This window comes from Silene latifolia, chromosome X, assembly GCF_048544455.1.
Source record: "Silene latifolia isolate original U9 population chromosome X, ASM4854445v1, whole genome shotgun sequence".
Lineage (NCBI taxonomy): Eukaryota > Viridiplantae > Streptophyta > Magnoliopsida > Caryophyllales > Caryophyllaceae > Silene > Silene latifolia.
The window spans coordinates 69,166,939-69,311,117 of record NC_133537.1 but is presented as its reverse complement, the minus strand read 5'-3'; the positions used below and the strand labels follow the sequence as shown (position 1 = coordinate 69,311,117).

Below are 144,179 nucleotides of genomic sequence, written 5' to 3'. Positions count from 1 at the left end.
GATTTCGAGTCATCTCGATCCGTTTGGAAGCTAGCATCTGCGTAACCGGTTGCGCATAGCTTTTGATCGCCTCCATAAGTCAATGCCCAATCTTTAGTCCTCCGTAGGTACTTAAGAATGTTCTTGACAGCCAGCCAATGTGGTTCACCTGGATGCTGTTGGAATCGACTTGTCATACTCAATGCATATGCCACGTCCGGACGTGTGCATATCATGGCATACATGATTGATCCTATTGCCAAAGCATATGGAATCCGTGTCATGCGCTCTTTCTCTTCCGGTGTCTCTGGTGCCTGAGACTTGCTCAAATGCACCCTGGAGCCATAGGAAGGAACCCCTTCTTGGAGTTAGTCATGCTTTGAATCTCTCTAGGACTTTGTCTATGTAAGACTCCCGATCGAGAGATAGCATCCGTCGTGATCTATCTCGATAGATACGGATGCCTAGAATTCTTTGTGCCTCTCCCAGATCTTTCATCCGGAAATGGTTTTTCAACCATACTTTCACCGAAGTTAAGAGAGGTATGTCATTCCCAATCGGGAGTATGTCGTCAACATACAATATTAGGAAGACAATCTTGCTCCCACTCGACTTGATATATAGACATGGTTCCTCGACAGATCGAGTAAATCCATTTTCTTTTATCACTTGGTCGAAGCGATGATTCCAACTCCGAGATGCTTGCTTAAGTCCATAAATGGAACGCTTAAGTTTGCATACTTTCTTAGGATGTACTGGATCGATGAAACCTTCGGGTTGTACCATGTACAACTCTTCCTCCAAAAAGCCGTTTAAGAAGGCGGTTTTCACGTCCATTTGCCAAATTTCATAGTCATGAAAAGCGGCAATCGCTAAGATAATCCGAATGGAACGCAAAGATGACTACGGGTGCAAAAATTTCATCGTAGTGCAAACCTGGCACTTGGGTGAAACCTTTAGCAACTAGTCGTGCTTTGTAGATATCTTCTTTGACCTTCCACAATGCTTTATCTTGTAAAGCCATTTGCATTGAAGGGGACGAACCTTAGCCGGTAAGTCAACAAGATCCCACACGTTGTTCTCATACATGGAGTCCATCTCGGATTGCATGGCCTCAAGCCATAGCTTTGAGTCAGAACTAGTCATGGCACCTTTATAGGTTGCGGGTTCACTACTCGTTAAGAGTAGAACGTCATCTATGTCATGTTCCTCGACCATACCAATGTATCTATCCGGAGGAATAGAGACTCTTCCCGACCTCCTAGGTTCCTCAGGAATATTCACCGCAGTTGGGATTGAAGGAACAGGTTCCTCCAATGGTTGCTCGGTGTTTGGTTCTGGAATCTCCGACAGGTCGAAGGTTCTATCACTCTTTGCATTCTCGAGAAATTCCTTCTCTAAGAATGTCGCACTAGCCGCAACAAAAACGCGTTGTTCGGTTGGCGAATAGAAGTAATGACCAAGTGTTCCTTTAGGATAACCTATAAAGTATGTCTTGACCGATCGCGGGCCGAGCTTATCCTCGTGTCTCCACTTGACATAAGCCTCGCAGCCCCAAACCCGTATAAAGGACAAGTTAGGGACCGTTTCCTTCCATAGTTCATATGGAGTCTTGTCAACAGCTTTAGACGGACTTCGGTTAAGTATTAGAGCGGCTGACAAAAGAGCATAACCCCATAATGAATCAGGTAAAATCGTGTGACTCATCATGGATCGAACCATATCAAGTAGTGTTCGATTTCTCCGTTCGGACACACCATTCAATTGAGATGTTCCAGGTGGAGTTAATCGTAGGGCAATCCCACGATCTTTGAGGTGTTGATCAAACTCGTGAGAAAGATACTCGCCACCACGATCCGAACGCAGTGTTTTAATCTTTCTACCTAATAGGTTCTGCACCCTATTCTCGTATTCCTTGAATTTCTCAAAGGATTCACTTTTGTGCTTCATTAAGTAGACATAGCCATATCTACTTAAGTCGTCCGTGAAAGTGATGAAATACCTATAGCCTTCTCGTGCGGTGATTGACATAGGGCCACATACATCCGTGTGTATGAGTCCTAATAGGTCGCAGCCAGCGCATTCCAACACCTTTGAAGGAAATACGAGTCATCTTACCGATGAGACATGATTCACACGTGCCAAATGATTGAAAATCAAAGGCCGAGATAGCTCCATGTTTGATGAGTCGTTTTACGCGTTTCTCATTAATGTGTCCCATACGGCGATTACCATAGATACGTTTGATCTTTGTCACCAACCTTTAACTTTTTATTCATTACGTGTAATATTTCCGTGGTCTGATCTAAAACATAAATTCCGTTCATGGAGACTGCCTTGCCAGAAATCATATCGTGTAATGAGAAAATGCAAGAATTATTTTCTATTACAAATGAAAAACCAAGTTTATCAAGTGCGTAAACCTGAAATAATGTTTTTCAAAGACTAGGAACATAATAACGATCATATAATGACAACTCGAATCCGCTAGGAAGCTGGATCACATATGTCCCCTTGGAGATGGCGGCTACTCTTGCTCCATTCCCGACACGCAGTCCACCTCACCCTTTACGAGGGGTTCGATGTTTCGGAGCCCCCGCACATGATTACACAGATGAGAACCACAACCAGGATCAAGTACCCAAGTTCCGTAACTTGCGTGGTTAATCTCAATCATATGAATAAAAGTAGAAGAAGAGGAAGACATACCAACAACAGTTTAACACGACCGCCTTTAAGTCCTCATGATAAACAGGACATGTGCGTCTCCAATGCCCAGTCTTGTGGCAATGATGGCATTCCATGTTTTCATTCTTGCTCTTTGTCACGCACTCACGCCTGATGAGGTGCTCGACTCACCAGGCCCACTCTTACCCGAACCCGACTTCTTGAACTTCGCCTTACCTCTTCGCTAGGTTTGCACGAGCTTTGCCCTTACCCTTGCCCTTGTTTGACACAACGAGAACATCCTGTTTCATGCTCCCACCGAACTTCATGTCCTTCTCGGTCTGTACGAGGAGAGGGAGTGCGTTCATGCGGAGTTTTCTTCAAATCATTCATATAGTAATTCGCTCTAAATTGCGAATAACCATCGTGGAGTGAGTGAAGAATGCGGTCGATAACAATGTTCTCGCTGATGTTACGCTTAAAGGTCTCCAGTTTCTCGACATTCTCAATCATGCTGAGAATGTGTGGGCTAACCGTTGGCCCTTTCTGAGTCTCGCATCAAAGAAGCGAGTGGTATGCTCATAGGTCACGATTCTCGGTGCTTTCGAGAATTCCTTAGTGAGCGTGGTGAAAATCTTGTTTGCACCATGGGCTATGAAGCGTTTCTGCAAATTGGGTTCCATTGCAAAAATGAGTACGTTTTTAATCGCACCCGCTTCCATACAGAAATCATTAAACTTGGTGATTTCAGCAGCTCTAGCCGTGGGACCTGGGTTTGCCGGGATGGGCTCTAATAGATATTTGAGCTTCCGTCGCCAGCGACGAGATTCCGTAATGCCGCTTCCCGGTCCGTGAAGTTGATCCATCATTCTTCAGTCGAGTAGACTGATTCATCTGATCCATGAAGATCCGAAGCCAGGACTCACGGTCCAATGTGACACTTGGCATTGGGTCGTCCTCACGGCCAGCCATTATGTTATTAGCAGTTTAAATGTTCGTGTTCTACACTGAAAAAGGAAGAAAAACAAAACGAAATAAGCAACTCATCGAGGTGATTTAAGTCTATTTAAAATTCATTTTAAACATGTAGACTCTCGCACTTGCATTATTGATCTCCCTCAAGAATGATACAAGTGATCCCAAGACTCAATTTCGTAAATTGATAAGCCAACCATTTAGCTAATTCTTCCCTAAGAACTCTTGGTCGATAGATTTCCGTAAATCCTATCTATAGTCCACCACAGTCACAGGATCGTACGAGTGACCATAGTGTTGAGATAAAATAGGTCAATCGGTTCCAACTTACCCGACGTAGAAGGGGTCATATTATGCCTACCGACGAAGAAGGGACTCATTGGAGTTTGACCTATAAAGACCGTTCTCAATTTTTGTTTATACGAGGAAGATCCCATCAACTAAATTATAATTCATATTAAGTGAACGAATAACTAGCGTCTGCGTGAATGAATTAATTTGGGTGATGGCTTATAAAAATCGTGTGACATACGAATGTCAAAGAAAACTAACTCGTGACCTCTAAATGTGTCAGTTTTCATGCATTTATTAGGTGGTTTGGTTTTTAGGCGGAATATGATGCATACTATCGTTACGAAAAAAAATAAATAATTGAATGCAATACGTAAATAAAATTTCCTAGTGTGGCCTATCCTAATAAAAAGAACAAAATACAACTTTGGAATCCACCGTTGGACCCATGAAGCTTGTCTTGTTGTTCCATCTTGAACCAGGTAGCGGGAGTGAGCATCTGGTCTCCGTCTTTGGTCTTCTCAAAAAATACAATTAAAATTACAAAATATAAACCTAATTACATTCTAATAAAAACTGTAATTACAAGTGAAAAATCCAAAACGGAGATACGAGATCTCAAAATACAACCAAGACCGTGTTCCATCATTACGGTAACACGTTCTACTAAGGCCACACTAAGTTACAACTGATTGCAAAATTAAATACGTAATAAGAGGCATTCACAAGCATTCAAATTAACGATAAATAAAAATGCATCAACTAAAAACAAATTCATTCGTGACATAATTCCGTAATTATGTTAAATTTATCCAAACCACCTTTTAATGATTAAAATTCATGTGATAAAACCGCTTCTATCATTTAATTTTAATCCAATACAGTCCGTTACTTTAAATACGCTTTAAAATAACTTAATGGTACGTGTGTGAACCGTTTCACAATCATAGCGAGTGTACAATATCCGTATAATGTACATATTAAGGCCAAATGAAAATTTAAAACAAAAAGAATAAATTTTCAAAGCTGCCAAACCAGAATCCCTCGATCCAGGGACATAAGTGCTCGATCGAGGAAACAAAAGGGCTCGATCGACTGAACTGCAAGTCGATCGAGAGGTGTGCTAATCAGGAAGTACTCGATCGACAAAACTGGTAGTCGATCGAGGACTTATATCAAGAATATCTTGCTCGATCGAGTACGAGGACTTCTCGATCGAAGCGTTGGGGTTTAAAGCGGTCGATCGAGTACGAATGAAGGACTCGATCGAGTAAAAACATGTCAGAAAAACCATTCGATCGACTAAAAACATGCTCGATCGAGGGAAAAAGTTTCTGGAAAACATAAAACCCTCGTGAAAACAGTTTGACAAAACAAAATCAATTGCAATTTTGATCAAAAACGCATCAAAAACAATTTAACAATTGACAAAACTTGACATGTTGCTGTAATCTCCGTATAAAACAACAATATGCATAAAAACAAATCGAAAACAAGATGATAAAACCGTGTAAAACATGTCACGGTTTCAACAAGAACAAAAAAACGAATCAGCCGTGTATACATGGCACGGAATTCGAGACAAAACAAACGTTTCAAAATCGGTTTTATGAAAAACACATGGAAAAATTTACGTGGCCTCGCTCTGATACCACTTGTGGGGTAATATCCGTATAAGACCCTTTAAATTTAGGACTATAACGTAAATTTAACATGCGAATATCGTCATAAAACATAAAAACAATAGAGAAACGATAAGGAACAAGAATTAACCTCGGGTCCTTTATAGTGCGGCGTAAAGAACAGAAATCAAACGAGATTCCCTCCTAATTGTTGCACCCAAGACTTGTCCGAGATATGCCCTTGTGCTAGATGGTGTTCTCTGATTGCCTTGCAATATTGAGAGAACTTGTTGTGAGGTTTTTGAGATGTGAGATCTAGGTTTCAGAGAGAAACTGTCTCCAAAACCCTAGTTTTCTGTAAAATGAATTGTCTAGGTCAAAAGGAGAGGGAGTCTCTCCTTTTGTTAACCTCGGCCAGCCGTGGGTTTGCATGGGGAAGTGGGCTTCCACTTCCTCTTAATTTTACCTCGTGGACCGGCTCATAAATTGCTAAATGTATATGACGCGGTTTATTATAAATCGTCATCGGTTATCGGCTATTAAAACATCAACTAATAACACGGGTTAGTTGAAGTATTAATACATGTCCGACAAAGACAATATTGTATAATTAATATTCAATATACATTAATTAAATATAAATCGCTTATATTTAATTTTACGAATTAACTGGTTAATTCGCCTTAGCCCATGATATTTAATCCGTATCAAATATAATATCTCAACATCATATTTTGACTAATTACTAGTCAAATAACTCGGACTAACTCAAGTTAGTCAAATTTGGCATCTACATGATGTATTTTCATCTTTGTCACATCTCTCGAACGTATCCTATAGGTGTGACTTTTAGGGACCAGTTGATCACCGCCATCTGTATGACAATAACGTCAAACTTATCTAGCAAGCCAACCGTTATTGATAAACGTGGATCAACTGATAATAATACCAAAGTATGCCCTTTGATCCTTTTAGAGGTTTGTAAGTCCTTGCACTAACTGTTAAGGACACCAACCCCAACAAGGTTGATTTTGTGGTGGGTTTTGTATTGGGTTATCCTCTCCTTCTCTTGCAAAAGGTTGGTAAACTCAATGTTATTTGGTTGAATGTCCACAATCTCTTCAATACCTACAACTCTTGAAGTACCTTTAGCAACTCTTATATTGTTGGTTAAGGTTCTTTCAATCTCGAAATCAATAGATAATAAATTACCTTGTGATCTCCTAGTCATGCAAAATATCAAACAACTCGAAAACAATTAGAACAACCTTGAGGAGATTGACTTCCCTAAGGTAAAGAAAGACACAACTAAAAACAATTAATGAAAATCAAATCAATTTAACACCGTCCCCGGCAATGGCGCCATTTTTGGTCCGGTTTAAACTCATCGTCAAAAGCTACCAACCAAAACAATATTTATAACTTCACAAACTACTCTTAGTAAAGAGGTAAGTAAAGGTCGGATCCCAAGGGACGGGTATTGATTTAGGATTCTCAATTGCTAATAGTTGTGTCTTAGGGTGTCACAATTTGGGTTGAGGTGATGTGTAATCTAAACTAATCAACAAAATGAAGGCAAAGTAAAGTAAACAAAGCAAAGCAGTTAAAGAGGTTTGTAAACAAATGATTAAAAGCACTAGGGTGTCATGGGTTCATATGGGATTCATGGGAGTAGATTATACAAACAAGTTCTCAATTAGATGCAAGCACTTATTATTATGATGGGATTGAGTTAGTGTATATCTTACAATCCCTAAGAAGGTTTGGGTCCCGGAGCTGAGTCGTCTAGACTGTACAACACCTACAAGTCGACTTAATCCTACCTATTCAACTCTATGCATGGTCTAATGAGCCTCGAGTTAGTTTATATCTTACAAGCCTCATTGAAGAGATAAGGGATGGATCAAAAAATGTAAGGATTCATAGGCTCGCATTTCATCAAACATAACATGTGCATAGGTTGAAATCACAACAAGTAAGCAAATTAATTATGAAAACATATTAGATTAAGCATAGATCAATCCCCATGTTTGTTTTCCTTAATTCCCCCATTAACCCTAGCTAAAGATCTATTCACTCATGATCAAGGTTAGCATGCTAATAAGGTTGTCAATCATACTAACAAAGCAAAACATGATGAATAAATGAAAGTGATTAACAATAATTAAACAAGGGTAAGGAGGAATTATACCTATGAAGATGATTCCAAATAATAAAGTAAAGAATAATAGAAGTATTTGATGATTGATGGAAGGTTGTCAATCCTCCAAATAAACCCAAATAATCTTCTAATTACCCAAATAAAAGGAAGAACAATAGAGAAATTATGGAAAGATTAAGATGTGATTAATATTGAGAAATGTATTACAACTAAATTAAGACTAAATTATGATAGGATTATAAGAGTATTGAGAGTTGATACTAATCTAGGTAGTACAAAGGGGTATTTATACTAAATATTAGGTACAAGGATTAGGGTTACTAAGGGCTTAAATGACTATTAAGACCCTAAGAAAAACTTGAGGAAATGCTACTCCCGAGGGATATGCGTGGATCCTCCTTGCTAGTCCTGCCTCGATCCGCTCGTCCCGTGCGGTGGCACGGGCTGTTCTCTCTTGAGATACGCTCGGATCAGGGAGGGGACGCTCAGATCCTTGCTCCAGTTCGCTCGTCCTGGGATCAAGACGCTCAGATCCTGGCAGATTGGTACGCCTGGATCATGCTCGGGCCGCTCGGATCCTTGGGTAGAGTAGTTCTCTTGTTTAGCTCCTTAACAATCCGCAAGGATCGTGTTGGGGATGCAAGGATCTTTTCATCATTACCCATTTCACTTTATTTATCTACTTAGGCCTCTAGTGTCGGTCTTCTCTTTGATGTTTGGTCATTAGATGCAATCCATTTAGCTCCATTTCGCCTCATAAATGCAAGGTTAGCAATCCTTTCCTACCAAGGAGACAAAACCTCAAAGAATGTGCAAAATGAGAAACTAAAGATAATAAATGACTTAATTATGTGCTAAAAAGCATAGGAACGAGGTTAATTCGGGGACTAAATGTGCTCAAATATGAGTCACATCAACTATAGTCTATAGGTAACATTTTATTCCTGGTAGCTTATTTGGTTAAATAAGCTACTTGCGAAACGCTTACAAAAAAAATAAGGTACCTGAAATTTTGGGCAAATGAGCTACTTTGACCAAATAAGGTACCTGAAATGCATTGTCAAACACGGCCTTACATTATGAAAAAATATAAAAAAATTGTGTTCTTATTGTACTCTTAAAGGTGAATAAAAAAAGATCTCACATGACCAATTTTTTTTTTCTTATAGATCGCAAAGAATCGTAAAGACACTCTTCATTTATGAATAATGTCAAAAAATAGAAATGTTGTATTTGGAATTAAATGGAAATAGTATTATGAATAAAACTTAGCCCCCCTGAATTAAGGCCTCCCATAAATTCATGGGTGGATTGTATTAAGACACAGAGATTTTACTACAATACCCTTTACCGGCTATTTTGTAGGGCTCAGCCAAAGAATTTTGTAGTGCACATAAAAGGGTTGTCTTGGTATATTGCCTACAATTCCCGTGTTTTAGGCTAATTCTCCCGTGAAAATGTGTGCACCCTAAATTAAACTAGACAAACCATGCACCCAAACTAAAATTACTTAAATCTTAGGCACCTAAATTAACATTTAACCAAACATTAGGCACTCCAATTGGAAAACTTCTTTAAAAAAAATGTTACTAAAAAGCAAATTAGTGCACTTGAAAAATGTACTTGATTAGTCAATCCAAATATCTAACGGTCCGTCTTCTTATAGACAGACACTATTCGTCTATATCACTATATGTACAGATGGATAGTGGTCCTCTCACACAATAAAGGTGGGAGGGCAAGTGAAAGTATACATTTCATACTCACTTGCACTATCCACTTTTATTTGCGAAAGCTATAGACAAATAATGTACTAGTCAATAATGAAAATTTGTGAATATCTAAATACTTCCTCCGTCTCGGTCAATTGTTATCTATGTTATTTTACACAAAGACCAAGGAAAGAATATATATATATATATATATATAGAGAGAGAGAGAGAGAGAGAGAGAGAGAGAGAGAGAAAAGAGATCAACTAAGGCCATTTCATCTTATGAGTCCATAAGTCCTTCTAAATGCCCTTGGATGAAGAGAATGGAAGGCTAGGATTAGATCTCAATGGATGGCTACAAATTAATCCCTCCACCTTTTCTCTAATTAGCTCATCAATCCTATTAACATACCTCACTAATCATTCATCATCTCATTATCACAACTTCTTCTCATCTCTCTACATCTCAATTCTCTTTCCTCTCTAAAAAACCCAAAAAAATCAAAAACCCAAAAAAATCATTCATTCATCTCTTCCTCATTCACCACCACCAACCACCACCCTCCCGACACCACCCCACCACCCGCCGCCACCGCCGCCGACGTTTTTTTTTTTTTTTTTTTCGTGTTAGTTTTTATGTTTTGAGTTGTTTTTTTCCATTCGTTATTTTTGTTATCTTGTATTTTATTTATTTATTTTTCATTCTTTTATTTTTACTTGTTTTCTCAATTCTCGTTTTTTTATAAAAAAAACTCATATTTGAAATAACACAAACAATAACACTCCCAAAAAAAAAAAAAAAGTGCAACCTTAATTGTAAATTGTATAACTTTAATGTTTTACGAGTATAACTTTAGTCGTAAATTGTATAACTTCAATGTTTTAGCGGTACAACTTTTGTATAACTTTTGGTTGGAGTAAAAGTTATTATAATGCATATTTTGACATTTCAAATATCGTCTTATTTTTTATTTTTACAAATGTCGTTTCTTTAGAATTCGTCTTGTTTTTTTTTTATTTTTACAAATGTCGTTTTTTTAAAGTTATTATAAATTTTTCAGTTATGGGCAAAAGTTATACTTTTATGGACTAAAGTTATACAAAAATGAACCAAAGTTATACAAAAATGAACCAAAGTTATACAAAAATGGACTAAAGTTATACAAATATGGATTAAAGTTATACAAATATAGACTAAAGTTATACAAAAATCGGACTAAAGTTATACAAAAATGAACCAAAGTTATACAAAAATGGACTAAAGTTATACAAATATGGATTAAAGTTATACAAATATGGACTAAAGTTATACAAATATGGACTAAAGTTATACAAAAATGTACCAAAGTTATACAAAAATTGAACCAAAGTTATACAAAAATGAACCAAAGTTATACAAAAATGGACTAAAGTTATACAAATATGGACTAAAGTTATACAAATATGGACTAAAGTTATACAAATATGGACTAAAGTTATACAAAAATGAACCAAAGTTATACAAAAATGGACTAAAGTTATACAAATATGGATTAAAGTTATACAATTTTGTATAACTTTGGTTCATTTTTGTATAACTTTGGTTCATTTTTGTATAACTTTAGTCCAATTTTTTGTATAACTTTAGTCCAATTTTTGTATAACTTTAGTCTTTTTTTGTATAACTTTGGTCTATTTTTGTATAACTTTGGTTCATTTTTGTATAACTTTAGTCCATTTTTGTATAACTTTAGTCAGTTTTTGTATAATTTTAGTCCTCATTTGTATAACTTTAGTTCATATTTGTATAACTTTAATCTATTTCTGTATAACTTTAATCCTTATTTGTATAACTTTAGTCCTTGTTTGAATAACTTTAATCCTTATTTGTATAACTTCAATCATTTTTTGTATAATTGTAGTCAAAATTTGTATAACTTTAATCCAAAATTGTATAACTTTAGTCCTTATTTGTATAACTTTAGTCCTTATTTGTATAACTTCAGTCCAAATTTGTGTAATTTTAGTCCAAAATTGTATAACTTTATTCCATAAGAGTACAACTTCAGTCATTTTTTGTATAACTTTAGTCCAAATTTGTATAACTTTAGTTCAAAATTGTATAACTTTAGTTGTAAATAGTGAACTTTTATATAAAACAAAAAACAAAAACAAGTCAAAAATAAACCCTTAAAAAACAACTCTTAACTAAAAAACAAAAAAAAAACAAAAAAAAAAAAACAAAAACCAAAAACAATATATACAAAATCTGAAATAAATGATCACTGAAGTTGCACATAAGGGCATTGAAGTTGTACACAATGACCACTGAAGTTGTACGAAATCTGAAATAACAAAAAAAAATTATATATCGTGTGTATAACTTTCATGCACGCAGTGTATAACTTTAATAGATAAGATGTATAACTTTAGTCATAAAAATTGTAACTTTAATGTTTCAAGGGTAAAACTTTAGTCGTAAATAGTGTAACTTTAATGTTTCAAGGGTATAACTTTAGTCATAAAATGTATAACTTTAATGTTTTAAGTGTATAACTTTAGTCGTAAATAGTATAACTTTTATAAAAACCAAATAAATATGAAAAATAAAAAACGACAATTCTAAAACCAATAGGTATTTAAAATAATATGAAAAATTTAAAACAAATCTAAAAATCTAAAAACTAGATCTAAATAAATAACAACATAATAAGTAAATAACAAAAAAAAAAAAAAAAAAAAAAAAAAAAAAACAACAACCCAACCCAACCCGAAATCTGAAATAAACCAAATAACAATAAAAAAAAAAACCAAATTTAAATATCGTGTGTATAACTCTAATGCACGCAGTGTATAACTTTAATAGACAAGATGTATAACTTTAGTCCAAAAAATCAAATAACAATAACAACCAAATAAAAAAATAAAAAATAAAAACAAAAACAAAAAACAAAAACAAAACAAAAAACAAAGAACAAAAACAAAAATAAAACAAAAAACAAAGAACAAAAAAAAAAACAAAAACGCAGTACAAAAACAAAAAAACAAAGAACAAAACCAAAAAAAAATGGAAGGAGGAGGAAGGAAGGAAGGACGGCGGAGGGAGTATTGGCGGCGGGAGGTGCGGGAGGAGGAGGAAGGACGGCGGGAGGGTGGCGATGTCGGTGTTGGGGGTGCTGTTGATGTCGGTGGGGCTGGCGTTACGGAGGGAGGGATGGTTGTGAGTGAAGGTTGTTGCGGTGGTCTGTGGTTGTGTGCAGTGTTGGTGGTGGCGGGCGCGGAAGGCGACAACAGGGAGGGAGGAAGGCAGTGGTGAGGTCGTGAGTGTGGTTGTCATTGTCGGTGGTGGTGGTGGGAATGGTTGCTGATGTCGGTGGTGGTGGGAATGTTGTCGGGACGGCAGGAGGAAGGCGTGTGGGGAATGGTGATCGTCGGCGCATCGATTGGTGATGGTGGTCTGGTGCGGAGGTAGGGGTGGGGGTGGTCGACGGCAACAGGAAGGAGGAGGGAGGAACTACGGTGGTCTGGTGAGGAGGATGTCGGTGGTGTGTTTTTTATTGTTTTGTATTTGATTTTGGGAGAGAACAAATGTGAGAGAATGTAGAGAGAAGGGAGAAGTTATTGATAATGAGTGATATAATGTTTAGTGGGGAAGGAGTTTCTGATAAATGGGGAAGAATGGATTAGTAAGAAACATAATTGCAATGAGGAGGTAATTAGACTAGATTGATTTGTAGCCTTTCATTTTGATTGAATCGCATCCCTCCATCCACTATATCCAAAGGCTTCTATTAAGACTTAGGGACTCATTATATATGAGGGCCTTATAAGAACCCCTATATATATATATATATATATATATATATATATATATATATATATATATATATATATATATATATATATATATGGGTTGAAACGCTGTGGATGCGCCACGTGTCAACCCAAAGATTAAATTCAAGTATTAATTATTCTTTGAACATTAAATATAAATATAATAAATGCTACATAAATTTCAAAGAAAGTATTAATTAAAATTTAATAAATGTATTATAAAATTACAAATAAAAATTACGGTGATTTATTTTAAATTTATATAAAATATTTTTTTGATAAAAATTTTAAAATGTAAATCACTACCTTTATTGCGAAAAATGCTTTAAATTGAGTATACTTTTCATTATATTTATTGAAATATTTTGATATGTATAGATGATTAAAGTGAGTGTCTCACATTGCGTTACATTAACCTAAAGAAAAATATTTTGAGAAAGTTATAATACTTAGACCATTAAATCCATCAAGAAATATATATTTGGATGAATTATTGTATTTATTAAAAACAAAACTTACAATAACTACTAAGAGATATGTTTTTATAATGTGATAATGAAAAAAAATATTGGACAAGTGATAGTGTGATAACGAGTGAGAAAACTGAAAATTTATGAAAAACTTAATGAAGAACAATTGAGATTTAAGAGATTTTAATTTATGTGATAATGAGTGGAGATTTTTTACTTGAATGATGGCTTTTTGGAATTTTTCGAGTAGGTAAAAATGGGGTTTTAAGGCGACTTGATATCTATCTTAGAAAAAAGTTAATATTTTGGTACTGATTTCTAATTATTGATTATATCACTACAACAAATCATCACTTGCGCCACGAATTACGCCACGGAAATTTGTAATTCGTGGCGGAAATTTACTTAGCCACGGGAAAAAATATAGGATAAAATTATTTGAAAAGTTATGCCATGGGAAAATTACAACCGTGGCTAATATTCACTTGGGCCACGAATTATGGCCACGTCCGTGGCAAATTGTGCTTTTAGCCATGAATTAAGCCACACCCGTGGCAAAAACAACTTCTTTAGCCATGAATAAGGCTGGTCGTGGCAAATAATTATCTTAGCCACGAATAAAGCTCACCGTGGCAAAAAAAATTGTCTTAGCCACGAATATACCATGTTGTAACAAATAACGTCTTACGTTAAGAGAGAAATTCATGACAAATATACAGAGTTGTAATGTTAGCACTTTCGAAGTCGGTTATTATATATATGAACTTGTGAACATGTATGGCCCGACCCCAACTTACTCAATACGACACGATCAAAACTGACTTATTGTCCAAAAAAAAAATATAAAGTTATCATAAATATTATTAATGAATATGATCATTTTTAATGTATCAAATTTAACAAAAATTAAGTCGATATCATGTAAAAAAAAACACAAAAGATAAAAATGAAGGCTTTAGAGACCTTTTTTTAAATAAATAGTTGGCCACCTTTTTTTAAGAAAAATACTTGGTCAAGATCCGGAATAGATCCGGAATATGACATTCATCTCGTCGAAATAAATGACGAGAAAAAGAATTCAATCGATTCAGACACTCAGCGTAAATTTATTAGCATTCAAAGTATTCTTTTACTACTCCCTTCGTCCGGGTCATTGTTTACCTTTCTATTTTAGAAACACTTTTGAGATTTAAACCTGGCAATCGGATTAACCCGGTTGGGTTTGGGTTTATCAGTTCAAGTCGTGTCAATTCGGGTTTGCCGGCTTTGTGTTAGTTTCGGGTCGGATCGGGTTATTTCGGTTTCTAGTTTTCGGGTAAACTATTATCAAATTATTCTTGGATAATAATCAGTTACAACAATAAGGTTCCGGATATAGTGGGTCGAGTCTCGGGTTTCAGGTCAAGCTCAGGTCTTGAGTTCGGGTGTCGGGTCGAGGTCTTGAGTTCGAGTGTCGGGTCGAGTCTGAGTCGGGTTATTCGGATCGGGTCAAATTCCGGTCGAGTCAATTTTGTCGGGTTTACCTTTGATGGATAACTCGATCCTCCACCCTCAATTGTTCCATTTATTATCCAATAATTAGTCTATTCCTCTGTTTTTTTTCTTCGTACCAAACATTAAGGTAAACAAATAAACGAAAGAGAGAGAATTATTAAATTGGACACCCGAATACACAGTTGAATTCAATAACCGACCATATCAAATAATATGTGAAAAAAAAGGGATGAAAACAAGGTTAATATACTCGTTCTAACAGTTAATGTATTATACAATTGGTTGTATATACAACTTATTCAATGTAGTTGAGCTTTGTTATAAAGTTATCGAGCGTTATTAACAAAATTATCGAGCTATAATATAAAGCTATTGAGCTTAACAAAATAATTATTAAGCTCAATAACTTTGTAAAATAGCTCAATAACTTGTAAAATAGCTCAACAACTTTGTGTAAGAGCTCAACAACTTTGAGGCGGTTATATAATGCTACTATACAACTGATTGTAGGATAATATTTGTGTCATTCTAAACCCACAAGACAGAAACATTAAACATTTACAATGAAACAAAAGCAGCGCACCAACAAAATGAAACCAAAAACAGAATTTATAACTCTCCCGAAGTCCCCATGAAACCAGCCACTCAATCCCTCACGTGAACCACTAGCGACAATCGGGAGAACCTGCCTAAGTTCATTGACCATCTGAATTCGACACGAACCGTCGTCCACCATCTTAATTCCAAAGGTAATTACAATAGCCCTAATTTTTAATTTGAAATCAGTTTTTATTTACTTAATTGAATTGCTATGAATTAATCGATTGCTAATCGGATTAGTGTTGTTAATCGGATTACTGTTATCCATCGGATTACAATGAATTCATAAGAGCCCTAATAGCGGGTATCGGATTACTATGAAATTTTTTGACAATTTTTTCAATTCTCTTACTACGTGATATGAATTTTTTATGTTTGATGGGGCTAATTATCATTGTACCAAAAGGCTATTTGTTAACAAGAGCCCTTTTTTTATTACTAATGTTTGATGGGTGTTATTATAGTTTCTTGATTTAAATGATAACATTTGTTTGTTTGTTTGTTTGTTTGATTGTTTGTTGATTATCGTACTACTATGTTGGTGGACTTATGTTTGTTGATTATTGATGTTTAATGTTTTAATCCTAATTAGCAAGTTTTATCATTAAGGCAAAATCTTATTTAAGACGCTATATCCGTCTTAAACTTAAGATAGGTCAAATATGCTTATGTGAGATGAATAAGTCAAAGGCAAATGCACTAGGAAATCTAAAAGATTTGTCCTATATGCCTATGTGGGATGATACATGATCCGTTTTAACTACGACGGATACCTTCGTCGATCTTAAAGCTAAAAATTAGTAGTAAAACTAAATAATTAGCCTTTTGGTACGATAATACCTCCGTTAATGTAATGTTAAAGATTAGTACTCCGTTGTATTTTGAGTTCATGCTAATTTTATTTAGTACCCTTATGGCCTTCTCTTTAATTAGAAGGAGTTTTATAAATAGTAATTTTTAATTAGAAAGAGGTATTCCTCATGGAGTTTTTAGCAGCAATTACAATTACAATTATCTGAGTCCATAAGTTATATTGTGAGTTCATTTTAAGTAAACAATTTATAGCTACTATGGGGTACTTATAAATTTGAGAACTCATGTTCGGTAACGACGGTAAGTAAAATACATGCAGATTGAAGATTGAAGAGTATATTTGACAAATTATACAAATTAGAAACAACTAGCTCGGACCAACCTATTCAAAATCTAAATATGAGTACCAAGTAGACATTGTAAAATTTTTTGCCATGTGGCCTTATAATTATAACTCGATTTGAAATACAAAATAAATAGCCAGCAGAGTACTAAATATAAACTACTCCTACTAACAAGCAAGTGAGCAACTAACAATTGCTATTAAGCCACGCATACAACCGAGTAACTATAAGCCACTAATCTCTAATACAACTAGCTCTTGTAGAGCTAAAATACAACAGAACTTTAATTTGGTAAGCTAGGCTCAAATATACTAATACTCTCGTCGTCACGGTCAATTATTTGTTTACCTATCTTATTTATGTGTATCTCATTCAATTGTTTACCTTTTTATAGTGAGAAATTTTTAAAAGGTAATTTGATCATCTACATAACATATTGTGCACTTGTCACTTAATAGCAGTACCATAAATGGTCCCCTCCCCTCTCTTTGATCTTTATGCAAAATCATAGGTAAACAAATGACCTAAATGGAAGGAGTATGACGATCAATTAGTCTTGTGTACAACAATTTAGTATGAAACTTCTATAGAAATATTCACGTCAAATGGCATAATGTTTTATAATGCGATAAGATGTGTAAGGGTGTAAGAGCAAGTCCAATGGTGAAGCTTAGGGACTTGCTTGCAATTTCTTAAAATTGCAAGCTAGTTGCTAGATCATTGGAGAAGGCCATGAAGATTGGCTTGGCTTCAGCTTGTTGCTTCATTAAGCTACTTGCTTATATGGCTCCACAACTATCAATCAACCAATAGAAAATTTGTTCCAATAATTTTTTTTATGTTTATGGAAAAATAATTTGACATGTGGATCCCATCAAGCTAATATTAAAGTTAACTAAACCATTGAAATCGTTTACTAGCTTAGAATGGTTGTAGCTTATGGATTTGTCAAGCTAGCTGATTGTTTCTTACCATTGTACTTGCTCTAAGGCTGTCTTTCATAAGAAATTGGACATTAAGGGCGAATAGGATCAAAGGCGGCTTAATCCTCCCCATTAAGTGTAGTTGAAAAATAACAAAGATCATGCTTGAAAATATACTTATATACGTACACTGATTAATCTTTTCACAACGAATGGTACATGAATCAATATTATATTTGTTACCACCCGTTTTTATTTATGAGAGGTAAAAGAAATATGACATATGATTTGGAAAAAGCTAAAAAAGAGGTGGAAATACTAATAAAAAATGCAGAACAACTCAAAAGCCAAAAAAAAAAGAAGCTCAAGAACAAGAAAATGAAGTTGATGCAAAGATTGGAGCAAGTTTGGGAGAAAAAGTTTGTGGAATTCTTGAAAGAAGTTTTTATAATAGAAGTTAAAGTAAGAAAAACGTTACCGTAGGTTTGTCTTTATTGATATGAAGAGAGATATAAGAAGTGATGTAAACTTTCAATGTTTATAATTTTCTTTTAAGGTTAATAACGTTTTTGTTATTAATTTTACAGGTTAATAATTTTCGTCTCATAGAGTTGACGCAGAGCAACACCAGTTTGAAGCAGAAATTCATATTAAATAATCTAAAACTTTTTTTTCATTGCTATGAATTTTTGTGTAATTTTTTGTTTGATTAAATACATTGTATATTTGATGAAATACTTTGGTAATATCAAGGTGTTGTTTTGCACGTACTTGTCTAAATCACACGTCTGTTATTTTGTATTGATAACTATGATTGTTAAGTATGATGGTTAAGATCATCTGAAGCTAAGCCACAAAAAAAAAATTAAAGCCTCGACAGTTTCTGTGGCTAGTAAACGGCTAGCCACGGAAAAATATATATCTTGCCACGCTATTATATTGTATTTTAAAAGTCATTAGCCACGAGAAATAAATGTTTTGCCACGGAAAACAATACTTCATTCAAAACATTTAGCCACGGGAATTTTTCACATTGTGTAACACCCCGGTTTATGAAGGGGCCTTTAGCAAGACATTCCCTAATAAACCGGACTGTTACCATCTCGGTTTCCCGAGGTAGTGAATAACAAATTAAACTCCAAGGCAAAATTATATAATTACTTTAACTTAATTATTACAAAACCTCTTTTACGTCAAATTACAAAGAACTAACAAAAACAAAAGTGAAAGTCTTCTAGATGATGACCTAGCTACTAAGTCTTCTGATCCAATGTCTCACGCCCACCAAGCTTCTGTTCTATCTCTTAAACCTGTCAAGTCTGCTCGCCAATATTTGGGTCATCACAGGTGTTCACGAATACACAGGGTCAACCACGAGGTTGAGTAGGGAAAACAATTAAACAACAAAATATGATATGCATGATCCTCCGTCACCTCCATCTCCATCTCAACTCATATCCCATATCTCATTTCTCATAACTCATAACCCGGAACGCCCACCATACCGATCCCCCTAGACTATAGATATCGACCGTAGCCGATCTGCCAGCTCGCAGCTGAGGACACCAGGGCAAGTCCTGCAGAACCCGCCTGGGCCTTATCACAACATCGTCATCACCACACTACATCACCACAACATCCTCCATCTCCAATGCATATGAATGCTCAAAAGAAATTAATGCAACACAATATATATAAATCACTGAACTGATAAATCATAAAATCATGCCGGTTACCCGATGTTGTGATAATATATTCAATACGATCAATTCAAATCAATCACCTTCCAGTATATGAATCATAACGTAAATCAACAACCATGAATCAAGTCAACACAATTCAACAACGATAATAAGTCAAGTGTATTTCCCTACCTCAGTACTGCAGTCAAATGGTCGGGTGTCCAGTAATATTCCACAACAATTCGCCCTCTGAAAGATGATTAAATGATAACAATTACTTAACTATTCCCGTTCCCAAAATAGAGAGTTATTAAAGATAGAACTTCCTAAAAATAGAAACTTTCCCGATATAGTAACTTTTCTATTAAACCCATCTCTAATTAATTAATTATCATTAATTATTATTTTATTTTAAATAGCTCGGAACTAAAACCTACACGATAATTAAAGGATTAAACGGATTATGCGATTAAGAAAAACCCGAATCAAACATTGAACAACTCAACAACCCGACTCAAAAACCCGTCTTTAATTATTTAAATAACTCGGGAATTAAATTAATTAACTAAGAATACGACCAATTAACGAATTATAACGATTAAACTATGAAAACCCATTTCAAAACAATTCGAATAACCCGACTCTTACCACCCACGCCTTCACTCTCGCCCACACTCCTCACGCGCCGCCTGAACCACCGTGACAACCCCCAGCCATGCTCCCCACTTCGACCCCACCACCAACAACCACCACCACTGGTCGATCGCCACGGCGAGTCGAACCATCTTTGCCTTTGGCCTGGTTCACCGCCAAGCCTCACCAAACGCCCTATTTTCTCCACCTACAACCACCGCAACTCTCACCTGTCCCCTGCCAAACCACCACCGTCATGCTCGCCGCCAAGCCACGCACCTAGACACAGTGGCACCACCGTTTCGACCTCCCCCAAGTCCACGGTGGCGCCACCCCAAACCTACCCATCTAAACCCGGCTGAAAACCCGCATTATAAACCCGTTTGCTACCCCTGTCGCTGCCACCTCTCTCTGCCACTACCACCACCCAAAACCACCCTAACCACCACCACTACACTCGTCACATACCACCCATTACCATTACCCCGACACCAACCACCCTTATCCCTCCCTAAGACACGCAATACCACCAACAACCCGACGTAAAAGCGAAAACAGAGGGGAAGGTTATGCTCTTACCTTTTTCTCGCGCCACTACCGCCACCAGGGCCACCCACGGTTGTCGACAAAGTCCCTAGCTCATCCTCGCTGCGTCATCAACCACCACACACACTCTCTCTCTCTCGAATTGCGTGAAAGGCTGTCATTTGGTGTTGATGAAGAAGGGAGGCGGGTTGAGGGAATAAGAAAGGAGGGAGGCGGGTTGGGTAGGGTACTATTAGGGTTAGGGTATACTATTAGGGTTAGGGTTTAGGGTTAAATGGGCTGAACAGTTATTGGGCCAACTCAAAAGGGTTAGCTCACATTTCGAATTCCATATAAACTCGTCTCAATTAACTTACGATAGCTTAACGTAATTATCGACTCAACACTTAACCCGATATAATTAGTAATATAAAATGTATAATAATTAATATATAATAATATCCGTTTAATTGATTATATAAAATACGGGGTATTACACATTGCTACGTTAGAATCCCGTGGCTATTAAAATTATAGCCACGGGAATAATTTTTTTGCCACGATTTTTAGCCACGGAGAAATCTGTGGCAAACAAAGTAGATGTTTGCCACGTCTTAGTTTTTCCCGTGGCTAGTTAGTAGCCACAGCCACTTGCGCCACGGAATATTTTCCGTGGCCAATTCGTTTAGCCACGGGAACTTGGCACTTGCGCCACGAATTATAACGTGGCGCAAGTGGTGAATTGTTGTAGTGTATTGATACTGATTATGAAAAAGGGTCATTATATTACTCCCTTCGTACCATACAAATGGTAACGTGGTAAAAAAAATGGGGTTTTAAGAAAAGAGGGTAAAAGAAGGGGTAAAGAGGAAATAAAATAGGTGGGGTATGTAATTGTGGGTTTAATTGTGAGTTGGTAGGTGGGGTATGTAGTGACATTTTATGTAAATATTAAATGGATATAAGGATAATTTGGTAATGTGGTGGGCCAAATAAGGATTGTTACCATTGGTGTGGTACGATCGTATTAGGTAAGTATTACTATTGATCTGGTACGAAGGGAGTACTATTTATCAATTAACCTTATTTTATATATAGTTGTTTCAAAAAAATAAAAGGTACAAATTTAATTTTCGTATAAATATGATGTTTTGATACATAGCATATGCAAGAAATACACAACCAAAACATTCAAATAAGTTCAGCTTTGACCATATATGTTTGATACATAAACATCACACGATATACATTAAAAATTGAAAAATGCATCAAATTATATTCACATCGTTTTGAACAAATATTAATTGATTCGGAACATAACGTATCGTAAAAGGATCTAACTTAAAAACTTAATGTTGTTTGTTGCATTATTCGAATAAATTTATTTTAATTAATATGATATTTGATAAATCACATAACGTTTATTATGAATAGCTAAGAAACTGTATGTATTTTATTTTAAAACATTGAAGTTAAACCTAAAAAAATAACAGTTGAGAAAGTTAATTTATTTTTATTTATAATTAAAGATATATATGAATTATATTTTTTTTTCAATTATAATAATAAAATTTTCAAACAAGCCCCGCAAAGCGCGGGATAATACCTAGTCTAGTCTAGTATATAACTAAAGGAGGCTTTTTTTTCTAATTATACTATTAGCATTAGAATTAGGAGATAATTAATATTTACAATTTTTCTATTATAACTAGGAATATAATTTTCCTATTAGAAATGTGAATTAATTAATTATTTTACAATTTTCCTACTAAGAATAGGAAATAAATTAACAATTTATTAAGGCTTTTTTTTCCTAATTATACTATTAGAATTAGGAGATAATAATTATTTAAAAATTTTCTATTATAATTAAGAATATGATTTTCCATTAGAAATGAGAATTAATTAATTATTTTACAATTTTATTATTAGAAACAGGAAATAAATTAATTATCTATAATTTATTAATACTAAAAAATTATTCATTAGTATTTGTTCACTTTTTATTAAATTAGAAGGAAAATAAAACCTTTGATATATTTATAATATCCAATTTTATGACAACTTCCGATTAAAAAAAAAGAGGTATTATGAGGCTAAAAGACCCTAGGCCGAACTAGGTTGTGACAAATGTGCATGCATAATACGTACTACATGAAATTTACTCATGTAAAGAGTAAAATGAACGCTGAAATATGTCCTTACGTCTTTTGTTATTGCTAATGTCAGATTTAATTATACATAATACGAAGTTTATTTTTTAAATGTCATATGTATTTCTCCGACTAATTTTAAAGTTATTTCCCTCACAATACACTTCAACTTCTATTGATAATTTATTATTATATTATTTACATTCATTTGTCATTATATAAAAGTATATTAATCACAATTTAAATAAGATATTCACAAATTATTGATAAGTACAAAGTTTGATATCTATTTTTCAAGGAGTATTAAAAGATAAAGAAAGTTGCTGCTAATATGCGAATCGAAATATCATATTATGATAAATGAGTAAATGTTTTGAAAAACTTTATTGTGCGATTGTTTTACAATTTAAAGTAAAAATGGTACCACGAGTAATAAAATAGATTTGAATGAGGCTTGAAGGTAAATTAGATACACTTATTATAGAAAATGTATAAGGTTAAGATTCAATTCAAGCAATGATCAACATTAAAAAAAAGTCATGATAAACACATAAAAGGGTAAGAGTAGTCTTTCCCTAATATAGTGAAGACCGTCTCTCTCAAGCTTTTCTTCTGACAAATATACATGCATAAAAAACAATACTATTCAATTATATGGAGCAAACTAATTATTGTTGATGCTATAATTTTTTTTTTTTTGTGTGTAAATTGAGCACAACATCACTATAATTTAGGGAGAGAAACGAATTGGGGAAGGGTGAGACATATTCGTCATGCATAATACGATGCTTTAACCACCTTTAGGCAAAAATATAAAAATAAATGAAAAAATTTAAACCTAAAAGGGGGTCACGTATTTGCCAACTCTTCTATAGTTCTCTACCGCATTAATATTCGCATGAAGTTTATGACATTTATTTCATATTAATAAAAAAAAATGATTATACTGCTTCGTACAATTTGTGATTTATAACTTTTAGCTAACTTATTTGAACTTGCTTAAATTTATATATTTTAAGTGAAAAATATTAATTATAAATATGATAAAGATAAAGTTTAATTTTTAATTTCCTCAGAGATAAAAAAAAACTCAATTTTTATTTTCTTATAATATACTAATTAAAGGTTATAATGTAAAAACAGGAAATTACACCACAATCTAATATTTCAATATGTCGATGATCAACACTGAAAATAGCACATTTGTTATTTAAATAGTGTAAAAACTCTCAAAATGCTAAAAAAAACTGTTCAATCTGTCGTTATCAAAGATAACCTAAGTTTCTGCATTTTGGTTTGTCATGTTCAACTTGATCTTTATGGGATGTAAAATGATGAAGTTCAGAAAGTAGCGGTTAGTTTTCTGTTAGTTAGATGGACTTTTCAAGAGAGAGATGAAAGTTTTGCATTTTAAACCGTTTTATGTGTGAACCGAAGGGATTAAGTAGTGGGCTAAAGGTTGTTTCGAGTGGGAATAAAGTTGATTGCGACGAGTTGGTTAATAAAGTTTTTCCTTACTAGATCTAGAAAGGGGATAATAATTATGAGATAATAAAATTTGAAGAAAAAAGGACAATAAAAATGAGATAGAGGTAGTAAGATTTATTTATGCAAAATGAAATAAATAGAAAAGTTCGTGTATATATATAATATTCAAACTTATTCAGTTTACAAACATAGTACCCAAACACTTTGTTTGAGTATCTGGAATGGAGGAAGGGGAAGGGACGAGAAAAAGACTAGGAAGGGAAATGGAGAGAGATAAGAGGGAAGATTGCTTCTTAAACTTTTCTTTGTTGAAGGAGAAATAAATTATCTTCGATAAGGGAGACGAGGATCAATATCATCTGGAGTAAAGATTGGTGTTTCATGGAGCTGAATGTGATTTATGACTTCTTAGATGTAAAACGTGGCAGAAAGGTAGTGATAGTGGTAGTGGATTGAAGGTTGTTTCAATTAGTAAGAACTAATCACATTCGCTGATGTTTTATTTTGCGGGTAAATTAGTGGGGTAGAGGGAGGGTGCATTTGTGGAGGGTGCTGAGTTTAACGAGGATAGTGATAATTAATAAGGTTATTTATCAGCAAATATCGTTTGCATTAAAACATATAGGTAACATGAATAATAACAAGAAACCTCAAAAGATCATACTGATAAACTTAATCTTGACCCCATGAATCCAAATTAAAGTAAAATCTTAATTCTAACAACATTGTCGAAAGTAAGGGTTGGTTTCCATTAGATTGTGGATTTTTCCAGAAGTAGGGATTTAGTTTTTCACTTGGTTGGATAAATTTGAGAGAAGTTTCGACGACAAAGATCGATATTTCAAGGGATGAGATTGTTTTAGTTCATGTGTGTGAATAAGGAAGAAAAATAGAGGTCTGCGTGAAGGATTTTGTTTCAACTGAGAAGATGGGGGCAAGACTATTGTTATAGTGGGGTGTCATAAGCAGCTCCAGCCATGTAGTATTGCGTTGAAATTTGGTTCACATTCAAAGGTACGTCTATAGTTTAACCGGGAGATATAACATTTAACTACCTGTAAATGTTTTTACGTAACTACCATTTGACCCAACAATGAATAAATTATGGTTGTTATTCTAAAAAAGGAGATTTGATTATGCAAAGTAGATATTATTGTTTTCCTTGACCAATTGAAAAACAAACAGGTATTAATGAACAAAATCTAAAAACTCTCAGTCCCAGGTATCATATATATAAACGTTATATTGGTTTTATTTTCCTAAAAAAATACATTGTCGAGAGTAAGGGTTAGTTTCCATTGGATGGTGGATTTTTCTAGAAGTAGAGGTTTAGTTTTTCACTTGGTTGGATAAATTTGAGATAAGTTTCGGAGACAAGGATCGATCTTTCAAGGGATGAGATTGTTTTAGATCATGTGTGTGAATAGGGAATAAAAATAGAGGTCTGCGTGAAAGATTTTGTTTCAAATGCTAAGATATGGGCCAAGAGAGAGAGAGAGAGAGAGAGAGAGAGAGAGAGAGAGAGAGAGAGAGAGAGAGAGAGAGTACATAAGCAGCCCTAGCCATGTAGTATTGTGTCGGAATTTGGTTCATATTTAAACGTACTATTATAGTTTGACCGGGAGATATAACATTCTAACTACATCTAAATGATTTTACATAATTACAATTTGATCTAGCAATGATTAAATTATGGTTGTTATTCGAAAGCAGGAGATTGGTTGCATCATTGAGTTGATTATGCAGAGTAGATATTATTGTTTTCCAATTTTTCCTTGACCAATTGGAAAACAAAAAGGTATTAATGAACAAATTCTAAAAACAATTAGTCCAATATATAAACTTTACTAGTTTTAAACCCGTGCAAAATTGCACGGCTTGTTATTTAGAACATTATTGATTTGAATTATAAATTACATTCGCAATCAAGATATTGTATATATTGGTGATAATAAAATGTGATGACTTAACAAAATATTTCGCAATTAGAAACATATCCTAAGAAAAAAAAAAGTAGCAAATATAAATACGAAAAAAAATTGTACTCCGTATTATGTAAAAAATAATGTGCAATTTGTGGATAATTTATTCGTGAATTATAATAATGTGCAATTTGTGGATAACAAAATGTATTATGGCTTAACAAAACATGTGTATTATTTTCCAATAAAGCTGACACACTAATTTACTATTAGATCATCCTTCAATAAAAGGTGAGTATTTTTAGTTATAGGAGTATTTGATTTTCTTACTAATTTGGATAAAAATGAGGAAAAAAAATATAAGAAGCCAGATTTTAATGTATACTTGGTACAAATTCAATAAATCCTAAAAAAAAGTGTATGCTAAAATTTTCACATAAATTATTTGTAAAATTGAAAAAAAAAATTAATTCATAAAGCATTTTATTAATATTACTCATATTTTAAAAGGGGTAATTTAATTAAATAAGGTTAGAAAGTTAGTGGGCCCTTATGTACTTGTTGATGTGGCTTCACCAAAATGCTCGAAATGATCTTGCTTTAATAAAATAAAGATATTGGTTTATTTTCCTAAAAAAAAGTATTTTATTAATCACACACTCTTTTATTATTATGTCAATATTATGTTAACGAGAATTATTCGTTGGTCATGCAGCATACATAAAATCTTAGACATGAACGATATACTATATGTCTATATTGCATTTTATTGTGAAATTTATCACATATTATTTTAATATCCGTGCAACGCACGAGCAAGAAAACTAGTATAATATGTGAAATAGAGCAATATATTTAAGAAGAGTATGTCCACTTGCCCATCTAACCCACTTGTTCAATACTTACCCAATATAGAAATAGATAACAAATGAATGATACACCCTAAAATGGAAATAGATAACAATTCACGGGGACCAATCAATTTTAGCAAGTCATTAACTTTTTATTGTTTCTAGTTTTAAATCCAGCTTTTGTTTTTGAATGAATTTAAACCCACCAGAAATGCGCTGTACCTTGTCATTTTCCTCTTTGTATGTCTTTTTTCGCATCAAATCTCTTTTTTCTTTTTCTCTCCCCAAAATCCCATTCAATCCTCACAAGTTACAACTTACGAATCCCGAATCAGTCGTTTTAACTTAAACAAGGTAATTACTTCCAGAATTCATACAGCTGTACTCTTATGAAAATCATCTTAATACTCGTATTATGTTAATGTTTATCATTATATTTAATTAATTTGTTGCTTTTCACAGAGAGTGCTAGTCATTTTCACTGGAGCAGAATCTCTCAGTCCAACTTCCTTTGGTCAGCATTTTGTTCTTGACAAATTCTCATTGTAGACAGTCTTTTCAAAACGACCGATTAAAGTGAGATGTCTTCTTAAAAAGACGGTTTGGCATCCCATTAACAAACAATTCCACAAGTTTTCTAAGTCACTTGAATTAATATAAACAGAATATTTTATTGGTTTTTGCTAACTAAGATAAAAGTGAGTGCTTTTTCTTTGAAGCCAATTTCGTATTCACATGCTTGATGTTTTCCCTTTATTCTCATCTCTTTTATCGTAATAGAAGCTCCATCTAAAGTTAAAATATTGGCGTTTAAACTTTTTTTGTGTTTTTTTTTTAAGGGTTTGTGTATGTTGATGATTAGAATTTAAATTAACAAGATTTTACAGTGACTGTAATTTTAGAGAGACGCGAAATTGAAAGCGTATGGGCTATGGGGTTGCGTCGGGGAATTTTGTTTTCGGGTTTGCGGAAAATCTGGTGATTCAATATATCCGGTTTCGAGTTCAAAAGTTCAAAATTCAAAATATGTCAAAAAGGTTGAAAATGAGGAAACAGATTTTTTGCAACTTTTGTACTCTTCAAGAAAGGTGAATATAGTGTGTTTTTATGGAAGGGCTTGTGGGGGGTAACTTTACTCAAGTGTTCTAGGAGTATTTGTTTATTTTAATTTTTTATTTCTTAGGTTTGTTTAGCCCTTCTTCCACTGATTTTTTGGACATTATGCTTAATCGACGGGCTGATGAGGTGGTTAATCATCTTTTTCGCTGTTGCGCATCCGCTTTTTTATGAGAAGCTAAATTGAGAGTACTTTGTATTTGTATGTTAATGAGTGTGTCTAACTTCTTTTGGGTAAATTGTTATGGTTGTATACTTGGCTAGAATGAGAGATTATATGTTTGTTAATATCATGGATGCATCAATTTATTTGATGAATTAATGCAAACTGCAAAGTCATGAGGTTTTGCAGTTTTCTGAATTGATTATTTCTTTTGTAGCTGGTGACAATGCCAGAAATTCAGCTTGGTGCTCATACCATGCGTTCCCATGGTGTGCAAGTCGCTAGAGTACATATGCATGATTGGCTTATTCTTTTGCTTCTTGTGGTAATTGACATCGTACTGAATGTTATTGAGCCATTTCACCGATTTGTCGGCCGGGGAATGATGGAAGATCTCATGTACCCTTTCAAAGGCAATACAGTTCCCTTTTGGGCCGTGCCGGTGTGTTTCCTCTTTAATAACCGATATTTTATAGACCAGGTTCTATAGCAGATGAAATTTCTACTAAAGTAACAATTCTTCGGTACGCAGATTATTGCGGTTCTATTGCCCTTGCTCGTCTTTCTTATCTACTACTTTATCAGAAAGGATGTCTATGATTTCCATCAAGCAACTCTTGGTACATTTTCGCTCATTGCTACTTCATAAAAATCAGTAACACGTGTACTTCGTTGTTCTTTCATCTAGAGTACTCAAACTTTGTGTTGCATTGTTCTTTCAGGCCTCCTGTTTTCAGTGCTCATAACGTCTGTTATAACTGATGCAATCAAAGATGGTGTTGGTAGACCCCGGCCTGATTTTTTTTGGCGGTGTTTCCCTGATGGAAAAGGGGTAGGTATATCATGCTCATTCTTGTTTAGAGGGTCCATATCAGTAGTTTAAGGACTTTGATGTCTATTGACTTCTCTATTCAGTCATAATGTTATCTTGCTATTCTCCAGGTGTACAACAATATCACTGGAGTTGTTCTGTGTACGGGTAACAAGAGCGATATCAAAGAAGGCCATAAAAGCTTTCCCAGTGGGCATACTTCATGTAAGCAACAACACAGTGTCAATCAAGTTATTTCTATATTGAAATGTTGATTTAAGTGCCCTTTTGACAAGATTTATTGTTTTGTGTTCGTTCGACCACTGCAAGATTATAGTGCCTTATTACTATCTTTGAAGTTTATAATAGAACCTTAATGGCTCCCTCCTGATGTTGGCTTTCTTATTTAACTTTGGAGTGTGAATGTGCTTGCTGAATGGTAGCCCTTCCATATGCAGGGTCCTTTGCAGGGCTTGGTTTCCTAGCTTGGTACCTTGGAGGGAAAATTAGGGTTTTTGATCGCAGGGGTCATGTTGCAAAGCTTTGCCTTGTTATTACTCCCATACTTTTGGCTGCTATGGTGGCAGTTTCTCGTGTTGATGACTACTGGCATCACTGGCAAGATGTTTTTGCCGGCGGTCTGCTAGGTATGCATTCAGAAGTCTGCTTGTTTTGCAGCCCTAATCTAACAAGATTTGTTTTCTGTGAAGCCTTTTGTTTTGTTTCACTCTGTCCTAACTATCATGTGTTTTTAAACTAAGCAGGAATGGTCATTTCATCATTCTGTTACTTGCAGTTCTTTCCACCACCATATGATGCTGATGGTATGACCTTTTTATGTTAGATTCAATTTTCTTCTCCTTTCGGTTTATTGTCTTTTTTTTTTTTTCAAATTTCTATCTCATATAAATGGCTGCATAACTGATTAAATAGATTATGCTTTCACAACAGTATCCTCACAAGTATAGTGTTAAAAATAATATTCTTTTGGCATCCAAACCTCTCTTTGTTACTTTTCCCACTTTATTTTGTCATTTGGGAATGCACAAGAAGTCAAGAAAGGAAAGAGGATATGGGTAAACGGGTAAAGACACAACATTATCCACCCTCATCGTCTTTTTACCTGTTCTCACCACTAGCCATTCCTCTTCCTTCTTGTGTACGACCTCTAGCCCAGCCCCCTTTTACCTCATTTTGTGTGGACCCCCTTCGACCCCTTCCTCGTTGCTGCCTTGCTGGCGCTATCCCTTTGCCTTCCTGACCCGTCAAAGCCTCTTTCTCTCCATAGGCACCCTTTTACAGTTATCAACTCCCCTCAGCTTTTCCTCACACTCGACGCCCCTCCTCCCATCGTTGACTTCCCTTCCAATTTTATTTTTCCACACAACTCCCTTCTTTTCTGTTAGACCGATCTAGTGCTAGACCGATCTAATGCGTGAGGGTGTTCATGGGAGGTTCCTATTTCCTAATGTTTAGTGAGGTGGATGCCAAGATCTGGTTATGTTGTTGTGTGAAGAAAGTGGAGGATGTCATGTCTTGGCCATCATTGTCCATGTTCTTTATATATACTCCCTCCATTCCGGTCATTTGTTGTCCTATTCCATTTTTGGGTATCTCAGTCAATTACTGTCCTTTCTATTTTAGGATTGCATTTGATGAGCAATTTGATCCTTCACACTCAATTTGGTCTACTTGTCATCTTATAATTGGCCCGCTCCTCTTTCCTTGGTATTTGTGCCAAAACCAAAGGACAAAAATTGACCGGGGCGGAAGGAGTATATTTTATGTATACTTTTAACTATAGTTTCTTAGATTACAATATGGGCAAGTATTTATAAGAATGAAATTCATGAAACTTAATGACCATCAAGTCAACAAATAGTCACAAACTCTGAAGGATTGTTACAAGGCAATGAATAATGGGAAAATTTTGTGCTCCTCAATTCCTCATGGGTTTGAGGTCTCATACAAAACTGCGATGTTGGCACGAGGAGTACAGAAACTCACAGCAAAGCTCAACAGACAGAGAGGAGTCAGGAGAGCATGAAAGAGCATTGTGTGACAGTGTGTGCGTCATTCAACGAGAGATGCATTATTTATTTTTCATTATTATCCAGTAAAACATTAACACTAAATTATAAAAGTAACATCATCATTGTTATTTCCTTTTTAACTAGACATAGCACATAGATATTGATTTTTGGAATTATTCTTTATGGGAGAGAAAGTTGTGAATTCATTGGGTGAGTAGCTCACAGTTAGCTGTGTGTTTTTGGCTAAAATTGATAATATCGGAGAAAGCCTGAGTTGAAGGAGAGAGAAATGATGAAAGAGATTGTTGTGAGGAGTGGGAGCTACTTATTGTTACTCGTGCTCTTTAATATGTCAGGAGTACAAATTTGCCAATGTTGGGCTAGCATAGAGGACCTTGGAGAGCATGCATGTGCTCAGTCGTCATATCCTATTCCTTTAATCAAATGCTCTTGTGCATGATACAATTGATTATGATTATGATTTTGACTCTCAATTTGGATTGCGTCAACTGGCAGCAATTGCATTGATGTTCCAGAAACTTGGAAAATGAACAAGCAAGTAACTCGAGCAGGGATACGTTCTTCTGAAATTTATCTCTAGGCAATATATACAGAACACAAATATGCTGGACTGCATTATATTTGTTTGTGATGAAATCCGTTTTATGATGTTATATAGGACCTAGAGAACACGCAATTCTCAATGCGACAAGTTATCTGTAAACAACCTCTATCGGCTGGACTGGATTGATGGTAGTTTAAGGGGTCACAAAAGGGGAAAGAGGAGAGTAGTGATGATGGTGGGAGAGTTATGCCCATTCAGAGGCTATTAACCTCTCCATTTGTTTGTTAATATCTATTATTCAAGAGAGACCCTTATGAAGGCAGAACAGCCTTTGAGACACTAGTGTAAATGTTATCGTTGATAAGTTCAAATCAAATGACTAATGACCATTATTCAAATTATTGATTGATCAGGTTGGGGGCCTCATGCATACTTCCACATGCTCGAGGCGTCAAGGAATGGCCTTCCTACTACTACCAACATCAATGCTCTCATTGTTCGTCCTACAGAGATGGAAAACGTTAATGTACAATCTCACCAAGGTCCAGATAGGTCAGTGTCCAGTAACTACCCCTCAATGCCTAACCACAATGGCATGGAAGGCGGGATGAGAGAGTGATCTTTACCTTTTGTTGTGTAGTTGTTGATTAGTAGTTCATTTTTCGTTCGTCATAGCTGTCATTAAATTCTTCTGTTTGTGTGTTTGTATCCATGTGAATTCTTCTAACATAGGTACACTTTAGTACAGTACTTACATAGAAAAAAAAGTGTCAACAGATTCTTGTCGGAAAGGTTTTACTGTTTTAGTACTAGTACATGCCATAACGCATAATTTAAGTTTTGCTTGCTTGTAACACAAAATTTTCCGCATTTAGCTATCAGTTGCATCGCTCTACTAGCGTACAATTTCAGTACTCTGAATATTACACGTCTGTGGGATTATGAAGGGGATGAGATGAGATTTGTTCTTCCTATTGATGATCTCTGTGAATTTAATTTGTATGGAAAACAAATTAGGTCAATCACTAAACGAATGAAGTACATATTTCAACCATACCAGATTATGGAAATTTGGTCCAATGTCTGAAGGCTATTTTGGACTCTTATTGCAAGGTTTTGGGAGAACGAATAAACGACTCTAAGTTAGGAGTCTTATTTAGTCCTAGCACAACCATGAGTCAGGCTACGATGTGTTTGTGGGGTACTCAACATCAGGAATAATAAAGGGATTGGGAAATACCTGGGACTTCCAACGGAGTTTCAAGGCTCGAAGCGTGACTTGTTTAAGGGGCTAATTGATAATGTCATGAAACGTATTTCGTCCTGGAGTGGGATCTTTCTCTCACCGGCTGGAAGACTTACTTTGATTTCATCCGTTCTATCAAATATCTCTAATTTCTTTCTATCGGTATTTAAAATAGCGGTAAGTGTGACTAACAAGATTAACTCTTTGTTGTCACATTTTTGGTGGGCCGGATGTAAGTCTGGTAAGAATATCCATTGGTGTAGTAGAAATTTTCTAAGCCGGCCAAAGAGTGCCGGTGGATTGGAATGCGTAATACTGACTGTTTGAATCAAGCTCTGCTGGCCAAACATGCATGGCGGATTGTTACGGATCACGAATCTGTGTGCTACAAAATTTTTCGAGGAAAACTTTTCGGTAGGCGTGAGATGCATTGTAATACCCGTCCTTTTAGGGACCCGTTGACCGACGTTGACTAACTTTAAACACTTACTTTGACCTTCGGAAACCTTACGAGTGATGACTTGTGACGATGTGAGCCTTGGAGTGCGTGTTACTCGATCTAGCGGAGGCTACTCGATCGAGTAGCTTGGGAACTCGATCGAGTAGATGCCACTCGATCGAGTAACTGATCGAGTAACGGGATTTCAGCGGGGAATTATAAATCGTATAATCGTGAAACCCAAATCATTTTCTCCTTTCTTCCTAAATCTAAATGCCGTCATTCCACTTCTCCTTCACCATAATTCATCTCCTTGAGGCCTTTGAGAGTGTTTACACCATAGGGATGGGATGCTTGAGTCGGGTAGCGGTCTTGATGCCGGATTGCTTTGTATAGGTATGTTGTCATTATCATCATCGTCTCTCTTGATTTCAGTTATGGTTATGGTAGTAGTAATAGATGGTTATGGTGGTTGTTATAGGTGGTTTTGATGGTTGATTGTTATCTTGTGATCGGACGCGGAATCGCTGTGGTTTGCTAAAGTTAGGTTCGCCTACTCAGTACTGTTGATTGTCCAGAGTGTCTAATATTGTTGTATAGTTGGTTTAGCTGGGTGCTTGAAGGGACGAGTCTACCACTAGTCATGGCAGAGATAGTTTCACATAGCTGATAGTAGTCTTGAGTTGTATCTTTTGTATCGTCAGTTGGTTTAAAATCACTTGTAATTAATATAATTGTTCTTTTATCAACATTTGATCATTACTGTTCTCGGGCAACCGAGATGGTAATGCCCTTATCTGCTAGGGAAGGTCTTGTTAAGGCTCCTTGATAGATGGGGGTGTTACATGCATGATGACTTGGTTTGTACTAGGAAGAGTAATATGTCCTGGGGTGAGAGGAGCCTTCGGCATGGGTTAGAACTTATTTTGCACAACATTGCACGGAAACCACGGATTGAGTCGAATCTCAACATCTGGACTTCACGTTGGGTCAATGGTGAGATCCCTAAACCAAGTGTTGAAGCGCTTCTGCCGGGTAATGCGGCTCTCAAGGATATGAGGGTGAAGGATCTCCGGCTTGGTGATGGTCGTTGGAATGAGGGGTTAATTAGGCATCTTTTTGATAAGGAGGTTGTGGACAGTATTCTGGCGATGCCTATCTGCGTTTCTTAAAGACGAGACATAATCTATTGGAAGCATACAGCCATACATCAAGCGGAAAGTACTCAGTTAAAAGTGGGTATGGGATTGCTTTTAGTAGATTTATGTCTTTACATGGGAGCCTGAAGGAGAAGACAAGGATTAGCAGTTTAGGGATTACTTTCTTAGATCAAAGCTCTGGAAATTATCGGGTCCGCAGTCGTGGAAGTTGCTCTTATGGCGAATCTTAACTGATTCTCTATCCTTGGGATGTGGCTTCGCTAAAAGCAAAATTGATGTGGATCCTACTTGTAAACATAGTTCCACAGATCAAGAGATCATTGAGACTAGGACGCACGCACCTTTTCCGGGATTGTAGTATCACAAGGCGACTTTGGGGTTGTTCGGATCTGGGCATTCGCAATAATTTCTGCTCCTCGGTTGTGATCGGGAATGGATCATTAATTGGTTAAACTATCTAGGGAAAACACAGGATGCCGATGCGAAGATTATTAGATTCATGGCTACTTTGTGGTGTTTGTGGGCCGTCCGTAACATGATTCTATTTCGAGGGGAGCGATTCCATCCTCAGATGTTTTATTCCATGTGGAGAAGCGCGGTGGATACGACATTGAGGGCAATGGATATGGTTAAGGTGGAACGGGGGGTCCCGGGGGTGGTTGTGAGAGTCCGGACTTGCAAGGACTTCGCGAGGGCCGACCTTTTCACGTGGTAGGAGGGGCAACTTCATGTGGTTCATTTAAGATTATGGTGGATGCGGGATGGACATCACCTGGGCATGCGGCTATTGGGTGGGTGGCTTATGACCATACAGGGGAAGTGGTTCTTTCAAGGGGGGTTAGGGTGAACGCGGAGTCTGCGCTACAAGCTGAAGCTTTAGGTCTACGGGAGGTTTTGAGATGGGCTCGTGAAAGGGGGATTCTCCACCTTGAGGTTTCTTCGGATTGTCTACAATTGTTGCATCACCTCGCAGGAGTAGGGATGGAACATCATCTCACTAAACGGCTCCTGGATGATATGCGTCTTTTTTTCCCTTTTTTTCATTGTTTATGTTTTAGTTTTATTCCTAGGCGTTTTAATAAGGTTGCTGATTATCTCGCGAAAAGCGTCATGAGTGTTTAGTGTCGGTTTACCCTTTTTTTACAGCTGTAAAAAAAAAAACCATACCAGATTATATTTTATTTTCCGAAAGTAAATAGACTTCGTAGATCATCGTGAATTTGATTATATTGAAAGACTATTAGATAAAATAGATATTGACGAGTTTTTCACTTTTTCCCACCAGGGTTCACGTTTTTTATAAAAAGATTTTTAAATTGGACTGTGGTGTGAAAAGTTATCCGTCTCCCAAAGAGCTGTAAACGGGTCATTTGATTCGGTTTTGAATCGGCTTAAATTAGACCAATTTAAATCGAATTTATCTTATTTTCAGTTTCAATTCGATTTCGACCGGGTTTATTTCGGTTAGTCACTTTAATAGGTTTATGTTATATCAAGTCGGTATGGTTTGGATTAGGTTAATATCATTTCAGTCAGATAATACCTTTTTAGGTAAAAAAAATTAGCTTCAATGCATCTTATACTTTTCAATTTGAATGTAAAAATGCAAAATAATATTCCCCCCTATTCACTATAATGTTCTACATTGCTTTTTGAGTAATTTTTAAGAGGAATGAGATTTGTGGTGGAAAATGGAGAAAATGAAAAGTAAGAAAGAAAACGCGGGGTCACAAGTCATAAGAACCACAATTATAGACTAATAAGAAAAGTGTAAGATTTTAGTGAATTTATTATTTTAGGAAATGTCTAAGATGTTAGAGAATAGGAAGGAGTAGTAATATTCAAAAGAATCAATGAAAAACACTTAAAATATGAGTATATTTATAAGAAATATATTTTTAATTCAAGTCATTCGGTTCAATTGTTATCAGTTCAGATATATTCATGTTTGGGTATCATTCGGTTATTATTGAATATATTTTTAATTCAAGTCATTCGGTTCAATTGTTATCATTTCCATTGTTGTCATAATAGCGATTCGATCCTGTAATACTACGATTTTACGATCCAAAAACGCTTGACCGATCCCAGATCTTACGATTTTATTATGTTTGTAGAATCTTACGATCCTATTCATTTGAAAATTTTTAGAGGTAGGATCATAATACGATCCCACGATCCGATTTTATGATAAAAGAATAAATATATATTTTATATAATGACATTGTAAAATCCGAATCTTGTATAAGTTGTAGAAACATGTTCATAACAATGACATAAAAATTATTAATCATCAATAATTTATGGATAAATATTACTCTCTCTTATTAACTAAGTTCTTCCACATTTATTTTTGGGTAGAATTTAGTGGAATGGTGATATGTGGATATAAATGAAAGTAAGAGAGAGAATGTGGGGCTATGAGTTATTAGAACCACAAATAATAGACAAATGAGGAAAGTGAAAGATCTTAGTGAATTTGTCGTTTTAGGAAATAGTCCCTCCTATTCTCCATACTATTTTGAATGCCCGTGCGTTGCAATGGGGTAATTAACTTATTTATAATGCAAAAAAAAAAAACGTTATAAGAGTTTAATGTTTACATTCTATGTCTAATGATTTGTTTACATATTATTAAAATATCTCTTTCAAAAAATAAATAAAAGATTAATATATACGTAGGTTAACTCTTATTTATAATCATATAATCACCCCACCTTATACTATTCTTTCGATGTGGGACAATTCTACTATTTATAAGTAATATATTCACCAAACTTGGATTATTTTTCTGATGTGGGACAATTCTACTATTTATACGTAGTATATATTCATCAAATATGCATTGTTTTTCAATGTGGGACAAATAACATACTCAGAATTACACCATTTTTTTTGCACTTAGTTCGACATCCAACCAGATCTCAAATACCGAATACGGACAATTGCTACTTATTATATATAATAATTACATTTAAATTTAATAATATGATCAATTACTCTACATTAATATTTGTACGTTGTTTTTCTTCAAATTTTTTTTATCATAATTGAGATACGGAAACTTCCCGTGGTACCCCTTAATTTTGTCAGATTTTTCATGTTACCCCTACTTTTAAGAATCTGCCTATGGTACCCTTGAGGTTCCATTTTTTTGCCCATGGTACCCCCTAATACAAAGGCTGTTAAATGAACGTTAAGTTTTATGGTGTGGCAATAAAATAACATTTAAAAAATAATACCCCCTTTATTGTTTTATTGGTACGGATATCTCTCTCTTTTAAATGAAAATTTAATTAACTATATCATTATAATATTGGAAATTTCTCATGGTAATCTTGAACTTTGATAGATTACACATGGTACCCCTAATTTTAAGTTTCTACAAATGGTACCTCTGTGTTCGCCTTTTTCTTTCCCACAATACCATTTGACAACATCCGTCATAACGTCATTACTCCTATGACTTGTGACGCCTTTTTCTTTTGTTATTTATTACACAAACACTTCATCATCTAATTCCTAAATCCTTATTTTATTTAATAAACTAACATTTAATACCTAAATAACAAAACACAAATAGCATGACATGCTCAATTACCCATCTAGTTACTCATAGGATTAACGGCGTTATGAAAAAAGTAAACATAAGGGTATTATATGTAGAAACTTAAAATTAGGGGTATTATGTGTAATCTACCAAAATTTTAGGGTACCATGAAAATTTTTTGTTATAATATTGACCATTTTATCGCTCTTTCTCCCACCTAAAAAAATGTTACAACTTTAAAAATTTAACATTTAATTCAAGATTATGTTTAAAGTCTATTATATAATAAGTATACTTTGAGAGATTCAATATATTTGGGGTGATACCTAAGTTTCAAGGATAAATCAAATTTATAATCATGGGATCCACCCCACTTTATGATAATCTTCTGATGTGGGACAATTCAACTATTTATACGTAGTATATATTTAGCACATCTACATTATTTTTCAATATGAGACGAATAACATATTTAAAAGTACACCATATTTTTTGAATCTAATTCGACATCCATCTCGATTTAATAATAAGCAAATACTATATTATCTATTAATATTCATACGTTTGTTTTCTATTTTTTTTTATCATAATTAAAATATGTGCAAATGATATGAACCTATATAAAAGAGAGTTTTTTCGAACGATCTGAGAGCGTCCACATCATCAAAAATTAATTTAGGTATTAACCCAAATTTTTTTGATATAAAAGATATGTACTTTTTAGTATGTTATATGTATCGATCCCCCACAACTACGATTGGGAGGGGTTTAAATACCGTATTCCTTGGACACGCCCCGAAATCCGGATTAGTTTGCCCAATGTGGTTCGGATTACCGGATGGTTTAGACCCAAAAAAAAAGTATGTTATATGTCACACATTGAAAAATAATGTAGGTGTAGTGAATATATTATGTATAAATAATAGAACTGTCTCATATATATATATATATAGAGAGAGAGAGAGAGAGAGAGAGAGAGAGAGAGAGAGGTAGGATCCGGTGAGTCCACCTAAATATTTGAGTCCATGAGTCCATAAAACAATATCATGCATTATACAAAACAATATCACGTTCTTTTTTTTTCAATTTTTTTTTCGATTATTTTATTTTAAATTTTTTTTTTCCGGTTTTTTTTCGAAAAGTTTTTTTTTTTTTCGATTTTTTTTTTAGTGTAAAGCTGTGATATTGTTTAGTATAACGTGTGATATTGTAAACTGTGATATTGTTTAGCATAACGTGTGATATTGTATTACAAAACAATATCACGAATTTTTTTTAAATTTTTTTCTTCCGAAATTTTTTTAGTGTAAACCGTGATATTGTTTAGTATAACGTGTGATATTGTAAGCTGTGATATTGTTTAGCATAACGTGTGATATTGTATTACAAAACAATATCACAATTTTTTTTTTTGGAATTTTTTTTAGTGTAAGTGGTGATAGATTAATTAAGGAATTTAGAGAGTTATAGTTCAACATAATTTTTATCCTTATGAGTTTGATAAAACATGTTCTTGGTAACAAGAAAACTATTAAAAACAGTGCAAGTTATGAAGTAGATTTACCTAAAAATCTAGATCTGCTTAATAAATGGACAATTCCAGAAATTGAAGTAAATAAGATATATGAACTAGGCTTTTTTGAAAGTTTAGGATTAAAACAAGTAGTAAAAACTACAGAAGAATCAGTTTCTTTAGATGATGAAGAAATGTTTTTACAATTACTAAATGATAAAGATTTAGAACCTTATAGGAAAAAGGAATATAGATTTATTCATATAGGGCTAGTTCAAATAGCTTTTAAGCCTTTAACATTAGAAGGATTACCTGAAAGCTTTATAGCAGCTTTAAGAGATGGAAGAAATTTAGATTTTAAATCATCTATAATGGGAATAATAAAATCTAGTCTGGCACATGGACCAGTATATTTTGATGTTTATCCAAATTTGACAGTTTCTTTAACAGATAGTAATATCTTAGATACTTTAACCTTAAATGTTAAAACCCATGGTTATCATTATGCTCCAGGGTCAGAAGTGATTTGTATCTGTTATAGAATATATTATAAACCGTTGTATACAATGAATCCTCATTGTAAGTTAGATTATAAAAATTTAAATGAGACTATAATTATTGAGTCTAATTTCTCTAAGTCAAATATAACTACAAGAAGAAAGATTAAATGGGAAGAAATAACTTTTCCGGAAAATTGGAAAATAGAAAGGGCTATGAAGCCAAGACCAATAATTGATACAAATTTGTTAAATGTTTCACAAACAGGTGATGGATCTGTTAATTTGATTTTTGAAAATCAAATACCTTTATTAAAGGATAGATCTTCTAGAATTTCTAGATCTAACTCTGTGAGATCATTTATTTCTCCTTTGGAATATGAAATAGAAAGACCTATACCTTCTAGAGCTTCTACTTCTCAAATAAGAGAAGAAGATAATGAAAATCTTCAAGAAGTTCGGATAAATGAATTTAAAAGATATAATGATAATATTATAAGAGGTCATACTAATGAACCCCAGTTCGAGACCTTGTCTCAAATGAGTTACAACGGTCTTAATGGATAAAAACGTAAAGATAGATTTTAGCTTTGAGAGCAAAGCTAGATGTTTAATTAAAAATGAATTTAATTCACCAAAATGGGAAAAATTTAGAACCTGGTTTTTTAAAATTTTTGATAAAAACCAGCAAAGAAAACTCCAGGATGAGTTTTATGAGTATTGTTCTTCTCATAATCAAATTATGTATTTTGGAACTTGGTTTTATTCTACATTTATAGAACCTCATATTTCTGTTCTGGAAAGAACATATGAATTACCTAATAAAAATATAGTAAAGAGTGTCTATCCCCCATTAGAACAATTTCGTTATAGTACATGTGGTTTTACTGCAATATCAAAACTGTATACAGCCAAAGATGATGAATCTCCAATAAAAGCAACAAACTTAAATGCGTTAATAGAACAAAATAATTACGCTAATCTAGTGTTACATATTGTTGGAGAACATTTAAGTTCCTTGCATAAAAAAATTGATGAATTAACTCAATTACAGAAAAAAGCAAAATAATATTAACAAAGATAGGATAGTTTCAAAACCAGGATCCTCAGGGGTAAATATTCAAAGTCCTCCTGAAATTTCCAATTTTATTACAAAGGCTCCTCTTAATTGGGAAAAAGCATATAAAGAGCAAGAAGATTTGAGTAAACAAATTGAAGCTAAACTTAAAGCAAAGCTAGATAAACTAACGTTAAAAACTCTTAATGATAAGCTTGTTGAAAATCTTTCTGATAATGAAAATAATCATAAAGAAGTTATAAGAGATGAATTAAATAGAATGGATAAAAAATGGGCAGATAAGCCTACTCAAAGATTATATTATTATAATAGACCTTCACCAATGGATGTTCTTCATGAGGAACAAGAATTCCAACTAAATAATAGTTATAGTGGAAAATGTATTTATGAATGGAATATAGATGGATTTACAGATAAACAAATTTACAATCAAATTTACAGAATTATGATGTATGGTACTATGTGTAAAATGGCTAGTAATAGCGATGTAAATGTCGCTAAGATGATAACAGCAGGGTTTACAGGTCAATTAAAAGGTTGGTGGGATAATTGTCTCTCAAATGAGGCTAAAACATTAATTATGAATACGAAAATTGATATGCCAGATGGTACAGAAAAAGAAAATGCAGTGTATACGTTAGTAATCAATATAGTTGAACATTTTACAGGAAGATATTCGGATAATAATGAAAATATCAGAACTCTTTTACAAAATCTAAGATGTAAAACTCTTACTGATTTTAGATGGTATAAAGATACGTTTTTAAGTAGAGTCATGGAACTCCCTGAAGCGTCAAGTGAACATTGGAAGTCAAAATTTATTGATGGCTTACCTCATTTATTTGCGGAAAGAGTTAGAAATAATCTTAGGAATGGATATACATCTATCCCCTATGATAACTATACTTATGGTAGTCTGATTGGAACTTGTATCCAAGAAGGTTTAAATCTATGTAATGAGCTTAGATTAAATCAACAATTAAAAAAGCAAAATCTTCTTGAGAAAAATCAATTAGGAGAATTTTGCAATCAATTTGGTATGGATATACCATATCCTAAAAAGAAACGATATAATCAAAAGAATTTTAATAATCATCCTTTTTATAATAGAAAAAGGAAAAAGCATTATTATTCACAGGCAAAATTAGCTAAGAAAGCTGAAAGAAAAGCCTTAAGAAAATCATATAAGAAATCTAAAAAATGGGAAACCCCAATTGTATGTTATAAATGCAATAAGGTGGGTCATATAGCAAAAAATTGTTGGGTTAAGAAAAAGATTTCTACTCTTAATATTGATGATAAAACTAAAGATGAGCTATATAAAATACTTCTTACAGATGATAAATCAGATAGCTCTCGTTCCTCTTCTGAAGATGAAGTAAAATTAATAGATGAAGATTCATATTTGTCTGACTCTTCTGATACTTCTAGTTCAGAATGTGAACCATGTTCTCAGAATAAACCATGTATAAAAGAAGAAAATGATCTTTACAATTTAATATCCCAATTTGAAGATCATAAGATTAATGTGTTAGAATCTCATCACTGGGTTGAAATTTTACAAAAAATTAAAGATCCAGAAGCTAGGTCAAAAATTCTTGATCTTATGGGTGAAGCACCTAGTAGTTCTAATAATTCATTAAAAACCCAAAATAATGATAAAGAATCTTATACTATGAATGAGCTTTTTAAAGCAATAAAGCAAAAGAAATTAGGCTCTAAACCTACATCTCTACAAGATGTTCTTAACGAAATAAAGAATCTTAAATCAGAGATTAAAGATATTCGTGAAGAAACAAAATGTCAAGATATAAGAATATCTAATCTTGAAATGTTACAAGTCCTTAATCAAGATAAAGAATTAAGTAATGACTTGGAAAATATTATAAGTAATAAAAATATAGAGAAACTTGAAGAATCTGCAAAAATGGATCAAATAATTGCTGCAGAACCTAATTCAGAGTTTTTACAGACAATTGAATCTGTTATTCACCAAAAATGGTATATAAAAATTAATTTAAAAATTAACAATCATTTTGAAAATAATTTAATTGCTCTTGTAGACAGTGGAGCTGATTTAAATGTTATTCAAGAAGGATTAATACCAACTAAATATTTTGAAAAAACCTCTCATACTCTTTCTCATGCGGGAGGAGAAAAATTAAATATTGAATTTAAAATCCCTAAGGCATACATTTGTGTGGATAAAAAATGTATTTCTTCATCTTTTCTATTAGTAAAAGATAAATTAACTACTCCAGTTATACTAGGAACTCCTTTTATTAATCAATTTTATCCCATAACTCGTGGATAATGAGAAAATTATTGCTACTTACAAAGGAGATTCTATTACTTTTAAGGGCTTGCCTGGAATCCATGGAATTATTAAGGGGGTAAGTTTTATTGGGCGATAATTACTGGGGAAATTAATTAGTGGGGTAATGAGTTCGTTGATGATATGTTTGGCATAAGAGTAATGATTACTGAGTAGATCTTTTACTCCCTTAATCATTACCCAGGGGGGAGGGTGGGTAATGTATTACCCCTTCACAAGGGTAATAATTACAGAAGGTGAATAATTACCCGCATACCAAACATGGGAAATACACCTCACATATTACTCCTCTATTCATTCCCCTCCTATTACCCTCAATCCAAGCAAGCCCTAAATTTATTACCAAACCTATTGCTAAGGTTTTACATCAAATTTATGATCATTTAATAAAAAAGGAAAAGCAATTAATTTTTTTAAAACAAGAAGTTACAATGTTAACTCTTGATGAAAAATTACAAAATCCTAAATTACAAAGCAAAATTACTTTTATAAACAATACTTTTGCTAACACAATATGCGGGGATCATCCCTCTATATTTTGGGATAGGAAGAAGTATGTAGTAACTCTTCCTTATGAAACAGATTTTGATGAAAAAAATATTCCAACTAAGGTAAGGCCCTGTCAAATGAATTCGGAATATTTAGCCTTATGCCAAAAAGAAATAGCTTCTTTACTAGATAAAAAATTAATTACAGCCTCTAAATCACCATGGTCGTGTACGGCTTTTTATGTTAATAAGCATACAGAGCAAGAAAGGGGTGTCCCTAGACTTGTAATTAATTATAAACCTTTAAACAAGGTGTTAAAATGGATTAGATATCCTATACCTAATAAAAAAGATTTATTAGACAGATTATACGATTCTGTTATATTTTCCAAATTTGATTTAAAATCTGGATATTGGCAAATACAAATACATCCAGATGATAGGTATAAAACAGCTTTTAATGTTCCATTTGGTCAATATGAATGGAATGTCATGCCATTTGGCTTGAAAAATGCTCCTTCTGAATTGCAGAAGATTATGAATGAAATCTTTAATGATTATGTAGATTTTATTATTGTTTATATTGATGACATATTAGTTTTTTCTAAAACTATTGAAATGCATTTTAAGCATTTAGATACTTTCCAAAAAATTATTATTAGAAATGGATTGGTAATTTCTAAACCAAAAATGTTACTCTTCCAAACCAAGATAAGATTTCTTGGTCATAACATAGAAAAAGGAAGTATAATCCCTATTAATAGAAGTATTGAATTTGGATCAAAATTTCCAGATGAAATATTAGATAAAACCCAGTTACAAAAGTTTCTAGGAAGTCTTAATTATATATCTCCTTATTATAAAAATATTGCTGAGGATACAGCTATTTTATATGATAGATTAAAAAAGAATGCAACTCCTTGGACAGAGGACCATACTAACATTGTTAGAAAGATTAAAGCTAAGGTTATATCTTTGCCTTGTTTATCTTTAGCTAATCCCCATTGGGAGAAAATTGTGGAAACGGATGCCTCAGAAAAGGGGTATGGTGGTATATTAAAACAGATAGAACCAGTTACTAAAACTGAGCCCCTTGTGCGATTTTATTCAGGTAAATGGAATAAGGCCCAAGGTAATTATGCTACTATAGCTAAAGAGGTATTAGCTATTGTCAAATGTATTTTGAAATTTCAAGATGATTTATATAATAAACCTTTCATAGTAAAAACTGACTGTAAAGCAGCTAAATATATGTTTACAAAAGATTTTAAACATGATGTGTCAAAACAAATGTTTGCAAGATGGCAATCTCATTTGGCACCTTTTGATTTTCAAATCATTTATAAAAAAGGTGAGGATAATAACCTTCCTGATTTTTTAACTAGAGAATATTTATGATTAAAATATATCAGTATGATTTGCAAAAAATAAAATATCAATATTATTTGCAAAAAGTAAGACCTATGATCAACATTACATACCAACATTATTTACAAAGGATAAGACGTCATAGAATGATAAGTTATCAATGGCGTGTTTTAAGGACAAGACCTAGTTTTAAACAATCCTTAAGAAAAAGGCTTTCAGCCTATTATTTGGACTGTAAATATAGTACTTTAGAACTATATCGTTTACAAAGTAATGAAATCCTTGATATTAAAGGTTTTGAAGATTTTATATATAATTAAAAAATTGTCATATACTCTTAATTATGATTGTTTCTTATGCAGAAATATTTCAGATGGAGTTATCCTCTTATAGAGGAAGAGGACAAGGAACCTCTTATAGAGGAAGAGGACGAGGAACCTCTTCTAGAGGTCGAGGAAGGGGACAAGGACCTAATATCCTTGTTCAGTATGGTAATCAAAGATTGGTTACAATGGAAACCAATAGATCCGAAGTTGTAAGGAGACCGGATATACCCGGAAATTCTTATTCGTACTCATCAGCAGTACAAACCATTATTAAGAAAGAGGATGATATGATCCTCAATGATAAAGAAGAAAGAGTTATACTCCTTCTTAATGAATTTGATAAGAAATGGGAAAATAATACCCGGTACCTCCATAAAAGGTATCTTGGCAAGCTGGGTTATACCCAGGAAACATATAAATACAGACTCTTCTATGAAGAGCTTTTTAAAGCAAATGATTGCACTATTAAGCATTTTTACGCTGGAGAAAGTTATAAATTCTCCAAAATTATTATTGGAAAAATATATCCCATAAATGAATGGGGTATATCCCCTATGGAAGAAAAACCGATTATGGTTAATAATGTTCATATGAAATATAACTACTGGGATTATATCCAAGCCTTTGACAAGGTGTTTTTATATGAGAATGAATCTCAAACTCATACATGGTTTATTAAAATCCATGTGGACAATATGGATGTCCCTTCATGGTTTATTAAATGGTGGAATTTTTATGGCACCACCCCCGCAATTCTTCCAGAACTCTTTAAAGAGTATTTTGGTAAATGGCAAGGGCTTAAGCCCTCTGGACAGGATTATATTCCTGAAGATTTAAAATTTTTTATGGAATAAAATTCCATGGATATGGGGAGCAGTTTCTACAACGGGTTATACCCAAGACTTATTTTGTCTCAAGAATAGGTCTTATTCAAAATTTTGGAAGACAATGATGGAGGTTGATGAAAATGGTGAACTTAACTCCATCATCACAATTAACTTATTAAAAAGTAAGATAAACTCTTACTTAGAAGACAAAGAAAAGGCTGATAAAAGCCAAAGAGGAAAGGAGATTGATGCTGTCATCAACTTATGGGCTGAGGATTCTCTAGATATTGAAGAGATGAGTGAAGACGAGATTAAGGCAGTTTATCAAAAAGCCTTGTCTAAAACTCTTAAGAAGAAAAGGGAAGATGAAGCTTCCACTTCCTCTATGGCTTCACTTCACAGCCAGACTTCATACAGCAACCTGATGCAAGATGCTCAGGACCCAGATGATGATATCCCACTTCACAGTGATGACAAGAAAGCAGCTGAGTGGATGGGAAAAAACAAATAGGAGAATCTAGAAGAAGGACAGATGGATGGACAGATGTCCAACACTGTTGAAGATAATTATTAAATTTATCTTTTAAAAAGATACTTTTATAAAAGCAGCAATAATGCTGTCTAGTATGATGTAAGCGCTTACGCGTGCTTATTTGTCTTTTTAGTTTTTCCCTCCCTATATAAAGGGAACGTGTATCATAGCAGGGGGCATCAGGTTTTCCACCAACGCCTTCTTTCAAAAGTTTCTCTCTTGTAAAAATTTCTGTTAATCAATAAAATCTTGTTCTGAGCACAACCTTATATTTGTAAGTATTTTTCTTTTATCTTTATTTTCTGTTTTTAATTGTAAATTTTAAGTTTAAGGATGAGCCTTTTAGGCTAAATCCTTTATGTTGAACTATGACTAGCTAAAAGAATTAATTTTTATTCTTCCTGGCAATAATATTCTTGGTGATGATGATACTTGAAATGATGAACTTTTCATACTCTTTTAAGATCTGGCTGATAGTTTAAACTTTTCTGATTATTGTAAACTCATGGGATCGTCCTGTTTGCCCGTGTTAGCCTGGGATTGGCGTATACTTTGTCTCATGGACTCGTCGTAGTTAGTACTTGGTTGGTTCGTACTTTTGGTACACTTTGGTTTGTATTTGGCCATAAGGCCGTATTTTGGATGATTTTAAGACTTGTTACGCAGGTGATTGGCGTCGGAAATGAAATTCCGACTTATATATATGATTCCCTGGTCTTGCAACGTACCCCCTGGAGGATTTTAACCTGTGGCTACCCGATCGAGTGCCCCTCACTCGATCGAGTAACTGCAGGTGTGATTTAGGAATGCTCACTGGACTCGACGTTCTCGATCGAGTAGCTGATGAACTCGATCGAGTAACGTCAACTCGATCGAGTAGCTACTGAGCTCGATCGAGTGCCTATGTGTGTTGGTTATTTCGTTCTAAATTTGGTTTGGGTCTTCATGCTTGTGTACTTTGTTGATAATATGTTCCTTTATTATTGTTGGTGATCACGTTGTTGTGTTTCAAGTACGGTTTTTACGATATAAACATGGTTTTGTGCTTTCACCCTTATTGAGATCATAAACTAAAATGCCTCGGGTAACATGTTGAACGATGGTTTTAACCTTGTCGCATGTTTTGCAATTTCGCATAAGTAATTAATCGATGTCGTTGATAATAATGGGATGACGGAATGTGTATTTATCGTTCACTTTTCATATGGTCTTAGCATGCAAAGTTCATATCTATGTAATAGCAAGGACGTATCATATTCATTGTGAGCCTCAATGTATAGTATAATTTGCTCGTAATGTCTATGTGGAATAAAAGTAACGTCTCGTGTAATAGTTATAGTTGTCTTGAAGGTGAACTTCGGGGACGAAGTTCCTTTTAAGAGGGGAAGAGTAATGTCGCATGGGAAAATGACGAAATCATGACAATCTCTTAGTATTTTGAGTAGTTGTTTGAGTAATTATTAGTGATTGTTGTATAATTGTTGGCATTTGTTGATTAAATTTATCACGTGGTTGTATTTCGTTTCCGAGTAATGGTTCGCAAAGTTGTTAAGTAATTGAGTTATTGTTGCACGGTCGAGTAATAGAAATGATTTAAAGGAATTAATTTAAATGAATGCTATTTTGTTTGTGTATAAGTGATTGATAATTCACTGCTTTTGGGTGATTGATAACTAATGGTGGTTGGTAGGTAATTGATGGAGGAATAAACAGATAGCCGTGTTGGTTTATACTTGAGTAATGACATGAGATAAGTGGAAGTAATGGTTGTGCTGGTTTGTTCTCGTCTATAATGTATGATTGACGATTTGATAGAAAGTCGTGTCTAGTGATGTGTGCTAAGGTAGATGATGATGATGATTGACGAGCATCCATATCGGGGTGGTGTTCATGAACGGTTGTACTTGTCCTTGTCGGAATGGATAGTTGTAGGTTGCCTTAGTTCCTTTTGCCTTGTGTCGTGGGGGAGGTTGAGTTGAATTTCGGGGACGAAGTTCTTTTTAAGGGGGAAATACTGTAATACCCGTCCTTTTAGAGACCCGTTGACCGTCATTGACTGACCTTAGACACCTATCTAGACCTTCAGAAACCTTACGAGTTAACCGTGTGACGTTATAACCCTTTGGAGTTGTGGTTACTCGATCTAGCGGAGGCTTCTCGATTGAGTAGCTTAGCCACTCGATCGAGTAGAGGCCACTCGATCGAGTAAGTTGTTTACTCGATCGAGTAACGGGAGTTCAACGTGGAATTATAAATCGTTATATCGTGAAACCCAAATCATTTCTTCTCTTTCTCTACTAAACCTAGATGCCGTCATTTCACTTCTCCTTCACCATGGTTCATCTCCTTGAGGCCTTTGAGAGTGGTTACACCATAGGGATGGGATGCTTGAGTCGGGTAGCGGTCTTGACGCCGGATTGCTTTGTATAGGTATGTTGTCATCATCATCATCATCGTCTCCCTTGGTTTAAGTTGTGATTATAGTAGTAGTAATAGATGGTTATGCTAGTTGTTATAGGTGGTTGTGGTGGTTGCTTGTTATCTTATGGTCGTGCGCGGAATCGCTGCGAGTTGCTAAAGGTAGGTTTTCCTACTCAGTGCTGTTGGCTGTCTAGTGTGTCGTTTGTTTTGTATAGTTGGTTTTATTATCGTTGATGGTGTTGTGGATTGGTTGTGTTTGGTCATTGTGATTGTTTGTCTGTGGTTCTCGAGGTGCGTCCTCGGCTGAGCGGAGTCACTTGCGGGAGTGGCTTCACGCCCTTGATTCGCCCTCTGTGGAATCCGCCACAGAAGGGGATGTGCACATTAAGGAACATGAGTTATCGCTCGGATGAGATGAGCGGGGCTTAGGTGGGAACGGCTGCGGTCCCCCACTGGCGGTGTGGATTACTGGTTGCGTTTGGTAACCTGACAGGATTGGACCTTCGGGCAGTCAGAGGTGTGTGGGTGGTTGGAGTTGGTGGCGTGTGTAATTTGTTATGTCTTGTTATGTCTGTTCTTGTATGTTCCTTCAGTTACTAACCTTGTGTGGTGTTGTTGTGTTGTCTTCTTGTGTTGTGTCTGCCGTGATCCACTATGGTGAGCAGTTGGTCTTAGCAGGTTGATGTTTGGATCATAACTGGGTGCTTGGAGGGACGAGTTCACGAGTCTACCACGAGTCATGGTAGAGATAGTTTCACATAGTTGATAGTATTCAAGAGTTGTATCTTTATTTTGTTTATATCACTTGTAATTTAATACAATCGTTCTTTTATCGACATTTGATTATTACTGTCCTCCTCGGGCAACTGAGATGGTAACGCCCTTATCTGCTAGGGAAGGTCTACTAACAAAGTTTTTTTTAGTGAATAAAGACAATTTAAATGAGATGAATGAATTATGGGTTTTTTTGTCGAACACAACTTTTAAAAAACTTTTTTTTTTTTTCCAAATATCACCTTTAATAAAAAAGTTTGTAAAATACAACCTTTAATTTTTTTTTGTTGTCAAACACGACATTTTGGCCAAAGTTTAACCACTTGCAATGAGGTGACTTTGAGTCGATATTTGCGATAACAAACGATATGCCGGTTTGAGGTGTTTTTTGACTCGTTGAAAAGGTGGGAGTACAAGTTTTCCAAGGGTAGCACGGTGGTAATAGGTGACCATATATGAGGTCTATTGGCGTGTAAAGTAAACCTGGTCAAATAGGGTTGCTTTAAATATGGGTTTACAACGGGTGGTCGCGCGGTTTCTTGTAGGTCATTTAATAGGGTTATGATGCTTTGTTTGGTCTGAAATTTGGTGTGTAGGTAGAGGGAAGTGTAAGGTCGTATTTATGTTGTTTGTGGTGGTTGTTGGTTGCAAGTGGTAGTTCGAGAGGAGTAAATTGACCCACGACAAAGTCCTACTTTGACTTTCTTCTGATTTGTTTTTACCTCCAATTCACTCCTATCGAACTACCACTTGCAACCAACAGCCACCACAAACAACATAATTACGACCTACCTTGCTCTCTCCTCTACCTACATATCAAATTCAGACCAAACAAAGCATTGTAAGCTCATTAAAAGACGCACATGAAACCCCCGACCACCCGCTGTAAACCCAGATTTAGAGCAACCCTCTCTGACCAGCCTTACTTTACACACCAATAGACCCCACATAAGACCACCTATCACCACCGTATTGATAACTTCGTGAAAGCTTGTACTCCCACCTTTCCAACGAGTCTAAGAACAGCTCAAAACGACCTCGTTTGCTATCTCAAACTTCGACTGAAAATCACCTCATTGTAAGTGGTCAAACTTTGGCCAAAATACCGACTCCTTCTGCCAAAATGTCGTGTTTGACAACAAAAAAATTATTAAAGGTTGTGTTTTACAAACTTTTTTTATTAAAAGTGATGTTTGGAAAAAAAAAGTTTTTTAAAAGTTGTGTTTAATAAAAAAAAAACCCATGAATTTTTTTATAGATTTATTTTTTAGTTGAGTGAGCACGTGGTTATAGATTTATGATTGGTAAAGGTGCATCTAAACCTAGTTCAGTAGTTATTTAAAACATAAACAAAGAATCTATAAGTATTAATTTCAACAAGTCCTTTTTTCCCTAAAAAAAAAAACAAGTCTCTTTTTAATTTTTAAACACTTTCTTTAATACAAACTATATCTATTTAACTAGACAGTGTATACATGTCATTCACCCATTAACTTAAAAAAACAATAAATACGTCTTAATTTCACGTGAGTTAGTCTCATCATAAGCACAAATCCGTCACAAGTGAGACTTATTGCATCATAAGTTACTATAATAATTATTTATAATTTTATATAATAATTTGTGTAAATCAATGTCTTACAAAGGTAATTAGTTTTTGACACTATTTCAGCATGTTTGGCAATTAAGATTTGGAATTAAATTTCCTAATTGAGGCATTTCAAACTTTTGAAAAGCACTAAAATTTAAAATTGGAATTAAACTCAATTCCTCACCAATTCCAGCCTAGTTAAAATTTGAGCCTCTCAAATTCCTACCTATAATAATCATTTCAATTCCATTACTATTTACGTTTTTTTAATGCAAATTTTCATCGCAATATTTTTATTTATGATATTTTTTTCCGAACGCAAATATTTTCCGTGACCATATTTATTTCTTCAAATAAAAAACTTATGTGACCTCGACTCATATCAGTCTCGCCCAATTTAATTCCATGGGTTCCCCAAACGAACTTTTGAAATTGGATTTGGAATTAAATTCAAACTTTTTGATTTCTACAATTGAAATTATGAAAATGAAATTAATTCCGCGTTTTCAAACACTCCTTAATTAATACGAGTAAGAGTTACCGAATACAAACGAAAATAAAATAAAAATAATTTGAGTTTAATAGTCCCTCCACTTTCTTATTTTCAACCCCATTTCTCTTTTTTAACAAATTATCTATTTTCACCCCATTTCTCTTCTTTTCTTATTTGGACTACCTTTTTCATTCTTTAATCATTCTTTTCACCCCACTTACATCTCTATAGTATTACTTTTTCATTCTTTAATCATTCTTTTCACCCCACTTACAACTCTTTTATTACTTTTTCATTCTTTAATAATTTTTCTTAATATGCGTGTAGAAAGAAATGGGGTGAGCAAAAAAAAAGTGGAGAGAGTATAAGAGCATCCGCAAAGGAGAGAAATCACCTCCCCATTTGCCTTCTCTTTCCTCAAATGAGCAACCCCATTGTTGCACCAACCTCCCCATAAAATGGGGCTCCACTGTTTTTAGGGGAGGTCCCAAAAAAAAAAGTAGAGTAATTTGTGTAACTTTTGGGGAGGTTCCCAAAATTTTGTGTGTGAATTGGGGAACCCCATTGTTGCATAAATGTAATTATGAAATGGGGAGGGTAAATAAAAAAGTTAGTGGAGAATGAGGTGGACGAATAAGAAAAGAAAAGAGAAAAAATGGGGAGCCTCTCCTTTGCGGATGCTCTAAGAGAACTTCCCACCATAAATAAGTGGGGGTACTATATTAGTATAAGTTGCAGTTTAAGACGGGTAGGCAGAAACTAAAACTAGAAAGCACTCGTCATCTCTTTCTCAGGGTCTGGATTCTGGAAGGAGAGCAAGTCCTATATTGGTCACTCTTCTTTCAGATAAAATGGAGTCAATTGATCATCAACACCCATTGCTACGCCTGCAAGTCGACGAGCCGATCTCCGATGACAACCGGCTACAGGAATTAGGATACAAGCAAGAGCTCAGTCGCAGCCTCTCGTATGTTCCTAACCATACATTTCAATTGTTATTTTCCTTATAGTTTTTTCATCATATATTAACTTTACCAGATTGACTTGTGATTTATCAGATTGCTGTGTAAAATGTAATACGAAGTACTGCGTATCATTTGGCTTGTGATTTATCAGATTGCTGCGACTTTCCCTGAAAATAATTACTCGTACAACTTGTTTTATATCGAATTACAATACGTATATTAGTATTTGTTTGCTTTCCTGATCTCAGTTTCATTCTGTTTTGGGTAATTTTATCAAATGGAATAAATGAGTGACTTCCCGATTAAAGTGACCGTCCTAACTTCCATTAACCATCCTTATTTCCAAACAAAAACCCACCAGTAATTATAGTGTTAAGACGGTTTTATAATATGACGGCCCTATTATCACATTATGTTAAAAAAAAAAAAAACTCATTTTTTATTAATAAATGAATGTTATTATAAAATGGACCGTCTCAGAGTATGAGACCATCTTACAATATAATTGTGAAAACCGAATTTGTATGTTCGACCATTTTAATGAACTATTCAAACTATTAATTGAATAAAACTAATCGAAACTAACAACTAAAATCGAATAATTAACAACCTAATCGAAACAACGAATTACTAATTGAATTAAACTAATCAAAATTAACAACTAATATCTAATAATTAATAACTTAATCGAAACGACGAATTACTAATCGAATTGACGTAAAACGAATCGAATTATTTTTTTAAAGAAAAGGGAGAGGTGGAGCTACTATGTCAAACCCCAGGCACGGTTACGTCCCTACTGAAGAGCAGACGTGGAGCCATCACGTACAGCCCTAGGCACAGACGTGGAACCACCGCGTTCTCACCTGGGTTCAGACATGAACGCCGTGCCTGGGGTTGGACGTTAATGTATGAGACCAGGTGGGAACGTGGTGATTCCACCTCTCCCTTTTTTTGGTAAATAATTAGATTTGTTTAAGGTCGATTCGAGTAGTTTATTGTAATTCATTATTTTCGATTAATTTTGTTTCGTTAATTTGATAAATTTCTAAGTGGATTAGAGAAAGAAGAGGGTTTAGACTTTAGATACACCGTACACATTTACATAGATGGGTTGACCTTGAGCACAAATAAGGGGTTCTATGACTAAAAATCTTGATTCCAAGAATAAATCAAGGTCTCAATAAATAAAGATGAAAGTAACATCAACATGTGGATGCGAGTATCTGTCATTTAGCCAAATCACCAAAACTAGTGCTCTAATTCTGATTGGTTTTAAATTGTTGGATGTTTGTGCAGCGCAGTATCAAACTTTGCGGTGACGTTCTCAATAATATCAGTAATAACAGGTATAACAACAATGTTCAACATGGGCTTAACAAATGGTGGTCCAGTGACAATGGTATATGGATGGCCCATTATCGGCATTATGACCATGATTGTGGGCTTATCCTTGGCTGAAATTTGCTCTGCTTATCCAACTGCTGCTGGCCTTTACTTCTGGAGCGCCAAACTTTGTGGCAGAAACCGTTCCGGCCCGTTTGCTTCTTGGGTCACTGGCTGGTATGTACCCATTTTCGACGTTAATTTTGGTAAGTGTTGACAAAATCATGCTTAGCTCTTAACAGACTGTACACGTGATCAATTAGCTGCCTACAGCCTACCTTATGTTAGTATATTGTCTTATGTGCATTATTCTGTTAGTTCTCCTAAGGTCACGTATCTTAAGACTTATTTCTAATTTGTTGTTTAAGTTCATTTTGATATGAGCAATACTAGAAATTCCCTTAAATACTCGTATAAGATCTTTAACGAAATCTTGTCAATGACATGGTATATTACAAGAAATTACAAAATGGATGTTAGTAGATTTTGGTCTTATGAAGTACTCCATAATTATTATTATGCGTTATCGGTCAGGTGTAACAAATAAAAAGTGACTAATTAAATAGTGATCACTTAAAAAATACTCCTTCTGTCCCGGTCATTTGTTGTCCTATTTCATTTTTGGGTGTCTAAGTCGATTGTTGTCTTTTCTATTTTAGGAATTACCATATCACTTTGCTTGTCTGTTACGGAATCAAAGAAAATCCCTGAATTGGAGATTTCTGAGTGAGAAGGCCATCCCACACGTTACCATACCATCTTCTGCGCGTCAACTACTACTTGGATAGCCGAGCTGTTTTTTCTGACTCCCCAATAAATTAGGACTACAACATCAAATAATTAAAAGGATCATATAACATGATCTTTTAAAAGTAAACAACTACCACTTGCTTCAATTTTCAAAGGTTTAATTCAAGAATACTTAACTCGCAATCATATGTGGTGGGTGTAATATATTTTCTTGATATCTATCATCACATTTTTTTTAGATGACAAACCTTTTTGTAAGCTTATTATATTCGGACGAAACTGATGTCTAATAAAGAAAAAAAAAAAATGTTGAAACGGAAGATATATGTCCTTGGCAAATGATGATAAAATACTTATAGCTAATACTACCTTTGTTCAAAATTTCTCTTATAGTTAGACAAACGTATAAAATGGCCTTGAGATAAGTAGAGTTGATATTTCATTTGCTGTTAGTCACTCATAAATTGTTGAAAAAGATAGAAAAGACAAAAAAACCATATCATACTCAAATCACAAATCATATGATTATTCATACAGTATAATATAATATTCCAAGTCGTCGTAGTTACTTGGTACGTACAACACTCCCACATTTAAGGAAGATTCCTCACAACTTGACAAATTCGATGCTGGTAGCTGAAACCAATAACATGGAGCTTCCAACGTCATCTCATCGTCATGGCAACGGAAACGACACCGTTGAAGCTGATACCGGACATGCACGTCTCCACGAACTGGGTTACAAGCAGGAACTCAAGCGTGATCTCTCGTAACTACTATTTCCACCTCCTCTTTTATTTTTTCCACCACTCAACGAAACAATAAGTAGTTACAAGATCAAATCATTGATTTATTAAACGGTTTTTCTAACATGCATGTGTCTTGCCGGAGTGCACACGCAGACATTAAGAAAAAACCTTTTTCTAAACGGTGTTTTGTTTTGTTTCGCGAGTCACTATTTTCACTCCAAAACTACTGTCCAGCATTTTGAAATTCAACCTTACTTCACTATTTACAGATGTAAACAAGAGAATGTAGATTACATTACTCCCTTTGGTTTGTCTGTAAAAATGATGGAAACAATAACCTGTTTTGGAGTGCGAATAGAGATGTTCCCTCAGTTTTCGACTAGAGTTTAAAGTAGGTAAGAGCTGAAAGACAGAACAAATGCAGGGTGGTATCAAATTTTGCGTTTTCATTCTCGATAATATCGGTTTTGACGGGAATAACGACGCTGTACAACAATGGGCTGCAATATGGAGGACCAGCAGTGATGGTTTATGGGTGGTTTGTAGCAGGGTTGTTCACTATGTTTGTGGGATCGTCAATGGCTGAAATTTGTTCATCTTATCCTACTTCTGGTGGTCTTTATTACTGGAGTGCTAAGCTTGCTGGTCCTTCTTGGGCTCCCTTTGCTTCTTGGATTACTGGATGGTACTGATTAATGCCTTTCTTTCTCATAGGACTTGAACGTTATGTTGTGCAACTTGTAAATCTGTTTGCGCTTTCCGAGTCACTCAGAGATAGCATTTTCGTTTGTGAATCTTGTTTCCCTTGGCCTATGCCCTAATGTGAGGCGGGAGTTACAATCTGTATCACTACTTAGTAGAAAGGTGATACAGTGTTGAGGATTTTTCAAGTACAAGTTAGAAATTCACGCCGTGAAGCTTTCCAAATTTAGGACTGTCCTATCTCCAATTCTCCATTGATTTTTGAAGATTCTTATGATTGGCACTGTGTGTACTTCTTAAATGCTGTACACAGAGTATTCTGAGTACCTTTGGTATTTAATGCTATATTTGGCGCAAAAGCTAGTTTACCGGATTCACCAAATCCTTAGCAAATTCTGAATAAGTTTGAGTGTATACGATATGAGCTCTTTCTTCCTTACTCTATCACCTAGCCTTTATCTATATAGTAGACATTATATTAGATGTGTATTGCGTATCCTACTCTTTGTATCGAGCTAGGCAGCTTGCATTAAACTGTACATAGTGGATGTTCATAAACTGTAAGCCTTTAAGTTCTGTGGTTTCATTTTGCTCTGCATTCTCTGAAACTCAAACTATTACATACTCCACACTCCATAGTCGTTAGACCAGTAGCAAGTACACTGTCAGTCTCCCGGAAGTGCCTTTGTTGGTGTACATGTATTGATGTCCTCGTTAGTATCAATGAATATGGTGGCCTACTGGCCTCAACATTTTTGTTAGAACCTGCAAATTACAGTATTTAGGGAATCACAGTTAACAAGTTAGTAAGTTGCTGCTTTTAATATCTTGATCTTGAAGCAGTCGTTGTAACCTATCGCCAATATTAAAAAGTTTCTACGGCCGAGAAGATGTGGAACCTGGAATGACTCATATGTTTCACATTACTAATTTACTGGAATAGTAATTTTGACTAATCTAAGTTTAGTTTCATATATACATTTCCTGAGATTATATATGATTCACAATAATTTTTCGATGTCATATTAAATTTTGCAGGTTCAACATTGTTGGTCAGGTAATTACACAACAAACAAAGCCCCTACATACTAAAAGTTTCACTTGATTGTCAGCAGTCAAGCTTTTTTCGGGTTTAAGACAACATCTGAATTAGGGTTAATCATCTTTGATTGGCAGTGGGCTGTGACAACCAGTGTGGATTTCTCTTTGGCACAGTTAATTCAAGTGATCATTCTACTAAGCACAGGTGGCAAAAACGGCGGTGGTTACGAGGCCTCCAAGTACGTCGTTATTGGTATTCATGGCGGACTTCTTCTTTTGCATGCTATCTTGAATAGTCTTCCTATTTCATGGCTATCATTCTTTGGTCAGCTTGCTGCAGCCTGGAATGTTGCAGGTATCAGAATTTTGTTGATTTCATTTCTCTGTTCGTCTGATTTTTAATTGATTGGACAATTGCAAATATAGAAGCCGTTTTTCAAACACAAAACATACGAGTATATGAGACGATTTCACATCTTAGACTAGCTCACTAACCCTATAAATAACACTATTTCGATAGGTCATGAGAGAATGGTTTCATACAAAACTCTGTTGCATAAGATGTCACTATAATGATTTTTGTTTCTTTTTAGGTGTATTTGTCCTTATGATACTCATCCCGCTTGTGGCAACGGAGAAGGCTAGTGCCAAGTTTGTTTTCACCCACTTCAACACTGATAATGGGGATGGGATCAACAGTAGGATATACATTTTTGTTCTTGGACTTCTAATGAGCCAATATACATTGACAGGTTATGATGCATCTGCTCACATGGTATGGATTCTTTGTTATCTCTTCGACTTTTGAAGCAGCATAAATCATGATAACTTCTTACTCAAAAAAGGGAGAGGAATCATAAGTAGAAGAATATCTCTTAAGTATGTCATATGGGATTATGGCACAATTATTTTCATTTCCATCACAACCAGTTATTCATTATCGTCCTTAAATTCGGCTTTGGAGTACGATCATATAAAAGATAATGATTTCATAAGTAGCATGTCTACAGAACCATTACATGTCATTCGAAAACGTCATCTTTGTGTTTTCAACCCCGAGACATTGATAATATATCTGACCTCCCTAATGTGTTTTAGACGGGAGCCTTTTACGGCTTAGAGACTGGAAAACATAGTTGTTATGTCAGAGTCAAAACACTTGTAGTGTGATAAACTCACAATGTACATACCCTTTAGTTTTCAAGAACATGTTCCTGAGAATATGAAAAGAACAATCATTCATCATATATTACATTTTAAACCTTCAATTTCAGACCGAGGAAACCAAGGATGCAGATAAGAATGGACCAAAAGGAATCATTAGTGCAATTGGCATATCAATAGTTGTTGGTTGGGCTTACATCCTCGGGATCACCTTCGCAGTGACCGACATTCCCTCCCTTTTGAGTACCGATAATGATGCTGGAGGGTATGCCATAGCTCAGGTGTTCTACAGTGCATTCAAGGGCCGATATGGAACTGGAATTGGCGGTATATTATGCTTGGGCATAGTTGCTGTGGCCATATTTTTCTGTGGCATGAGTTCAGTGACCAGTAATTCTAGGTAATTGTCGCTCTTATTGATAGGCTCCTATTTTGTTTGTTCTTATATAGTGAGTTTGATAAACCTTTAAAAACTGCTAAACGTGAGTTACAGGATGGCATATGCATTCTCAAGGGACGGTGCAATGCCTTTTTCATCTGTTTGGCATAAAGTTAACAAGCAAGAGGTTCCTATCAATGCGGTCTGGATGTCGGCTTTCATCTCCTTCTGCATGGCACTAACGGTAGGGAATGCTAATATAGTAATTTAGTTTTCTTATTATTTGGTCCATATATTGATATTTCAAACCAGGCCTCTTGAATCCAATGGACAACCCTGTTTCATCTGCTTGTTGGCTGTATATTACACTATGCATTGTCCCCTACATCATTCAATATAAATCTTAAAACAAGGGTGTCCTCACAACTAATCTCCTTGTGCAGTCTCTTGGAAGTTTGGTGGCCTTTGAAGCAATGGTATCGATTGCAACCATTGGGCTATACATCGCCTATGCATTGCCCATCTTTTTCAGAGTGACCTTGGCTCGGAAGTCTTTCGTCCCAGGACCGTTTAATCTTGGACGATATGGTGTTATTGTAGGCTGGGTTGCTGTACTCTGGGTAGTCACAATTTCGGTCTTGTTTTCTCTCCCGGTGTCCTATCCCATTACCACCGCGACACTCAATTACACACCAGTGGCAGTGGGTGGTCTACTGCTTGTCGTTGTCGGATCTTGGATTTTTAGTGCAAGACATTGGTTTAAAGGTCCTGTGAAGAACATAGATGTTTGAAATGTGATTTACTTGTAGTAGTACTTATTTTGAATGGCAGTACACTGTTTTTCAGTGTATTCAACATCATCTGATTGATCTCTTCTGCCTGGATTCATTTTCTTTAGTCCTTATGTGATGTGGCTTGACGTTATCATACATGTGGAACAAATTTTGCTATGATGTTATCATTATCAGAAGTATAAGGCTCTGTTTGGTAAAACTAACTGAAAAGGTAGCTGAAACCTGAAAACTGAAAAGCTAAATGAAACATGAAAAGGTAATTGATAAGGTAGCTGGAAATTAGGAACTGATAAGTTATCTGATTATATAAAAAAGTGTTTGGCAAACTAACTGAAAAGGTAACTAATTTTGATGAAATGACGTAAAAGGATATAATAATTATTTAATAATATAAATTTAAGGGGTAAAAACGGAAAATTAAATCAAATCAGGTACCTGAAATCTCAAATGCTACTCTATGTAGCATTTTATTTCAGGTAGCTTATTTGGTTAAATAAGCTACTTGCCAAACGCTTACAAAAAAATAAGATACCAGGAATTTTGGTTAAATAAGCTACTTTAACCAAATCAGGTACCTGAAATGCCTTGCCAAACGGAGCCTAAGACTCTTAATCATCGACACCAGCTAGGTTGACTACAAATATAATTGTGTGCAGAGCACCTTTTATTATTATTACTGTTAGAATAATGTATCAGCTTCCTAGGGCATCTCGATCTCTCGTTTCCGCTCGAACCCAAGCGTTTCTCGTCTCACTCACGGCGGCACATTCTTTCTCTCTCGACCTCTCGTCACGAAACTCCGACCTCACGTCACCATATCGCCATGACTGTAACGAAAAACTCCTCTTTATACCTGGCTTTAGCCGTCAATAATATCAAGAACCACGTTACCGTCGAACTCGGGATGGATAACGACCAATATCCTCTTTGGGTAGCACTTTTTACGAAGCATGCTAAGTCGAATCGAGTGCTACACCATATCATCAAGCCTAAATCCGGCAGACCCAAACCACCTGCTGATGATGAAAAAGAGATATGGGAAGTCCTTGATGCAACGGTCCTTCAATGGATCTATGCAACGGTCACTAATGACCTCCTTGGGACTATTGTTGAAGCCGAATCCACTTCCATGGCATGTTGGGATCGCATTTGAGACATATTTCTTGATAATCAACATTCCCGGGCTGTTACTCTTGAACAAGAGTTCTCCCGCACCGATATGTCAGATTTTCCAAGTGCTTCCGCATAGTGTCAACGGCTCAAGAGTCTAGCGGATCAACTAAAGAACACCGGGTCTCATGTCAGTGATACTCGGCTTGTTTTATAGTTGGTTTCTGGTCTCACGGAAGCGTACAACGGGGTTGGAACGCTAATCAGACAAAGCAATCCTCTTCCTCCCTTTTACCATGCTCGTTCGATGCATACACTAGAGGAGGCGAGTTTCGCTAAAAGTGACGCCACTACTGCTTCTTCTTCGGCCGTTTATGCAAAAGCTGCTAACGATGGCGCATCTCCATCCATTCTTGGACGCCCTCCCTCAATTCCTCAAAGTAAGAACAACAAGCACAAGAAGAAAGGCAAAGGCAGCAGAGGTCATAACAATGGCAATAATTCCTCTGCTGCCCCTGTTTCAGGCGGAGGACAAACCACTGCTGCGTCTATTCCTATCCCTCCTTGGTCGGGTACTGGCTTTGGTGGGTTATAACAACCCGACCCACCACCATTGTAACACAACCCTAATAAGATGAGGTGTGCATTTTTGGGCCAATTATTTGTCCTCACTTAAGCCCAAAAACACAAGGCCTTGTTACTAAGTGGTGAGTGGAATCCCTTATAAACATATCACAAGCTTTATATTTTCCCGATTTGGGACAACTTTCCTCTCATACTCTTGGGGTGTTACATGGGTGGCCGTGGGGTCCCTCCCCTTGGGCATATCCTCCTTGTCCTATCCAACCTCTCCGTGGTCGCGTGCACCAGGCACTCCGCGTCCTAATTATGCTCCTCGACAGTAAGCTTATTCGGCAAGCACCCTCCGCCACAGACTGATATCGAGGCAACGATCAATACTCTTGGAATTCATCCTCCTGATCATCGTTGGATCCTGGACACCGGAGCTACATCCCACATGACAACGCATTTAGGTAATCTCTCGTCCTATGATATTCCTCACACTTGACCTTTCCGGATACAAGGCCTTTTTCGTTGATACAGAAAAGTTAAACGAGTCTAATGTATAAAGTCTCTGGTAGTTCTATTATTAAATAAAATTTATTCGGTTATTATATATAGGCAACCTTGTCGAAAGTATGCACCAACCCATTTGACATTTTTATTTTCACCACTCCAACACCCATTGAGTTATCTGCCAAAGTTAATTTCCTAGCCACGTCTTCATGGAGCTCATTATAATTAGGGGTATTTAATAAGAATACTCTGAACTATTAGGATTTTTCTCAAATTACTCTAAACTTTAATTTAACTAGTAATATACCCAACTATTACATCCATTGTCTTTTAATATAATAGGTGGAAGGGCTACCTCCAAACTTATATATGCATCTTTTCTCAATTACAATTACTGTACCTCTAAAAAAGACCATTAAAGGACCCTCTCAAAACTAGAGTTTTAAGACGCCATTAAAATGAGATTTGCAAAGTTCGAAGCTTTACCATTGATGATTAAATTCACTACCCATTTTTGCCATTGAATTCGATTACAACTTTTTATAATGCAACACATTCCCAAGTTAAAAAGAAGCATCAAAATTTACTGCCCCCTCCTCTCCTTTACTCTACTTTGCTCTACCTCTTAAAAACACCATTAAGGTAATATCAATTACCAAAAGAAACACAAAATCTCAGGGCAATATCTGGAAAAAAAAAGTCAAATATTGAATCAAGAAAACAAAATTTGAAGAAAAGACGGATTAGAGGCTAATCGAAATAAGGGTGACCCTTGGACGAATTCCAATAGCCAGTCTCCCATTTGCTCGCTTCTTTTGTCTCGTCTATTCAACTCAACAAATAAACAAATGTATAATGAAATTAGCTATACTTGTGGGAAATAAAATTAGGGAAATGGCAGGATAATGTTATACATATGAAACCCTAATTATTTTTCTTTTTTTAATTTTTTTTTTAGTTCTGGGTTTTGGACGATTCGTTTGAATAGGTATTGTGGATTATTGAAATTGAGGGAAAATATTTTTCTGGGTCTTTGAAGATTCGTCTGAAATTGAGAGAAAAATGTTGGAGATTCATTTGAAGTTTGTGTGTTTTATTTGTCATAGTTTGTAGTTACAAAAACAAAATGAGAGAGGTGATAGAGAAGGGAGGGACATGAATCATCTATTGATGGAAGAATGGAGGAAATGGTAACGAGAGGAGATATAGAATGAAGCAGGAAAGAGGGAAAAAAATTGAAAAAAAAAATCCCAGATTAATATGGAGGAGGAAGAGGAAGCTGTAGGAGAAAGGTGAGACCGAGGGTTGCTTTTACCTGCTATTACAAGTTAATAAAGGAGCAATTCTATTAAAAGATGATGAGTGTAATAGTTCAGAGTAATGGTAGTTAAACTATAGCTTGGAGTATTTTGAGAAGCACCCCAATAATTTGGAGTATTCCCATTAAATAACCCTTATAATTATCCTTCTGGGAGCAAACAATGTTGACACAACCAGAATTTAATATCTATTCTCCCTTGGAAGGAATGTCGTTCACATCAGTGACCAGGGCCAGGGCCGGCCCTGGGCACTTGCAAGTTGTGCGGCCGCACCGGGCCTCCGACGGTTTAGGGCCCGTTCGCGACAATCTGCTATCTTGACATAATAAATATAGTGTAAGGTAGAGCATGTATCTTCTCTTCTTTCAGCGGTAAGAGGCTCGCAAACCTTCCAAGTGGTGCATGATTTGAACCCCACCGTTGCTCTAATATGTTTTTTTATTTCACATAACAGAAAATTCATTTGATAAATTATATTTTCTACTGCGAAAGTTGCATTTTGCCCCCTTAATTTGTTCAATGGTGAAATCACGCCCCTTAACTTTCAACACAAATTCTCATTTGTGACGGACATATCCGTCGCAAGCTTGCGACGGGTCAAATACAACCCATGTGGGGTAGATAAGACAAAAGCAAAGTGCCTAGGGAGTAACATTCTGTTTTGTTTTATCTACCCCACATGGTATTACTTGACCCGTCGCAAGCTTGTTACGGATATACCCGTCACAAGAGAGACTTGCTGAACTTTCAATTGTAGAAATCAACCTCCTTAACTTTAACAAAAAGTGAAATTCAACCCCGATTTTGAATTTTCATTTAAATATCAACAAAAAATCATTTTACATTTATATTATACAACTAATATCACATAAAATGACTAACTTAACTTTATTAATTTATATAAAATTAATCATCCACCTAAAAAATAATTTTACATTCATCTATAATAAACAAAGTAAAAATATGAGAAAAGTTATGAACTATTCTTACATTCATAATAAGTTGTCTAACAATTGTAAAATTATATAAAAAACACTCGCTATTACAATTATATATTGTATAAAAGTTGTAAGGTTATAAAAACATAAATTTTATAATCTATCTAATAATATAAAAAGGCAAGTTGAGTAGTTACCACTTGCCATGTGTCATCAACGAATGCTTTTATATGTTGCAATGTGTAATTTCGTATTTTAGTGATTACTAGTTGTTGCACCGCGCCCCAATTTGACTAATTCGTTACGTGAAATATGAAGGGCACGTGAAAACATAACATGTCTTCCAGCATCACATATTTTAAACAGTGACCCAAACACAAAGAATGTCGTGACATAGTACCCCAGTGATGGAAACACGGATAAATAACTTTTTTGCTTTAAATTAAGCAAATAACAATAATAGAGAAATCAAATTACATCAGTAGTTACTCTAAGCAATTTTTCGAAGACAAGCTAACAACCAGGACATATAACTCCAATATAGTCTACTGACAACCAACATGCTTAGCAAATTATGGAGTTACAAACTAATGTCGTAACAATGACCCAGTCGTATTCGCATAAAGCTTACTTTCCCAGAGCTGCCCTCTCTGAACCCTAATGATTTTCTCACTAAAAGCCTGGGTAGATTTATCGAAGTACCTCCACGACACTATCATACGGATTATTTTCGTTCACATGAGCAAGCCCTTCTTCACCTACAACCTGCATCTGGAACCTGCACATAGTCCACGCGATCAACTTAGTGTATGAAACTATTTTCATCTTAGAGGCGATAACTATTCCATGCAAAATATATGACAGAAATTAAGGAAAGAGACAAGTCAGTTCATGTAAAGGCTATTAGAAGTGAACCAGGTTAGCCCTCTAAACCTCTCCACTCCTATTTCCTTTATGTTTTAGTACCGCATAAAGAAAATATGGACGACAGTTGTAAAGGCCATTTCTAAGCGATGTGAAGTGCAGTAACTAATGTTGAAGGTAACAGTGATAGCAAACTCACCTCCAACTCCATGGCCCCACCAATCCCTCACCTATATATGTTGTACAACCAAAAATTCACAATTAGGGAGCAAGTCTTGTTCTCTGATATCAATATCTTTTTATTTCATTGGAATAATCCAAACTATGAGTGCCCTTCTTATATTACTCCAAACTTTAACTTAACCCAATTTAAAACTCTCCTATCCCCTTCCTTTCCCAAATCAGACTTAGCTAATTTTTTTAATGGCTATATCAGGTAATTTAGGAAGGAGATGAGTAAATAAAAAGAAAGACGAAGAATTAATTAAGAGTTAAATAAAAAAGGTATATAATATGAACAATGAAAGTCAGTCCCAAAGCGGCTGCAACCTCGCTAAAAAACCACTCTCCTACCCGGTGTCACTGAAATCCAAACTCATGTTAGGTGTTAGATCACAAGAAAACCAAACTCATGTTAGGTGTCAGATCACAAACCTGAAAATAATACGAATAACGTAACATTATAGCATACCATGTCCCGGGCGAGACGAAGAATCCATAAAAAGCAGGCATCAAGAAAAAAATACCGATTGTAAACCAGCCGCAACAGCTCAGAAGTTCAAAATCTGCATCAAACAACCAAGTAAAGCAACCACGAACTTAGAAATCTAGAATGGTTTTGAGTCGTTAGTAAATGGTATCTGTCAGCAGAGACCAAAAGTTTGAGCATGTGCACAAAAAGATAACAACTCTTTTTGTATATGGGCGTCGGTGTGTCACCCGCTAAATTCGAGAAAAAGGATTTTACATCAGATGTACTACCTCACACTTATGAGTTTTTGTGTATTTTTTTTGAGTTTTATAGAATTTATAAATTACATTTAAGTTTTATGACGTCAAAAATTAAATTTTTATGAGCTTATATGTAATTTTTTTGAGTTATAATGTAACTTTTCGAGATTAATATTTAAATAAATGAACTCAAAAATTTTATAATAAAACTCAAGTTTTTTACATTAAAACTCAAATTTTTTTATCTTAATGCTCAAAAACTACATACCATCTGATGTAGTACATCAGATGTATAATCCACTTACTGGCTAAATTCTTATAAGCTATAAGTTCCCAAGTCATCTTCAAGTCAAGACGACCCATCTTAATGCCTAAATTGAATACCAGATGTTCATTTTTTCCAGCCAAATTGAACTCCAGACCAACTATAATTCTATGCAATATGCAATACACGAGAAAATCACTACCCCTTAATTTTTTTTCACATCCATAGATTGAGTGAAAGGTAGCATAGTACGTAAGAGTGAATAGATAAGACCATCACACACACAACATGCGTCATTAGTAGGCATCGAAGGCACTCTAAGCAAAATAAAATGAATGAATAAGAAAATTGGATATCATCATACCTCCAGACACAAACAACGACTGAGATTGATTGAAATGAACACCGCGAACAAGGCCATCATGTTCATCAAAATGGTCAAGAACAGTAGCATTCCGGTAATCCCATAACTGGATCACACCACTGTGAAGACTTGCCAAGATCCAGGGTCTCTTACTATGGAAACTCAGTCCCTTGACCTTACTACTCTTACTCTCAAATTTCGTCAACATTTTTCAACAATCCACGATCTTTCCACCTCTGCCCATAAACAACTCCTAATAATCATAGTCATTAAAAAAACTGAATTTTGGCAGTCAACCTCGAGTTATCTTTCTTATTCAGTGACAGGTCAAACAATTCAACTTATGACATGAAAATTGCATGAGGGAGAGAAACACAAATGAGTCCATGCCTGAAAAAATTACAGTCGAGTTGAGTAGCTTTCATATGTGAGTCCTCTAATTTCTTGTACTCGAGATTGATGATAGGGACAAACCCTGTGAACATGATAGATAAATAAGTCAGTAGAAGGGGAGCAGAAACAAAAACTGACTAACATTGATTTTCTTATGAGGCAAGACTCCCAAATCCAAAATTAAAATGTGAAGAACTTGCCAAATAAGTGTGCTCAGGCTTGTTTCCCCTATCCAGCTTGACACATGTAGAAAACTCTCTAATTTCTGCCCCAAAATCCTCGAATATTAAATTAACAATACCTGAAAGCAAAAGAGTTAAAGACTCAAAAGTAAATTAATATGAAAGAAATTCCGACCAGTGAAAAGAAAATTAATTCTGATAGCTATGATGTCAAAAGAAAGTTATCACGATCTGTGATAAATGATGATACATCTCATTCTGTAATAAAACTGAATGCAGTATTTTTAGCATGCAATCACATAATAAACACAATTACCTATGTGCCTTGCTCCTTGCTGGAAGGTAACTTCCTATGTTTCTTAGCATACCAAACCTCCAATCATGATATTGCAAGAAAAGAGGATTTAGTGGTCAAGAACTGAACATAAACTAAAAGTTAGACATCTCCTATATCATTAATTCCTACTTAGAATAAATTTTCTATTTTCTAACATTATGATAAGAGTCATATTATCATGAGATTTAAACTTGAAACCATCTTCTTTAATTTCCTTAAGAGGGTATCTTTCCCTTCACTGTTTTATTAGCTTCGGAAGACGGCTAAAATATAAGTGTCTTCTTGTGGATGATAGAATTATGAATAGAAATGAAGAGAGGAAGGTTGGAGAATATAGAATCAAGTAAACTGAAAATGAGTTTAGCTAACTTACCCCTCTCATGCAGTATATCAGCCAAATCAGGCTCAAACTCCAATGCCTTGGTCAAGTCATTGCCTGGATCACAAATTCAGCAACATGGTTAGTTTCAGAAAGGCGTTTGTGAAATGTTATCAGAGTCGACTAACAAATCGAAGACTAAGAAAGTGCGAATTTGCGCTATTCCATCATATTCCAAAATTAAGGAACAATGAGTCTTTGGCTTCTAACTCATCAAATCAAAAAGTAGTCTTAGTACCTTATAAAAGAATTTGTGAAAAAATATACTTCCTCGTCACAATCATTTGTTTACCTATTCTATTTTGGGGTGTCTCAGTAAATTATTTACCTTTCTATCTTAGGAGTGCCTTTGATGGGCAATTTAATCTCACATTCAATTTGGTCCACCCGTCATCTAATAATTGGCCCTCGTCTCGTTTCCTTGGTCTTTGTGCCAAAACTAATGGTAAATAAATGACTGGGACGGTGGGAGTACATACCCAACTATCTTCAATCTTAATTCACAGATTTTGTACTAAGCTCACGTATAAATAATAACCGCTACAAAATCAATTAACTGAAACACCTCAAAATATCGCCGATGGCCGACATTTTAAAAAAAATCCACGATCTCTAATCCTCCGTCCCAGTTTCACAAAAACCATACAATCATACGTCACCAAAAATTGTCAAGTTTGCCGCTAGTTACTCATTTTCCACAAATTAAACCAGTCTAAGCTCAACTCATAAGCTAATTACACCAAAATTTCGATCAAAATCACAAATATCTCGCAAAATACAAACAATCAAACCAAATCAACACCCATCAACCAGAATAATCACTATACCAAGTAGAATTACATCAAGAAACGCTGATGAATCAAAGCATACATAACAATGAAACTAATATTGGGGACAATCTCATGAGGTAATATATACACCCAAGACGAGCATTAAAAGGGGGGTAGTGTTTACACACCCAAATTGATTTGCAAACATTTCCTTTCGAGAGAATTATGTGGCTTGGACAACGGAGAAATAAAACTGGGATTATTGGCCCTGGTCAGGTACCAACCAAAGTCCAAAATCGATTGTCCGTGAGATCAGCATGAAAAATTACGGCCGTACTTAAAATTATGGAGTTTCTATACATTCCCGTGTAAAGTATTTAACTACTTTAACACCACGATCGAGATTACCTTCCAAAAATAAAATTCAGTGACACACATGTGAACACCGTCTAAGCTGTGTTAGCTAGAAGCTCTATTGCCATTTAAGCTATTTCAAAATCTTTGGCATTTGCGGGAACAATGCCTAGCTTGTTGAGTTTTTGTTCCTGCTATTAAAGAATGTGTCAATTGAGTGAAAAAAAAATCAAAGCTACAAACTAAAAAGATGCCAATCGTAGCATGAAAGATTGCATATTCTAGGAATAATATATATGAGCTCGTAAGTTCAATATATCGCGTTAATTTTCGCACTTGGCCTGTATATTGGTAGCCTGATCGAAATGGATTGTCGTCCGCAACAAATAAAACCGGTTGTGACAATGCAAAAAGGAGACCTAAACTGCAATTTTTTTAGAGCAAAACTGCAAAACTAAACCTGATAATTGAGTAGAGACTATTAGGGAAGAGAGGAGGGAGTTGAGGAACTCGGGAATGTAAAGAGGAAAGACGTGGATATTAGAGGGAGTTCAGGAACTTGGGGTGTGACGTGTGTAAATTACGGACTATTTTTTAGAGCAAAATAATTGCAAAAAGTGTCCCACTTTAATAAACTGCTCACTGAAGAACCAACAACCACCTTCAAAAATTAAGGCATGACCCGCCACAATCAAACAGAAAAAACGCTCTAATCATCATCATCATCACCATCAGAAGTTCTAAATTAAGGATATAAATTTAAAGGAAAAAATAGAGAACCTAGATCTTATATGTGGTGAACTGGCAATGTTTCCGAGTCTAGCCGAGTCATCCAACAAACCTACAACTCACCAAAGTAAGAATTGGAATTAGTAATAATTTAATGAACACTATTGTAGGAATAATGGTAAACCAAGAACTACATGGTAAATAAAAGAAAAATTGAAAAGGAGCAAAATATGGGAAACACACCCATGTTGAAGTTTAATAAGCTGGATGATGATCTTGACTAAAAGTGTTGATCTTGTTGGAAACTCCGAAAAACGAAGACCTGACATAATAGTAAGGACTGCATAACATTTGCACCTAACATCAATAACCAGCATATTAAATTAAGCAATCAACAATTAATTTCTAAAGTTAATATACCCACAAAAGGATACAGATTAATCAACTTCAACAAGAACCTAAAAACGGTAATAAGAAACCAAATTGAGGATCAACTTTAACAAACTTTAAAATGGTGCTAAGAAGCCAAATTGATGAACAATTACAAACCTGTAATTGGGAAATCAAGGTAGATGAATTTTAAGAGAGAAGACGATGGGATGCAAAAAATATGAAAACTGAGGTAACTTTACTTTTATAAACATTCTCAATGATCGCTCAAACATAGGCAACATCTCTAGGACGGAGCCTCTACTCACTATGTATGACTATAGACAGCTTCAGAAAGACTGTAACTCAAAATTATAGTATTCCGAGCTTTTACTACATCTAGCATATTTACCATAAAAAAGGTCTAATTCTAGGCTACAATATATCATGCTTACCAGCTTACTGCATCAAATAGGTAATGAATCACAATTCTCCAATACAAAATCAATAATGCCTGATTTGTGAGCAATGATTTTAAACCTGTTTAGCAAAAGCATCCATCTGAAATGTCAAGTGAATAACCAAAGAAGAAGCACTGATTATAAAGCTAAATGAAGGGATGGATAACTAACAGTGAAATAAATGCTTTGAAAGGGTGTCATTTGGCATGAACTCAGCAACTAACAATCTATCATCACCTTCACAACAACACTCTATCAAATTTGCCAACATCCCGCTCCTCAGCTTCCTAACCACCCTTACTTCCTCCTACATTTACATTAGAATCATTCATATAAACCAAAACATGCCTAACTAATCGACCGCTTTTCATTTTTTCCGAACTCCAAGGCTACTATCAATTCTGGATTTGTCAATTGGTATTGTCGAATTTGGTTCAGTTTTGCTTCATTTAGGTTGAATAAAATATTGGTTACAGTTCAGATCGCCCATTTTAGGTCTACGATTGCATATCAGTTTAGATAGTTTGAATCATTTTTTCTGGTTCAGATTTGTTTTGACAGGCTGTATAACCGAGTAAAGATGGAGTAGTTTGATGCACAAAGCAATGAATCGTGTATTTACCTGAAGCTAATGATGCTACAAAAACCTGAAGATGATTGTTTCAGGCTTGCTAACATGCACAACTTCCCTTTTAACAAATATGTTGCAGTCCAGTGGAGCCAGAACCCTTCATGAGTCATCCACAACTCTAAAAGAAACATAGGGCGCATAAAAATTCCCTCAACACTATGCCACAAAAGCTGCTTTAAGAATAGATATTCAATTCCAAGAGTATGCATGCTACAACTTACAAGTAGAAAATATGGGAAAGGAAACATACCAATCTGGAATTCAAATGATCAGGTAAAATAAACACAAGGGACAAGTATTACATGGGATCTACAACTCTACACTCTACATGAACAAGATACGATCGAGTTGTGTAACTTCCATTATAAATTACGATTCACTTTCAGGTACGACAAATCCCCAACTACATTATCATAGTCACTCATGTTCACTTGCACATGTGTTTTAAAGAGTTTGGGATACAAAACATCATAATCAACAGTCAAGCACGAAGCATTGTAACTGACCCAATATCAACATTCTACTGCATTTGCCACAGGAATAATTCTCAAACAAGATAACAAATAGATCATAGCTCAAATATCAGATGAACCAATGACGGTTCAGCTATACTATATGCCAAAAGAACAATTACACAAAAACTCGTCAAAAACTGAACATTCATGTCATAAATAATTAGAGTTAAGCAAGCATTCATACACACTCCATTGTGAAGAGAACACAAAAAAAGGTCCAACTTTTCAGAGAAATTCAATTTGCATTTCTTAGTATTATGCTGACCTTCTAACTATATTAGATGACTAAGTACATGTATTTCCGTACTTAAGCAAGCAATCGATAACAAATAGTAACAACAATATTAACCTCTTTGAGTTGAGGTCATTTCCAAATGACCTGAAAGAAAATAGAGTCGAGGCTGAATCAATGCTAAAACTACGACGGTGAGTAAAAGCCATTTAATATCAACGCAAATTCCTGATAAATGTTGTATTTCCAAAGTATCCTAGACTAGCAAAAAAAAGTGAGATTAGTACCAGTTTAAAAAGGCGCAATTTGCGCTTGGTGGTCTTCTTAGCAACAAAATGTAGCTTCCCCGCTCTCCTCCTTACAATCTTCCCTTTGCCAGTCACCCTAAATATCTTAGCCGATGCCTGCGACATTTCAAATCCACAAATACAAGACCAACCTTCATCATTGTGGACAGGGCTACCTGCGCCGCGCGCACCCGCGCGTTATGGTTTTGAGGCGGCGACACTTCTCCCACGGAACCTTGGTTTGCCAAAGCACGTTATGGGCCGTTACCGATTTGTGAGGCATTGAAACCGGTGAAAGGTTGAATAAGCCTGCATTTGTGGAGTCGCCACCAATTTATTATGCAAAATTAGAAACCATTCGAATACCTCGTGCCATGTCAAGACACAAAGTAATGACATGAACACTAAGAACTCGTTACCCTTAGCACTCTATGTCTAGAATGACTCTCGAGATGCCAATGGACACGGATGTCCAGAGATAATTGGAGTAAGGGGTGAGGGTACGTATCAGGAAGTTCTTTAATTTGAACACCTAATCCCGCCCGCTTCGATAGCGGCCTCTACTAATGATTAGGGAAGTCGTTCATATTTGATATGTCGTCGATGTAATGCATGCAATGCAACAAACATGGATTAATCCTTGCATGTGAAATTAAATTATGTCGGTTAACACGTGTTTTAGCAAACAATTTGGTTGAAATAAATGTTAGAATAAATACATGTGAATGCCATACAATTAAATAATAATTACGATAAATGAATTACAATAATTAAAATTACAAAAATTACAAGCTTTATTTGATCTACGTCAAAAGCACGCTCAAAGACGAGATTTCGAAGAAGAAAATAAAAGGAAAATAAATTAGAATTAAAATATAAAAATATGTCAGATTTGAGGTGATAATATGAATAATAGTTGATTTAAACTGTAATTAGGAGCTACGTCAAAGCGAGAAAGAGTTCAGAGGCAGAAACCAACCAGAACAGGCGCAGCATCTGCTGCGTCCTCTGGAAGAGGCGCAACACTTCATGCGTCTGCTCTCGAGCTGGGTTTTGGCTGTGAATTCAGAACTGCAACACTGTTATTGTTCGTTGGTAGATTTAAGATGGATTGTCGATATTAGACTCATGATTATACGATGAACTCATGTCACAAATACAAAAAGGCGAAACTTGAGGTTAGATTAAGACGAAACTGGACAAATAAGATTCGGAAGAAAACTTATGTATCAAATTGGGACTCCAGAACCTTGACGGGATTAAAGACAAATTAAGCATTGTAATTAAAAGAGAGTTGTTAAAATATGATTTATATACTGAAATAACAAAGAGAACGAAGGAAAATGAAAGAATATGAAAAGGAGGAAATTTGCGGGAAGAAGAAGAAGAGCAGGAGCATCAGGCAGCCTCTGGAAGAGGCGCAGCAAGGCTGCAATCCTTCCTGAAGGCGCAGCTGCTGCTACGTTTCTTCTCGTCGTCTGACCTCTGCTGTTTCGTAAAAACGGCTTTAAAAGGTGGATTTTAAATCGGTTTTCTAACGTGCTCTTGATATAGATTTATATTAATTGATAAAAAATAAAAGTAAAATAATAAAATGGGATTTACACCCTCAGACTTACATGTCTGACGAAACGAGATTGACTAAAGTTATTGTTTAGTGATTGCTCGACGCGAATATGCGTGGAAAGTGCCCTCGTTAGAGGATTTAGTAGATTGATTAGGTTGATTAAAGGTGGAGTTGGTCAAGTTACTCTGTCTATGCAACGTGACTGAGACTCAGAATGATCTAAGCTTACGTGGTCGATTGATCAAGCAGGTAGGCATCGAAAGGCAATAGCGTAGTCTAGGATGCAAAGAGAGAGAAAGAAAGGGCGGAACACTCGCGTGCCAAATATGGAGGCCGAAGGCCTATATTTATACTAAACATATGGAAGATTTTTGGAATGACACGGATATGAAAACAAATCTCGAAAATATTCTGGAAAATGTGAAAGGAGACTGTAGAAGAGGCGCAGCAACTACTGCGTTTCTTCGAAGAGGCGCATCATTTGCTGCGTCTTTTCTCCAGCGGTTTCCTCCTTGGCAAGAAAGATTTCCGCGTTTTATTATGGAATTTCGGTAGATTTACACTTCCTTATTCCATTAAACATAATATTACGGTAGATATTTACATAAAATATTAGTTTTAATTTGGAATAAATATCTAGAAAGTTCTAGAACATTCCGGAATATTCCGACTCGGCATTTAAACGGTTTTTAGAAAATGAAGCGGTTTTTGACCCGGACTCCAAATGAATTCTAATTACCCTCAAAACGACCGTATCGGTGCATAGATAACGACCCAGGGGTTGAATCAAGTGTTTGAGCTATCACTTGGCGATGAACTTACGAACTGTCATAAATCGTTCCGCGTATCAAACATACTGCCCAATCATCACTGGGTGGCTGGCGGCAGGTGTAGAAATGAGGTATCTACAGAGCCCCCATCAGGTCAATCGAAGATTACAACCTGACGACTATGGCGACGCGAGGCGGCTCAAGGGGTCTGAACCAAGGACCTGTCGTCGGGAACATTTTAGAGTCTGTCGACTATCGGGGAGGGTCATTTAAAGTCCATTAGACTACGTAAGGAAGCTCTCTAGGCATAAGAAGAAATCATACCTGAGACACCCCTGGGTGAAGGATTCGAAGGTATAAATACTCTTCGGTGAATTTATCTTAAACTCCGTGGGGAAGAAGCATATGTTGAGTCGACAACGGCGCGTCCTTGGCACCGCTGAGGAGAAAATAAGAGATCGACAACGATGCGTCCTTGGCATCCCTGAGGAAAATAAAGGTGTTTGATCGACATCGACGCGTCCTTGGCAGCGATGAGGAGAAAACCCGCTCGGGTCGTTGCAAGCGAAATTCCGATAAAGAGAAGAAGCCCATGAACTGTATTTAGTGATCATGAATTCTCGCTGGGGAACAAAATATTGTGGTCTTCTGTAGTCTGTTGAAGAGAAAATGCTGATTTGGACGAAGAGAACGCCCAAAAAGGAGCCATATGTTGAAGATAAGATGTCAGGGAAGAGGCGCATGAAGCCCGGGCCCACAAATGACGAACTTATAACTAATTTTAACGAATCTCGTCTGGAAACTAGCTGAGGAAGAGGCGCAGCAAAAACTACGACCCTTGGAAGAGGCGCAGCAAGTGCCGCGTCTTCTCCCGAGCTCACCTCTGTCTGGGTAAAACTCGCCTTATGCCGTGTTTGTTTTATTTCAAAAACACAAACCCATTTTGTTTTTCTTTACAAAACTCGACCAAATTCCAACCAAATTCCGTCAAAACTTGCCATAAATCATGACTAATCGAGGTATGTGTCTTGTACTTGCTTTATTTTGCATTTGAGCTTTGATTTGGGTCGAAAACTAAGGGTTTATATACCCATTTCGTTCGAAAAATTGGGGCTTTAGTCCCAAATGAATTTGTCTCATGAAATTGATATTAGAAATGAGTAATTGATCATGTTAGGAATATAACCATGTATCTCTTTCGAATTTTCGTCAAGTATTAAGGATTTGAGCGCGAAATGTGACGGTTTCTTGCTAAACCGCAAAACCCTTCGAAAATGGCCCTATGCTAGTCCATTTTTGATGAAGCTTGACGTTTTGGAACTCTTGAGTAATGGGTGCTCGTGCCATATCAAGACACAAAGTAATGACATGAACACTAAGAACTCATTACCCTTAGCATTCTATGCCTAGAATGACTCTCAAGATGCCAATGGACACGGATGTCCAGAGATAACTTGAGTAAGAGGTGAGGGTACGTATCAGGAAGTTCTTTAATTCGAACACCTAATCCCGCTCGCCTCGATAGCGGCCTCTACTAATGATTAGGTAAGTCGTTCATATTTGATATGTCGTCGATGTAATGCATGCAATGCAACAAACATGGATGAATCCTAGCATGTGAAATTAGATTATGTCGGTTAACACGTGTTTTAGTAAACAATTTGGTCGAAGTAAATGTTAGAATAAATACATGTGAATGCCATACAATTAAATAATAATTACGATAAATGAATTACAATAATTAAAATTACAAAAATTACAAGCTTTATTTGATCTACGTCAAAAGCACGCTCAAAGACGAGATTTCGAAGAAGAAAATAAAAGGAAAATAAATTTGAATTAAAATATGAAAATATGTCAGATTTGAGGTGATAATATGAATAATAGTTGATTTAAACTGTAATTAGGAGCTACGTCAAAGCGAGAAAGAGTTCAGAGGCAGAAACCAACCTAGAACAGGCGCAGCATCTACTGCGTCCTCTGGAAGAGGCGCAACACTTCATGCGTCTGTTCTCGAGTTGGGTTTTGGCTGTGAAGTCAGGATCGCAACATTCTTATTGTTCGTTGGTCGTTTTAAGATGGATTGTCGATATTAGACTCGAGTTGAAGTGTTTTAATCGATCATATGTATCTGGGCAAGCGATAAAATGAATTAAAACGAGAAATTACAGCGGTTTACATGATTATGATTATACGATAAACTCATGTCAGAAATACAAAATGGCCAAACTTGAGGTTAGATTAAGACGAAACTGGACAAATAAGATTCGGAAGAAAACTTATGTATCAAATTGGGACTCCGGAACCTCAACATGAACAAGTTGAAACCCCGAAGAATTGAATTGAATTAAAATGGCGAAAACCTGCACGGGATTAAGGACGAATTAAGCATTGTAATTAAAAAGGAGTTCTTAAAATATGATTTATATACTGAAATAACAAAGAGAACGAAGGAAAATGAAAGAATAAGAAAAGGAGGAAATTTGCAGGAAGAAGAAGAAGAGCAGGAGCATCAGGCAGCCTCTGGAAGAGGCGCAACAAGGCTGCAATCCTTCCTGAAGGCGCAGCTGCTGCTGCGTTTCTTCTCGTCGTCTGACCTCTGCTGTTTCATGAAAAAGGCTTTAAAAGGTGGATTTTAAATCGGTTTTCTAACGTGCTCTTGATATAGATTTACATTAATTAATACAAAATAAAAGTAAAATAATAAAATGGGATTTACACCCTTAGACTTACATGTCTGACAAAACGAGATTGAATAAAGTTATTGTTTAGTGATTTCTCGACTCGAATATGCGTGGAAAGTGCCCTCGTTAGAGGATTTAGTAGATTGATTATGTTGATTAAAGGTGGAGTTGGTCAAGTTGGTCTGTCTATGCAACGTGACTAGGACTCAGAATGATCTGAGCTTACGTGGTCGATTGATCAAGCACGTAAGCATCGAAAGGCAATAGCGTAGTCTAGAATGCAAAGAGAGAGAAAGAAAGGGCGGAACACTCGCGTGCCAAATATAGAGGCCGAAGGCCTCTATTTATACTAAACATATGGAAGAGTTTTGGAATGACACGGATATGGAAACAAATCTCAAAAATATTCCGGAAAATGCGAAAAGAGGACTGGAGAAGAGGTGCAGCAACTACTGCGTTTCTTTGAAGAGGCGCATCATTTGTTGCGTCTTTTCTCCAGCGGTTTCCTCCTTGGCAAGAAAGATTTCTGCGTTTTATTATGGAATTTCGGTAGATTTACACTTCCTTATTCCATGAAACACAATATTATGGTAGATATTTATTTAAAATATTAATTTTAATTAGGAATAAATATCTAGAGAATTCTAGAACATTCCGGAATAGTCCGACTCGGCATTTAAATGGTTTTTAGAAAATGAAGCGGTTTTTAACCCGGATTCCAAATGAATTCTAATTACTGTCAAAACGACCGTATCGGTGCGTAGATGACGACCCAAGGGTTGACTCAAGTGTTTGAGCTATCACTTGGCGATGAACTTACGACTGTCATAAATCGTTCTACGTTTCAAACATGCGGCCCAATCATCACTGAGTGGCTGTCGGGAGGTGTAGAAATGAGGTATCTACAGAGCCTCCACTTTGACTGAGGCTTGTACAAGGGGAAAGTCAAAGTATAGCCATCAGGTCAATCGAAGATTACAAACCGACGACTATGGCGACGCGAGGCGGCTCAAGGGGTCTGAACCAAGGACCTGTCGTCGGGAACATTTTAGAGTTTGTCAACTATCGGGGAGGGTCGTTTAAAGTCCATTAGACTATGTAAGGAAGCTCTCCAGCCATAAAAAGAAATCATACCTGAGACACCCCTGGGTGAAGGATTCGAAGGTACAAATACTCTTCGGAGAATTTTATCTTAAACTCCGTGGGGAAGAATCATATGTTGAGTCGACAACGGTGCGTCCTTGGCACCGCTGAGGAGAAAATAAGAGATCGACAACAACGCGTCCTTGGCATCGCTGAGGAAAATATAGGTGTCTGATCGACAACGGCTCGTCGCAAGCAAAATTCCGATAAGGAGGAGAAGCCCATGAACTGTATTTAGTGATCATGAATTCTCGCTGGGGAACAAAATGTCGCGGCTGTTTGCAGTCTGTTGAAGAGAAAATGCCGATTTGGATGAAGAGAACGCCCAAAAAGGAGCCATATGTTGAAGAAAGATGTCAGGGAAGAGGCGCATGAAGCCCGGGCCCACAAATGACGAACTTATAACGAAGTTTAATGAATCTCGGCTGGAAACTCGCTGAGGAAGAGGCGCAGCAAAAACTACGACCCTTGGAAGAGGTGCAAAAAGTGCTGCGTGTTCTCCCGAGCTCACCTCTGTCTGGGTAAAACTCGACTTATGCCGTGTTTGTTTTATTTCAAAAACACAAACCCATTTTGTTTTTCTTTACAAAATGCGACCAAATTCCAACCAAATTCCGTCAAAACTTGATCAAAACCTGTCATAAATCATGACTAATCGAGGTACGTGTCTTGTACTTGCTTTATTTTGCATTTGAGCTTTGATTTGGGTCAAAAAATTAGGGTTTATATACCCATTTCGTTCGAAAATTTGGGGCTTTCGTCCCAAATGAATTTCTCTCATGAAATTGATATTATAAATGAGTAATTGATCATGTTAGGAACATAACCACGTATCTCTTACGAATTTTCGTCAAGTATTAAGGATTTGAGCGCGAAATGTGACGGTTTCTTGCTAAACCACAAAACCCTTCGAAAATGGCCCTATGCTAGTCCATTTTTGATGAAGCTTGACGTTTTGGAACTCTTGAGTAATGGGTAAACTTGCTATTACTTCGGATTTTCAATTTGTGACAGCTTCTCCGGGACACTGTTGTATGGCATAATTGCTATTGTAGCGATATGCTGCCGAATTTTCGACCCAAGCGCACAACTAGGCTTGAATTTAGACTCGTCTGGACTTAACCTACCTCATGTGTGGTCGGGCTTGGAAAATCTGGCCAAAGATGGCTAGAAAGGCCGTTTTTAAATGCTTGAAACGCTTGAAAATGCTTGAAAATGTGTTTAACATCGCTTTGTTATTTCGATTTTGCAGAGGATATTACTTCTACGTCGGGGAGAGGCCCCATGGACACTGACTTTGACCCTTCTACCGTTCCCATAGTGCATACGGGAGGGACCTAGGAGATGGAGGAGGATATAGAGGAGGAGTTCCCGCGGAGGGCCAATGTAGGACGAGGCGGCCGTCAGCTCGCAGGAGCGCCTGAGTGGGCCGAGAAATGGAATGGTAGACATCTTATTTTGGCGGCGGAGAGACACTTATCGTATAGGACGGTGAGGAGCATGGTAAGCCTTCAGTTTGTCATTCCCATATTTATTTATTTCTTACACATTTTATATTAAAGAAAGCTTTCTTTTGAATTGACGCAGGAGGCTAGGAATATGAGGTCCTTCTCTTGTTATACAACGATGATAGACGCCTTCGGGAAGTTGTCAGAAGAGGAGAAGGCTATCATCGAGTGGGGAGCCTTTGGTGCCTTGGTACGAGGCTGGAGGGAGATCAAGGAGAGGAAGATTCAGGCTAACCTCAGCCTGATTCGAGCCTTTCTTGATCGGTTCTGGGACACGACCTCGACTTTCCATATGCCTTTTGGAGAGATCAGGGTCACCTTGGAGGACTACGGCATGATCTCGGGTCTGCCGTGTGGAGAGGAGCCATTGGTGTGGCCGTCGACGGCCTCCACCACCTTGTACTGCTGAGCAGCGGCCCGTTTGTGGTTGTGGTGGTTCTTGTCTTGTCTTCGATTTACTTCGGAGACAAGGGGGAGAGGCTATCGACGAAGCGTCTTCCGTTTTTTCTGACTTGAGTAGCCTAGGTCGTTGGGACCGGGTTACTCCTAGTTTCGCGGTCCTCACGCGCTATATGAGGGCCATGGTCCATCCGGAGCTGATGGAGAAGGGGACTTCTCCTGCCACTATCGGTCCTGGACTCCTCTTGGAGGTATGAACCTTTCTTGAAAATATTAAAGATTATTTTTGTAGAAAACGACTCGTAATCGTTATTATTTTGCCTGCAAGCGTGGGTGTACTCTTACTTCCCTTGCTTTGTGCCCACGAGGGCGGAGGACGTACTAAGAGCGTACCCCGTCGTGAGGGACTGGGTAGTGTGTCGTCATAAGAGCCAGCGATCGTCTTATGATGTTTGTTGGAGAGGCGTGAATACCCTGAAGTTAGACAGTGTAAGTGCCTTTGATCTTCATTTTATTTTTCCTTTATTTAGAGATGATCATAGGAATGACCCCTCGTTTTATTGCTTTAGTGTGTGCCTAGGCCCTGGGAGAGCTACGCTGGGGCTCCAGCCTTTGTGGCTGAGGTTTTTCGTCCCCGGAGTTTGAGTAGGTTGCTGTTGACGACACCCATGGGGCCTGTGTGGTACTTGGGTGAGCGTTTGACTCGGCAGTGCTCTCGTGACACTTTTACGGTTCCCATCAGCCCTTCACGGACGATGTTTAGGGAGCCTTCAGAGGCTGAGAAGGCAGCTGACCTAGTTGGTGCGACTGGTGACGCCCTCCTTCTCTCTGGTGAGGAGTACGCTGGGTTTGTTCACCGAAGGCTAGCGTACTGGCCGATCGTGGTAAGCATATTTACCGTTTACTTGTCTTTTATAGATCTGATAAATGATGAATTATTAGCGAATAATGAACCACTTGAGTTTTGTAGGAGATCGAGGTGGCGGGAGTCGAGCCCCCAGCTTTTCCAGAGACGTTGGATTACACTGACTAGGCGGGCATGACGGTGATCTCGGAGATCCAGTCTTTTAGCGAGTCGGTGACTGACGCTGGCTTGGATGAGTGGCAGCATGTTGTGAGGAGGGTAAGCCCCCAGCTTTGGTTGTCTTTAGTATTTTATGCTTTATTACATAGGAATGTATTTGCTTGAACCTTCTCCGTATTTGAATGAAGGTGGCACCATCCATGCATGTGGAGCTGTGGAGGACGGCCAACCGGCTGCGAGCTATAGCCATTGAGGCCCTTACAGATGGCTCGGGGCGGCAGGTATGGACCTTTTGTACCTGTCTTTATTTTTATTACCTCTAATTTTGTGAAGTGAAGTATCACTCTATTTTTCTGTTAGAGGGAGCGTGACCTGGAGCGTGAGCTGGCGCAGTCCCAGGAGGAGATGACCCATTTGCTGAGAGAGCTCGAGGCCAGAGATGCTGATATCGCTGCCCTTGAGGCGATAGTGGCTGAGCTGAGGGATCGTCAGGACTAGTTTGTGCTGACTTATGTTTGTACATTCGTACATTTTGGATGTCATTTTGGGCAGGAGCCCGTATTTTGATGTATATTTTTGTATTTTGGTTGTATATATGACGGCCTGCATGCCTTTGATGCTGGGTGTTTATTGTATCTGCAGGTTAGCTTTGAAAAACGGGTTTGGTATGTGACAGTTTGCGCCGTCATGCTGCCGAAATTCACGTAGGAAATCACAAGAAAAACATATAGCAAAAAGAATTAAGATGGTCTAAATTAGCGCGAAAAGAAAAAAAGTGCCCGAAAATGGATAAAATGACGCGGCCGGACGGTAGGGAGGGCTACCCCCTAAAAAAGAATTTAAAAGAAATGTCTAAGTGTGTCATAAACATTTTTGAAAAGAGGGAGTGAAATGATTCCCACCTCCCCCCCCCCCCCCAAAAAAAAAGAAAATAAGAACGAGTAAGTGTGCGTATTTGGCGAAAATGTCGATTTCGCCTCGAAAAGCGAACCCGTAAAAGATTAGGAAACATAAATTTGGTAATTAATCGAAATTAACGAATTAAGTCCCTATAGGAAACTTTAACTAAAACAGATTAGGAAAGATCCCACGGCTATCAAACGAGGAAAAGAGCCTGGGGAAGAGGCGCAACAAGAGCTGCGATCCTTCGAAGAGGCGCAGCTTTTGCTGCGTCTTCTCTCCAGCTTGTCAGTTCTCGGCAGAATTTAGGAAACGTTAAATAGTATAAATAGAGGCTTCGGTTGAGCTTCTATTCTCACAGTTCTCCTTCCTTGACTTCGTTTATTACATAAAACCTCATATATCTTCTCAAATTTTACCCAAAAAATATGGATGCCTTTGAAAATCGCATTAAGGAGTGGACGAATGAATTTACGAATGTGGAGAAACACGACATGGGTGCTTTTGACTTAGGATCAATCATAAGTTTTAAGCTAGTGAAGGTAATTAGGCCCTTTTTGGATGCCTGTCTTGAATATTGGGACCCGAATTTTCATGTATGTGCCTTTCCGGGAGGCGAAATTTGTCCCTTTCCTGAAGAAATTGCTGCGGTTGGAGAATGGGACCCAGAAAGTGTTCCGGCTATACCCCCTAGCTCTCAAGGCTATAAAAATAAATTTAGGGATTTGCTTGGATTGACCAAGGCTGAGGTAGACCGTCTTGTGACCTTAAAAGGTGTCTGTATGTTTGAATTTGTCGATCGATTTATAAATAGGGAGAACCCTACTATCTCTTATGCGGTGAGGCGCAGAGCTTATGGATTTTGCCTTCTTCATTGCTATGTCCTGCGAGGGCATGTGGACAAAGAGATGAGGGGTGACCCTCGATTTTTAGGCATAATGAAGCAAATGGAACTGCACAGGAGCCCAGCATGCTTAGTTCTAGGGGAGACCATTCTAGGATTGGACAAAAGGAAGGCGAACCGCGAATATCCTTATCTTGGGAGTCCTATTATTTTACAGTTAAGAACCCGTTTTCTGTCTTATTCGGCCGCTTTCTTTCTTCCTTTTTTTTTCATTTTTTGTTTTGTTTTTTTTATGTTGTTTTTTTTTCCGGCCGGTTTTGGATACTAACTCCCGTCCCCTTTTTTGCAGATCTAGCTGATGGAAAGGCTACGGTTGATCGAGCCCCCAGTTGACGTGACAGGATATCGCTCCCGATCAATTGTGATGAGAACGAGGCTATACATGGTGGACTTCACTCGAGTATGCAATTATTGGGAAAATAAATTGAAGAGTGAAGGTGGGCCCTTGATTAGGTGGATCGTACCATGGTGGCATCTTAGATCGGTGACTGGAGTATCGTCTTTGGATCCGACACGGTCAATTCGCGTTCCCGGCTTGGAATTCATGGTCTATACTTTTCCGGAGAGATTGATGAGGCAAGTGGGCCTAAGACAGAAAATCCCAAAGCTAGACACCGTCCCCCAAACTGCCTTGGCACATACTTCAGAGTCTTATCGAGAGTGGGCAATTCGTTGGGCCCAAAGGAATATGTGGTTGAGTGGTTCATACCCGTTCCGGTTGGCTCGCTATGGGTATCTGACTCATATCTGCAGTGGAGGAAAGCTAGCACTCCTGAGGAGCGTGAAAAGCTAAGGAAGCACGAGCCCGTAGACTATAAGATCCGCGAAGTGGCGAAGGAGAACCAAAAGTACTTAACTGAGGAGGAAGAAGAGGCCGGATATCGGGTTGTCCGTCCGTCGAAGAAACCAAAGAATGCTCCTGCCGAGAAGATGGTGGTGGATCGAAATGGGAAAGCTAGACCGCGAGAACGACCGTTAGTGATTCAGTCAGAAATAACGTAAGAGCGTCCCGCTCGTGGTCGAGACAAGAAATGTGACAAAGGCGACAAAGGCAAGGGGAAAATGGAAGAGTAGCCTTAGTCATTTTTTAATAGTATTTTTTATTATTTGAGTTGTAATAAATGACAGGGTTTTTAGAATCCTAGCCTAGCATTTTAATTTTCAGCATTTTTAATTTATAAGTATTTGACGTATTACTATTATTTAAGGAGTAATGAATAAATGATTTATTACACTACGCCAAATAAGACATCCAACAACGGTCAAATAATGCAAATTACCGTTTTCAAATAGAAACACGGGGCCGTTATTGCAACGACGGTTGTTAAATATATACAACGGTTGTACAAATAACAAGCGACCGTTATATAACATCAAGAACCGTTGTTAAATCTTAAGAACGGTATCAAATCCGTTGTCGTAGTTTACTATTGACAACGTCTTATCGTTCCAAAACCGTTGTTAAATATTATATATGATAACGGTTTATTTCGTTATCTTATTTAATTGAATGTCAAAATTTAACAACGGCTTTATTGTGTGCAAAACCGTTGTTATATTCATCTGTTGACAACGGTATGTAACCGTTATCTATTTATATTGATGAAATTTTGTCAACGGTTCTGCTTAAATAAACCGTTGTAAAAGTTTTGAACTCGACAACGGTTATCGTTCGTTATCTTATATTTTTGGCGGTTTGAATGGGAGGGAAAATATGTCAACGGTTATTTATCTAAATAAAACCGTTGTCAAATAATTGTTTGCAACGGGTTGTTTTTAACCGTTATCGTTTTTAATTTTTTTTTTTAAAATGATTTTAGCCTGTTCTATCAGCTGCTGAAATGTTATTTTTCAAAGAGTTTGTAGCATTCTTTAAATGCTATTTTTTCAAATTCTTTGAAAAATAGCATTCCAAAGAAATTGTGCGAAGTGCAAAAATTCAATCCTGTATCAAAATATTACACCCTGCAATCAATTAAACCCAGTTTAAAAACAGTACAAACAGGATGATCAACAGCCAAAACATAGAATTGAACTCAATTTACGTCTGAAATAGTTTTTAAATCACACTAACCCGTATCGGAATGGTAGATAGTTTTCTGTAGATAACCTCCCACATGGACTGGCAAACGTAAAAATCGCATTGTTTGTCGTTTGGTGCTTTAGGAGACTATTATATAAATCACACACAAATCAGCTGAATTAGATAATCAACCTCTCGCATAAACATTAATTAAATGATACGAGTAATTATTAAGAATACACTTACTAATGGCGTGATAAAATTGGGAACAACGTCGCTTTCATATTTCCCAAGTGGACATAATCTTTTTTTTGCTTTGAAAACACTAAATCATAAATATACACACATGCCATTATTATTTGCATATATATATGTCTCAAGTCATACAATAACAAATGACATTATTGAAGGTTGTAAATTTACTCAGTTATCATCCTTACACAACTGTCAGAGGGTTTGCCTTCGCGAGTCAATCCGATAATCGTTTTTGTTTCCACTTGGATTTCCAGTAGCACCCAATGCTTCCTGTTCAATTTGGGACATTGAACTGTTAGTTCATTTACACGCATTTAAGCATGTTAGTAATAAATTTATAGAACCGTGATTCATTACAATAATCACGTCTATACATACATATTCTCATTGTAGGGGGCAAGTCATGGTTTTTTGGACGACATCAATCGACGAGCGATACTATTGATTTGTTCTTCGTATGAAATTCTGTGCATAGAGAACGCCTTAGGACTCAAGAATCTGTAGGCGTGAAATGGGACCTTCCACTCAGCGATCTGATTATTCCGGTACCTATTACGCCACATGGAACGAAGAATGTTATTGTAATTGATAATTTAAACAAACATCATTATTCGTAAATGAAAATGACTAAATAGTTTTATTAATAAAACTTACTTCATCCAAATCAAAATGTGAACAACATCTAAATTATCAAGGTCGACAAATTCCATCAGTTGCTTCGGGTCCAGTACGGCTACATTCGCTTCGCCCATAATTTCCTCTTCAATGTTAATCATGACTACATCCCCTCTAGCTGACTTCTTTACAGCCAGGTTGTGCAAAGCCATCAGCGAAGAAGTTTTCATTTTTTCTTATATTCACACGATTCATAATAAGAATCATAAGCAGGCTTGACTGCAACAACTTCCTTTGACGTAGTAGTAATTGCTTTAGCTGCTGCCATGACTTTGCTTAACTTTTGCAAATGTAAAGATTAAAGTGCTTACGATGTGTTAATATTCGTTCTCTAATATATTTAATGAACAAGTAATAATTAACGTCTGCGAATAGGTACCTCGGGGATGACAACATTGATGAGGTTGTTAGGCTATTGCACATAAGAGCTAAGGGCTCCTTTCAAATACGTGCCCTCCTCAGTAGAAAATGGTACTTTTACTTCCCTATACTCGTCTTTATATAATTAGGACACTTCCACTTTACTGTAATTGTGACGAAGGGCTATACCATGAACCTCAACTTGTTGAAGCCAGTCGTAAGTGAACACGTATCCCCTGGCAACATCAACTTTCTGTTTCCCCATTAAATAGAACAGGCGACAAGGCACCTTGCAATCGCCCTTCACGATAGCTTTAATCAATTAGTACACATACATTCACTACCTTTAATAAATTTCATAAGTAAAAAATGTGTACTGAAATGAATAATTATAAACTAGCAGCTATTACCTTTTTCGGTGTAGAGAAGAACGTCTGATCATCAACTACCTCAATCTCTTCCTGTGTCACGGCCTTACTGGCTTCCTCTTCCTCTTCCTCTTCAACTGCCTGATATCGATCCTCGGCTCCCACCTGAGTCTCCTTTGCCATTTCCTTCTCCCTTGCCATGTCCTCCTCGGCTTCCTTCTGTACATTAACGCTTGTCCATATAACACGTACCGATTTTCCAAATCATATAACACATTGTATATATATAAGACATAAATATTATTACCTCTTTTTCCTCCTCCTCATCCTCCTCCTTCTCCTCCTCCTCCGCCTGCTCCTCCTTCTCCTCCTCATCTGCTTCCTTTATAACTTCTTGAACTATATCCAACTCTTTTTCTGATGGCTTTTCCCCAGTTTCCAACATTCTCATCATCAACCTGGCTATTTTATGTAGCTGTGTAGTAGAAATTAATGTCAGCATATATAGTTATAAATTAAGTTAGTTCAAATACACTATTTATAGATTACCTTCTTAGAATCATCACCACTTCGAGTAGTTTTCCCAAAATACTTACTGATACCAACATGCGTCGATACCCCTCTCACACGACCTGGATGCTCTGATTTGCCGATTGCCCTAGCAAGAATGTCATCACGTCCTTCAGGCTTCCATTTTCCTTCCTCTACCTCCTTCTCACAGATCCTCTACATACACATAAAGCCATTAAGCAATACACAATTATATAACTCCGACTACCAGTGGTAGGAGTGACATATTTATTCAAACTTACAATTTTCTCTTTGATGTCCTTGTCATATTCAGTTTCCGTCTTTCTATTCTTAGGAGTGTGACCTTCCACCCAAGCGTCGTCACGACTGAATTTTCCAAGCTTTGCCTACAATTCATTCATCACATTGATATCCTCTCAAAATATGTATGATTACGATGAACATATATAACATCCGACTAAAACACCTAATAGTCTAATACTATAAGAATTATGTACTTACAAGTTTCTTCTTAATCAATCTATAACCACCTCAGGAGCCGTAAAAGACGGTCTTTTTGTTTGAAATGTTCGCCTTGTTCCTCTCACTCATAGCCTTCATCAAATAAATTGTATCAAGAAACGTAAGCATAACCAAACACTAAACTAAGTATACTTCTTTAATTATTATTATTAAGTTACCTTAAACTTGTCAGACTGCCTATAAGCGATATAGCTATCTCAATGGTCTTGACTGACATACGGATACTTCTTTGTTGGTGGGTTCTTGTTCATCTCCCCGGTTTCCTTGTTGAACAAGTGGTTCTCAACCATCTTTAACTTCCAAGAACTGGGGGCTTCCCCTGTCTTTGTTTTTAAGTACATATCATACTTTTCGGGGACAACGTAAGCTAACTGCATATATGATAAGCATAGTTGGAACAAGTGTTTCGGCTAATACACATATCAAGTAGTAACTTAATTTCAGCAAAAAACATTTATTATTGTATATACGTACCTTTATTCTGCTTATTAGCATGGTGTTCCGTATTTTACTCAGTTCACTGATACGCGGTGTACCGAGAGGCATATATTGTCTTACACAACAACCAATCCAACTCGTAAAATACCCTGTATACTCACGATATGGCAGCCCCGTATCTTTATCCCATTGTAAAGGATTAGGTATCTTTGAATTTATTGCTTCTAGGGAAACCCTGTGGTGCATTCGACCCGAAGTGTGTTGCAAATTATTCCCATCATCTGAGTCGTCGTCTGACGCATTTCCATCGTTTCTTTTGCGCTTTTGGACCATATCTAAAGCCGAAATTAATAAACAAATAGTAACAATGCATACTTATAAAAACAAACAAATCTACCGAGAGGAGGGTTTATTACTTCTTTAAAGAGGAGAATCCGGATTGATCTGGCGGCGGCAATTGTAACACCCCGTAATTTCGGACCGTTATTATATTGCGAAAGTAATTTATTAATCAAGTTGAATTTAAAATTAATGTATTTGAAGTAAAAATAATTCAATGAAATGTAATTCTATTATATTTTGAAGTAAATTATTTAATTTGATAGTTTCGAAATGTTTAAAAATAGTTTAAACCATGTAAAAACCTTTTATATCGAGATAAGGGCATATCGGGAAAAATGGCGATTCTTTTGAAAATTGGGCAAACAATTTTGGAAATGGGTCATATGAGTACTCAATCTTCTTGTAATCTTGTGTTTAAAAATTTTGGCATTGTCGGAATTTGCATTTGACGAACGGTTCTAATTATCGTCGAAACGAGCTAAAACCGACTAATGAAATTCCGCCAAATCCCGCTCCTCTTTCTCCTTTCTCGGCACACCTCCTCTTCCTCCTTCCCATTCCTTCCTAGAACTTCCTTTGTTCTTCTTTTGTGCCTCTTGACCGAAATCCACAAAAAAATAAATAAAATAGTCTTACAATCGTAATTTCAGCATAATTTCTTCGTTTCTAGTCCGATTTTCGCAAAATTTATATTTTCGGAATCCTCTCTTCAAGATCTACATCCTAGTATGTTTTAATTTCAGTTTTCATTATGTTGATTTAAGATGATTTTGGGGCATAATTTCGGTTTTAGTGATTATTGTTGTGTTTTTGTTGTTTTTAATAGGTGAAGATTATGAGGATGATATAGGGGACTCCTATATAGTAGAGGATGATGGGTAGCTACTGTTTTTAGGGTTTTCTCAAGGGTTATTTGCCTTTTTCTAGCTTAAGGTAACATATTTCGAGTTACTCGACGAATAAATGTCACATTCTTTGCTTTTTGTATGATTTTTGTGAAGGTTATTTGAGTAGTTTATTTCACATGAAAATATAGGTTAAATTCATGTCTTTTGTATGTTAAGTTCACTTATTAGTATGGAAATGAAATGGGAATGATTAATTGATGCTTCAGACGATGTTAAACTGAACAAAAATGGAAAAATGGAGGGTTTGGGGTGGCGGCCAGCAGGCCCAGGCAGGCCCACGACAGGCCCTGGGTTGGCCCGGGTTGGCCCGTTGCTTGTTTCGCGGTTTTTCATGCATTATTTGTCGTTTCGGGTTTATTAAGGTTATATTTAGTATAAGTAACAAATGGGTAATCTTTTGAAATGAATCATATTAGTAGTAAATATAATGTTGATGGTAAAATTATGTTTATATTGGTAGTTGCACATGTTAGGATAGGTTATGATATGAAATTGTAAAGAATAGGCTTAAAATGAATTTTATAGCGATAATTGCAATGTTTGGTGATTAAGCCGAAATCGAGCCTTGGTCCCTTTGATCAATCGATGTCGATCAATGTGTGATTGGTCGACCGATTTAACCTGCACTGCGGCAGGACAGGGTTGCGGGTAAAAATTCGGTTGGATGTAAATTATTGTGAAAAATGGATAATTGGCCTTATTCTTGTTTTAGGCCATTTATTATGTTTTTATTTCACATATGTTGTTGGTTGATTTGAATGGTTTCTTATGTTGTAGAAACGACCCTAGATTCCCTGGAACCTTTAATATTGTCAAGTTTGGACTCTTTACCTCTCTTTTGGTTAATTGGGTGTCCTACTTGTCTTGTGTGGTGTGGGCTAAAGTATTCAAGCTGGAACCTAGATTGGTTTTATTTAGGTCCTAGGTGAGTGTTTCGGCCTTCATCATAGATATGCCATTATAGTCTTTGACGAGTGTATGTTCACTGCTTGATAGCCTCTGTGTTCCTGACTTGGTGGGATTATATCCAAGTTGGGGCATGACCTCGTTACTTATTTTGATAGTAAGTGGCCAGCTTAAGTACTAGCCAACCCTTTGGTGGACTCCTTAGGGTACTCACTTTGTTTTAGAAAAATTGTGAGTCTTGGGTGCGGTGGTGTGTATCCGTATGTCTAGGTCTGCGCAGATTTTAGGCTAGGGTTGTGTTGTGTCCTGGCCATGTTTTGATAGAACCTCTGAGCCAGGATACCGGTTCGATTACCTTCCCTACCTCGTGGTATAGACTCGAGTTACAGAGTGACTATTGACCGTACTAAGAACTTATGCCTGTCTTTGATATATTGTCCTTTCTTGTATGGTGATTTTATGAGTTGTAATAGGTGAGATGCAAGCCGGTTACAATTGATAAAATTTGGATTACTGCTTGTTATATGTTTCACATGATAGTTTAATTTGGTCAGTTTAGTGTTCATATGTTAGAATACTTGATATCTAGATTATTTGTGATGTTGTTTACATGTTACATTACATGTTACATTAAATATGACATTTCGTGGTTGGGAGGACTCGAAGTTACTCTCCACTGAATTGTGGCTTTCGTGTTTTTATAAAATGCGATTGACAAGTTGATGATGATTAGATGGGGTCACAGACGAGCTAGTGAGCAAAAGAACCTTGGACTTAGTTTGGTTATTTTCTAGTAAACCTTTAAACATTTGGTTGTGTTTATATTTTGAAGGGACATATGTCTCCCTCTCTTACTTTGGTTTGTATCACGTTATTCTCGTGACTTTAGTTATGTTATGTAAATTAGTGTGTTAGTATTTGCAGGTTTTGGCACTCTTCATTTGGAAGTGTTTGTGATTGGTTTAGAAAAGTTTTTGAAATTACAGGTTTTATCTAGTTGAACCAATTACAAACATATCCTGTCGATTTTTCTCAGAGAATTTACGTGTTTATTTATCGCTAAAAATGAGGGTGTCACGTTGGTATCGAGCTTGTTGCTCCCGACGCACGTTTGTGCACCCCAATATAAATCACTTGACCTTTAAATAATAAACTTGAGAGATGGGTAGGATGGGTAGATTTAGGATTTTATGTGGTAGTCTGTTTGTGATTGCTATTTGTTAGGTTCTAACCAATGTTCTCTTTTGCAAGATGGCTCTCCAAGAAATGTAGATAATGCAATCTTACAAGCTAGGTTTGTTGATTGTTAGTTATTAATTTTGGTGCTGTTAAAGATTGGTTATGCCATATGAACAATGCTTCCACTTTCTCGATATTTCTTTCCGTATTCGGTGTATCTTACCTTAATCTTCCAAACTTGTTGTTTATTCGTCTTTCTAATTCCTCTTCTCTCGCCTTGGTAACTACTCTTCAATTCTTTCTCCCGATACATCCTTGGTTCGTTTTCTTCTTATAATAAGAGTCCTTGTGGACACCTTCCTTTTATTCCGCGGATAGTCCCCTTGTTCCGAGAACCCGGTTTGAGGGAATGTATCATTGGAGGGCGTGAACGAGTTGAGAAATTGATTGTTTAAGGTTTGAGTTGTATAGGAGAATATAACTTGGGATCCTTTGGTTAGTCTTGTTAGTTGTGCTTGATATGAGAGTCTTGTGGGTTGAGAAACACCTTGGGATTTATGTCTATTGAGAGCTTGTTCGTTATAGATGATTGAGCATGGGTACTACCTTAGCACATAAGATGGAATGAACCTAAGCTACTTCATTTGAGAGTCTCGATGTTTCTTGTGGAGAATTAAAGGAATGATAGTTAGCCCTAATCCTTGTAGGCCTTGAAAGGAATACAATAGGACGTTGACGTTGCTTAATGGATTGGTATCGTACTTTGGAATTAGTTAGTTTGTTAAACCTTTCGAGTTGACCAAATCTAGTATAGAGTAGCCCTTGTTGATCTTTTGAAATTTGAGAACACGTGGTTGATCTTATTAATCATATCTGAATTTGGGAATTTTGGTGGAATGTTGTTCGATGTAGTTCGTTAGTTCAAAGATGTGATTCTAATTTATGGTATCGGAGACTAGAAGTATTAAGTGGTGAGATGATGGAGTAAACCAGCTATGGTATTTGGGGATGACATAGTAAGTGAAGTTCAATGACGAGAATTGTAAAGGAGATACTTTGGGACATGGATGGTAACAAATGAATTTGTGTGGTGAATTGACTTTGGCTCCTAGAACCAATTGAGTTGAGGAATACCTACCATTGTGGAGTCCTTGTTAGTCCTATGATTTGGTAGACTTTTGGGGCTTTGTTGAGCACCTTAGTGATGTAACCTTATCATATCGATCATAAGCTTTGATGAGTGTTTGGTAAGTGGTAACCCTTTCTTTATGCCGCTTCTGTTCTCCTTTCCTTCTCTTTAACGTTCGTTGAACCCTGTTCTTATGCCAAAGTTTACGTATCTTCTTCTTACCCGAGATGTCTTCTTAACTCGAATACCTCTTACTTTTGTCAACCGTTATCTTTACGGTCCGACTCCTTATTTCCTAACATGTCATTTGTTCCTTGCTTATCCTACCTTAACGCCTTTTTATAATACTATCTCTTTTGAGAAGTGTTGGCCTTGGTTGGACATCATGACCTTTGAAGGGATTGTTGTGTTTGACCCTTTCCTGGTTTTGAGAGGATTTGATATTGGAGAGACTTAGGTAGTGTGATGAGACATACTTGATGGTTCTTATACCTATAGATCCTTGATAAAGTGAGTACGTTGGATTGGTGGGTTTTGTGTGCCAAATGTGAGTTGCATTGGTTACTAAGGTTATGGAACATGGCATTGTTGTTTATTGTTTGGGTACTAGTGCCTAGTACTTCACTTAAAATGGATGAAACTGAATGGTGGATTTGAGGATATAGGATTGACTAAGTAGACGAGTTTTTGATTGGCTTCCATAATCACTTTGGATATGAGGGTTTGATAATGTATATGTTACCGTGTGAGAAATGTTAAATGTGGGATTATTAGTTGGTTTTATTGAGTGATATTGATTACTACTTGAGCTATGGTATGAGAGTGGGAGTAAGCTACATTATTGGGAAGTTTTAGCACTTGTTTTAATAACTAGAAAGGGTAATGGTATGGTTGACACCAATTGCTAGGTTAAAGAACATAGTTTCAATTTATGGTTTTAGGAACTCTGAGGTGATAAAGTGTTGTTATAATTAAGACCTTGTTTCTTGGGAATTTGATGGTAAGTAAGTTTTAGGATGTCAAATTTGAAAGAATACTCCTTGGGATGATGTTGTAGCTGAGTGTAAATCCGCTTTTGGAAATCCTTAATAAGTAAAAGGATAGAGAAACTTGAGATCCTATTGATTTTTCAGATTTTGGGGTTGGTATGTTGCTACCTTGTTTTGAAATGAGAATCTTGTGGTATATTTGAGGAACTTTCTCTTGGAGTTTATAGCTTGGTATTGGGATTCTTGATTAAAGGTTTATTTGTTTTGAGGAACCCATAGTTGACACTAGTTGGATACGAATATAGCTTTGTTGGAAGCCTTGACCTTAGACTTGTGAAAGTTGTTTCTGGATGTTTGAGGATTTGGAACGATGAGATCACACTTATAGTGGAGTACCTTGTTTCAGGGAACAGATTAGGATGAGGTAACATAAGCGATTGAGGAAACCCTTGGGAGTGATGTGGTTATGAGTTTTGTTGTTAGGAAGTTTTTGGAACCGTTTTGAGTGTTGTTGTTTGTGATAAAAGTGTCTGGCGTTTCCTTGTTGACTAATTTCCCTTCTTCCTTGATCATGAGCGTTATTGTTCATACCTCTCTTCCTTACTTCATCATACTCCTCTCATAAGTTTGATGTTGGTAACCTATGAAACTCCATCTTTGACACCCTTTTAGGTTCGACTTCAATTCTTACCCCATGAAATTCATACAGCTCTTTTGATTAGTTAAGCTTGAATCCGCTTGGCATACTTGCTCCTATGATGTCTAAGTTACTTTTCACTTCGAGGAATTTCTAAATATTTCAAGCTACCAGTTTCGTTTCATTCTTGAAAGTTTATGTCACTTCTGCAAACCTAACCTATTTTTGAAGACTTGAAAATAAAAATTTGATTTAGTTCCCTATTCCTTTCTTGAATATAAACTCGTTTATCGTAATTTTAATTTCTAGACCCGAGTTTCGTTATGATTTGTCCAATTTCTGTTAATTTTGATCCATTTATGACTTCTTTGTCAAGGTTTAATGTTACATTTTAGGGATTTGACCCCAATTGGGTTTTAAAAGTGAAACCTTCATTTCTATTTTGGCTTTTTGCAAAAGAAAATTTGAGTAGACTACCTTTCTCTTACTTTGATTTTAACGTTGATCGGATGTTAGAACTAGTTATTGGAGACATTTGATAACTTGTTCTACCGCTTATCGGCGAATAGTTTTTGTTTAAAATTTGTCTCTGATTTGGAAAAATAGCGTTCTTGTGTGCACGACAAGAGCAATTCCATTCCATGAATGAGACTTACATTCTTGAAAACTCTTCATTAATGTTTTGAAGGTATTTTGGTTTTCGAACTTTACAAATGATTTGCCTTTTTATCTTATCTTTGATATGAAATGTGGATGTTCCTGCCTGATCAACAAGAGTATCACCGTTTCATTGAAAAGATACCTATATTTTCTTATGATGATATTATTAAGATGTTGTTTACTATAATTTCTCCTTCTAAGTTTCGAGGACGAAACTTTTTAAAAGGAGGGTGATTGTAACACCCTGTAATTTTAATCGTTATTATATTGCGAAAGTAATTTATTAATCAAGTTGAATTTTAAATTAATGTATTTGAAGTAAAAATAATTCAATGAAATGTAATTCTATTATATTTTGAAGTAAATTATTTAATTTGATAGTTTCGAAATGTTTAAAAATAGTTTAAACCATGTAAAAACCTATTATATCGAGATAAGGGCATATCGGGAAAAATGGCGATTCTTTTGAAAATTGGGCAAACGATTTTGGAAATGGGTCATATGAGTACTCAATCTTCTTGTAATTTTGTGTTTAAGAATTTTGGCATTGTCGGAATTTGCATTTGACGAGCTTTCTAATTATCGTCAAACGAAACTAAAAACCGACTAATGAAATTCCGCCAAATCCCGCTCCTCTTTCTCCTTTCTCGGCACACCTCCTCTTCCTCCTTACCATTCCTTCCTAGAACTTCCTTTGTTCTTCTTTTGTGCCTCTTGACCGAAATCCACAAAAAAATAAATAAAATAGTCTTACAATCGTAATTTCAGCATAATTTCTTCGTTTCTAGTCCGATTTTCGCAAAATTTATATTTTCGGAATCCTCTCTTCAAGATCTACATCCTAGTATGTTTTAATTTCAGTTTTCATTATATTGATTTAAGATGATTTTGGGGCATAATTTCGGTTTTAGTGATTATTGTTGTGTTTTTGTTGTTTTTAATAGGTGAAGATTATGAGGATGATATAGGGGACTCCTATATAGTAGAAGATGATGGGTAGCTACTGTTTTTAGGGTTTTCTCAAGGGTTATTTGCCTTTTTCTAGCTTAAGGTAACATATTTCGAGTTACTCGACGAATAAATGTCACATTCTTTGCTTTTTGTATGATTTTTGTGAAGGTTATTTGAGTAGTTTATTTCACATGAAAATATAGGTTAAATTCATGTCTTTTGTATGTTAAGTTCACTTATTAGTATGGAAATGAAATGGGAATGATTAATTGATGCTTGAGACGATGTTAAACCCGAACAAAAATGGAAAAATGGAGGGTTTGGGGTGGCGGCCGGCGAGGCCGCGGGCCCAAGCGAGGCCCACGACAGGCCTGGTCAGGTTGGCCCGGGTTGGCCCGTTGCTTGTTTCGCGGTTTTTCATGCATTATTTGCCGTTTCGGGTTTATTAAGGTTATATTTAGTATAAGTAACAAATGGGTAATCTTTTGAAATGAATCATATTAGTAGTAAATATAATGTTGATGGTAAAATTATGTTTATATTGGTAGTTGCACATGTTAGGATAGGTTATGATATGAAATTGTAAAGAATAGGCTTAAAATGAATTTTATAGCGATAATTGCAATGTTTGGTGATTAAGAAAATCGAGCCTTGGTCCCTTTGATCAATCGATGTAAGTCAACCTGCTGTGATTGGTCGACCGCGATTTAACCCGCACTGTCGCGGGAGATCGGGTTGCGGGTAAAAATTCGATTGGATGTAAATTATTGTGAAAAATGGATAATTGGCCTTATTCTTGTTTTAGGCCATTTATTATGTTTTTATTTCACATATGTTGTTGGTTGATTTGAATGGTTTCTTATGTTGTAGAAACGGCCCTAGATTCCCTGGAACCTTTAATATTGTCAAGTTTGGACTCTTTGCCTCTCTTTTGGTTAATTGGGTGTCCTACTTGTCTTGTGTGGTGTGGGCTAAAGTATTCAAGCTGGGACCTAGATTGGTTTTATTTAGGTCCTAGGTGAGTGTTTCGGCCTTCATCATAGATAGGCCATTATAGTCTTTGACGAGTGTATGTTCACTGCTTGATAGCCTCTGTGTTCCTGACTTGGTGGGATTATATCCAAGTTGGGGCATGACCTCGTTACTTATTTTGATAGTAAGTGGTCAGCTTAAGTACTAGCCAACCCTTTGGTGGACTCCTTAGGGTACTCACTTTGTTTTAGAAAAATTGTGAGTATTGGGTGCGGTGGTGTGTATCCGCATGTCTAGGTCTGCGCAGATTTTAGGCTAGGGTTTGTGTTGTGTCCTGGCCATGTTTTGATAGAACCTCTGAGCCAGGATACCGGTTCGATTATCTTCCCTACCTCGTGGTATAGACTCGAGTTACAGAGTGACTATTGACCGTACTAAGAACTTATGCCTGTCTTTGATATATTGTCCTTTCTTGTATGGTGATTTTATGAGTTGTAATAGGTGAGATGCAAGCCAGTTACAATTGATAAAGTTTGGATTACTGCTTGTTATATGTTTCACATGATAGTTTAATTTGGTCAGTTTAGTGTTCATATGTTAGAATACATGATATCTAGATTATTTGTGATGTTGTTTACATGTTACATTACATGTTACATTAAATATGACATTTCGTGGCTGGGAGGACTCGAAGTTACTCCCCACTGAATTGTGGCTTTCGTGTTTGTATAAAATGCGATTGACAGGTTGATGATGATTAGATGGGGTCACAGACGAGCTAGTGAGCAAAAGAACCTTGGACTTAGTTTGGTTATTTTGTAGTAAACCTTTAAACATTTGGTTGTGTTTATATTTTGAAGGGACATATGTCTCCCTCTCTTACTTTGGTTTGTATCACGTTATTCTCGTGACTTTAGTTATGTTATGTAAATTAGTGTGTTAGTATTTGCAGGTTTTGGCACTCTTCATTTGGAAGTGTTTGTGATTGGTTTAGAAAAGTTTTTGAAATTACAGGTTTTATCTAGTTGAACCAATTACAAACATATCCTGTCAGTTTTTCTGTAGAATTTACGTGTTTATTTATCGCTAAAAATGAGGGTGTCATAGCAATGGCGACGATGACGATGACTGCGACGGCGATGGGGTAGGCTGGTGGTAGAGGGGAAGCTGAATGTTTGAGAATATTATGTGGGGGAGGGGAAGCTCAGAGTATATATGTGTGAATAATACAACACTTGTAAGACCTTGTTTATTGGAAAGTAATAAGCACGGTATAAGAAAAACCGTTATATTTGTTTTTAAACAGACTACGGTTTTGTTTGAAACCGTAATTGATTCGTACTATCTACAACGGGTCAGAAATAACCGTTTTTTGTAATATTTTCATGTTGTTTGATTTTCTCGCCAAGAAATAAAGCATCATTTTTATATACATAACAACGGCCTGAACCGTTATAATTGTATACGTCCTTAACAACGGTTTGGGTATAACCGTTTTATTTTATATTTCATTGTGTTTGATTTTACCGCCAAGAAATAAAGCATCATTTGGTATATGCCAGCTAATTACAATATATTTCTTAGAAAATCTTGCTTATTTCCATTAATTTAAAGGATTACAAGTTTACACATAAAGAGTACAAACTACCACCATACATAATAAACTAGGTAAATAACAATTAGAAGAAGAAATTTGACAATTAACTTAAGCCATGCCTCATTATTTTTGAGTTCTATGATATCCATGGTTAACTTCTTGCATTCTTCTTTTGCCTTCAATATTTCACTGTCATTTTCCCGCTTCGATTCTTCAAATTGATATAGTATACTTCTCACTTGAGTAATCTCAATATCCATGCTCTTTTTCTCATTCACTAACCTATTTATAACCTTCCTCTGCCACTCAGTCATTGGTTCATCAACCCACTTGAAGTAATTGCATCCACGCATTTTAGTCTCGGGATTATAGAATTTGCAAGTAAGAAACTTTCTTCCCGGATTTTGCAAAGTCCAAGAAGTCTGCAATGCTGCCGGAACTGAGCAATTACATGTCCCTGTTGAAATAGAGGAAGAAGAAGAGCTACCACTTGACATAATTTGAGTAATAAGAGAGAGAGAGAGAGAGAGAGAGAGAGAGAGAGAGAGAGAGAGAGAGAGAGAGAGAAATAAATAAAGAAAGAAAGAAGGTTATTTAAAATAATGTTATTCAACAATTGCATAATTTAACACGGTTCTTATAAGAACCGTTGTAATTATCTTATTAATATCATCGAATTTCCATTTATTTTTAGAGGTCTTTATGATCTAACACGATTTTTATGCACTACCATGTCATTTTTAGAGGTGTTTATATTCAAGATGCATGTAATAAAGAGTAGAACTATATATTAAAACGAGCATATTATACAATGGCGAAATAAAAAAGAAAACAGTACATCAAGGAAAAAAAAAGAAACACAATAAAAAATAAAAACCACAAAAACAAACAGCTAACTAATTAGTAAATTAATTAATCAACACCCTAACAAGAGTTTGACGAGGAGATGGGTACTGAGGATAAACTTGATTATAAATAAAGCTTACTACATCGGCATCACGACGGTGATCAAAATGAGGCACTTATTCGTCTTCCCATGATTTCGGTACATTAATAAAACTGTACGGTATGAACCTTCTCATCAGATGAGCGTTCTCAGCGGTGGCAACCCATAAGTAAGGCCCAGCGTGTACATAACGATCCTAGGGTCGCCGTCATAATAGTCACTTTTGCCCCTTTGTTTGTCACGTGATGCATACCTTGCAGCGAGTTGTTTTGCTTGGCGAAAATCGTCAAGACCATTCCCTCGAAACACGATCAGAGCATATCCAAGAAACTCACGACCAGAAATCCAAGCCGGGTGGATTGCCCTAACATTTGAAAACCCATTCTCAATGAGGATGTCCCTCAATGGGTTAAGAGACTTAGAAGCTCGCTTCCCAGCAGAATCGTGTATTACTGGGAGATTGTGAATTATGCACGTAATTGGGTTGATATAGCGGGTTACCAATTGCTGAGAAGGTGGGACTGCAGATGATGAAGACGACGACATTCTTTTAATTATTATATTTATTATATGTATGTATATGTAGATTATTTAAAAAGTGAAGTAGAAAGGTTAGTAATAATAAAGTGATTCTTATTGTTACTGCAAATGTGATGCTATTTATAGTATAATAAAGCTATAATTAATTAGATTAATTTTATCTATACGTTACATTCAAACTTGTATTAATTGTGCATGCATGCATGAGGTGAATAATGGTCAAACAACTAATAATAATAGGGCATGCATTGGTAAAACCACAAACTTTTCAGTTTTGGATCTGTATTTAAAACGGTTATAAGAAAAATCGTTGTTTATTGGGGTAATATGACAACGGATTTACGAAAAACCGTTGTTGATATATGAAATATGATAATGGCTTAACAAAGAACCGTTATCGTTTTGTGTTATACATACGGTCAAAGAATCAATACTGCAACTTTGAATCAGAAAAAGTAAAAATTACAGGGCATGCATTACTCAAATCACAAACACTAGAAAATCACAGATAATTAAACAATTTTTTTTAAAACGGATTCTGTCCAACCGTTGTTGATATGAGAAATATGATAACGGCTTAACAAAGAACCGTTATCATTTTATGTTATACATATGGTCAAACACGCAATACTGCAACTTTGAATCAGAAAAAGTAAAAATTACAAGGCATGAATTAGTCTTGTTAAGTAATTGGACCGTTGTGTTTTTACTAATTGGACAACGGTTTTTTGATAACCGTTGTAACCTAATATGTTTAACACGGAAAAGTTGACCGATTCTTATTTAGCTTGTACCGTTTTCACTTTCCAATTCTTAACTTGTTAAGTAATCAATTCTTATCTTATTATTATACCGGTTCCAATTCTTACTATCTTATTATACCGTTTCCAATACAACCCAAACTCATTATAAGTAGAATCATAATTTTCACAATCTTAACTTGTACCGTTTGCACTTTCCAATTCTTAACTTGTTAAGTCCTCCATTAATTTTCCACATCGATTATTTCGTCAAGTTCATCAACTTATAGTGGTTCATATTATTCATCCGCTGATGATGATGATGAAGCATCATATGAACCTCTTGTAGGACCCCCAAGTAGATTTATGTACGCTAAACCCTTTACGTGCATCATTCACAATCTCCCGTATACAGAGGACGGGCATGGAAAGGCTATACTCTCGTATAGCCTTGACTGGTTAATAGGTTTGATTCGGTTAGCCGGATTAAATTTGGTTCAAACTATCTACGTGGACAATGATGCGCATCATGGCTTCGGGCGGTGCGCCCTCATCGAGTTTGGCGGGGGTGAGGAGCGGGAATGCTTTCGTCAGGCTCGCAAACTTGAGCGGGCATTCTTTAATAATGACTCTTCGAGACTCTGGTTTGATCAGAATGAACAGCGGGTAGGCCCATATTTATGGGTTGCGAATGAATCTGACCGTCTCCTACTACTTCCGATTCTGCACCGCTAAGGTCGTATTGCCGAGCAGGGGACAATGCCGTTGCAATGGGAAAACGATTGTGTGGATTGGGTTGAAGGTGAAAGAGACATATATGGTGATATTTTCTCTGAATTTCAGAGGATGGGGTAATAAAAAACATACTCCCTCCATTCAACTCCACACTACACATTTGCTTTTTCACGTTTGTCAACGCTTGTTTTACGCGATTTTTTTTCTTTAGCTTGATATTTTAATGTACTCCTAAAAACCTAAGTCATTATAATAAAAGTTTGATATTTTTCTGGTGATATTGTCTCTGAATTCCAGAGGATGGGGTAACAAAAAATGTAACAAAAATTATAAATAATTAAACTTTAATTCAAACCACCATCATAATCCAAATACAACTTACAAACCCAGATAATAATTAAAGACTTAATTATTAGAATCTGATGAAGTATTAGGATACTCATTATGAATTTCGGTATAGAGCAAGTCGTAGATCGGCCCTTCATTATCACCGGGAAGCGCAGGTGGAATGGCCTCTCTCTCCCATGACATAAGCACGGTGGCAAGAATGTGATGCTTCCTGCAATGTTTCAGCAGATGATGATCAAGATGGTTCGCATCCCATAGATAAGGGCCTTGTTGTTTATCATCCGAATATAAGTCCTCTTTCCTCGCAAATCTAGCCCCTAATTTTCTTGCCTGACGAAAACTATCATGGCAGTTGGCTTCGTCAAACACGATAAAAGCGAAGCCTACAAAACCTTGCTTGTTTGTAGACACAGGGTACACTTTTTTAACGGCGGTGAAACCGGAGTTATGAAGCATTTGCGTCAACCACCCAAAATTAGGGTTTAAACTCTTTCCATTCACACCATAATGAACCGGGAGATTATGGAGAATACAAGTAAAAGGATGTGCGTAACGAGAATGTGATTGTAGCTCACCAGGTATATTTTTTTTAGAGAGATATTTAGAAAGAAATTAGAGAGTAAATGTTTGATAATTTAGAATTTGACCTAAAACATTATGAAGACATATTTATAGAATTATTTTGGTCAAATTGAATATTTATTAAAGTTCAGTTTTGAATGCAGTAATCAAATTGAAAAATCTAAGCAAATACTAACAACGGTTGAATTGAAACACCGTTATCTCATAATAGACAATAATAACGGTTACAAAAAATTCGTAGCAATAACATAACAACGGGTAACAAAAACCGTTGCTGGTGTTAATTTAGTAACGGTTTTCGAAATGCCGATATCTTAAACTGGTAACGGTTTTCTAACAATCGTTGATAAGAGTGATTCTATAACGAGTTTTTGGAAACCGTTAAAAGTTTTTGACAACGGTTTGTTAATCAGCCATTGTCAAATTATAATAACAACGGTTTTCAAGGGAAACCGTAATTCCTATTAGCGCGGTCTAGGTTTCCGCCAATATTTGGAAAACGGTAATCTAAGTGTCGTTATTAAATGCACTAAACCGTTGTGATACGCTCCTTATTGATTGCCAGATTTGGTGTAGTGTTAGTTAAGAAACTTTTATAAATTTTCTTTATATATTCTTGTCGAATTTCAAATGCAACATGCAAATGTCCTTCTATTTACATCTTGAAACGACATGTTGTATCTTGTAAAGAATTCCCTACGTATTCATTAGAAAAAATGAAATCAAACCCTGTACGTAGTTCGTAAAAATAATGTAAAACAATAAATGTTCGAGGCAAGAGCTTGTAATGAATTTAGAAAAAATAAGCGTGTGCTTTACTTACTCCTAAGGAAATGCAATTCAATTTATTTGATGATATGAGGATGTCAAAATGTCAAAACGCAAGAGCAAAATGTCATAAGCTTTTTAGCGGGCCAGGGGCCGTTTTTTTATTTCGTGTTGCAAGAGCGGCACGTGTGTCATGCGAGGCGCATTTTATCCTATTCTAAGGGTAGTACCGTTTCAATTGGTCTAGGTTAGTCGGATTATAAAACTCATTCCCGTCTAGGCCTGTGATCTTGGCCGCACCCCCTGAAAGTATGGACTTGACTAAAAATGGTCCTACCCAATTAGGTTTAAATTTTCCCCGTGGATCGACAGGTAAGAGAGCTCTGACTGACTTGAGTACTGAATCCCCTTCCTTGATATTTCTAGGTTTGACCTGCTTATTAAAGGCTCGTTTGATACGTGCCTGATATGTCTGCATATTATGTAATGCGCGTAGCCTCCGTTCGTCCAAGAGGACGAGTTCATCATACCTATCCCTATTCCATTCAGCTTCTGGAATTTGACTTTCGAGTAAAATGCATAGGAATGGGATCTCTAGCTCTACTGGTTGTACAGCTTTCATGCCGTAAGTCAAATAGAAAGAAGTAGCCCCAGTGCGCGTCCTAACTGACGTGCGATATCCCCATAACGCAAAGGGTATTTTGCTAGGCCAATCGCGATAATTGTCGATCATTTTCTTGAGGATCGTGATGACATTTTCGTTAGCTGCCTTTACCGCGCTATTAGTTTGAGGTCTATATGGCGAGGAATGGTGATGCTTGATCTTATATTTGGCTAGCAATTGTTTAGCTTCGGCCTGAAAATGTGACCCGTTGTCACTGATGATTTCATGTGGGCAACCATATCGACAAATGATTTTGGTTTGTATGAACTTTGCCATATGATTGGCTGTAAGGCTAATGTAAGATGCTGCCTCAACCTATTTAGTAAAATAGTCGATAGCAACTAAAATGTAACAATGGCCTCCTGTCCCAGCTGGAGTGATTTTCCCGATGATGTCTATTCCCCAAGCAGAAAATGGCCAAGGAGATGTCATGGTATATAGCGTTGAGGGAGGAACATGTTGCACATTCCCGAAGATCTGGCAATTATGACAATGCCTGACGTATTTAATGAAATCAGACTCCATTGTCGTCCAGTAATACCCTAGACGCGTAATTTTCTTTGTCATCATAGGTCCACTCATGTGAGGACCGCATTCTCCATCGTCAACTTCTTCCATTACTTTCCGTGCCTGTGAATGATCAAGGCAATGCAAGATGACACCAAATGGTGTTCTTTTGTATAACTCTCCCTGCATGAGGAGGTATTGAGAGGCAAGTAGGCGTATGGCGCGTTGTCCCCTCTTATCCATATCTGGTGGATATGTATCATTAAGCTTGAAATTTAGAATGGCCTGAAACCAAGGTTCCCCTGGGTTTTCCTCTTCATCTGTAAGGAAGTGTACATAAGCTGGCTCTGACCACCGTTCGATGCATAAAGGCATTTCAACCATGTTGTCTGGCATATTAATCAAGGATGCGAATTTTGCAAGAGCGTCCACAAACTTATTTTCTTCACGAGGCACGTGTAAATAAGTAACCTGATCGAAAAATTGAGCAATCTGATCTATCCTAGCCTGATAGGGTGCCAGATTTTCACTTTGGATTTTCCAGGATCCAGTGATCTGGTTAATGATTAAATATGAGTCCCCGTGAACTCCAAGGTTCTTGATGCCTAAACTTACTGCTCCTTGTAGACCAATGAGGCAAGCTTCATACTCTGCTGCATTATTTGTCACCTCGAAGTCTAGTTTGACAGAAAGTGGTGTATGCTCGCCTTCAGGAGAAATGAGCAACACTCCTATTCTAAATCCTCTCAAATTGGACACCCTATCAAAGTAAAGATCCCAAGAATCCATACTGGTTTGTAAAATATCCTCATCTGGAAGCGACCACATGTCTATTGCTTGCGTATCATTGACATGATTATCTGCGAAGAATTCAGCTACGACGCGTCCCTTTATGACTTTCAAAGGTACGTATTTGACATCGAATTATGAGAGCATTAAGGTTCATCTTGCCAAGTGTCCATTGAGGATGGGTTTCTCGAAGAGGTATTTGATGGGATCCATTTTAGAATACACTTTGACCGAGTAGTTAAGCATGTAATGGCGTAGCTTCTTTGTTGCCCACACAAGAGCGAGGCATGTCTTCTCGAGAGGTGTATACTTACTTTCGTACTCCCAGAACTTCTTACTAAGGTAGTAGATATCTCTTTCTTCTTTTCCAACAGTCTGTGTGAGCATAGCCCCCATGGCTGTTTCGGTAACTGTAAGATATAAACCAAGAGGTTGATATTGTTGGGGAGGCATTAGCACTGGTGGCTTGGCCAATATCTCCTTTATCCTGTCAAATGCCTTTTGACAGTCATCGTCCCACATGGTATGGTCCGTTTTCTTGAGCTTTTTGAAGAAAGGTTCGGAGATCATAGTGAGTTTCGATATGAATCGACTTATGTACTGCACTTTGCCCAGGAATCCTCTAACCTCTTTTTCTGTTTGGGGTTATTGCATCTCGACTAAGGTCTTGATCTTGTATGGATCAATTTCTATCCCCCTCTGGCTGACAACGTATCCCAGAAGCTTGCCTGACGTTACTCCGAATGCACATTTTTTGAGGATTGAGCCTCATGTTGTATTTGCGCAATCTGAGGAAGAATTTGCGAAGGTTAGCGATGTGCCCTTTTCTATCCTTGGATTTGACGATCATATCGTCCACGTACACCTACACCTTTTTATGCATCATGTCATGTAGCAAAGTAGTCGCAGTGCGTTGGTACGTAGCCCCAGCTTTGATTAGCCCAAATGGCATAACGGTATAGCAGTATGTGCCCCACTGAGTGATGAAGGCTGTCTTGTGCATATCTTCTTTGGCCATTTTGATTTGGTTATACCCTGCATACCCGTCCATGAAGGATAACAACGCGTGATCTGCTGTATTATCTACCAATATATCGATGTGTGGTAGAGGGAAGTCGTCTTTAGGACTCGCTTTATTCAAGTTTCTGAAATCAACACAAACCCGGATTCACCCATCCTTTTTGGGTACGGGGACTATATTAGCCACCCAGTCTGAATACTCGGAAACTTTGATGAATCCGGCTTTGAATTGCTTATCGACTTCTTCTTTAATCTTAAAAGCCCACTCTGTCCTCATCCAACAAAGCTTCTGTTTTACAGGTTTGAAACCTGGCTTAATTGGAATGCGATCTGCAATATCCCTGTCGATCCCTGGTATGTCCTTGTAAGACCAAGCGAAGACGTCTTTGAACTCGTGTAGGATGTCGATCAAACTGGCCCTTTCAGTTGGGTCTAGGGTCGTCCATATCCTAAGTTCTTGGGGTTCTAATTCCATTCCTACGTTGATAGGTTCAGTGTCTTCTATAACTGGTGCCCCTTCCCCCTCTTCTAGTATTTCTTTAATTATATAGGGAGGTAATTCGATTGAGTCTGGGTCAAGATCATCCTCATTATCATCGTAAACAGAATTGCATTCAGAATAACACAAGGAGTAAGCAGAATCAGATTTATTCATATTAATGTTTGAAAATAGCTGAAACAAAGAAGCCATCTGCGCAGTAGTCTGTGGTCGTAAAGGGACAGTTACTGGGACATTCCCCAAGCTACTGTTACTAGGCGATACTATGCTAGGAGAAACAAAAGGATGGGGAGTGACGATAGGAGGAGACTCTCTAGCAACTTCTCTAGACTTAGATTCTGACTCCAACTCTAACTCGAGTTCATCATCTTTAGGTTCTGCTTTGAACATCTCTCCTTCTCCAGTAGTGACCTTGAAGAGTTTTCCTTGATTGTTGGTCCACTTGATCGACTTTCTCCATTCTTTCTGCTGATTTGTGCTGGTGTCAGTGATCAGTGTTGTAGGGTTGAAATGGTCGTCTTGAAGTATCATGGTAATAATCTTATCCTTCGCTGCCTTGACGAATCAGTCCTCTCCAAACAGAAGGCTAACAGCCTGTTCGTCGAGATAAGGTGTCTGACCAGTTTTGACGGTGGGAACCATTTATGGAGGAATAAAGTAGCAATCGTGGAAGACCTCGATTCCAGCTAGTTGATTGCCTCTGTACCACCAAGGTACGGGAAATCCATGAAAATATTCACAATCCCCTTCCCTGACGAAGAACCCATTTAGTGTAGGGAGATAAGGATGCATTTGGACTCCCTTACTTTTGCGATTCTGAACTTGAGTAAGCATTTCGAAAGTTTCGGCCTTCATGGGCTTGTACCCCAAGCCTAGTGGTATCTTTTGGGAGTTACCTTCCTTAAAAGGTGTAAAGGTACTCTCTCTGATAGGGTTTAGTGACATTCCTGGGAAGTATCCCTGGAATTTGATTATATGGTTGACCACTAAGTTGGAGTATGGGTTGAAGTATAAGGGAGCCAGCTCGCTCTCTATAAAGTTTATGATTTGAAATCCACTAAGCTCGTGCACTGGCTCTGTAACTACTTGGTTGCTTGACATTTTCTCTATTACGGCCTTGATAGGTGACGAAGTGATCGTTGCTACCTTGCCATCTAGAGGGATCTTGATCTTTTGGTGTAAGATGAATGTCACTACTTTGGAAGCGTGAATCCAGGGCCTACCTAGAAGTATATTGAAAGATGCCTCGATGTCCACTATCTGAAAATTAACCTTTCGCTCTATTGTCCCAGTGGCCACAGTAAGGTTAATTAGCCCCACTACTTTACGTCGCGTTCCATCGTATGCCCGAACGCCTTGGTTAGTAGGAGTCCAGTCTGATTCTTTCATACCTAACTTGTATGCCGTCTTTAGTGGTATGACATTGACTGCGGAACTATCATCCACCAAAGTCATTTGTACGTTTTTCTTAAAGCATGTGACTGTGATGTATAGAGCGAGGTTATGAGTGACGCCAAAGGGAGGCAAGTCCTCATCTGAGAAAGTAACTGGGTTACTTAGCTTGACTGAGTCTTGGAAGACTAGGTTGACGATGTCATTGGGTGTAGAGTCGTGTGCTACGTTCAATTTAGCCAATGCTTGCAGTAAAGCCTGGCGATGAGGAAATGAACTTGCAACTAGTTGCCAGACTGAAAGATCAGCCTTTGTCTTTTGAAGTTGCTTCAATAAATGGTCAGTAGATGTATCTTCGCCATCACTTGGTGTGATGACATAGGTGTTAGTAGTTGGACCATTAGCAACTGGACCACTCGTTTATCCTTGAGTGACATTTTGATATGGACGTCCCGAGCGAGTAAGTTGGTCTACATCTTGATCTTCACTAGCCTTGACTAGAGGATGTTCTTTGAGGTAAACATCTTCATCGTCATCCACCCATATTTCATTGACAATACTGAGCTCTCTCAAGCTTATGATTTCAGCCTCTAGGCTGATTATTTGCTCGACTAGATTGTCGGTCACTGCGATCACTTCTTGCATTGTGGATCCTTGAGATAAGATTGGAACCACCGGCATGTCTACCCTAGGTATAGTGCTTGGATTGCGTAGGGATGCCATTATAGCTTCTAGCTCTGAAACTTGTCTACTTACACCCTTTGCCCATGCGACAAAATCAGCGATAGTAGGGGAGATGGTGGAATAACTCTCCTCATTTTCTAGTGCATTGATCTCATCTTCAGCTAGAGAAATGAGGTGTGAACAATCCAAGGTGGATTCCTCATCCATGATCATCAGAATTCCTAGAGGATTTTGAGTATTGCTAGGCTTGCTTGCAGGAGGTATAGACAAGCACCCATCTTCAATCATATCCTGAATGACATGCTTCAGTTTGAAGCAATTCTCCGTATCATGCCCCTTGCTTCTATGGTACTCGCAGTAGGCATTCTCATCCCAGAACCTAGAGTTCTTCTCTGGGTCAAGTGTAGGTCTTATGGGTTGGAGTTTGCCTTGTTTCATCAATCTTTTTAGAGCATTGGAGTACGAGTCACCAACGTTGGTGAACTTCCTCTACGGGTTATTCTTCTTAGTAGACGATTCGACAAGGTTGACCTCGTCGGTCTTGCTAGTGGAGCCATAAGAACGACTCGTTGTGCCTTGATATCCGCGACCTACCGTTTTGGACAAGCGTCCTTTACGGATGTCGTCTTCAATTCTTGTTCCTAGCACATTTAAGTCTTTGAAAGACTTTATGATTTGGTACCTTAGATGGTTCGGATAGATTGGCCTTAAATTGTCCACGAACTTTTCAACAAGAGTAGCTTCGTGTGGGCGTTCGACGAGTTGCGTGCTAGTATTTCTCCATTTACTTAGGAAGTCGGTGAAACCTTCTTTCTCATTTTGGGTAAGAACCTCTAGAGTGCGCATATTGACTTGAATTTTAGCATTATCTGCGTACTGTTTAGTGAACTCAATTGCAGCATCGTCCCAAGTAGCAATTTTCTTGTGATCCAAGGAGTAGAACCATTGCTTAGGAATAGTATCAAGAGATGAAGGAAATATCCTTAAGAACATCTCTGGCTTAATGCCTTTGATAGACATATAATCTTTGAATGCACGAATATGGTTCAAAGGGTTTTTATGCCCCTTAAACTTCCGGATGTCAGTCATGTTGAAGTTAGTTGGCAGTTGAGCATTTACTGCCTCATATTTGTGACTATTTTCCTTATAGATGTCATCTCCCTTGAGATACATTAGTTGCTCCTCAAAATACTGGAGTCACTTTTCAGCTTCAGTAGGACCTGGTGGAAGATTGACTTCTGGTTGATCAAAGGGTGAAGGATTATCGTGTGTGAGCGCGTCGGGAGTGGGCCCCTCTGCAGGAGGAAGTCTAGTTTCTACAGCGACAATACGGCCTTCGATAGCATTAAGGCGAGCATAAGCTTGGTCTTGGCTTGTCTGGAGACGAAGGAGTGCAGCTAGGATTTGATCATTATCATTTGCGGGCTGTTCGGGTTGACCATTAACGGTTCCATGACTAGTTCACACCATTTTGGACTGAGGATAAGAAATCGACTTAAATATGGGTGGAAAGTGCCCTCGTTAGAGGATTTAGTAGATTGATTAAAGGTGGAGTTGGTCAAGTTGGTCGGTCTATGCAACGTGACTGGGACTCAGAATGATCTGAGCTTACGTGGTTGATTGATCAAGAATGTAGGCGTCGAAAGGCAATAGCGTAGTCTATAATGCAAAGAGAGAGAAAGAAAGGGCGGAACACTCGCGTGCCAAATATGGAGGCCGAAGGCCTCTATTTATACTAAACATATGGAAGAGTTTTGGAATGACACGGATATGGAATCAAATCTCGAAAATATTCTGGAAAATACGAAAAGAGGATTGGAGAAGAGGCGTAGCAACTACTGCGTTTCTTCTAAGAGGCGCAGCATTTGTTGCGTCTTTTCTCCAGCGGTTTTCTCCTTGGCAAGAAAGATTTCCGCGTTTTATTATGGAATTTCGGTAGATTTACACTTCCTTATTCCATAAAACACAATATTACAGTAGATATTTACTTAAAATATTAATTTTAATTAGGAATAAATATCTAGAGAATTCTAGAACATTCCGAAATATTCCGACTCGACATTTAAACTGTTTTTAGAAAATAAAGCGGTTTTTGACCCAGACTCCAAATGAATTCTAATTTCTGTCAAAACGACCGTATTGGTGCGTAGATGACGACCCAGTGGTTGATTCGAGTTACGTACTGTCATAAATCGTTCCGCGTATCAAACATGCGGCCCAATCATCACTGGCTGGTTGGCGGGAGGTGTAGAAATGAGGTATCTACTATCACATTTACTATTAACCCAACTACACAAACAAAATTCTTATCTCTTTTTCCAAGGAGAAGAATCAAGGTTACCAAATTATATTAACAGTTTTCACTAACCCAATTATCCTAAACAATAACTCTTATTTATTTTGTGAATAGATAGGAAAATAATGAAACCCAAAAAAGTTAATACCTTTTGAAATAAAGTTACTCCGATGTTGCAGGTTTTGTTAGGGTTTTTGGGGACTTCCGATAATCCTTAACGACCACATTTATAGAAACATTTGTACACATGTTTGCTGTTATATCAAGATATCATTTTACTTTTCAGCGATAGTAGTGTACTAATTATTACTCTATATTGAAAGAGTTTCAGCTGGGTAAATTTTATAAGCTTCTTGAAAGGTCCACTTAAATCTCATCCTGCACATTTATAACCCCTACCACCGTTTGCTTATCATCTCATAGCAAACATGAAATTTCATTCCAACCGATTCTTCAGGAGTCGGCACATTCCCCAAATTTTCATCCGATTTACTCTTCAAATCCCTAATATCTCCTGCCTAGATTTTATTGCCTCCAATTTATTTTCTCCTCAATTATCTCCTTTACTCCTTATCATTCTCTCCCTCGTAAACCCTTTAAAGCAGGAGAAATTTTTTTTAACCTAAACTCATGGATCACACATAAAGTCGTCAAATACTACACATCGACTGACTGTCATGCTTCAGGAAGTGGGTTATATGTTCAGGGAGCGGGGGTCTAAGCACTCATTATTGAGGCATCAAAGCACGTGATTGAAGCTTAAATGTACCATGGCATATAACTGGTTAGCTATCTCTGATCACAGAAATTCTTCAGTAAAAAAACTCGGGTTTGAATTTAGCTTGAAAAAGAGAAAGTAATAAATAAACAAGTGTAAATGGGAAAATATGACCTAACTAACTCATGGCATTAAATGACACATGACGACAATGGCAAATTCAGTCTCTAACTGAAAAATTACTTATTCAATACACCATAGTTGAAAATTTAGAAACCTCAACATCACACCAAAATCTCCCAAGAACCAGTGGATCCAGATAATTTCCAAGGCGCTTTTCCAACAACAAAATAAATCGAGATGCTGCTTGCTTAATAGGTTCTTATTACAAACATTTTGAATACAATAATACAAAAATAGTAAGAATTTACTACCCGATCAGCCTAAACAAACAGCTGAAAATAAGCGAGTATATACTATTAGGAGTTGGAAATTAAAAGAAAAGCAAAGCACATACCATTCTATCCATCGTAACACATACCCAAAATAAAAGCAAATCATCAAAATAGCCCAGAAATTAAAATTGCCCCCAACTTATCGCATGAAAAATTCCCAAATCAAATAACCCAGAAATTTAAATTGTCCCCAATTATCGCATGCAATCAATTTAAACCCAAGAAGAAGTCCCAAATCATTGCATGCAATCAATTTTAAACTCAAAAATAAAACCGTAAACTATTTCATTTAATTGACAATCAATAATCCACCACTTCAATAGTTAACATATAGGAAGAAAATGACAATAATCAACAAGGCAACTTACATGCTACATGCTCGTATTAACCGCATTCAATTGTGATCGCCATTGTTATGAGTGCCGGTGTTAATCGCTGGAGGTGTTTCTCATTGTGATTATCGATGATCTCCGACCTCTGTCGTCAACAACCACTGCAAGAAAATACCAATTATAGAGGGCCATCACTTTCAGAAGCCAATCGCTACCACCAGTTGTCTACCGATCAGATGCATGCAAATGTATATAATATAAAAAAAGGACTACCCAAGAAGGAAACCCATTAAAATAATAAACCATGACAATCATCAATTTTTATCCCAAAAATATCGATTCGAAATAAAATGGATAATTGAATTAGAGAGAAAGATGTATACTTGACTCTCATACGAGCAAGACGATCCGCAACAGAAGTGTCTTTCTCAAGCTTGGGCTCTTTTGTACCAAAACAGTGACTTGAAAGTGGATGAACTGCTACTATTGATGATGATTTAGCCACCATTGTTGTTGCTTTCTGCTCTCTGTGGCGCGCCAATGGAGGAATGTGATCCTCTTGACTAACTGCTTTGACATAGTTTGCAGCAACATCACTTTGCTTACCTCATTGGCGAATAAGCTGGTCAGAATTGTGAAGACTGAGATAACGAATAAGGCGTCCAGAGTCATCTGAGATAGGACCATCAATGATACAAATAAGTTAAATAGCAGATAAAAGTAAGAGCATAACTGAAACAAAATAGAAACCCTATAGTTTGTAAACGATATCAGTACTCACAAAGTCACAAGCCATACCAACTTAATGACAGCGTTAAAGTGTGCTACTTAGCTAATTTATCTAACTATTGCAGTAATTCAGTTAAGCAGAGAAAAGACAACCAAGAATTTATCTAACTATTGCAGTATTTCCGGTAATACATTTGACCACCTCACCTATGAAGAGACTGTAGATCTTTGGCAAGTGAAGAAAATCAATGACCAATACAACAGGAGACGCCAAAACTGACACAATCCAAGCACCTGAAAAAAAACCCAAATAATTGAATGCAATCAATTTAAACCCAAAAACTAAACCCTAATTTATAGCAACTTACCTGCTAGAATCTGTCTCACCTCATACTCAATACCTGCTAGAATCTGTATCACCTCATACTCAACAATTGACGACAAATTAACACCTTAATGCTAAAAAAAATAAAATTGAAAGACAAACACCAGAATCGACAGGCCAAATCTGGTAAAATGGCAAATGACGATTAAAAAAATATAAACAGAAAGACAAAAAAAACACAAAAATGATACATAAATTGATACGAAAAAATAAAGGCTATTCTTTTGAGCCAAAAATTATTACATGCAATCAATTAAAACTTACAAAAAAAAACCAAATTATGGATTCCACTCTTGATCGCCATTGTTGTTGCTTTTATGAGTGAGAGAGACTGAAGAAAGATTCAGCCAAACCTAGATAATTTAAATAGTGATAATAGCTTAATAGTGATAATTTTGATAATTTGGTGAAGAAAGATGACGAATTTAGAAGGGGTAATCTGAGATGAGAAAGAGATTTGGGAAGGGTTAATCTGAGATGAAGAAAAAATAAAAAAGAAAATCGCATTAGAGAAAGACAAAGAGAGAGAGAAAAAGGGCAAATAACATGGATATAACGCCCTCATACACCAAGGTGCCTTACCAAGACCGTCTAATGCATGAAAGTGCTACCATCTCGGTTATCCGAGGCAATGTATATCAAATTGACGATAAAAGAACATACTTTAAATAAATAAGTTTTAATGATTACATAACCAAAATCCCAAAACTGTAAAGTGATACAAGCGTTCCAAATTATCAAAACAAACTAAAAGGAAATATAAGTTCAACGACACAGCGGAAGACTCTAAGTATCACGTGGTGACTCAATCCCAGCTATCCCATGCGGGTCCATCTCATACCTGCTTAAGAACTGCTCACCATCCCCAAATGGATCACCACAGTTTTTAAAGAATTAAACGGGGTCAGTTACTGATTACACAATATAAATATAGCAATATCAACAGTACATACAATCACCCAACTCCGTCACATCTCCAAGCACCTGACTAGCCAGAAGGTCTAGCCCTGCCAGATTACGGCCGCAACTAGTAATCCTCACCGCCAGTGGAGGACCGCAGCCGTTCCCACCTAAGCCCCGCTCATTAATACCGAGTAAAAACCCAAGTTCCTTAATGTGCACATCCCCTTTGTGACGGGAACCACAAGGGGTGAATCAAGGACGTGAAGCCACTCCCGCAAGTGACTCCACTCAGTCGAGGACGCACCTCGCGAACCACAGACAAACACAACCAACCAACTATACAACAACAATTACCAATTACCAATACCAATATGATATAGATCAATAACATTAACAACCATCCACAATCAACCATCAAATACAATATAATCAATAACCGAGTAGGGAAACCCTACCTGGAAAAGCAATCATCAAGATCATCACAATCAGGTAATCAAAACCGTTCTTCTACGAAATCACCTCCTATAATCACACAATCATACAATTGATATCTAACAATCACAATACTCCCGAAACCCCCAAAATACCCAATTAGGGTTTCAACTAAAATCAATGAAACGACATAAAAATCATACTAGAATCTTACCCACGATGCGACGGTCTCAACGACGTAAAGAACTCAACGATCCGACGACTTTAGCCCTTACGATTTGATAGCAATGAGAGAAGGGAATGCTACGTAACCTTTCTCTTGTGTAAAGTATTTAGAATAATTGAAAAGTAAAAATAACTGGTAAAAATAACTGGTAAATATAACCTTATATAACATTCTCACGTTGCTATCAAAACCCGGCGAAATAACCTGTATAAACCGACTTACTCGATCAAGTAAGTCACTTGCTCGATCGAGTGCCTCCTGCTCGATCGAGTGTCACCTACTCGATCGAGTACCCATCAGACAGTACACTGTTTCATAAACAAAACTCACTTACTCGATAGAGTACCCAACAGTCAGAAAACCGTAGTATTACAGGATTGGCCAAAAGTACTGTTCTGGCTACAGTAAACAGGCTTGTGACTTTTTAAAGAGTATGGATATGGGAATGAGAAAGTAAAATGAAATTCATGGTGGACTGTTCATTTTCTCATCCATGCATAACAATTTTGACCATAATAAAAGTGTCTCCTTATTTTCTCATCCATGTAACGGTAATCTTAGTATTTGATAAAATTCTTCATTTAATTAAAATAATAATTATAATTAAACCATATTGATTGCTTCTCACATCTTTAATTGTGATCCATAAGTTGTTTGTACACTACTACTAAAACTACGTGTAGAGGCGCTTAAGTTACGTCGCTCTTACAAAAATACTGAATTTGAACAACGAGCGCATAAAAATGAGGCGCTTTTAAAAAGCGTTCCAAAGTAGAGCCTCACATATCCCCAATATAACGCGGCATTGCAAAAATTAAAATTAAAACTCTAGCGCGTCCTTTTTTATTCACCGCTATAATTCCACTACTCGAATACTTTAATAAAATTAAAACCTCCCTTCTTCTTCATGAATTAGAAAGAAGATAAGATCAACTAAAGACGTAACTCTGATACGGTAATCATATCCGAGCAAGGTATGCTTGTTTTTCTCTTTGTATAACAATGAGGTTGACTTTTATAAGTAATTCAGATTTTTTTTAATTATTAGTATTTTCAATTAAAATTAGGGTTTCATTAGTTTTGATGATTTTCGACAAAGTACATTTGCTTGGGTATGGTTGAAGTTGATGATGTAATTGGGATTGAAAAAGAATAACTTTTTATGGATTATGCATCTGAAATCGACAGTATTTTTGTAAAAACAATTGAACATGCAGGAAAATTTTGACGGCTCTCAGGTTACAATTTGATTTTGATTATAAATTATAGTCTTGTCTAATAATCTTAATTTTGATTATAAATTATAGTCTTGTCCAAATCGTAGAGATCTGATTATTGAATCCAAAGCTTGTAGGACGACTTCATTTTCTATGTAAGATTTGTTTACTACTTGTGCATATGATTTTTATTTCATTAATTATAATTTTTGTCTCTTTGGTAATTGCTTTGAGTATATTGATTCAGGGCCTTAAAAACTTTCTTACTGTATACACAAGAAAAGAATAGGTGGCTTTGTGTTTCTGTATTTTAATCACACAATTAGCAGCTATCATCTGCAAAAATACCATACTGTACCAGTTTAATGTAAGTATGCAAAGCCTCATAAGCATATAACAATCCTAAGAAGTTGTGTTTAGATATGCTCCATGTATTTCATATCCCTCCACGCTAGCTGACCTTTGGACATTGCTGTGAGTATAGTTGATTTATGAATTAACTATTTTGAGTAAAGTCGGTATTAATCTTAGCCTTTTTTTTGTACTCCCTCCTTCCCAATCATTTTTTTTACCTTTGTTTAAAATACCCTCACAAATAATAAAAATGGCAAACAAATATTAAGACAAAGGGAGTATTGACTTAGCTACCCTCACATTTGTAATTGAAGCTAATTGAACAAAAACTTACAGTGTATTTTTCATGTATGCTCCAACTGACTGGTAAAACTATTATTTTCTTATCTATTCTGAATTTGCTAGCTCCCTCATAATTTTTTAATTCAAAATTTGAAGTATAGTATTACCTGACTTAGCTAATATTTTTATTTCCTGCCATGTCCTCTCTTTCTATTAGCAGGACAATGAAACAATTACCATATTGACTGAAGAGGGTAACAAAGAGATTCTTTACCATAAGGCAGCTTTAATGGCATAATTTGAACCAGATTTTAGCACAAGCAGGCTAAGGTGAAATCTCTTTGGATTTATGAAATATTATGCCATTGGATTTGATTGCTTATATACTCGAAGATGTATTGGCATGATGCCTCTTACATTTGTTGTAAATGTTGCTTGTAATGTTTTGTTTGCATTGCTTAAGTTTGATAAATAATATATGATTACTTGTCGTTGGTATTCTGTATCTTTAAATGAAATTAAGCCATTGTCTTTTTGCTGGGTGATACGAGTAGTATATGCTCGCAAATGTTGTTAGTTAGGTTCTTTAGCAATTGACAAGTAGTGACTAACTTGGGGATTTCCTGTCAAAAATTTGTAGCTGATCTAACAGAATCGGAACACCATAGTCAGGACCCAGGAGATATTTGCTTCAAAATTTAACAGGTGTTACCTCTATTCTACTTAACTTTCAAACAACTGATCAAACAGGGACGCCATAAGAACCTTTTTGAAATTTGAAGTCTCTTAGTTTGTTATGAGAACAATCGAAGTGTTGTCGACTTCTCGGATTTTGATGTATTATGTATCGTTTTCTTTTAAACTGATGTGAGATCAATGGCCTAATTTTTCTCTTTACTTGTTTTGCAAATTGACGTTTGCAAGACTATCAAAATTGACAGTAGAAGTTAGGGAAGGAAACATGTTATTTAACTAACCATTATGTTTGGAGTTATCTTCGAGGCGTTTGATGTATAGAACTTAGTTCATAAGTGATCGATGTGTTTGTGCTACAGTCATACATTCTAATTTTTATACAATCTAGATTGTTATATGTATTTGACAGTTATATATATTTTTTATAGAGAAGACAATTGTGAAATGTGTTCTATTATAGCACAAATTTGGTATCTTGACAAGATGAAAGTTGTTTTATTTGGAGTTTCAGTAATGCTCAAATGATTCATATATGGCTTGAGGTGTATTCATATTATAAGATGGCTAAGGAGTAAGCATAGCTATAATCGTTGCAAGCTAGTAACAACGCTAAAAAGCGTCACTGATTCAACACTAATAGCGCGTCAAATTAGCGGCGCTATTATTCTACCTTTACCGACGCAGTTAATAACCGCCGCTAAAGGTGCTAGCGGCAGGAGCTAAGACGGCGCTTTTCATAGCGCCGGTAAAGATCCTCGGGGCGCTAAATAGCGTTGCAAAAAACCATTATCAAGCGTCACTAAACCTTGTTTCATCACTATTTCGTAATTTGCTTGTAAAATTGTTACAAGTATATATTTAGTTTCATCACTATTTCGTAATTTGCTTGTAAAATTTTTTATTCAACCCTTTTACTTTTTCAGTTTTTGCTCAATTTTATTTATGTAAATTTTGGCAATTAACTTTGTTGTAAACTTTTATCTCTCAAGGTGTAGGTATATTAGAATTTCAATTCAGTAGAAGTGCAAATTTATCGGATTATCTAATCACTAAAACCGAAGGTTACCCAACGTTGTTGAAACTTTTCCTATCCACTAACGGAGGTCAATTGGAATACATGTACTATTATCAAATTAGCCTATGCTTCAAATGTATTTCTATTTAAACACCTTATAATATTACACTTTATTTTTCATTGAACGAAGCCAATTTAAATGAAATTGTCGGTGATACTGAGTTTCGTTTGCCAATGTTATAGTTGTCTAAATGTATTGATTAACACAAATTCTTGTTTCAGACGCAACTATCCGTCTTAAGCAAGACTAATTGATTAATTAATGTGTGTACGGAAATCGGAATTATTAGCTTACTTGGACTAGATTTGATTTGGTTGTCATTGGGTTTTCTTGACATATTTTTAATGATAATTAAGTTATAATCAAATATTTGCAATTATTTTTTTGTGATTTGTAGGTTTCACTCAATTGTCAAAATGGTGATATATACAACAAATTTAATGTAAGGAAGGAAGTATCTCAAAACAAATGCAATGAGAGCAAAACCTAGCACATATAAGAACTGTAATAGTCATTGACAAAGTATAATAGTTACCAAGAATTCTTATGAATTACTATATTCCCTACTTTGGTATTATTCCTAAAATTGCCCATTTTTTGTTTTGAGCATGTTTTGGTGTAACGAAAATTTAATTCTTAGAGAGTGAGATCCAACACCCTCATGCATATATATTTACATTTTTCTAATCTTTGTACAAAATTAATAGAATAGTTCCCAAAATTCGTACAATAATATAAAAAGACAAGTTGAGTAGTTATCATTTTCCATGTGTCATTAACTAATGCCTTTGTATATCGCAATGTAGAATTACATTGCATGTATTTTAGTGTTCGAAAGACACACATTGTATTCGAAAGTTAGTTAACTTGATCGTTGCCTTTAATTGTTGGATAATTTGATTGGGACAATATTATGCAAGTGAAGTTTTGATGTGAGACATAATTAAGCACATTTAGTCCCCTAACTAAGCCTCATTTTGCATACTAATATTTCATAGCCATTTTATTCGTCATTTGCTTCCTATTTGCTTTCCTAGTACATTTTATATGTTTTGTAGGAAAGGAGATAATGAGGCGGAATTCCCATCTCTCGTACATATTCGGAAGCTTGTTGATGATCTTAGATGGACTAGTATGAAGAGGAGGCAAGAATGATGACCAAAGATGATAGAAATAAGGAGTATATAGAAGCATCATAGGCATAAAAGCAAGAAAAGAGAATCTGCTGCTCAACCCGCCCGAGTCAAGAACAACTCGCTCGAGTTGTGCCTTAACCCGCTCGAGTCGACCTCAATCCGCTCTAGTTGAAGCTCAGGATGCTTGTTTTCAGCCCAGATCGAGCGGATTGTTCGGCAGGAAGATTGTCTTCGCAATGGGGAGTCATGGGCTCCTTAAGGACTTGCAAGGCTCTATTCGACACCTAAGCATATTATTTCCTAATCTACCCTTGCTTAACCTAATGTTGTACCACTATATATACTCTATTTGTAATAATCAAGAGATTATGCTTCCTTAGTTTAGATTAAGTTCCCTTGGATTAGATTAGCATTTAACTTTCCACAAATTACACATTAATTTTTCCTTAATTATTGTTCAAGATTTCTTATTGGGCAATTGAAGATTATTGGGTTATTATTGGAGAATTGACAACTCTTCATCAATCAATCAAGTTCTCTTCTATTATTCTTTCCTTTCCATTTGTTCATCTTAAGATTGGTATATTTCCTTCACTCTTTACTTGTTTATTGTTTATTGTTTCACTCTTTCATCATGTTTATACGTGTTAAGATGATTGACACCATTGTTAATATCTTTTCCATGATAATGAGTGGTTAGTTTCCTAACTAGGGATTAGTGGGGGGTTATGGGAGTTAATCATGGGGAAGATTTATACTTAATAAGTTCATATCAATGCTTACTTATTGTTTTCCCAACTTATGCATATGTCATGTTTGATGAAATGCTTGATTGACAACCTAGCATGTTTCTCTTATCCTTTCAATAAGACTTGTAAGACTTAAACCAACTCAAGGCTTGTTAGACCATGCATATAGTTGATTAGGAAGAATTAAGTTGATTGTAGGTGTTGTAAAGTCTTGACCGATTCGGCTCCGGGACCCAAACCTTCCTAGGACTCATTTATGTTAACTCACCATGAATAGGGAAAACCAAGTCGACTTTTAGGTGTTCTAAAGTCTTGACCGACTCGGCTTCGAGACCTAAGTATCCTCTAGTAATTGTAAGATATACACTAAATTGATTCCAACAATAATAATTGCTTGCATCTATGAAACTTGTTTGTTTGATCTCAACATGATTCCCATATGATCCCATGATTCCCTAGTATTGTTTATCATTTGATCACACCCTTGTTTTTATTGCTTTCATTAGTTTAGAATCATCAACCCAACCACTTGTGATAAACCTAGTGCAACTACAATTAGATTGAACAATTTGAGTACCCCTGTCCTTTGGGTTCGACCTCGACTTGCTTGTTATGCTAGTAGTTGGGTATAAATGTGTTTGAGAGCGAAGAACGACACGTTCATCAAAATGGCGCCGTTGCCGGGGACGGTGTTGTGTATTTGAATCGTTCTTTTGTCTAGTTTTAGTTGTGCTTCTTCTTGAGGGATCTTGGTTCCTTGAGAATTTTATTTCTTGTACTTGCCTTATTTCATATGTTCAACATGTCTACTTTTACTTTTTGGCAATTTGAAAATGAGTCGTTTGATAAGTATATTGCAAGATTTAAAGGTTACATCACTCATGCTTGGCATCATGGTTTTACTCTTTCAAATTGTGAAGCATGTTGTGTTGTTTATAATGGCATGAACCTTGAAACCCGCAACTTAGCATTTCACTTGAGTGGTGGTAGGATTTGTGAGATGAGTTGTGAGGAATTTTGGGAATTTGTTGAGTTCATGGCCACCGAATGTCTTAAGCAAATTGTACATGACATCTTTGAAAGTGCCAAAGAAGGTATGATAGAAGCGATAAGAACCACATTTCAAAAATTCATTGAGGAAAACTATGATGAAAACGAGATTTGTGAGAATGAGACACCTTCCTATAACCTTGAGCCAACCCACTATGTTCACAAATTTGCCCCTCCTTGGGAAGATGGAGTGCTAGATGATGAGAGTGATGATGATGAGTACATTCTTGATTGTGAAACCAATGCTTGGATGCCGTCATCCTACTCTTCTTGTGTGACAATAAACCCAACTTCCATGGAATTTGATGTTAATGGACAAAGTGAGAGTGAGATGGATGTGAGCTTGAGTGAAAAATCACCCTTTGAGGATGACATATTAGAGGGAGACAATTGTGTTGAACTTGGTGAGCCTTGTTACGACAACCTCTTTGATAATGATCCTTGTTGGGATGGAGAATATGATGACATTTGGGAACCCCAAATAGACACTATTGAAATCACCTTGGATGATAATGAGCGTATTTGCCTTGAATGTGGTGATTTTGACTATTTGGAGGACGAGTTGAGTGAAGTGTTAAATTACTCGTTTCATGTTCCCTCCATCCATCACATCCCCTATGATTTTTGGCATAGTGTTCTTAACATGATTGTTCACTCTATTACTTGGGCATTTTTCAATTGCATAATCTTGTGTTGTTATCCATGCCTATTTATATCTCACTCCCAAGAATTTGACCGACTTCTACGTGCTTTGAGTGCTAGTGATAATTTTCTATGAAATTATTTACTGACAATCTTTGGTTTGATGGAGTTCCTCAATAACCATTAACTTGTATATATGCATTTAGTGTAGATTTTCATTCATTTAATAAATTGCATGAGAGATGAAAGGGAGGGATCTCATATTTTAATTGAGCTTTTTGAAGGAAATTAATGAAAATGAGAAGATGGAAAATGTAAAGAAATGAAGAAAATGGAGAATTTGGGCTTGTGCATATCCTACTTATCATTAAAAAGGTGTTAGGTCAAAAATTGCTGGAATCCGTGGGGACTGAGCCCGACCCGTGCGTATTGAAGACCAAGAAAAGAAAAAAAATTTCACTGCGTAAGAATCTGGGCGAGTTCCTGAGAACCCGAGCGTCCTAAGTCTTCAACCCCAGTGGGTCGAAAATGACTCGAGCGAGTCATGCCCCAACTCGAGCGGGTTTAGGTTATTTTGCAGAACTGATTGAAAGAAAACGAGCGGATCCAACCCAGCCTACCCTTGTTGAGCTGTTAACCCGTGTTTGCCTTCATTTCAGTCCGTGAATATCACTTTGCATCCTATCTCACCTACCATCTTCATCTTCTACATACAATACTCATCCCCAACTCACAAAAATCACTCAAACATCAACCAAATCCAACCAAATCACCTTCTAATTACTCTAAAAATCATTCTAATCCATTTCCATACAATAAAAACCAACATTTCAACCTTCTACTTACTCAAAATCACCCATTTTCATCACTTTCAAATTTGGGTCTCCAAAAATCCGTGAGTCTCATTTGTGTTTCGGGTTTGATTTTTGCCTTATAGCTTCATTTCATTGCTTCTAATATTCTAATAAGGCATTTTCAAGGCTGATTGGTTCTTATTTGTGAAGATTTGAAGCATATTTGGGTGGTGATTCTTGGTGGATTTTAAGACAACAACAATGAGTTATTGGGGTAAGAGTAAGACTACTACTTCTAAAGGAACAAAGAGAAGAAAGGGAAGTGATTCTAATGCACCACCGGAGTTCCCAAGGCAAGAAGAGGAGCTAGTACCGGAGATAGAGCAACTTGGGGACTTCCCGGAAGTAGTATTCATAAAAAATGAGCATAGGAGACGATTTGTGAAACTACTAGGTATGGAATTTGAGCCTACTTGTTTCATTTGTCGTAATATTTTGGATAAACTTGGTATTGAAAGTCAAACCGAGTCCTTCTTTAGAGGAATGGATCTTGAGACGATGTTTAATATGAATGAGGTGACATATCTTAGCCTCACATTGGAATTCTTGTGTAGTCTCAAAGTTTTTGATGAAGAAAGATATGGGGTAGTCTTGGAATTTAGGTTGTGTAATGAAACCCACCGGATGCATTTGGGTACTTTTGGTGAAATTTTTGGACTTGAGATACCCGAGACCGACCTTGAGAAACCCATAGGGTTCATGGAGTCACACTTATGGAGAGCGATTATCGGGTTGGAATTACATGATTTTAGGAGGTGTCATGCTTTCTACATTCATCATCCGGTCATTAGAGTGTGGCATCAATTTATTGCGGGGACTATCAACGGTCGGAGTGACACGGGAAGTGTTAGCCAACTTGACATGATTTTTTTTAGTCCTATTTGAATGTCCAAGGATTGCCAAAATATAACTTTAATCCCGCACTTGAGTTACTTGTTCGGTTCCGAGCTCTAGCAAGGGGTAAGACTAAGTCCAAGGGAATTGTGATGGGTGGACTTGTGACTAGGATGGCCAATCTGTTGTGTCCGGGGTTTAATGATGATGAGAGGTGTATAGATGTACCCGGGGATACTTTGATTGATGAGAAGGCTATCTTTAGGCATCACAAATGGTGCAAGTATAGTGATTCGGGAAGCATTGATTGGTAAGGAAGCATTACATTCACCCTTCCTTGTTGGGTCCTTACTCCCACCGAGCCTAGGTCGAGCTACCTTGTACCTATGCCGAGTTACCTCCTCCCCATTTAGAGGATTGTGACTCCACCACCTAGGAGACATGAGGAGTTGCCTCCTACTCCTTCCTATGCACCACCACCATCCCAAGGTCCAAACCTTGGCATCCCGCCATTCCTTCATGGTGTTCGGCCGTCTTATGCAGAGATACCCCCTTATCCCCATGTCTACCGACCCTACACTCCTTCTCCTTCTATCATCCCACTATAGGGCATTGATATCTTTATGGGTATGATGATAGACATGGATTTTAGGATCCACCATGGGCATGAAGACAACCATTTGGCCCTTTACCCACAATGTTACCATATGGCTCAACAAGGGTTTATTGATCCTAACGGTCCTAGGCCTTCTTGGGTGCAACCACACCTTGTGTTCCCAAACCTAGGCATGAATGAAGATGATCAAAGAGGAGGAGGAGAAGAATAAGAAGAATAAGAAGAAGAAGAAGAAGAAGAAGAAGAAGAAGAAGAAGAAGAAGAAGAAGAAGAAGAAGAAGAAGAAGAAGAAGAAGATGATGATGATGGGCTCGATGACGGAGGCTTTGATTGAGATCGTGATTGTAAGAACCCTTTATTTCCCTATCTTTCATGTATAGTTACATTGTAATATATCTCATATGATTAGATTATTTTTCATTGTAATATATCTCACATGATTCATGTAGTTAGTTGCCTATAGACTTGAGTTCATGCATAGTCATTAATGACCAAACCTATTTCTTTCTACACTAGAAATAGTGCTTAAATCGGTTTGGGGAGGTTTGATCATAGGTGACCATAGCTTAATAGAAAACATGCATCATCTAGTATAGTTTAGATTGCATTCATTTGTTATATATGTCATATAAAATTGCATTTAGTTAGAGCATGCATTCATTCATATCATATCATTGCATTTGTACTTCATTTTCATAAATTCAAAAATCCAAAAACATGTATTTATTTTTCATTCATTCTCCTATATATACATTGAGGACAATGTCCAAAATAAAGTGGGGGATGAGAATTTATATTCCAAAATACATAAAAATTGAAAAATTTCAAAAAAAACTCAAAAATATGTTCTTTAATTTCATAAAAACAAAATCCATAAAAATTTGAAAATTTCAAAAACCAAAAACATGTTCTTTCCTTTGTAGTGTAGAATTATATATATTGTATATATTTGTTTGTTTGCTTGTCACTCTTATCACATTGGGTCAACTACGCCACATTCCAGGCATAAAGGAAATAGAAGACCGCATAGTATGATCTTTCCAAATCTCCTTCCTCCTTTTTATATGTTAATGACAATGTGGCTGTATTTTGATTGATGCGATATGAACCAATGTGTTGCTAAGAGTTTGCATCTAGATTATATGTCATTTTAGTTAATAGAAGCATATGCATTAGGTTGTATATATGATAGTTGCATCATGGCATGTAGTTGCATGGTTAGAAAATTTTGTGAAAATGCCTATTTGGGAAGCTTGACAACGGTATATAAGGCCCTTGTAGATAATTTTTCTCCTTGAGACTTTGCTTACTAGAATACCCTCAAGACACCCTAGAATGTGTCATACTAGTATCTTTTGTCCCATAGACTAAGGCCTAATCAAGAGTACCTTGTGGTGTGATAACTCCTTGGCTACCGTTTATTCCAAGGTGACCTTTGAAGCCATGCAACCGTTCTTTCACTTCTATCATCATATTTTGTCAACAAAAAGGGAATGGGCATAAAAATATCAAATTGAGTTCAAGTTATCAATGTCAAAAGTTTGCAATTGCATCAAATGAAATGAGGAGCAAAAATAGACTCCTATGCTTTAATAGAAGTACCCTTGCTACAAATGGGGTTACTTTGAAAAATGTTCAAAAATGCAAAATTGAAATTGCCAAGAATCAAAATGCCAAACATAAAAAAAGGCAAGAAATGTTCTCAAAAGTCAAAAGCCACAAGAAATTGGGGAGAAAAACAAATCAAAAAGCAAACTACCATCATGAAACTCAAAATCATCTTAATCCCTTTTATCCATTGATCCTATTTTGTTGCATGGTGGAGAGGGGACGACCCTTCCTATTGTCTAGGCAAGAGGGGGGATTCCGTGATCCTATAGTGTTTCTAACGCTATAAGGATATAATACTCGTTCTTTTAGAGACTCTTGACCGTCATTGACTGATCTTAGACAGACACCTATCTAGACCTTCGGAAACCTTACGAGTTAACCGTGTGACATTATAACCCTTTGGAGTTGTGGTTACTCGCTCTAGCGGAGGCTACTCGATTAAGTAGCTTAGTCACTCAATCGAGTATGTTATTTACTCGATCGAGTAACAGGAGTTCAGCGGGGAATTATAAATTGTGATATCGTGAAACCCAAATCATTTCTTCTCTTTCTCTCTTAAACCTAGATGCCGTCATTTCACTTCTCCTTCACCATGGTTCATCTCCTTGAGGCCTTTGAGAGTGGTTACACCATAGGGTTGGGTTGCTTGAGTCGGGTAGCGGTCTTGAAGCCGGATTGCTTTGTATAGGTATGTTGTCGTCATCATCATCGTCTACCTTGGTTTCAGTTGTGATTATAGTGTAGATACCTCATTTCTGCACCTCCCGCAAGCCACTCGGTAATGATTGGGCCGCATGTTTGGTACACGGAACGATTTATGACAATTCGTAAGTTTATCCTCAAGTGATAGCTCAAACACTTGTGTCTACCTCATAGTTGTCATCTAGGTATCATTACGTCGTTTAAGCAAAACCGATTTCCATTAACATCTCGATTTAATAAATCGAAACATCTACAAATGATCATATTATTATCTTAACCGATTAAAAACAACAATATGAGAAATAAATGGAAATAAAGCAACAAAAAAAAACGCAACAAACTGCAAAAAAAAAATTCCTCTCGGCCCAAAATTTTTCAGCCGAACCATTAATTTTTTTTTTGAAACCCTAATGTTGTTTACATTCAAAATTTACGAAAATCATCAAAATAAAATTCGTGGCCTTGTCTCTGATACCACTTGTGGGATTTATCTGTATGCATCCCTTTAAATATAAGGACTATAACGAATTATAATGATGAAACTAGTCATAAAATTTAAATTGCATAAACAAAATTGTATAGGATTTAGAAATAACCTTCGGTCCTAGCAAATACGGCCTAAGAACAATATCAAAGTAGATATTCGCCTATCAGTTGCACCCAAGACGATATGAGATATGCCCTTTGATTATGCTAGAATCGATCTAAAAATTAACTAAATAATTTTAGGTTTTTTTGTGTTTTTTCTGATGAGAGGGAGACAAGAATGGCTTAGGAAAAATTAGGTTGGAATAATGTTCTCCCTCACTCCCTATAAACCGTGTATTAGGAAGTAATTAGGGTAGATCATATTCTTGTAATTCTCGGCCCATTTCACCGAAATAAGGAGTACAATTTCCTTATTTTCGGTTATTCCAAAAATGTATAAAATGTGTAAATTGTCATCTAGTGAGGATCGAACCCATGCCCTCTTGGTTTGAGTACCCTCACTATTACAACTATGACACATTCATCTTGTTGATATTAAATATAACCGATTACATTTAATTACGAATTAACAGATTAATTCGTCCAAACTAACATTACATACATTTAATTAAATATAACTTATTATATTCAATTTACGAATTGACAGTTAATTCGTCTCAACTAATATTATTTAATCTTCATTAAATAATTGTCTCATCAACACATTGACTAACTGTTTAGTCATATAAGGCATCAATGTGTTCATATTTCTATAACCACATCGCTCAAACACATCCTATAGGTGTGACCTTTAGGGACCAGTTGATCACCGCCATCTGTATGATAATAACGTCAAACTTTCTAGCAAGCCAACCGTTATTAGGTAATCGTTAATCAACTGATTAAAATACGAAGTATACCCTTGTGAACCTGTAAGAGATTTAAAAATGTTATCACACTAATTTGTGGAGGACACAAGCTCCAACAAACTCCCACTTATCCTCACAAGTGTATGTGCGATAACCGATTCTCATATCCTAAAATTTCTCCTACTCAATGTAAAACAATTTGAAAATCTTTATTCACAAAGGTCGTATTTTACAAGCGATCATCATCAAGAGTGGTTTCCCCGACTAGAGAGTAAATTAACTGATAAACGAATCAACATTCGAGCATGGCCATGCATTTCAGTTACAACTCCTCGAGTGGCCCTGAGAAATAACTATACCTGATAAGGGTTGGATATTTTCCTTAACTCGAATCCTGCAGATGTAAGCACAGTATGAAATGACCCAGAAAAAATCTACTTAGCCTCCGATTCACAGGATCGTGAGAAAGAAACCAAAGTCACCAAAAAACTGCCTTAATCTCAAGAGACAGTCGATAGTCAAAAGAATCGACTCTAGGAACACAATGGATGTCCTATCCACGACCTGGCACCGAATGTTTTTAAACATTTAGGATTCCATTACGTTGTCACAAAAAGTTGTCCTACGAGGTATCGTTATGATCTCGCATCTGTGATCGATCAGTCAACCGTTTGACTTATGGCTCGTTGAACCCACCATCAATCGACTGCACAATATAATAGCCGGAGTTATCACCTCACATTGGCGATTATGGACCAAAACAAATATAATGTAATTCAGTTCACTTTGTGGCGTTCAATTTTGTCAGTACAATCCACATGAAAAACAAAATATTATAATAAAACGTTGAAGTTATAAATAGTATATGAAAAAGATAATGTATCAAATCCATAATCAAGTACTACAACTCAGGAACACGTTTAATTCCCATGGAAATAACGTGCCCTACATGCTTATCATAATTCAACGGTTTAGTGAGAGGATCCGCGATGTTATCATCCGTCGCAATCTTGTCTATCACTATCTCCTCTTGCTCCACGTAATCACGGATCAGTTGAGCTTTCCGATGTACATGTCTAGATTTGTTGCTAGACTTTGGCTCCTTAGCCTGGAAGATGGCACCTCTATTGTCACAATAGATGGTGATCGGGTCATTCGAACTAGGAACTACCGTAAGTCCTTGTAAGAATTGACGCATCCATATTGCTTCCTTTGCTACCTCCGAAGCGGCATAGTACTCGGATTCAGTAGTAGAATCTGCTACAACACTCTGTTTGGAACTCTTCCAGCTGACCGCAGCACCATTAAGAGTGAAGACGAACCCGAACTGAGATTTTAAATCATCTCGATCCGTTTGGAAGCTAGCATCTGCGTAACCGGTTGTGCATAGCTTAGGATCTCCTCCATAAGTCAATACCCAATCCTTAGTCCTTCGTAGGTACTTGAGGATGTTTTTGACAGCTATCCAGTGTGTTTCACCTGGAGTCTTTTGGTACCGACTCGTCATACTCAATTCATATGCCACGTCTGGACGTGTGCATATCATGGCATACATGATCGATCCTATTGCAGATGCATAAGGAACACGACTCATGCGCTCAATCCCTTCAGGTGCCGTGGGTGACCGAGACTTGCTCAATCGCATCCCGATCGTCATTGGAAGGTTCCCCTTCTTGGAGTTGGTCATGCTGAACTTCTCAAGAATCTTATCCAAATAAGACTCCTGACTAAGTGATAACGTCCGTCGTGATCTATCTCGGTAGATACGGATTCCCAAAATGCGTTGTGCCTCACCCAGATCTTTCATCTGGAAATGGTTCTTCAACCATTCTTTAACCGAAGATAGGAGAAGAATGTCATTCCCAATCAAGAGTATGTCATCGACATACAATATCAAGAATACAATCTTGCTCCCACTCGACTTGATATATAAGCATGGTTCTTCGACCGATCGAGTGAAACCATACTCTTTTATCACCTGGTCGAAACGATGATTCGAACTCCGAGAAGCTTGCTTAAGTCCATAAATGGAACGCTTAAGCTTGCATACTTTCTTAGGATGTTCAGGATCTATGAAACCTTTGGGTTGCACCATGTACAACTCTTCCTCCAAATAACCGTTTAAGAAGGCGGTTTTCACATCCATTTGCCAAATTTCATAATCATGAAAAGCGGCAATCGTTAAGATTATCCGAATGGAATGTAGCATGACTACGGGTGCAAAAATTTCATCATAATGCAATCCGTTCACTTAAGTGAAACCTTTTGCCACTAGTCGTGCCTTATAGGTATCTGGTTGCGCGTCTACAGAACGCTTTATTTTGTAAAGCCATTTGCACTGTAGAGGTTTTACCTAATTAGGTAAATCAACTAGATCCCATACGTCATTCTCATACATGGAGTCCATCTCGGATTGCATGGCTTCGAGCCATAGCTTTGAGTTGGAACAGGTCATAGCACCTTTATAGGTAACGGGTTCATTACTCTCTAGGAGTAAAACGTCATTGTCCTCGACCATACCAATGTATCTGTCCGGAGGATGAGAGACTCTACCCGACCTCCTAGGTTCCTCAGGAATATTATCCATATCATCAGTTGGAGGAACAACTTCCTCCATCCGTTCCTCGGTTGTTGGTTCCGAATCTCCGATGACTCGAAGGTTCTATTACTCGTTTTGTTCTCGAGAAATTCTTTCTCTAAGAACGTCGCACTAGCCGCAACAAAAACTCTATGTTCGGTAGGCGAATAGAAGTAATGACCAAATGTTCCTTTTGGATAACCTATAAAGTATGTCTTGACCGATCGCGGGCCAAGCTTATCCTCGTGTCTCCACTTGACATAAGCCTCGCAGCCCCAAACCCGAATAAAGGACAAGTTAGGGACCGTTCCCTTCCACATTTCATATGGAGTCTTGTCGACGGCTTTAGACGGACTTCGGTTAAGTATAAGAGCAAACAAAGAGCAAAACCCCATAATGAATCAGGCACTACCGTGTGACTCATCATGGATCGAACCATATCAAGTAAGGTTCGATTTCTCCGTTCGGACACACCATTTAATTGAGGTGTTCCAGGTGGAGTTAACTGTAGAACGATTCCACAGTCTTTAAGGTGTTGATCAAACTCATTTGAAAGATATTCGCCACCCCGATCTGAACGGAGTGCTTTAACCTTTCTACCCAGTTGGTTCTGTACCCTGTTCTGGTATTCCTTGAATTTCTCAAAGGACTCACTTTTATGCTTCATTAAGTACACATATCCGTATCTACTCAAATCGTCCGTGAAAGTGATAAAATATCTATAGCCATCTCTAGCGGTAATTAACATAGGTCCACAAACATCAGTATGTATGAGTCCTAATAGGTCACTAGCGCGCATTCCTACAACTTTGAAGGAAATTCGAGTCATCTTGCGAATGAGACATGATTCACACGTGCCATATGTAGAAAAATCGAATGCGGGAATAGTCCCATTATCAATGAGTTTCTTCACGCGTTTCTCATTTATGTGTCCCATTCGACAATGCCATAGATAGGTTTGATCTCTGTCACCAACCTTTATTTTCTTATTATTCACGTGTAATACTTCCGTGGTTTGGTCTAAGATGTAAATTCCATTCATGGAAACTGCTTTGCCATAAATCATTTCATTGAAAGAGAAAATACAGCTATTATCCTTTATTGAAAATGCAAAACCGTCTTTAGCAAGTACGGAAACAGAAATAATGTTCTTAGACAAACTGGGTACAAAGTAATAGTTATTTAAAAATAACTCAAAACCACTAGGGAGTTGGATTACATATGTTCCCTTCGAGACAACAGCAACTCGTGCTCCATTCCCGACTCGCAGGTCCACATCATCTTTTTCGAGAGGTATGATGTTCTTTAAGCCCTGCAAATGATTACACAGATGAGAACCACAACCAGTATCAAGTACCCAAGTTCCGAAACTTGCATGGTTAATCTCAATCAGATGAATATAAGATGACATACCAACAGGAACGACGCGGCCTGCTTTGATGTCCTCGCGGTAGACGGGACAGTTCCTCCTCCAATGTCCAGTCTTGTGACAATGGTGGCACTCTATGTCCCCGCCCTTACTCTTTGCCTTGCCCTGTGAGCCACCAGTCTCACCAGGCGCACTCTTACCGTTTCCTGGCTTTTTAAACTTTGGCTTACCTACAGCTAGGTCGCCATGAGCCTTGCCCTTACCTTTACCCTTGTTGGAAATCATGAGAACATCCTGCTTCATGCTCCCACTCAATATCATATCCTTCTCGGTCTGTACGAGAAGGGAGTGTAGCTCATGAGGACTCTTTTTCAAGTTATTCATGTAGTAGTTCGCCCTGAAAAGGGCAAAACCATCGTGAAGAGAATGAAGCATTCGGTCAATGACAATGCTCTCACTGATTTTACAATTCAGTGCCTCCAGCTTCTCGACATTCTCAATCATGTGAAGAATGTGTGGGCTAACCGGTTGGCCCTTCTGGAGTTTCGCATCAAAGAAGCGACAGGTATGCTCATATGTAACGATTCTCGGTGCTTTTGAGAACTCGTTAGTGAGCGTGGTGAAAATCTTGTTTGCACCTTGGGCAATGAAGTGTCTCTGCAAATTGGTTTCCATTGCAAAGATGAGTACGTTCTTTATCGCACCCGCTTCCATTACGAAGTCACTATAAGCGAGTGACTCGTTGACTCCTGCATTAGGGCCTGGGTTTACCGGTATTGGCTCAGTTAAGTACTTGAGCTTACCGTCAGCAATGACAGCATTCCGTAGTACTGCCTCCCAGTCCGCAAAATTGGACCCGTCATTTTTCAGACGTGTGAACTGATTCATTTGGTCCATAAAAATTTTAAGCCAGGACGCGCGATCAAGTGTTGCACTAGGCATTGGGATTTCGTTATTTCCAGCCATTTGTTGTAACAGTATTATCAAAAATAATCGTGTTCTACACTGCGAAAGAAGAATGAAAATAATAAGCATGTGCATCGTTTTGATTTTAAGTCTAATGAACTAATGTCATAACGCGAAGACTCAAGAATTTATACAATTGACCTCCCTCAAGAATTATATAAATGATCCCAAGACTCAATTCTCTGTAAATTGATAAACTAACCTTTTAGCTAATTCTACCGTTAGAATTCTTGGTCGATAAATTTTTGTAAATTCTATCTTATAGTCCATCATAATCACGAGAAACTCTTCGGACTATAATGTTGAGATAAACTAAGTCAACACAACTACTTACCCAACATAGAAGGGGTCATATTATGCCTACCGACGAAAAAGGGATTCATAGTTGTTTGCCCTTATAAATACTAATCTCAATTTCCGTTTTAGAGGAAGATCCCATCAACTTTATTTTAATTCATTTTAAGTGAACTAATATCTAGCATGCGAGAATGAATAAACTAAGGTGATGGGTTAATAAGTCTGTGACATCTGTATGTCCATGAAAACTAACATACAACCTATATGAGTCAATTTTCATGCATTTTAGTAGTAGGTGGTTTGGTTTTAGGCGGAATATGATGCATAAACTATCATGTGAATGAAAAGCAATAGGAATGAAAACGTAAAACAATAAAAGTCCTAGTGTGGCCTATCCTATCAAAATGAACATTAAATACAAGTTTGGAATCCATCCTTGGACCCGAGAAGCTTGTCTTGATGTTCCATCTTGATCCATGTAGCGGGAGTGAGCTCCAATCTCCATCTTTAGTCTTCTTTGAAAAATACAATAAATAAATTTACATAATAAACCTATTTATTACATTCTAACTTCAAAACCCAAAACTAAAGGAAAAATAAAGGAGATTCGAGATCTCATAATTACATAAAAATCATGTTTCCTTCATTACGAAAACATAATTTGACTAAGGCCACACTAAGTATTACAATTTACAACCGATTGCAAAAATATGTAAATTAAACCATTCAATCGATTCATTCAACTAAAAAAAATGTATCAACTAAAAATAAATTAAACATACATGACACAATTCCTTAATTATGTTGATTAATTTTATCCAAACCACCTATTTAAATCAAATTAAGTGACAATTCCTCAATTAATCACATTAATTTCAATCTTAATTCATATTAAACTTGTAATATGAATTCAATCCATCAATATTTTAAACTGCTTTAAAATAATTAGGTATCTTTAAATTGTGAACCGTTTCACAATAACTAATTGGCCAAAAACAAAAAAAATTTTATAAAAGTTCTCGGCATAATTAAGGAAAAACAAAACAAGCCAAAAACAATTTTTTTTTTTTTAAAAATCTGTCCCCTGTGAACAGTAACACGTGAACTGTAACAACAAAAATAACTTTTCTCGGATGCTTTTCAAATCGGCACAAACAAAAACAACCGCAAAAAAACTTTAATCGGTTTTTCAGGAAAAACCGAGAGAGAAAAAAAACAGAAAAATTATTATTATTTTTTTTAAATACTGTTCATCCGTGAACAGTACAGAAACAGCAGAAAAAAAAAATTCACGGCTATAAAAAAAATTAAAATAAATTTCAAATTATTTTATCAATTCTAAAAAAACCGATTTCCATTTACATCTCGATTTAATAAATCGAAACATCTACAAATTATCATATTATTATCTTAACCGATTAAAAACAACAATATGAGAATTAAATGGAAATAAAGCAACAAAAAAAACGCAACAAACTGCAAAAAAAAATTCCTCTCGGCCCAAAATTTTTCAGCCGAACCATTAATTTTTTTTTTGAAACCCTAATGTTCTTTACATTCAAAATTTATGAAAATCATCAAAATAAAATTCGTGGCCTTGTCTCTGATACCACTTGTGGGATTTATCTGTATGCATCCCTTTAAATATAAGGACTATAACGAATTATAATGATGAAACTAGTCATAAAATTTAAATTGCATAAACAAAATTGTATAGGATTTAGAAATAACCTTCGGTCCTAGCAAATACGGCCTAAGAACAATATCAAAGTAGATATTCGCCTATCAGTTGCACCCAAGACGATATGAGATATGCCCTTTGATTATGCTAGAATCGATCCAAAAATTAACTAAATAATTTTAGGTTTTTTTGTGTTTTTTCTGATGAGAGGGAGGCAAGAATGGCTTAGGAAAAATTAGGTTGGAATAATGTTCTCCCTCACTCCCTATAAACCGTGTATTAGGAAGTAATTAGGGTAGATCATATTCTTTTAATTCTCGGCCCATTTCACCGAAATAAGGAGTACAATTTCCTTATTTTCGGTTATTCCAAAAATGTATAAAATGTGTAAATTGTCATCTAGTGAGGATCGAACCCATGACCTCTTGGTTTGAGTACCCTCACTATTACCACTATGACACATTCATCTTGTTGATACCGATTACATTTAATTACGAATTAACAGATTAATTCGTCCAAGCTAACATTACATACATTTAATTAAATATAACTTTATTAATTTACGAATTGACAGTTAATTCGTCTCAACTAATATTATTTAATCTTCATTAAATAATTGTTTCATCAACACATTGACTAACTGTTTAGTCATATAAGGCATCAATGTGATCATATTTCTATAACCACATCTCTCAAACACATCCTATAGGTGTGACCTTTAGGGACCAGTTGATCACCGCCATCTGTATGATAATAACGTCAAACTTTCTAGCAAGCCAACCGTTATTAGGTAATCGTTAATCAACTGATTAAAATACGAAGTATACCCTTGTGAACCTGTAAGAGATTTAAAAATGTTATCACACTAATTTGTGGAGGACACAAGCTCCAACATAAATAACAACCTTCGGTCCTCATATTTCTCACGCGAGTGTCCGCCCTTCTCTTCTCCCTTTGCATTCTAAGACCACGCTCTTGCTTTTTGGCGTCTACGTGCTTGAACATTCGACCACGTAAGCTTGGATCCTTCTGAGTACCAGCTTCATTTTGCATGACCGACCAATTTGACCAACTCCACATCAATCAACTTAATCAACTTTATTTAATTTCCCCTTAGAGGGCACTTTCGTCGTACATTCGAGTAGAGCATCACTAAACGTTAACTTAGTTAATCTTATTTCGTCAAACATGTAAGTCTGAGGGTGTAAATCCCATCTTTTATTGTTGTACTTGTTAGGCCTGGAAATCCGCAGACCTTCCTGATAAGTATCTCATCTGAACCTGATTGCCAGGCCGTCAGGGTGTCAGGCTATCAGGACACATGAAGATAGGCGCCGGGCCATGGAGAGGACAACAGTCAAAATATCAGGACAATATTAGACCATATACGCGTATTATAAAGGAATTATATACGCAGCATTAAGTTTGAAGATCTCGCAGTAAATGCAGTAATTAAGGGAGGAATAATTAGCAATTATTCCAGGCAATAATGGAGAATAATCCGCATTCATTACCATATCAGGCAACCGTTCAAGATTGAAGATTATATAAGGAGCACTTTGAAGATGTTGGATTCATCTCATTCTCACACAAGAAGAAGCATACACAATACATAGAGAAATATAAGCATTGTTATTATTATACAACAGTTCTCCCAAATTACATAGTGAAATCCTCTCTTGGCTTGATGCCCGTGGTTTTTTCCCATTCAAGAGTTTTTCACGTACAAAATTCTTTGTCTTATTATTGTTATCATTATTTTATTTACAGCTTTATATTGCGCCCTGACGACCTGACCAACAGACCACCTAGAGCTAGTTAACCTTACACAACTCTACCCTGACCTGATTTCGCCTTGCGCAAAATCCACACAAAACAATTGGCGCCCACCGTGGGGCATCTAGCTCTTTAAAACCTCTTTTCTTATCTTATAAAAATTCAAAAATCCTACAAAAATGGCCCAACCCACCATTGAAGAAGAATTGAATGCAGCTCTCCAACAAGTCGCTGAATTGGAAAGCCTAAAAGAAAAAGTAACCCAAACTGAAGCAGAAATCCTGCAATTAAAAGAATCTGAGTCAGCTCTAAAGCAAAAATTAGAAAAAAAACCCAAGGGGCAGGCTCTAGATTCCAACCAGGAACCCCATTTTCATCAATCATCAAAAATATTGATTTTTCCAGTTTTGGGAGCCTAAGTATTCCTAAATCCATTAATGTTGATGGTGATGATGAACTAAAAGATGATAAGGAAAAACCCGATGAATCCGCAGCAGCCATCATGATGGCAGTGGTTCAGGAGATCAAGAAACTCAACGAAAAATTCGATAAAATACTTGGAGTACCTGCCAGCATGGAAGAGGCTGCCCCTGACAGCTATGCTGGTTCGCCTTTCATAGACGAAATAACAAAAGTAGACCTACCAAAAAAGTTCACAATTCTATCCATGAGGGTTTATGATGGAACCACGGATCCACAAAATCACGTGGCTCTTTACAAGCAGAAAATGATGGCTGTATCTATTCCCAGCGAGTTTAGACAAGTTTGCATGTGCAAGGGATTTGGAACGACCCTGACTCGCCCTGCTCTGCAATGGTACATCAACTCGCCAACCGGGCAAGATCCATTCCTTTGCCAACTTGATCAACAGTTTCAACCAGCGGTTTGCGAGTAGCGGGGAGTTGGAGAAACGATCCGTGACCTTTACCGAGTTACACGAAATCCTGATGAAACTCTCGGGACATTTCTTGCAAGATTCAACAAGGAGAAAGTATCCATACCCGGTGTGTGACGTTGGAACAAGAGTGGAGGCATTCAAACCGGGGTTACTACCATATAGTGACTTATACAAATGAACTCACTAAGTATCCCTGCCACACCTTCGAAGATGTTCAGGCCAGGACTCTTGCTTTCATCAGGCTGGAAGAAGACAAAAGCTATAAACTCGGATCACCCAGTAGACCAAAGGATCATTAAAGGAGCAGTAGGAAGAGCAACAAAGGAAACAACTATAGACCTACTCCATATTGTAGGTCAAATCAGTCAGAAGTTAACCTGGCCTATGAGTATCAAGGTAAGGTTAAAGTTTATCCACCTATCTCCGAACATAACTTCAGTGTTGATATTGCAGGATTAATCCAGAGACTTCACAACATGGGATCAGCTGTCAGATGGCCCAGGAAGTCAGAAAATCCAAATCCCAGAAGAGACAATTCAAAATGGTGCAAATTTCACATGGATATTGGACACACAACAGATGATTGTTTCACCCTGAGGAAGGAAGTGGCCTACCTTCTAAAATCAGGATACTTGAAAGACCTGATCAAGACGAAAGGCAGGAACGCAAACCAGGATAAAGAGAATCAAGAGTATAAGCAGGATCGTGGTCTCCCTCCACCACCACCAATCTATGAAGTAAAATTCATATATGGCGTTTCGTACATTTGCGGCCTGACAAGTTCAGCAGCAAAGAAGATAGCCAGGACGCCAAGGACTGCGTCACCCCGCAAACCGGATCATGTCCCGACAATCACTTTCAATGATTGTGATCTAGTGGGCATCCCTGATGTTCATCATGATGGCCTGGTAATTTCTATGCAGATTGGAACAGCCACAGTAAGAAGGATCCTGGTAGATGGAGGCAGCTCAGTGAACCTGATCATGCTTGACGTACTAAAAGCCATGAAGATCGACGAAGACCAAATCATTAAAAAATCCAGCGTCCTAGTGGGATTCAGTGGCGAAACCAGGAGCACTCTAGGAGAAATCCACCTCCCAACCTACGTGGAAGGAGTCTTATCTTATGAGAAATTTGGAGTCCTTGACTGCCTATCATCCTACAATGCTATCCTGGGCAGACCCTGGATTCATAATGTCAAGGCCGTACCGTCAACCTATCACCAGTGCATCAAGATACCAACAGACTGGGGCATAGCCACAATCAAAGGGGATCACAAGACAGCCCAGGAATGCTACACAGCAGCCTTGAAGCCTTCCAAGGCAGGTAAGTCCCCGGCGTAGCAATTACAGTACCCTGTCAGGAGCACTTATGTGGCACCTCCCAGAATGGAAACAGATCAGGTAATTCTAAACCCTGAGTACCCTTACAGGTATGTTTTAATAGGATCTAACGCACCAGATAGTGTTAGGCCTGAACTGGTAAAGTTCCTTAAAAATAAATCATCATGGTTTGCTTGGTCACATTTTGATATGACTGGAATTAGTGCTGATATAATTACTCATAAACTCAATGTTGACCCATCCTTTAAGCCTGTACAACAGAAAAGGCGGAAATTTGTAGCTGAAAGAAATACTATTATAAACGAGGAAGTAGAGAAACTCTTGGATATGGGGATGATCAGGGAAGTAATGTACCCTGAGTGGCTGGCTAACGTAGTTGTTGTGCAGAAAAGAATGGAAAGTGGAGAGTCCGTAGACTACACACCGAACAAAGCCTGTCCTAAAGATCCATTCCCCCTGCCTCATATCGATGCCATGGTAGACGCAACAACAGGCCACGAGATGCTGACATTCATGGATGCTTCCAGTGGATTCAATCAAATAAAGATGCACCCTGCTGACCAGGAGAGTACTGCATTCATTACAGACCGAGGCATATACTGTTACACTGCCATGCCTTTCGGCCTGAAGAATGCAGGGGCAACGTACCAGCGCCTGGTCAACATGATGTTTAAAGACCAAATTGGTGACATCATGGAGGTATACATAGACGACATGGTGGTGAAATCCAAGAATGCAGAAGATCATGTGAAGCATCTAAAAATAGCATTCGAGATATTAGAAAAATACAACATGAAGCTAAACCCTGCAAAATGCCACTTTTGAGTCTCTGCAGGCAAATTCCTTGGATATATGGTCACAAAGAGAGGCATAGAAGCTAGCCCTGAACAGATAAAGGCTATCCTGGAACTACAGTCACCCAAGTCTGTCAAGGATATCCAGAAATTGACAGGCCGGGTAGCTGCCCTGAACCGTTTCATATCAAGATCCTCTAAGAGATGCAAAACATTCTATAACCTTCTCAGAAAGAATAAACAGTTCCAGTGGACAGATGAACATGAGACATCTTTTCAGGATCTAAAATCCTAATTATCATCTCCACCCTTATTGGCTAAGCCAAAGAAGGGAGAGCCTTTGTTAGTATACCTATTTGTCACAGACACAGCAGTCAGCGCAGTCCTGGTAAAAGAACAGGATGGTCAGCAACATCCAGTCTACTATGTAAGTAAAAGCCTACTAGATGCTGAGTTGAGGTATGGACTACTTGAAAAATATGTCTTAGCTTTAATTATGTCATGTACTAAATTACGACCTTATTTTGAAAGTCACCCCATTATAGTCAGGACCAATTTACCCATAAAATCTGTCCTGCGTAAGCCTGAACTTTCAGACAGGATGGCCAAATGGTCAGTACAGATTAGCACATACGACATCTCCTTTGAACCCAGGGCAGCGATCAAATCGCAGGCCCTAGCACACTTTGTGGCTGACTTTAGCCCTAACCTTGAACCAGACCTGATAAAAGAAGTCAACCAACTAGAAAATAAAACCCCAGACCAAGAATGGACCCTATTCATAGATGGGGCATCCAACGCCAGGGGGACAGTGTTAGGACTAGTACTTAAATCACCTCAGGGAGATATAATAGCACAGACTGTAAGCTGTGAGTTCAAAGCCACGAACAACGAAGCAGAATATGAAACCCTGATAGCAGGCTTAAAGGTATGTCTAGACCTTGGTATCAAAACCTAAAGTTAAAAACTGATTCACTCTTAATTGCCAACCAAATAAAGGGAATTTATACGGCTAAGTATGCAAAAATGATTTCGTATTTAGAATATGCAAAAAACCTTACCGCTAAATTTGCTTTATTTTATATAGATCAAATATCAAGAGACCTGAATACCCAGGCTGATGCTCTGGCCAGCCTAGGTTCAAATTTTACTCCCACTATTTTCGACAAAATACCAATTGTGCACTTATTAGAGCCAGCCATTAGCAAACCTGAACAAGTCAGTCCTGTCAATCAGGACAATAACTCTTGGACTAAACCCTATTATGACTGGTTTTTCCAAGGAATACTGCCCCAGGGCAGACAAGAGGCAAAGGCTTTTAAAATTAGAGCTTCAACTTATGCTATCATCAATAACACTCTGTTCAAGAGATCGTAGGCTGGACCCTACCTAAGATGCTTGGAGCCTGACGAAGCCAAACTAGTACTTCAAGAAATACACGATGGACACTGTGGCAACCACAAAGGAGGAAAGAGCCTGGCAAGCAAAGTTCTCAGGACAGGTTACTACTGGCCTACATTGAGGGCGGACTGCCTGGAATACTCTTCAAAATGCGAAGCTTGACAAATTCATGCACCAATTATACATCAGCCATTTGAATTCCTCCATTCAATCTCCGCGCCCAGGCCATTCATAAAGTGGGGCGTGGATATTGTGGGAAAATTGCCCGTAGCTCCAGGACAAAAAGTATTCATGTTAGCTATGACTGATTACTTCTCCAAATGGATTGAGGCCGACTCTTTCAGGCAAGTAACTGAAAAAGAAGTAATATCCTTCATAAGGACAAACATCATTTGCAGATATGAGGTCCCATCAGAAATAGTATGCGATAATGGAACTCAATTTGTGGGGAAAAGGACCCAAGCATTTTGCCAAGAATGGAATATCAACCTGGTAACTTCAACCCCTGGATATCCAAAAGCTAATGGCCAGGCCGAATCAAGCAATAAGGTAGTCATAAGCTGCCTAAAAAAAGAAGCTAAAAAGAAGACGAGGAAGATGGGTTGAAGAACTTCCATTAGTACTATGGGTAGACAGGACAACTCCAAAAACTGCAACAGGCCAAACACCTTACTCCCTGGTATATGGCTGTGAAGCTGTCATTCCTGCGGAAGTACGAGTACCAACATCCAGATGCAACCTGAACAATGTTGAAGCAAACAAAGACCTAATGCAAGACAACTTGGTTTTAACAGAAGAATTAAGAGACGCTGCCAAAATCAGGATGGCATCCTATCAACAAGCAGTCGCTAGGACTTACAATAAAAACGTCAGGATCAGGGTCTTTAAAGAAGGAGACATTGTCCTACGCAAGGTATTTCCAAATAAGAAAGAAAAATTAGCAGGCAAACTGGCTCCCACATGGGAAGGCCCTTATTTAATCGATTCAATTGTTGGACAAGGAGCATACATGCTCCAAACGCTAGAAGGGGAAATGATCCCAAGATCCTGGAATGTAACTCATTTAAAATTATTCCATATGTAAAGATCAAATCAGGCTACAATCAGGTATAAATTCAATCACCACTCAACCTGATGTGCTACGTGATGAACTACATGTTTTACATGCCTTGTCTGTATTTTATATCTGTTCAACTAACCTATTTATTTACTTATTGAACCCTGAACAATTATACATGATTATATGCATAAATATTCAGGATTGAGGGCTACTCTACTATATATTTCTGAAACAAAAATTATGCACTTAACTGTGCCTGACGAGTTGGTAACCGCCACCAGATACAGTAAAGAGTCAGGACCAATCAGACATGAAATAATTGCCTGACCTGACTGGGTTTACTACCACGGATTTACAACCTGCTGGACGCAGGAAGACAGGTGTAAGGGTGTTCTCTCCCAAACACTTAGTCTAAAATGCCCTCTTGGCAGGCCGAATACCAAGCCCTCTAGCTCGTGCAAAATCCAGCTCAGACTTCAACCTATCATAATCTGATCTCATCAGATCAATCCGGGCTACCAAAGAAGTAGCCTGATAGGCATTATGGAGACAGGTCGCAGCACCCTGATCAAAAACAGAAAGGAAAGCATAAGTAATTTACCCCAATAATAAAAACCACCCAAACAAAACACACTTAAAAATTGTTCCAGCCTACCTCCCTTACAAAGAAGGCAAGGCACCAAGCTAAGAGGTCGATGAATGATCCATCAAGCAATCGCCGAGTAGCAGTCTCAACATGGTCAAGGGTGAGCATAACATCTGATTTAGAAGCAGCGTAATCCCTGATCTTCACCCTAGCAGCCTCCATATTGTCTACCCTGGCTCTCACTTCCCTGGCCGGGGTAGAAATGTCAACATCTTCAATTTTCCTTGTTTGGGCTGCTGAACTTGTTTCATCAGGGGCAGCAGGTAAAACAGTGACCTTGGC

General features: G+C 36.8%; 2 protein-coding genes and 1 long non-coding RNA gene across 9 annotated transcripts; 2 read left to right on the top strand and 1 right to left on the bottom strand.

The window, feature by feature from the left end:
* The first annotated feature begins 27,343 nt into the window (after nucleotides 1-27,343).
* On the top strand, nucleotides 27,344-32,648 carry LOC141623388 (lipid phosphate phosphatase 2-like). 6 transcript variants are annotated; one of them, XM_074439501.1, is made up of 9 exons: nucleotides 27,344-27,472; nucleotides 27,581-27,632; nucleotides 28,615-28,839; nucleotides 28,930-29,017; nucleotides 29,120-29,229; nucleotides 29,340-29,433; nucleotides 29,667-29,855; nucleotides 29,973-30,032; nucleotides 32,220-32,648. In XM_074439501.1, exons 3-9 carry the CDS (start codon nucleotides 28,624-28,626, stop codon nucleotides 32,423-32,425), a joined length of 963 nt encoding a protein of 320 aa, XP_074295602.1. In that variant the 5' UTR covers nucleotides 27,344-27,472; nucleotides 27,581-27,632; nucleotides 28,615-28,623; the 3' UTR covers nucleotides 32,426-32,648. The 6 variants fall into 6 exon arrangements, with proteins under 6 accessions (XP_074295602.1, XP_074295603.1, XP_074295604.1 ...); XM_074439502.1 differs by having other exon boundaries at nucleotides 27,581-27,694; XM_074439503.1 differs by lacking the exons at nucleotides 27,344-27,472; nucleotides 27,581-27,632 and adding an exon at nucleotides 27,669-27,816.
* A 20,525-nt stretch (nucleotides 32,649-53,173) lies between these two features.
* Nucleotides 53,174-60,509, top strand: LOC141623387 (amino-acid permease BAT1 homolog). 2 transcript variants are annotated; one of them, XM_074439498.1, is made up of 9 exons: nucleotides 54,862-54,972; nucleotides 55,455-56,314; nucleotides 56,719-56,979; nucleotides 58,035-58,053; nucleotides 58,173-58,392; nucleotides 58,631-58,812; nucleotides 59,312-59,601; nucleotides 59,695-59,824; nucleotides 60,024-60,509. In XM_074439498.1, the coding sequence occupies exons 2-9, from the start codon at nucleotides 56,172-56,174 to the stop codon at nucleotides 60,369-60,371; spliced, it is 1,593 nt and encodes a 530-aa protein (XP_074295599.1). In that variant the 5' UTR covers nucleotides 54,862-54,972; nucleotides 55,455-56,171; the 3' UTR covers nucleotides 60,372-60,509. The 2 variants fall into 2 exon arrangements, with proteins under 2 accessions (XP_074295600.1, XP_074295599.1); XM_074439499.1 differs by lacking the exons at nucleotides 55,455-56,314; nucleotides 56,719-56,979 and adding an exon at nucleotides 53,174-53,411 and having other exon boundaries at nucleotides 54,709-54,972.
* Nucleotides 60,510-65,361: 4,852 nt separating this feature from the next.
* On the bottom strand, nucleotides 65,362-114,890 carry LOC141621436 (uncharacterized). Its single transcript, XR_012532328.1, has 11 exons — nucleotides 114,636-114,890; nucleotides 113,708-113,929; nucleotides 71,859-71,985; nucleotides 71,408-71,543; nucleotides 70,650-70,763; nucleotides 70,458-70,518; nucleotides 69,732-69,868; nucleotides 68,548-68,691; nucleotides 67,856-67,956; nucleotides 67,653-67,737; nucleotides 65,362-65,596 (listed from the first exon to the last, which is right to left on the bottom strand). It is a non-coding gene; the product is annotated as an uncharacterized LOC141621436 (long non-coding RNA).
* Nucleotides 114,891-144,179: the final 29,289 nt, after the last annotated feature.

Bases quoted from the DNA above. Each gene is read 5' to 3' on its own strand.
- LOC141623388 (XM_074439500.1), top strand. From the start codon at position 28,340: ATGCTTAATCGACGGGCTGATGAG. The intron at 29,230-29,339 runs GTAGGTATATCA...GCTATTCTCCAG, and splicing joins GTTTCCCTGATGGAAAAGGG to GTGTACAACAATATCACTGG. The intron at 29,856-29,972 runs GTATGCATTCAG...TAAACTAAGCAG, and splicing joins TTTTGCCGGCGGTCTGCTAG to GAATGGTCATTTCATCATTC.
- LOC141623387 (XM_074439498.1), top strand. From the start codon at position 56,172: ATGCTGGTAGCTGAAACCAATAACATGGAGCTTCCAACGTCATCTCAT. The intron at 58,393-58,630 runs GTATCAGAATTT...GTTTCTTTTTAG, and splicing joins TGCAGCCTGGAATGTTGCAG to GTGTATTTGTCCTTATGATA. The intron at 59,825-60,023 runs GTAGGGAATGCT...CTCCTTGTGCAG, and splicing joins CCTTCTGCATGGCACTAACG to TCTCTTGGAAGTTTGGTGGC.